The 144,179-nt window shown below is 45.3% G+C and overlaps 3 protein-coding genes across 5 annotated transcripts in view; 1 reads left to right on the top strand and 2 right to left on the bottom strand.

The window, feature by feature from the left end:
• The window catches only part of nod2 (nucleotide-binding oligomerization domain containing 2), a 9,453-nt gene extending 22 nt beyond the window's left edge, over positions 1-9,431 (bottom strand). The window contains exons 1-14 of one of the 3 annotated variants that reach the window (XM_024407727.2): positions 9,218-9,431; positions 8,913-8,968; positions 8,165-8,463; positions 5,234-5,485; positions 4,877-4,997; positions 4,107-4,711; positions 2,750-3,939; positions 2,547-2,630; positions 2,324-2,407; positions 2,130-2,213; positions 1,938-2,021; positions 1,708-1,788; positions 1,466-1,549; positions 1-1,243 (exon numbers count right to left, since the gene is read on the bottom strand). The exon at positions 1-1,243 is cut by the window's left edge and continues 22 nt beyond it. In XM_024407727.2, the coding sequence (XP_024263495.1) occupies positions 1,171-1,243; positions 1,466-1,549; positions 1,708-1,788; positions 1,938-2,021; positions 2,130-2,213; positions 2,324-2,407; positions 2,547-2,630; positions 2,750-3,939; positions 4,107-4,711; positions 4,877-4,997; positions 5,234-5,485; positions 8,165-8,413 (2,991 nt within the window). In that variant the 5' untranslated portion in view covers positions 8,414-8,463; positions 8,913-8,968; positions 9,218-9,431 and the 3' untranslated portion in view covers positions 1-1,170. Of the gene's footprint in view, positions 1,244-1,465; positions 1,550-1,707; positions 1,789-1,937; positions 2,022-2,129; positions 2,214-2,323; positions 2,408-2,546; positions 2,631-2,749; positions 3,940-4,106; positions 4,712-4,876; positions 4,998-5,233; positions 5,486-8,164 lie in introns of all 3 variants that reach the window. The other 2 variants (XM_024407726.2, XM_024407725.2) reach the window with 2 other exon arrangements.
• A 9,075-nt stretch (positions 9,432-18,506) lies between these two features.
• Positions 18,507-21,465, top strand: LOC112239233 (membrane-spanning 4-domains subfamily A member 4A). Its single transcript, XM_024407724.1, has 7 exons — positions 18,507-18,650; positions 19,003-19,109; positions 19,258-19,368; positions 19,493-19,546; positions 19,660-19,821; positions 20,065-20,187; positions 20,626-21,465. The coding sequence occupies exons 1-7, from the start codon at positions 18,644-18,646 to the stop codon at positions 20,662-20,664; spliced, it is 603 nt and encodes a 200-aa protein (XP_024263492.1). The 5' UTR covers positions 18,507-18,643; the 3' UTR covers positions 20,665-21,465.
• A 56,260-nt stretch (positions 21,466-77,725) lies between these two features.
• LOC112249356 (protein naked cuticle homolog 1-like) lies at positions 77,726-119,877 on the bottom strand. Its single transcript, XM_042321199.1, has 10 exons — positions 119,664-119,877; positions 119,504-119,536; positions 119,096-119,235; positions 93,180-93,237; positions 89,350-89,456; positions 89,090-89,185; positions 87,491-87,638; positions 83,196-83,277; positions 82,855-83,015; positions 77,726-82,083 (listed from the first exon to the last, which is right to left on the bottom strand). The coding sequence occupies exons 1-10, from the start codon at positions 119,686-119,688 to the stop codon at positions 81,545-81,547; spliced, it is 1,389 nt and encodes a 462-aa protein (XP_042177133.1). The 5' UTR covers positions 119,689-119,877; the 3' UTR covers positions 77,726-81,544.
• Between the last annotated feature and the right edge of the window lie 24,302 nt (positions 119,878-144,179).

Here is a 144,179-nt window from a genome sequence, read left to right as displayed (position 1 = left end):
ATCGGCGTTGAAAAATCATAATTGGTCAACGTCTACTTCAAAGCCTCTCAATGGCCAATACAAACCATCAGCAGTGCAGGGTTTATATACATAATTAATTGCCTCCCACATTAACAGTGCTGTTGATAGGTCTGGGATCTTCTACACTGTGACTTGTATAGTGTAGACAGATTCATGTAATTCAAACCAGGCATGTGTGTGTGTTGACATGCAAATTACTTGTTATGAGTGCAGAATGATGTGCAAATATTGATAAAAGCAGCATGTGAATTCTTCATATTATATTTTGGAGAAATTATTTTTCATTAATAGTACACTGAATTACTGTTTTACTTCAAATTAAAGCTGCAATTTGTAACTTTTTGGTATTCTCTACACTATACTTGCTTGTTGTCACATAAACTGAAATTAAGCGAACTATTCGATTTTTCCGAACCAGAAAACGGCGGAGAGATTTCTGCATAGTGCATTTTAAAAATGTTATAACCTACATTAACATTTCTCAGTAGGCAAGGTGACATAATGTAACAAGTCGTTCTATCCCCACCATAGAGCACTGACACAATAGGACTAATTTAATCACTGTTAGTGATTCACTGATAAAATAAGAGTCATGTTACCACTGAATCAACCCATGTTATCAAACATACTGGCACTTCCAGTCAGGCAGTGTACAATAGGGTAGGGTACATAAGAATGCTGATGTACCAGTTCAAATACCTGACTGTTATTTGATAATTAGCCAGAAACAATAGTCTCACACCCAACGGTGCTTACATAAAACAAGTGTCAGACCAGTTCCTTATCACAATGACTAATATGACTAATATGAAAAGAATGCTACCAAACAAGCTGCCTGTAGTAGCAGAGCAGGTCAGAGGTTGCTACTTATTGTGAATGGATAAAACAAGCTGCCTGTAGTAGCAGAGCAGGTCAGAGGTTGCTACTTATTGTGAATGGATAAAACAAGCTTGCCCACACTGTTTACATCATAGAGAACATTACATCCAACATGATCCATAATGTACGTAAAAACATATAATAACCTATAAATAACACAACTACCATTTTAAGGGAAATGCTACTGAAGAAGTTACATAAATTACAAACAGACAAACACATGGCTGTAAACAATAATACTCCAGTATAGTTGACCCGCACTTGGCATCATCAGAATGTAAACCTGGGTTCCCGCTGTGTCATCTCCTCCACCTCTTCTGGGCTGAGCTCATTACCTTTCAACCTAGAAAGAAAACAATTATTCACTTAACTCTAATTTACAGTATTTGGATTAGAGACCTTCTTAAGTGATTAAAGATCCAATCTTCACATGTATGGGGAGGTATGGGGAGGCATAGGAGACTACAGCATACTGTACTGTATGTATAGGACATGACACTTTGTAAATTACATTTCTCAGCCAGTATATAGCTGTCTAAATGATCAAAGCATTATGTTAACATACCACACTGCCTTCACACTAGTGTTGCTTTCAAGAGCCAGTATTAGACACTCCACACCTGTTCTTGTGATGCAGTTTTTGGTTAACCTGTGGAGGGCACGAGAGAGCAGAGTGAAAGATGTGTTTAGCACAATCACCAATGTATAGCACAACCACAACTATCAAAATGTCAGTTGAGGCAAAACGGAATGTGAGTAGCTGCAAAGTCTTTTTCAGTATTCAGGATGTGCTATCAATATACTCACCACAGCTCCTCTAGCGTACTGTTCTTGATGAGTGGGGCAAGAGCACATGCTCCTGCATTGCCAACACCATTGTCTACCAGGCTGCCATGAAACATACATCTGACAGTAAGATTTATTCCTATGTGGAAGTATTTTAATGATATCAGGGCTGTCTGGACATATAGTTGCCCATGATAGTATGGATGTGTTAGTAGTGTTCATGTTTCAACCTATCATTAGTCTAACATTACCTGAGCCACACCAAGGTTTGGCTGTCTTTGAGAGCATTGGCAATGGCCTCTGCACCTTTATCACCTATTTTATTTCCCCAAAGCCTAAAAAACAGAGAGAGGATTAAAACGGTCAACCAGATATATTATTACAGCATTGTGATAGGCATAAAAACAACTTTGTAATTCTCAGAGAGATAGTCTGCTTCCTACCCCAAGAACTGTAGTGACCGATTGAACCTCAGTCCCTCCGCCAGTTGCCCTGCCCCTGCTGCTGTGATGTTATTGTTTCCCAGCCTGCAATGCAAAGTCAGAGAAAGTGTTCGATTGAATATGGTATTAGCGATTGCTGTGTGAGGTAACATTGTACAGTATCTTATATGGTGAGAGTTGAAAAATATCCTCACCTTAGAGAGAGAAAATTCTGTTTCATCTTCAGGAGGTGAGCGAAGCACTCTGTGCAGGCATCAGTTAGCTTGTTGTTGAAGAGCCTTTCAGAGACATTAATCCAGATCATTAAAGGCAATAACCTCATCAGTTATCTTTTTTACATCTGCATATTTGACATAGCCATAGCATAGCCTAGCTATAGGTCACCTGACAGTGGAAAATAGATCTGGCCATACTCACGCAATCTTCTGAAAGCGCTCACACTGGATGCCTTTTTCAATCAATTTACGAATTCCCTCATCTGATATGTTATTGTGTCTCAGGCTGAGGGAGTGAAATAAAAAATAGTCTTATTATTAGGCTTTAGTTTAGTGTCCTGCGTGTTGTGTTAATCCCATAGTGAGTGCCATAGTAAATAGCATGGTAAAGCTATCCCCACTTACTATACAGAGTGGCAGACATGCAGGCAAGGCAGCAGCTGCTCCACACCAACATCTCCTACATAGTTGTAGTCTAGCTGAAGCCCCACAGGGTTCCTAAGGTGCTGGAGCACGTAGGCCAGTGCAGTACACTCCCCAGGGCCTATGTTACAATAGGTCAGCTTCAGGTGTTCCACCTCTAGCTTAGCCATAGCGTCTCTGGCGATCCTGCTGTCCTGCATCTCATGGATGCACTTGATGAGCCACACGAAGCCCGGCATGGCGTGCATGCTCTTCTTCTCCCCCTCCACGGGCCGAGGGATGGATTTAAAGTGCTTCTGCATGCCTTTGGACAGGCACGTCACCACCTGCTTGGACTTCCTGTCCAGAGTGGGCCCAGGGCAGGAGAGAAGCAGCAGGCTACGGTGGCGCTGAGCCAAGAGCCCAGACACAAAAGTGGCTGTTATCTGGAGGTTGGGTGTCTCTGCTGCCTTATTGGCCTCCTTCAAGGCCCCTTCTTGTTGGGTCAAGCAGTGCCCCAGACACGCCCTGTGAAAGCCAGGCTGTTGCTGCCTGTTCTGCGGCTGAAAGAGCTTAGGGATGGTGGAGCGGTCCGAGTTATTGTTCAGGACAATGTAGAGAGCAGCAAAGAAGCACTGCATGGTAATGTGCAGGAACTCGTAGTGTTTGCAGTTAGTGGAGGAGGAGAGGTCTTTACTACGGATGAGGAACCCCATGCAGATATCTTCCTCGGTCACCCCACACTTCTGTAGCTCTGTGCCTGTGAAGATGTAACAAGAGGCCCCCAGGCCCTCCATGGCTAGCTGCCCCAGATGCAGGGCAGTATCCTGGTGCTCCTGCACCCATCCTATCCCCATCGTGTTCCTCTGAGAGGCCCGGCGCTGGAAGAAATGCTGCAGGATCATGAGGTAAACATCTGTGATGGTCTTGGGACTGCCCTCTCCCTCTCCACAGCCCAGCAGCTCCTTATAACACTTGGACACAATCCAGCAGAAAACCGGGATGTGACACAGGCCCAGTAGAGCTGTGTTGCTTCGTAGACACTCCAGGACCCTGGTGGCCACCGTCGGGTCGCGATGATACTTCCTCACGAAGCAGTCGATTCCGCCGGGCGAGAAGCCTTTCAAGAGGACTTCCTTGCGAAGGTACCGCTTCAGGGTGGGACCCACTGCCTCTGGCCGGCTGGTCACCACCTTAGGATGAGGATAAACTTTATTGTCCCTGAGGGGAAAATTGTCTCTATACAGGAACTGCTTTATACAAAATAAACACAATACATTACCCAGTTGACACATACACAATACATACATTGCACATAAAAATCCTACACATCTCATTTAGCCGTATACATAAAACATACCTTCCTCACCCCCTTCATGAGGGATCCCTGCAGCAAGTTGAAGAGCAGGGTGGGGACTGGGGCACACTGGGTGGGGCAGCAGTGCCTCTGCTCTGAGTCTGAGAAGCTCTGCATGAGCTCGTCCAGGCCGTCGAAGGTGAAGAGGATGAGGTGCGGATGGTCCAGGATGAACTGAAAGATTCGGTCCTGGTCCCCGTCCGGCCAGCAGCAGTGCAGAAACAGCAGCTCTCTGAGAGACAGCTCCCTCTGTTCCGAGCTCAGCCTGCGGCAGCTGAAGGAGAAGAGGAGGAAGAAATCATGTAGAGCCACCCCCCTGGCCCAGAGGAGGTGCAGCCTCTGGAGAAGGGTGCTCTTCCCACTGCCTGCATCCCCAGAGACTAGCACAGTGTCAGCCTCCTGGTTCAGGGTGCCCACCAGGCCCACCACGTCCTCCAGCCCCAGAGCACCAGTCTGGGGCTGGGCCTCACTGCCACCCTGGGCAAGCTCCAGCTGACCCTCTGTGTAGATGTCTTCTAGAGACAGACTGCTGGTTCCTCCATACGTTCTGAGGAAATGTGACTGGGCCGACACAGTGCTGCGCAGCTTCTTCTGATAGGACAAGCACTCTGCAGCAGCACACAAATAATAAGAATGTTTGAAATACACAGGACATCATAGCAAACAAAATAATATCTAAGATGTATTAGTGTAACACCTATGTGTTAGTGCTGTATGCAAATGACTTGCAAGTAGCTGTGTGACTTTTAGTGCTTTGTGATATAATACAGTACCTTTGGGAGGAGCCTCTTGGTTAGATGGTGAGGGATGGTCCTCTGTTTGCTGAAAGTATTGCAGTAGGACCTTTGCTGCAGACTCCCCCTTTGATCTGACCTGGTCCAGTAGACGCCTTGTCTACATGACAAAGAAGTCAATTAATTCACATTCACCCCTACTATCTGAACCTAAATAACATGTCTACTTACAAAAAAAGTCAAAGAACAGCATGACCTGTTTGGATTCAAAGATGTGCAAACTGGAACTTAATTTCCGGGACAGGGAAGTTGTGTAATATCATAGTACTCTACATCATACCAGAAATGTAGATATAAATAAAGCTGTTATACTGGTCTCAGGGTGTGGTTGGTTACCTGTTGTGAGGGGGTGTACACAGGTAGCTGCACTTCATCGCAATCAGATGGTGTAAAGCTGCCCGTATGCAGCAGGACCTCCAGAGCTCCTTCAATATGGTCCCTTAGCCTCCTCACCAGATCAGGCCTGTCTGTCTGGAGGGTCTGGATAGCTGTACCATGTAGTTCTTTTGTATCATCTCTTATATTTTCTAGATCGGCAGTACAACAGTTTCCAAAAGAGAGGCCAGCTCTTTGGGCCTCAGGGAGGACCTGGTTGAAAGCAATACAATTAAATAAAAATGTAATGATCTGTATCTATGTAATGATTTGTATCTATGTAATGATCTGTATCTTCAATGATCTGTATCTATGTAATGATTTGTATCTATGTAATGATCTGTATCTTTAATGATCTTTATCTATGTAATGATCTGTATCTTTTTTATTTTATTTTTTTTATTTCACCTTTATGTAATGAGAACAAGTTCTCATTTACAACTGACCTATCTATGTGAGCAGACAAACAGATCTGGAATAAACAAATTCAAGTCAATAACACAGTAGAAAACAAAGGGGAGTCTATATACAATGTACAATGTGTGCAAAAGGCATGAGGATCGAATGTAATGACGAATAGTTACAATCTATGTAATGATCTGTATCTTTGTAATGATCTGTATCTATGTAATGACCTGTATCTATGTAATGACCTGTATCTTTGTAATGATCTGTATCTATGTAATGATCTGTATCTATGTAATGATCTGTATCTTTGTAATGATCTGTATCTATGTAATGATCTGTATCTTTGGGACATGGCAACTGATTTGTAATGCTCAACATTGTTGCCTAGTGGCTTTTTACTAAGCCGATACGTTAGGAACACCTGCTTTTTCCATGACAGGTGAATCCATGTGAAAGCTATGATCCCTTATTAAATTCACTTCAATCAGTGTAGATGAAGGGGAGGAGACAGGTTAAATAATTATTTTTAAGCCTTGGAGACAATTGAGACATGGATTGGGTATGTGTGTGCCATTCAGAGGGTGAATGGGCAAGAAAAAAGTTAAGTGCCTTTGAACAGGGTAGTAGGTGCCAGGCGCACCGGTTTGAGTGTGCAAAGAACTGCAATGCTGCTTTTCACGCTCAACAGTTTCCTGTCTGTATCAAGAATGGTCCACCACCCAAAAGACATCTAGCCAACTTCACACAACTGTGGGAAGCATTGGAGTCAACATGGGCCAGCATCCCTGTGGAACGCTTTTGGTACCTTGTAGAGTCCATACCCCGACAAATTGATGCTGTTCTGAGGGGAAAAGGGGGTGCAACTCAATAGGTGTTCCTATTGAGAAGGTGTTCCTAATGTTTTGTACATACAGTGGGGAGAACAAGTATTTGATAACCTGCGAAATGTTGTGTTTCCTACTTACAAAGCATGTAAAGGTCTGTAATTTTTATCATAGGTACACGTCAACTGTGAGAGACGGAATCTAAAACAAAAATCCAGAAAATCACATTGTATGATTTTTAAGTAATTCATTTTTATTATATTGCATGACATAAGTATTTGATACATCAGAAAAGCATTACTTAATATTTGGTACAGAAACCTTTGTTTGCAATTAAAGACATCATACGTTTCCTGTAGTTCTTGACCAGCAGGGATTTTGGCCCACTCCTCCATACAGACCTTCTCCAGATCCTTCAGGTTTCGGGGCTGTCGCTGGGCAATACGGACCAAGACCAGATTAGACCAGAATCTTCAGCTCCCTCCAAAGATTTTCTATTGGGTTCAGATCTGGAGACTGGCTAGGCCACTCCAGAACCTTGAGATGCTTCTTATGGAGCCACTCCTTAGTTGCCCTGGCTGTGTGTTTCGGGTCATTGTCATGGTGGAAGACCCAGCCACGACCCATCTTCAATGCTCTTACTGAGGGAAGGAGGTTGTTGGCCAAGATTTCCACCTCCATGCTTCACCGTTGGGATGGTGTTCTTGAGGTTGTACTCATCCTTCTTCTTCCTCCAAACATGGTGAGTGTTTGGAGGAGTTTAGACCAAAATGCTCCTTCTCACATGACCTTCTCCCATTCCTCCTCTGGATCATCCAGATGGTCATTGGCAAACTTCAGACGGCAAACTTCAGCAGGGGTACCTTGCGTGTGCTGCAGGATTTTAATCCATGACGGCGTAGTGTGTTACTAATGGTTTTCTGAGACTGTGGTCCCAGCTCTCTTCAGGTCATTGACCAGGTCCTGCCGTGTAGTTCTGGGCTGATCCCTCACCTTCCTCATGATCATTGATGCCCCACAAGGTGAGATCTTGCATGGAGCCCCAGACTGAGGGTGATTGACCGTCATCTTGAACTTCTTCCATTTTCTAACAGTTGTTGCCTTCTCACCAAGCTGCTTGCCTATTGTCCTGTAGCCCATCCCAGCCTTGTGCAGGTCTACAATTCTAGCCCTGATGTCCTTACACAGCTCTCTGGTCTTGGCCATTGTGGAGAGGTTGGAGTCTGTTTGATTGAGTGTGTGGACAGGTGTCTTTTATACAGGTAACGAGTTCAAACAGGTGCAGTTAATACAGGTAATGAGTGGAGAACAGGAGGGCTTCTTAAAGAAAAACTAACAGGTCTGTGAGAGCCGGAATTGTTCCTGGTTGGTAGGTGATCAAATACTTATGTCTTGCAATAAAATGCAAATTAATTACTTAAAAATCATACAATGTGATTTCCTGGATTTTTGTTTTAGATTCCGTCTCTCACAGTTGAAGTGTACCTATGATAAAAATTACAGACCTCTACATGCTTTGTAAGTAGGAAAACCTGCAAAATCGGCAGTGTATCAAATACTTGTTCTCCCCACTGTACATCAGTAATGAGTCTGTTCAAAACATGCTCATACATCCTTTAGAACGGCATCACCTGTGAAGAGCTGTGCCTACATATCTTACCTGTTTGAAAGCAGCCAGGAGCAGTCGACAGGTCTCATCTCCCTTGGTGTACACCAGATCTAGTAGCACCCTTGTGTTGGCACACAGACCACGGCATGGTACCAGTACATTCTGGTAGTCCTCCCAGAACAGCATGCCCCAGGACAGGAGTAGGTCCAATACACTCTCCAGACCCTCAGAAGAGCCACCACAGCACAGGGCACGCAGCAGCTCTGCTCTCTGCCTCAGGACCAGCTGCCGGGCACTCATACAGATGTAGGATCTTAATTTGAGCCAGTTTGCTACAGCAGGAAAATAATCTTGCAGCAACAGGAAATGTGAATTATTATGTGGATTATAATTAATGGACATTTCAGTAGGGGTTGTTAAATGTTTTGTTAGGGAAAATCAAGTCTAAAAATGCACACAGGCACAGCTTCAAGTCTGCCACCGCATCATGCCACACTCACATGATTTACTCTCATTTCCTCTGTGATGTCAAGGAATAAAAATAAATGTATCACCAAAAAGGGAAATGTATGAACACAATCCAAAATTGATCACAAATTTCAATACGATTGACTTGGAAAAATACAGATAAAGTCAAACAAGTTTAGAGACGGCAAAGAGATAGCTAATGTCATATATTGAATTGTGCATAGAGAGCATGTGAGTAACAGGTGAATCCAAAACGTGATGATAAGCATCAAAGGCAACTGTGACACCTGCATTTAACTTTATATCTGTAATAGATCAAATTGTAACTTACGTTTCAGCGGGAGACTTGTCTGACTTCTTCGAGATCATCATCTGTCTACTCGAGTCCTGCGAAACAGAATGGTCCACGCAAATGGTACAGAATTGTCAACTCCTGTCTCTCTTCCTCATTCCACAATTCGTCATTCCTCATTTCGCTAAATTGCCCGCTGTAAATGATGGCTTTTTCCTAAACCATTTAATAACGACTCGATAAACATATTAACTTATTATTTCAAGGTGAAGCATTTGCAAGTTCTCTAGAAGTATTGTATTATTGAGCGCTATTGAATTATGAGAAACCACATGTGAATGTACCTTTTATTTACGGGGGAAGTGAAAGTGACATGTCAATTAAACGTTTAGAATTTGTTTAAATACTAGCTCTTCATTCCAATGATTAATGTCCCTTCAAATAGGTCTGTTAGAGCCCCACGTATTTTGCACAAAAAAAATACTAAATATCAGTTTGTAAATGTGACAAATCGTAAATGTTGAGTTTCCATAAACCTCGCGCGCAATGTAGATATCAAAGAACGCGCAGTTTGGGGGTAGAGTAGTGGGTGAAACCATTCACTTCAGGAAAAGGGGTGATATAAATAAAGTTTCCTTTCATTATGCGTTGCTGAATCCATAAGAATATTTGTTGCCATTGTAGTAAGGTTGGCAATACGAGAGGTCTTCGGACCATTTTTGTATAATTTTCTTTGAAAGAACAACTAGTGGGTTTTGAGTGCTTCTCCCCTGTTTGGGAAGATGGTTTGCCCGCTCCTGAGTCTGAGATAGATATTTTGAGAGCAGTGAGGGTGTGGCTGTGACCCTCCTGTCAATGCCTGTCATCAATGTTTGATATATTTTACTGCAGATAAAAACCGAGTCCTGAAGTGTGGGTGTCCGTGTGCCTTTCTTCTGGGGGGGCTACGTGAAGTTGGTGACCCGGATCTACAAGATCAGCCATCGCCAATCACAGCAGTGCTCCAGAGAAGAGGACTACACCTGCCGTCAACTTTGTTATGGGTGTAAAATGGCACATTTATGGCACACATAAATGTTCATTACTGCAACTCTTGTGTTTTACCGGGGTGCTTGAGATACCCGGATGGGTTGTGATGTACTGAACAAGACTGGTTACTCGCATCAATGCCTCTGTCTCCTCATTTAACATTCAAACATGGTGTCAGAGTCGGATAACTAACCATGCTTTCCGCAAATTAGAGTCACCTGCTCTGGCTTACAAACAAATGCTTATTTGTGTAAAATTTCATTCATGAGACAGTCATTTTAAATATGTCCACACCAAAAAATCCTGGTACTCTGGTCAAGCCCAATGGTAATCCACCACTTTTACTGGTGAGTGAGGACTTATAACCTAGGGGAGTTAACTGTGATATTGTAACCCCCAGTATTGGTACGGGGGCTCAGATAGCTAGAATGGTAGAGCATAGCTTTTCGGGCGTGCTGGTGTAACATCAGTAAATGAACAAGAGGATGTTATTGATCAAACAACATGTCAGAGTGATGGATATGATAAATACTCCAATGATGATGAATACCGTACGCAGCAGAGTGTTATGCTTGATTTAGTCAAGCAGATGGGTCAAGAGATTGGTCACGGTATTGTTTCGAGTCTGTCAGCAAGTAATATCACTGCCGACACTGTCCCAGTGTGCATGCCAGATTGGTCTAAGGTTAACTTTGTCATGCAATCTGACGTGTGTGAGCCACCCACTTTCAGAGGTGATGGAACAGATAAATGTACTGTGTATGAGTGGCAGGAAATGATGAAGACTTACTTGGTAAAGAAAGGTCACAAAATGCCAGAGCAAGGTAAAGAAATCATGGAAAGGTTAATGGGGAGGGCAAAGGATTTAGTCAAGATAGGAATCCGCAGCAACCCTCTTGTTCCATCAGCAGAGACCCTGAGGTTATTTTCAGTATTTTGAAACAGCATTTTGGTGAGACCATCTCCTCTACTACGCCACTTCAAGATTTTTATGAAACCAAACCTTATCACGGGGAGAATAACTTAGACTACTGGGTGCGCCTTAACCGAGTAGCAGATCTAGCTAATGAATGTCTACAAAGAACCCTTTCCATCAGACAGATGGATGACGTGGGTCATGCGGTCGCCATGATATTTGTGAAGCACTGCCCCAATCATGAACTGTACACAGCATTCGGATGCAAGCCTAGGGAAAAATGGACAGTGGGTGAAGTTCAGGAATTGATAGACAGCCACCAAAATGACAGATTGGCTACAAGGAGGAAGCAAAACAGCAAAACATATTGACACTACAGGAAGAGCACCCCGTCCTTAGCTCAGCGGTTCAAGGAGTTCAGAGTTGCAATGATCAGGTGACAATAACAAAACTTGTAACACTGCTAGAACAGTTTATTATGAACCAAAACGCTGCTCAACCTGCCACAAGAGGGCCCCGCAGAACTGTACAGCTGTCTCCCTCCTTCCCATGTGTTATATGTCAAGATGTGGCTCAATCCACTCGGTCTCACTGTCTTAATGACCGCCTGTGCATCAAATGTCACAATCCTGGCCATCAAACCATAGACTGCCCACAAAAGCAGGAAGTTAGAAGAGAGGCACCAGTCGGGCAGCGGCCACAAAATCAAGGTGCAGCTTTAAAATAATAGGTCTGCACCTTGAAGGGAAAGGTGCAGCTAAAACTCAGCCCCTATAAATGAAACTGATCCTGAAATAGAACTGTCTTCATACAAAGAGAAAAATCAAGGCAACACAAATGTGATATATCAACGTACTCAGAGAATAACCGGCAATGAAAGTCTGTCCTATGCACCAGTGACCGTGCAAGGTTCAGTAGAAGTGAGAGGACTCATTGATAGTGGTTCAATGGCCTGTATGTTAAGTGAATCTGCTGAGTATACATTGCTTCGAAACATGTCTTAACTGAAAGCTCGAAAATGTCCACTCCTGTAGTACTCGTGGGATGTGAAGGGCAACAGGTCAATCACAAATCTGAATATGAGCTCCATATCGAATTAATGAACTGCAAGATGCTGGTGCCAGTCTTAGTTATGCCAGGGCAAACTGATGACGTGATCATTGTAACAAATGTACTGAAATGTCCTCCATCAACTAAAAAGTTCAGATGGATATTGGAAAGCAATATCACAACCAGTCAATGGCCTTTCTGATGAATCAGATGCACTTCAAAGCAAACTGGAAAATGTTGACCGTTGGCAAGGAAGTAAAATGCCTGAAAAAAAGTTGCCACTGTTGTTCTCAGCCAGTGTGTGACACTATTTATAAAACATGAACCCTTAGTCTGGGGTAGGCTGAAAGGAAAATAGCCCTTTTCCATTGGCAGTACTGTTATTGTAGAGCCCACAACGTCCCGAGCAGCACAGAGGAGTGTGTTAGTGGGTCGTACTGTATGCCTGCTGTAGGGTGACAAATGGATCCCCATGAGGTGTTTAATCTCCAAGATCGCCCGGTTACACTGAAGTGTAATGCAAAACTGGCAGATGTTTTCCCCTGTAATAGCATTGGAAGACCTGGAGTTAAACAGCAGCTGCTGTGGTCAATGTGATGACAAACAATATGTTGCACAGAATGTCATTGGAACCACGACTGAACAGGTAGAAAAACGCTCATATGCTGATGTGTTGAAAGACATGGGTCTGACTGATGTTGACATTGCCTCCTGTGGAGTATCAGATGAATGGAAACACAAGATGGCAGACCTGGTTGTGAAATATGACAGCATATTTTCCAGAGGGATATTGGACTGTGGCAAAGCAAGAGACTTTGTGCATAGAATAAGACTGAAAGTTGAGAGGCCTTTCAGACTTTCTTATCGCAGAAAAAAAGTATCTATATTAATGTTGCTCATAAAAACTTGAGGGGCCAAATAAAACCACAGCCAGTTGAGGAACCCTGTCCTAAATCATCAAATGAGAAATATGCAGTTTAAAGTCATTTGCCAATGGATTGTGAAGAAAGATGCTATGTCCATGGCAATAGATAAACACATGATTTGTATCTGGGTTTTGCACCCCTAAATATATTGTGACATTTACATTGTTTTCACAGCCCTTTAAGTAATGACAATATGTTGAAACATTTTATTATATGTATTAACAATAGTATGAATAGGATGTATACATACATGTAACGAAGTGAATGCAGCATTACTGCAAAAAAGGAGGCAAGTGGAAAGGGGAGAAAGTAGAGAACATGTCAGTCTGCCCTATATTAATCACCAAAATACAAATAGGAAAATTTGTTCTATTTGAAATGTTCATAAAGTTGGGAGATGTCCATTGTCACCAGGGTGTCTGAGGTTATCTGTTACACAAAAGTTTGTATTAGGACTCATTATAACCAGTGTTGTGACGTTGTGTTGATTAATGTGATGACTGCTGCTCGTCGAATGATTAACCGTTTATAATTACGTGATTAAATGAATCAGGGAAGTATTAACTCATTAACCTGGGGCACCATGGGAAAGTTTGGTTTTATTGACTTTCTATTTCCCAAAATAACTCAAACAATATCAGAGTATCGATTTTACAACAGCCGCTAATTAATCAATTTCCTCTACAGTCTCATTCTGAACGTCACATAATCTGAGAATCTGCACAAACCAAAGTCTCATCAAATAAATCCGTACCCCACCAATTTAGTAGATTATTTATTTGCTAACAAGCTAAAATGATAATATAAGATACACATACACAAACACAGAGTCTAAGCTACTGATTAGAACTTAGTACGATAAAACAGGTCCCTAGCGGGCCAACACAATATGACACGTGTTACACAAAATGGGGATTTCAAAAGAGAGAGAGTGAGAGAGAGTGCACGAGAGAAAAATACACTTGGGTGCGTTTGTCAGCTATGTGTCATGCCCTGACCTTAGTTATCTTTGTTTTCTTTATTATTTTGGTTAGGTCAGGGTGTGACATGGGTGGTTGGTTTAGTTTTTGTCCTGTCTAGGGTTTTTGTATATCTATGGGGTTTTAGAATACCTAGGTATATGTAGGTCTATGGTGGCCTGAATTAGTTCCCAATCAGAGACAGCTGTTTATCGTTGTCTCTGATTGGGGATCCTATTTAGGTTGCCATTTTCCATTTTGGTTTGGTGGGTTATTGTCTATGTGTAGTTGCCTGTCAGCACTTGTGTCTTATAGCATCATGGTCATTTTGTTGTTTTGTTAGTTTGTTTAGTGTTCTTCGTGTAAATAAAGAAGGTATTCTTATCACAATGCGCCTTGGTCTCCTCTTTATGACGAACGTGACAGAATAACCCACCAAACCAGGACCAAGCAGCGTGAAAAGGAGGAACAGCGCTTAATGAGGAAATGGACCTGGGGGGAGATATTAGATGGAGAAGGACCCTGGACACAGCCGGGGGAGTATTGCAGTCCTAAGGAGGAGTTAGAGGCAGCAAAAGTGGAACGGCGATACTACAAGGAGAAATACAGCAGAATAGAGGAACAGCGAAGATATGAAGGTACATGGTCAGCACGGAAGCCAAAGAGGCAGCCCCAAAATTTTCTTTGGGGGGGGCACACGAGGAGATTGGCTGAGTCAGGTAGGAGACCTGAGCCAACTCCTCGTGCTTACCATGGGGAGCGTGTAACTGGTCAGGCACCAGTTATGCAGAGATGCTCACGGTGTCTCCAGTGCGCTATTCTAGCCCGGTGCGCTCTATTCCAGCTCCTCGCATTTGCCAGGCTAGAATGGGCATTCAGCCAGGACGTATTGAGCCAGCTCTATGTTCTGGATCTCCAATGCGTCTCCACGGTCCAGTGTATCCTGTGCCCCACCCCACACTCGCCCTGAGGTGCGTGTCCCCAGCCCGGTACCACCAGTTCCGGCACCACGCACCAGGCCCACAGTGCGCCTCCAGGGTCCAGTACGCCCTGTTCCTGCTCCTCGCACTCGCCCTGAGGTGCGTGTCCCCAGACCAGTACCACCAGTGCCGGCACCACGCACCAGGCCTATAGTGCGCCACGGCAGTCCAGTACGCCCTGTTCCTCCTCCCCGCACTCGCCCTGAGGTGCGTGTCCACAGCCCGGTACCACCAGTGCCGGCACCACGCACCAGGCCTCCAGTGCGCCTCCAGGGTCCAACTAGCGGCTGGCCATGCCTCCCTCAACGGCTGGCCATGCCCTCCTCCCGGCTACTCCAACCCCGGCCAACAGCTCCGCCCCCCCCCCAGCTACTCGCCCAAGCCTCCCCAGCTTTTCCTTCACCCATATCCAGACAGCAGATGTTCTGAAAGAGCTGCAAAACCTGGACCAGTACAAATCAGCTGGGCTAGACAATCTGGACCCTCTAGTTCAAAAACTATCCGCCGCCATTGTTGCAACCCCTATTACCAGGCTGTTCAACCTCTCTTTCGTACCGTCCGAGATCCCTAAACATTGGAAAGCTGCCGCAGTCATGCCCCTCTTCAAAGGGGGTGACACCCTGGACCCAAACTGTTACAGACCTATATCCATCCTGCCCTGCCTATCTAAAGTCTTCGAAAGCCAAGTTAATAAACAGATCAATGACCATTTCGAATCCCACCGTACCTTCTCCGCTGTGCAACCCGGCAGCCATGCTCAAGGTACTAAACGATATCATAACCGCCATCGATAAAAGACAGTACTGTGCAGCCGTCTTCATCGACCTAACCAAGGCTTTCGACGCTGTCAATCCGTATTCTTATCAGCAAACTCAATAGCCTTTTGTTTTTCTGACGACTGCCTCACCTGGTTCACCAACTACTTTACAGACAGTTCAGTGTGTCAAATCAAAGGGCATGTTGTCCGGACCTCTGGCAGTCTCTAAGGGGGTAGCACAGGGTTCAATTCTCGGGCCGACTCTTTTCTCTGTATATATCAATGATGTCGCTCTTGCTGCGGGCGATTACCTGATCCACCTCTACACAGACGACACCATTCTGTATACTTCTGGCCCTTCCTTGGACACTGTGCTAACTAAACTCCAAACAAGCTTCAATACCATACAACACTCCTTCCGTGGCCTCCAACTGCTCTTAAACGCTAATAAAACCAAATGCATGCTTTTCAACCGTTCACTGCCCGCACCCGCCCGACTAGCATCACCACCCTGGACGGTTCCGACCTAGAATATGTGGACTACTATAAATACCTAGGTGTCTGGCTAGACTGTAAACTCTCCTTCCAGACTCATATTAAACATCTCCAATCAAAAATCAAATCTAGAATTGGCTTTCTATTATGCAACAAAGCCTCCTTCACTCACGCTGCCAAACTTACCCTAGTAAAACTGACTATCCTACCAATCCTCGACTTCGGCGATGTCATCTACAAAATAGCTTCCAACACTCTACTCAACAAACTGGATGCAGTCTATCACAGTGCCATCCGTTTTGTTACCAAAGTGCCATCCGTTTTGTCACCTTATACCACCCACCACTGCGACCTGTATGCTCTAGTCGGCTGGCCCTAGCTACATATTCGTCGCCAGACCCACTGGCTCCAGGTCATCTATAAGTCTATGCTAGGTAAAGCTCCGCCTTATCTCAGTTCACTGGTCATGATAACAACACCCGTAGCACACGTTCCAGCAGGTATATCTCACTGATCATCCCCAAAGCCAACACCTCATTTGGCCGCCTTTCCTTCCAATTCTATGCTGCCAGTGACTGGAACAAATTGCAAAAATCGCTGAAGTTGGAGACATATTTCCCTCACCAACTTTAAACATCAACTATCTGAGCAGCTAACCGATCACTGCAGCTGTACATAGTCCATCTGTAAATAGCCCACCCAATCTACCTACCTCATCCCCATACTGTTTTTATTTTATTTACTTTTCTGCTCTTTTGCACACCAGTATCTCTACTTGCACATCATCATCTGCTCATTTATCACTCCAGTGTTAATCTGCTAAATTGTAATTATTAGCTCCTATGGCCTATTTATTCCCTACCTCCTCATACCTCCTTATTTTTATTTCTACTTTGCACATTCTTCCATTGCAAAACTACCATTCCAGTGTTTTACTTGCTATATTGTATTTACTTTTCCACCATGGCCTTTTTTGCCTTTACCTCCCTTCTCACCTCATTTGCTCACATTGTATATAGACTTGTTTGTACTGTATTATTGACTGTATGTTTGTTTTACTCCATGTGTAACTCTGTGTCGTTGTATCTGTCGAACTGCTTTGCTTTATCTTGGCCAGGTCGCAATTGTAAATGAGAACCTGTTCTCAACTTGCCTACCTGGTTAAATAAAGGTAAAATAAAATTTAAAAAAAAAAAAAGCCTTTTGCACACACTGTATATATACTTTCTTTTCTCTACTGTGTCATTGACTTGTTTGTGTAATTTGCTTGTTTATTGTTTACTCCATGTCTAACTCTGTGTTGTTGTCTGTGTCACACTGTTTTGCTTTATCTTGGCCAGGTCGCAGTTGCAAATGAGAACTTGTTCTCAACTAGCCTACCTGGTTAAATAAAGGTGAACAAAAAAAACACAAAAAAAGGATCAGCTCTCCTTCTCCCTGGGCACGCCTCCCTAAATGTATGACCTTTGTATATATTGCTGTTTCTAATTTAAAGTGAAAGCTAATAAGTATATATTGGTGATAGGATCATAGTATGAATGTTATCGCTGAAGATTGTGTGATATTATTGCAGATCTGCTGTCGATTTGAAATCTATCTCAGGCAGATACAACAAATTGCATTAGGCTGTATCAATGGATTTGTGCTTCATTGGCCAGTCAATTCAGGTGTGATCGTGCCAGGCTGGATAAAAATGCTTTCTTACTGTTCACTTTAAAACAAATGAGGAAACATGGTATCACTTTGTACTTCCATAATAACTGCTATGTAACTGCTATGTAACTGCTGTGTAATTACAGTCTAGCGGTATTGGTTATTAGATAACAGCATAACTCCAGCCAACATGTTTCAGAACAATGTTGATACTGCATTTATCATTGTGTATTAGTTATTTATGTTTGAAGGCAGCTTGATGTAGTGTGACTAGATACACTCTCATTATTACTTAAAGTAGGCATCCATCTCACAACTGCTAAATGATTATGGATTGATAAGTGATTTGTAGTGAACCATGTAGCTTTAAGCAATAGATTTATGAATACATTTAATTGATGATTCAAACATTGGACCTCATTCCTGTAAATCAATCATTTAATGTGCAAAAACCTTCCTCAATCATGAATAGTTATTGTCAGAAGAATCCATATTCCTCCTACCCCTGGGCGAGATCTTGCAACATCGTAAAGTTCACTTCCACTGCTATGCTGATGATAGTCCAGATGGCCATGTGATTAATTGTTCAGCAGTCTTACTGCCAAATTGTCCGGGTGGCCATTTGATTAATTGTTCAGCATTCTATGACTTGGGTGACTGGAGTCTTTGACAAATTTTTGGGCCTTCCTCTGACACTACTTAGGATGTCATTATGAACATAGACATAGTCTACAACAATATGCCAGTAAAAACCAGTTAGAATTTCCTGTCCTGCACTGAGGAAATCTAACAGTTAAGGGGTGGGAGGGGTCAAATGTGTAGAGTGTGTAGAGAGGGGTCAAATTCCTCTGACAACAAGGGGGCGGGATTTGATAAAAAATAACGGGGCACACAAAGAGTTGAGGGGCGTTGGTGGTTTTACTTTGAATTTCGTCAAGGAAGTCAAAAGTAGACTATTTGAAAGATTATCGAAGATTTCAGAGATCTTAATAACATCCAACAGTTATGGCAGGTAAAACAAATATCATTGCATTGCATGGTTAGTAAAAACAGGACAATCTGGACTGCATGTTTGCATGCATGTTTGCTTTAAAAACAAACGCAGTCTTTTTTGAGCCTTCCTCTGACACGACTTAGTGTAATTTTGAACACAGACATAAACTACAATAATGCAGGAAAAACCATCAGTTAGAATGTCTTGTCCTGCACTGAGGAAATGTAATAGTTAAGAACCTTTGCATGTGAACAGCAATCTGCACAATATGCTCTTCCAATGAACATTTCAATCTATTTGATCAATTGGATTGTATTACAGTAGGTTCAACAGTCTATTGCAAGACTGTTTACTCAAATGTTCTTTTCAGATGAAGAGGCCGTGCCTGGTGCAGAGGGTCCCCTTGTCGCAGTGACTTTTCAGAGAACTCCTCACAAAAAACAGAAGTACCTGGAGTCTGAACCCAAAGCATTGGGGGTAAATCATCCCGAGCAAATAAATGAAGTGTAGTCTGTATAGTCTGGCAATCCATTTAAAGGTCACTATAATGTATTATAATTTATGAAATGTTATTTTATGTTATATGTAGCTCATTTTATTTCACCCCTCTCTCCTCCCCCCTCAGGTGACTCAGATTGCCCTCAGTGTGTTCTATATCAGTTCTGTCATTGTCATGTTCGACAACAGCATGTTCATGGTGGTTGAAGATTTAACACATGTCATTGGATCAGTGTTTGTGAGTGGCCACCATACATGTGCCCCCTGCACTCACTTGATTGATATTAAAAGACAAGCAAATGAAAGAGTTGAGTGTTGAGACTATGAGTTTGATGTGACATTTACTGTTGTACTCTCTTCAGGTGATCATAGCTGGTAGTTTGGCCATAGCTGCACAGAATCTCCATCTTCCCACTGTAAGTTATGCAATGTGTAGGCGTAGATGTTCTTTGACAAAACAAGTGAGATATACTGTATCAGTGGCATTTATTCTGCTCTCAGCTGCTCTCTTCTCCCCACTCTGTCTCAGCTGAAGGCCTGTCTAGGGATGCAGGTAGTGGCCTGTGTAGCATCAGTGATCAACTTGATCTTCTCTGTGTCAGACATGGCTGGACACAGATATGGTTATGGCTGCTGGATATACGTTGAAGTCAACAGCACCGATCAAAATTATTCTTGCTATTCAATCACTGTGAGTATGTACAGACAATATGTCAGTATGTGTTGGAAATACTTCAATGTAAATTGACATTGAAAAAGGGGATGTTCAAACAGGGATGATCATATTGGATGATAAAGTGGGCTGAGATTAAGAATGTCCTATCAAATGTCTCATGCAAATATTACAAATGAAATGTGTAAAGAGGAAAATATGTCATACAATAGGAATAAACACATGAAACAAAGTACACATTGCTCCAATTCTTGTCAACAGGCTTCTACTGGACATTACCTTGCTGAGTTGGTCCTGATAAATACTGCTCTCATCGCTATCTCTGTCACACTCTCTGCCTACTGCTGCAAGGTGGTCAATTGCTGCTCTCCAGGACAACGAATGGTGAGTCAGTGTAGAAATGGAACCTCTAAAATCAGTGTTCCATAGGTCAGTTCTGGCAAATACCAGACGGGTCCATTGGCCAGTGGGACAGTCTAAATTGGGGTTTTATCACAGAATTATCATGATTTAGCTTATGATGGGAACGACAAGGGAAAGAAAATGTTCCAGTGAGTTGTAAATGACTAGGCCAATTTCTGGTCCCATGCAGTCCTTGCCTTCTGACAACAGACATCACCTTGAAATGCAAAGTTTGGTTGGAGGCCTACCAATACTATGTCTATGGTGTGTCTAGAATGGGGTAGTGGCCTGTTCTCATCGTTCAAATATTGCATTTGACCAGATACTGAACAGAACATCTGAATTATAATCAGTCATTGAATGTTGTTATAACATGACGGTTATAATGTCTTAATTGAGTGTGTGAGTTCTATCTTCCAGCCGGTGATCACAGTCCAAGTCCCTCCTGCTCAGCAATGAGGAGAAATACAGTTTGAGGACCAATCAAGACAAGAGATCCAACCCTCTCACTAACCAGCAAAAACATGTGTTATTCTTCCATCAACTAAAATATTGTAGGCCTATATACATACACTGAGTGCACAAAATATTAAGAACACTGTGCTCCCCACAGCTGAGTCAAGTTGGCTTGATGTCCATTGGATGGTGGACCCTTCTTGATATACACAGGAAACCCAGCAGCGCTGCAGTTCTTGACACAAACCGGTACACATGGCACCTACTACCATACCCCGTTCAAAGGCACTTAAATCTTTTGTTTTTCCCATTCACCCTCTTAATGGTACACATACACAATCCACATCTCAATTGTCTCAAGGCTTAAAAATGATTCTTGAACCCGTCTCCTCCCCTTGAACCCGTCTCCTCCCCCTCTACACTGACTGAAGGGGATTTAACAAGTGTCACCAATAAGGGATCATAACTTTCACTTGGACTGACCTGATCAGATCATGTCAAGGAACGAACAGGTGTTCATAATGTTTTGTGGACTCAGTATAAGTCACCTGATGGAACACTTTTTGTAATTAAAAACTTTGATACGATGTACCCTAATGTGAGTTACATTTTATTAGGGGTCCTAGCAGGTGCAGCAACCCTATTGTTTTGTTAGTGTTCTTATTATATTTCCTGGGTCTTCCTTCTTTTGGTCAATACAATAACAACAAATGGCAGATTGGTAGAACCCTTATATATGATCTATGGAGGGTTTGTAAATGGCTTACAATTCACCAATAAAGTATATCCATAGGTTTACAACCGGCATGGCTACTGTGTGGGTTAAAGCGTGGTGCTGTCAACACTAGGGGGTTGCAGTTGATTCACACATGGGCCACATATTGAATGTATGTATCACTGGCAATTATAATATAAGTCATTTTAGATATAGGATTTTACCAATGACCATATCATTTTTGTATGGTATCACAATGTAAAGAACACAACTCAATATCATTCCCATTATTTTAATGTGCATGTACAGTGAAAAAGTAGGAGTGGCTGGAACATGAAAGTTATTCTATTGTTTCTATTCATTGAGCAACTAGCTCTCACAGACTCACATCAGAATTGGACGTTCATCTATATTTCTCAAACATCAAATTTCGTTGTTGTACAACAAAGTTGTTGTAAATGTCAAATTTGTGTTTAAGGTGTTTAGGTTAAGTTTAGGAATGAACTCTCAAATATTTAGGTTAGCCATTAACTCCGAATGGTTAAGGTAAGGTGTAAGGTTTGGGATAGGCTTAAAACTAAGTAAAACGTTTACTCGCTGGATTTGAACATGCAACCTGTTACGGATACAGGTATCCTGTGTCTGTGTGTGTATCCTGCGTACTTTTCTCTCCTTCTCCCCTCACAGGTGAAAATCATCACTCCCCAATCAGTCAACAATCAATCATCAATCAGAAGACACACCTCCTCCTGTTTCCTACCCTATCACAGTTCATTCCCCTTGGTTTAAAAACCCCATCAGTTGTTTGCTCTAGAGCTCAATCTCTCTGTAAATGCCATGTATGTAGATCTCTGTGTCTCACTCTCGCTCTTCACTCTTGTGTCTTAACCTCTCTTTTGTTTGAGCACCTCCATAGCACTTTGTCATCCCCTGTGAGTATTGTTTTGGTTATGGTGTTTGTTTGTTGCTGGTGGGAAAAGGGGGAAACAAGACAAGTCTCCCATGGGCATACACTACCCGTAGGTAGACTTTGTTAAAAACACTAGTTAGAACTGGGCGGACCACCCACTGTATTTTTGGTTAGTTAGCTGTTAAAATAGGCTAGTCTAGTTTTTAGGGGTGTTTTGGATGCTTATTGTTTCTTTCCTTGGGTCCAGCTCAGCCCCTTTTCCTGCTCCCCCCATTACCGTGTGTTTATAAATAAACCTGGAGTTTGACAGTAGATTTATGTTATTGTGGTTATTTCATTCACTCTTGTACTTTGTCAAAATAATAATTTGCATGAGTTATGTTACGGGTCTCATTACCATCCCCCTAGACTGTCGGGCCAAAAGGGATTCGTAACACAACCTATGGAATTAGAGGCAGATTCTTATGCCCATACACCATCCCCATGCAAAACCGAAACCTACTTGAATGTAACAGTGCTCACTGTTGCCGCTAATGGCCAGTTTCCATGTCATCTCCCGATGTCCTCAGACAGGACGTTGACTACTGACTTGTATCATGGGTGACCTGACTACAGTGAGAGCACAACATGAACCATGGGCCCACATTCATGAAGCTACTCAGAGTAGGACCAATGATCTAGGATCAGTTTAACCTTTTAGATCATAATGAATATCAGATTACCTCAAATCAAATTGTATTAATCACATACGCATATTTAGCAGACGTTATTGCGGGTGTAGCGAAATGCTTGTGTTCTTAGCTCCAACATTGCAATAGTATCTAACAATTCACGACAATACACAACTCTAAAAGTAAAATAATAGAATGAATACATAAATATTAGGACGAGCAATGTCAGTGGCATTGACTAAAATACAGTAGAATAGAATACACTATATACATATGAGATGAGTAAAACAGTGTAAACATTATCAAAGTGACAAGTGTTCCATTATTAAATTGTCCTTTGTTGCCATGTCTATGTATACAGGGCAGCAGCCTCTAAGGTAGAGGGTTGAGTAACTGGGAGGTAACCAGGTGGTAGCCGGCTAGTGATGGCTATTTAACAGTCTGATGGCCATGAGATAGCAGCACCTGTACTGACCTCGCCTTCTGGATGATAGCGGGGTGAACAGGCCGTGGCTCGGGTGGTTGATGCCCTTGATGATCTTTATGGCCTTCCTGTGACATCGGTTGCTGTAGGTGTCCTGGAGGGCAGGCAGTGTGCCCCCGGAGGGAAGACCGCAACACCCTCTGGAGAGCCCTACGGTTGCGGGCGGTGCAGTGGACAGGAGGGAACTGATCCTAGATCAGCACTCCCACCTTGAGACGCTTTATGAATACGGTCCCAGAGGTCCAATTTGTATTACAATGCCACTCCTTTGTGGCTGCCGCGGCACTAAAAATGTATTTGTAGATGGTAGATTTGGAGAAATGGTTCATGGATAACGATAGTGTTATGAGGAAGGGATAGAGGTATGAGGTACAGGGGCAAGGGTGGAGCATAAAATCTTATACAAAGCCTAAAGAGCTGAATGAAATACAAGAGCTGAATAAACCGAAAAAATGTTACTGTGATTGCATGATTGAGGGCTCGATTAATTCAGATTCATGCTAGCCGACACCCGTATAGCTGGTGTTTTGACGGTGTCGGAGGAGGAAGCATTTTAGACCTGTCAAATCCACAAGCAGCTCCAGGTGTGGTGACACGGATGGTTTCTCAGAACTGATGGCTTCTACAGTTGTGGCGAGAGTACAGCATTTTAGCTAAGCCTAACCCTTCTCCAAACCTTAACCTAATTCTCCTAACCTGATAATTCAATTCTCCTAAACTGATATTTTAAACCTGCTACGTTAATTCTCCTAACCTGCTACTTTAATTCTCCTAACTGCTACTATAGAGCCAGTGACTTTTGTGCTTCATACCAGAGTAACATAGTCCCAGAGCAATAATCTTCTCTTAAACTTTGCTCTGCTTGTGTGTCTACAGCTGTAGAGTAAATGACAGGACCCTTATTTAATGTCTCCTCTCAGATAAATAATGTGTTTGTGGATAATCATGGGGTTGAGGAAAATTAATTTAGGCCATCAGTTGACTGTAGTTTTTCATTCCTCCGTTCTTCATGATAATAATGTTCTACATTGAAACAACAACCTGACTCTGACTCCTATCAACCTGCCTCATTAGATAGATAATCTAAAGACAGACTGTGTCACAAATGGCACCCTACCCTAAATACAACACAACTTGGCACCCTTTTATCTATATAGTGCACTACTTAAGGTATAATGATGAACATAGACATATTCTACAACAATTTGCCAGTAGAAAACCTCAGTTAGAATTTCCTGTCCTGCACTGAGGAAATCTAACAGTTAAGGGGAGGAGTGTGTGGGCCTAGAGAGGGGTCAAATTCCTCTGACAACAAGGGGGCGGGATTGCATACAAAATAACGGGGCACACAAAGAGTTCAGGGGCGTTGGTGGTTTTTCTCTGAATTTCGTCAAGGAAGTCAAAAGTATACTTCTTTAAAGATTATCGAAGATTTCAGAGATCTTAATAGCATCCAACAGTTATGGCAGGTAAAAAAAAATATTTAATTCCATGGTTAGTAAAAACAAAACAATCTGGACTCTGATCTGCATGTTTGCTTTAAAAACAAAAACAATCTCATACCAGAACATTTGCATGTGAACAGAAATCGTCTCAATATGCTGCTCCCAAAAAACATTTAAATCGGGTTGTATTGCAGTAGGTTCAGCAGTCTATTGCTAGACAGTTTTCTCAAATGCTCTTTTCAGATGAAGAGGCTGTTCCTGGTGTAGAGGGTCCACTTGTCGCAGTGACATTTCAGAGGAATCCTCACCAAAAACAGAAATACCTGGAGTCTCATCCCAAAGCACTGGGGGTAAAACATCCTGAGCAAATAAATGAAGTGTGGTCTGGCAATCCATTGAAATGTCACTATAAGGTTTTATAATCTATGAAATGTTATTCATAACAATCTGTAGTTAATTTTATTTCACCACTCTCTCCTCCCCCTCAGGTGACTCAGATTGCCCTCAGTGTGTTCTATATCAGTTCTGTCATTGTCATTCTCACCAACGGCTTGAGCGAAGTGGTTCTAGACCCACCACAAATCATTGGATCAGTGTTTGTGAGTGCCCACCATACATGTTCCCCCTCTACTCACTTGATTGATGTTAAAAGACAAGCAATTTAAAGAGCTGAGTGTTGAGTCTGAGGTTGACATGTCTCTTACTGTTGTACTTTTTACAGGTGATCATAGCTGGTTGTTTGGCCATAGCTGCACAGAATCTCCATCTTCCCACTGTAAGTTTTGCAATTTGTAAGTGTACAAGTTCTTTAAGGAACGAAGTGAGATATACTGTAGCAGTGGTATTTCTTCTCTTCTCCTCTTCTCCTTCTGTCTCAGCTGAAGGCCTGTCTGGGGATGCAGGTAGTGGCATGTGTAGCATCAGTGTTCAACTTGATCGTCTCTGTGGCAAGAATGGAAGCACCCAGTTATGTCTGTTGGAAATATGGTGAAGGGAACCTCACTGATTACTACAAGACTTGCGTTTTATTTAATGTAAGTATTTACAGTATGTGTTGGCTATTGTTCAATGTACAGTGCATTCAGAAAGTATTCAGAACCCTTGACTTTTTGACCATGTTTTATTACGTTACAGCCTTGTTCTAAAATTGATTCAATTGTTTTCCCCCCCTAATCAATTGGCACACAATACCCCATAATGACAAAGCAAAAACAGTTTTTTATCATTTTCTTGCAAATGTATAAAAAATGTCAAACAGAAATATCACATTTACATCAGTATTCAGACCCTTTACTCAGTACTTTGTTGAACCACCTTTGGCAGTGATTACAGCCTTACATCTTCTTGTAAGCTTGGCACACCTGTATTTGGGGAGTTTCCCACCTTCTTCTCTGCAGATCCTCTCAATCTCTGTCAGGTTGGATAGGGAGAGTCGCTGCACAGCTATTTTCAGGTCTCTTAAGAGATGTTCAATCGGGTTCAAGTCCAGACTCTGGCTGGGCCACTCAAAGACATTCAGAGACTTGTCTCAAATCACTTCTGCGTTATCTTGGCTGTGTGCGTAGGGTCATTGTCCTGTTGGAAGGTGAACCTTTGCCCCAGTTTGAGGTTCTGAGCTCTCTGGAGCAGTTTTTAAAAAATCAAGGATCTCTCTGTACTCTGCTCCATACATCTATCCCTCAAACCTGACTAGTCTCCCAGTCCATGCCACTGAATAACAGTCACTGCCACAACCATGCTTCCCTGTAGGGATGGTGCAAGCATTTCTCTAGATGTGAAGCTTGGCATTCAGGCCAAAAAGGTTCATCTTGATTTCATCAGACCTGAGAATCTTGTTTCTCATGGTCTGTGTCCTTTTGGTACCTTTTGGCAAACTCCAAGTGGGCTGTCATGTGCCTTTTTACTTAGGATTGGCTTCTGTCTGGCCACCATAAAGGCCTGATTGTTGGTGTGATGCAGAGATAGTTGTCCTTCTGGAAGGTTCTACCATCTTCACAGAGGAACTCTGGAGCTCTATCAGAGTGACCATCGCGTTCTTGGTCACCTCCCTGACCAAGGCCCTTCTCCCCCGATTGCTCAGTTTGGCCGGGTGGCCAGCTCAAGGAAAAGCCTTGGTGGTTCCAAACTTATTTAATTTAAGAATGGAGGCCACTGTGTTCTTGGGGACCTTCAATGCTGCAGAAATGTTTTGGTACCCTACCCCAGATCTGTGCCTCGACACAATCCTGTCTCAAAGCTCTACGGACAATTCCTTCGCCCTCATGGCTTGGTTTTTGCTCTGACATGAACTGTAAACTGTGGGACCTTATATATGATTTGGAAAGTGTGTGCCTTTCCAAATCATGTCCAATCAATTGAATTTAACACAGGTGGACTCTAATCAAGTTGTAGAAACATCTCAAGGATGATCAATGGAAACAGGATGCGCCTGAGTTCAATTTCGAGTCTCATACAAAAGGGTCTAAATACTTATGTAAATAGGGTATTTCTATCTTTTTTTAATACATTTGCAAAGATTTCTAAAAACCTGTTTTCGTTTTTCCATTATGGGCCATTATGTGTAGATTAATGTGGGAAAACATTTATTTAATACATTTTAGAATAAGGCTGCAACGTAACAAAATGTGGAATAAGTCAAAGGGCCTGAATACTTTCCGAATGCACTGTAAATGCTAAAGTGATGCTTATATTAGATGTTCAAGTGGGCTGAGATTGAGAATGTCCTATGAAATGCTACATGCAAATATTACTTATTGGATGTGTAGAGGCAAATACACAATACATATAAAAGTATAGTATGTGGACACCCCTTCAAATGAGTGGATTCAGCTATTTCGGCCACACCCGTTACTGACAGCTGTATAAAATCGAGCACACCGCCATGCAATCTCCATAGACAAACATTGACAGTAGAATGTCCTTATTGAAGAGCTCACTGACTTTCAACGTTGCATCGTCATAGGATTCCACTTTCGAAGTCAGTTCGTCTAATTTCTGCCCTGTTTGAGCTGTCCGTCAATGGTAAGTGATGTTAATTTGAAGTGGAAATATCTAGGAGCAACAACGGCTCAGCCGCAAAGTGGTAGGCTACACAAGCTCACAGAATGGGACCGCCAAGTGCTGAAGCACGTAGTGGGTACAAAACTCATCTGTCCACAGTTGCAACTGCAGAGTTCCAAACTGCCTCTAGAATCAACATCAGCACGAGAACTGTTCATCGTGCCGAAGAGCATCCGCACACAAGCCTAAGATCGCGACATACAATGCCAAGCGTCGACTGGAGTGGTTAAAGCTCACTGCCGTTGGACTCTGGAGCAGTGGAAACGCGTTCTCTTGAGTGATGAATCACACTTCACCATCTGGCAGTCCGATGAATGAATTTGGGTTTGGTGGATGCCAGGAGAACGCTACCTGCCCCAATGCATAGTGTAATGTTTAGTGGAGGAGGAATAATGGTCTGGGTCTGTTTTTCATTGTTTGGGCTAGGCCTCTTAGTTCCAGTGAACGGACATTTAACACTATAGCATACAATTACATTCTAGACTAATCTGTTCTTCTAACTTTGTGGCATAAGTTTGGGAAAGCCCTTTTCTGTTTCAGGATGACAATGCCCCCATGCACAAAGCAAGGTCCATACAGAAGTGGTTTGTCGAGATCGGTGTGGAAGTTCTTTATTGGCCTGCAAAGAGCCCTGACCTCAACCCCATCAAACTCCTTTGGGATGAATTGGAATGCCGACTGCAAGTCAGGTCTAATCTCCTAACATCAGTGCCCAACCTCACTAATGCTCTTGTGGTTGAATGGATGCAAGTCCCCGCAGCAATGTTCCAACATCTAGTTGAAAGCCTTCCCAGAAGAGTGGAGGCTGTTATAGCAGCAAAGGGTGACCAACTCCATATTAATGCCTATGATTTTGTAATGAGATGTTCGACGAGCAGGTATCCACATACGTTTGGTCATGTAGTGCATGTCGTACAATGGGGAAAAAAACATAAAAGAAAGTACACAATGCTCCAATTCTTGTCAACAGAATTCTGCTACTCATTACTTTGCTGAGTTGATCCTGATACAAACTGCTATCATCGCTATCTCTGTCACGCTGGCTGCCTACTGCTGTAAGGTGGTCAACTGCTGCTCCCCGGGACCACGAATGGTGAGTCAGTGTAGAAATGGAACCTCTAGAATCAGAATAAAACTGTCCATAGTCAGATCTGGCAAATGCCAGACGAGTCCATTGGCAAATGGTCCAGTCTAAATTGGGATTTTAGTGCAGAATTATCATGATTTGGCTAATGATGAGGATAACAAGGGGAAGAAATTGTCCAATTTCATGCAGTCCATCCCTGCCTACAACAGACATCACCTTGAAATGCAAAGTTTGGTTGGAGGCCTACCAATACTATGCCTGTGGTGTGTCTAGAATGGGCTGAGTGGCCTGTTCTCATCATTGAAATATTGTATTTGACCAGATAATCTGTGTTGTTATAACATGACTGTTATAACGTCTTAATTGAGTGTGTGAGTTCTCTCTTCTAGCCGGTGATCACAGTCCAAGTCCCTACTGCTCAGCAATGAGGAGAGATACCGTGTGAGGATCTATCGAGACAAGCGATCCAACCCCTTAAATCAACCAGCAAAAACATTCTTCCATCAACTGACATATTGTAGGCCTATGTGCCTACACGTATGACAGACCGATGGATTTGTTTTTTTTATTATAAAAAACTGCTTGGCATGATGTAACCTAATGTGAGTTATATTTTATTAGGGGTCCTAGCAGGTTGGTAGAACTGTGATGGAAAACATTTTGTTGGTGCTTTTCTATTTACCAATTTCTGTGTTCTATGTTTGTGCTTTTCTATAAACTAATTTCTATGTTCATGCAAGTGACTGATTAAACGAATCCTCACTGTCAGTATCTGCAATTTGGCAGTACACCCAGATCCTTGTTTAGGGAAAGGGATATCTCAGTTTCAAGGTCTCAGCTTAGAGAGAAGAAGCCTTGTGAGGTATTGGTCTGTCACATGCATGACCCAGTATTGGTTGTCACATGAATGAAGCAAACATTAATTATGAATGATGAATAAGCTAAATCATGCAAATCTAACTTTTCAGTATATAAGGGAACTAACAGGACTGCCCATTAGAGCTCACTTCAGACCGGTACTTTATGCATCTAAGTTTGACTGTGACCTCTCCAGCTTGCTGACAATAAAGAGTGATTCATTGATAATTGACTTTGAGTGTCCCTGTGTAAGAATTTACACAACAGAACCCCTACATTATGATCTATGGAGGATTTCTAAATGGCTTACAAGTTCTAAATAAAGGATATCCTATAGGGGGTTTGAACAGGCTATGTGGGTGAGAGCATGGTGCTGGCAACACTAGGGGGTTGCAGTTGATTCACACATGGGCCACATATTGAATGTATGTATCACTGACAATTGTAATATAAGTAGCTTTAGATACAGTGCCTTCAGAAAGTATTCAGACTCCTTGACTTTTTATGCATTTTGTTATGTCATTGCCTTGTTCTAAAAAATGAATTAGCAGAAATGTCTAATAACCTGTTTTTGCTTTGTCATGAGGATTTTTCTTATTTTATCCATTTTAGAATAAGGATGTAATGTAATGAAATGTGGAAAACATCAAGGGGTCTAAATACTTTCTAAAGACACTGTATGTGTCACTGGCAATTGTAATATAAGTAGCTTTAGATGAAAGCGTCTACCAATGACCATATCATTATCATATGGTATCACAATGTAAAGAACCCAATTCATAATCATTCCCATTATTTCAATGTGCAAATACAGTGGAAAAAGTAGAAGTAGCTGGAACATGAAAGTTATTGTATTGTTTCTATTCCGCGAGTAACTAGCTCTCACAGTCCATGTTTCTCAAACTTCAAATTTCAAAGTTGCTGAAAATGTAAAATGTATAAGTATTTAAGGTTAAATTGAGCCATTAACTCCGATTTTTTAAGGTTAGGTATCAGGTTTCAGGTAAGACCAAAGTGCAGACTGTTTATTGCAGGCAAACGACAAGTCAAGGCAGGCAGGGGTCGATAATCCAGCGGAGCGGCAAAGGTACAGGACGGCAGGAAGCAGGTGGGCTCAGAGTTAGGCCAGGCAAGGTTCAACAGGCCAGGCAAGGTTCAACACCAGGAGGATGAGAAAAGAGAAACTGGGTAAAAACAGGAGCTGAGAAAACGCTGGTTGACTTGAACAAATAAGATGAACTCGCACAGACAGAGAGAACACAGGTTTGAATTCCCCATGGGATAAGTGGGGAAGATGGGTGACACCTGGAAGGGGGTGGAGACAAGCACAAGGACAGGTGAAACAGATCAGGGTGTGACAGTAGCCACCCTCTAGGGACACCACCTGGCGTCCTACCTGGGCGCATTCCTGGTTGAGCGGGGTGCCAGCGCTGGAAGTCAGAGATGACGCCTGGTTCCAGGATGTCCCCAGCGGAGACCCAGCACCTCCCCCCCGGGCCATAACCCTCCCAATCAACCAGGTATTGGAATCCCCTGCCCCGAGGTCAAACCTTCAGGAGGCGTCTCACCATGTACGCCGGTCGGCCATTGATGAGACGGGGGAGAGGGGAAACAGGAGACAAGGGGCAGTCAGACATGGTTTTAACTCTAGACACAGAAAAGGTAGGACAAATATGGAGGTTACTGGGCAACAGAGGACAAACAGCAGAGGGGCTAATGATCTTGGAGCGGGGGGGAAAGGACTCAGCTTCCGGGGTAGTAGCCGCGGCACTATAGTGGTGTGCCAGCGCCTCGGGCTTGACCTTCTTAGATACCAGTCGGTGCTGCGAAAGCGAAGTGGCCCGGGCCTTACTAAACCCCTTCCAGAGGTCCTGGTACTCTGCGGAGCTGACGGAGAGGTCCGGTGCAATTTCCAAGCGCCCAGGAAGATGTCCTGGAGCAGGCAGAGCTGATTCTAAGAAATCAGTGTGGCAGGACAGGCTCCAGCCCACGTTGGCACCAGTAGCCCAGTCAATGGAGGGATTGTGTTGCTCGAGCCAAGAGAATGCCAATACCACGGGAACCTGCGAAGACTCAACCAGCAGAAATGTGATAATCTCGCTGTGGTTCCCCGACACTCGTAGGTTGACGGGTGTGGTCTGGTAGGTGACCTGGACTATAGTGCGCCAGTCCCATGCTCTAACATCCATGGGAATGGAAAGGGATTGAGTAGGGATGCCCAGCTTGGACGCCAGGGTAACGTCCATGAGACTCAGATCGGCCCCCGAGTCGATGAGTACCTGGAGAGACTTGGACTGGTCGCCCCACCACAGGATGGCACGGAGAGAGGGGCGAGCAAGAGGCGACAAAAATATATATTTAAGGCCCACCAGAGTACTCACTCCAACGAATGAGCTAGGTCTCTTGAATCAAATCAAATGTATTTATATAGCCCTACGTACATCAGCTGATATCTCAAAGTGCTGTACAGAAACCCAGCCTAAAACCCCAAACAGCAAGCAATGCAGGTGTAGAAGCACGGTGGCTAGGAAAAACTCCCTAGAAAGGCCAAAACCTAGGAAGAAACCTAGAGAGGAACCAGGCTATGTGGGGTGGCCAATCCTCTTCTGGCTGTGCCGGGTGGAGATTATAACAGAACATGGCCAAGATGTTCAAATGTTCATAAATGACCAGCATGGTCAAATAATAATAATCACAGGCAGAACAGTTAAAACTGGAGCAGCAGCACAGCCAGGTGGACTGGGGACAGCAAGGAGTCATCATGCCAGGTAGTCCTGAGACATGGAAATAAAAGAGAGCCGCACACTCTAGGAGCTCAGATGAAAAATGTAATACCAACGTTTCGAGAGCCAAGCTGTCTTCATCAGGGTATAATCACAAACACTGTGGGATGACTCATTTATATAGTGTCAAAAGACACAGGTGTCTGTAATCATGGCCAAGAGTGGCCTAATATCATTGGTTAATAATCAAATATTAAAATGTCATACAAAGAACAGCATACAAACAACAAATGGATAGCATACGATCATAGATTAATTTGACTACACAAGCTTACAAACAATTACAATGGCAAAGTCACAATAATCACAAGAATGGCTTCAGATCAAAGTCTACGTTGAGACCGAAGGGCGCAAGAGTCTTTAAATTAAAGATCCAGGCAGCCTCTCGTTTTAACAATAAATTATCAAGGTCACCCCCTCTCCTAGGGAGGGTGACATGTTCGATGCCAATATAACGCAGAGACGAAATCGAGTGGCCTGCCTCCAAGAAGTGGGCCGCAACTGGATAAGTAAAGTTCTTACACCTAATGGTGCTACGATGCTCTGAGATACGTACTTTTAATTCGCGCTTTGTTTTACCTACATAATTTTTTTACCACAAGGACAAGTTATAAGATAAATAACTGCCTTAGTGGAGCACGTAATCACACCTTTTATTGGGATCAATTTCCCTGTTTGTGGGTGTTTGAAGGATCTACATTTATAAGTGCCATTGCATTGAGCACAGCCATTACATTTGTAATTTTCATCCAGTAGGGGCGCAAATAGACGTTGTTCAGGAATATCTTGGGGTGGTAAATCAGAGTTCACCAATTGGTTTCTGAGATTTCTGCCCCGCAAGAATACGACCACGGGAAGGTCCGAAAACACATTACCGAGACTATCATCGGATTTTAGGATGTGCCAATGTTTGTGAACAATTCCCTTAATTTGTTCAGAGCACTTTGAATAGCGGGTAGTTAGAACACAAGAATGCGTCTTTTTTTGAATTTTCTCAATGGCAATATTAATCTGATCATTCTTGTAGCCCCTCTCCTTGAACTTTCTTTGCGTCTCAGCCATATTTCTGTCGAAATCTGATTGTTTTTTGCTAATTATTTTGATTCGACAGAATTGGCTGTAGGGCAAACTATTTTTCAAGGGAAGTGGGTGACAACTATCAGCCCTCAACAAACTGTTACGATCAGTAGGCTTCCTGTAAAGATCAGTGTATAGAACATTATCTTCACACAAGATCAGAAGATCAAGAAAACTGATTTGACGTGTATCAGATTGCATAGTAAATCTCAGATGCTCAGAACAGGAGTTAAGAAAAGCATGGAACGCCTGGAGCTGTTTTGCATCACCCCTCCATAGAACAAAAATATCATTAATATACCGTTTCCAAATAATGATGTGAGGCAAGAAAACATTTTTGAGAGGTTTGAAAATAGACTGTTTCTCCATGTAACCCACATACAAATTAGAATAGTTAGGAGCCATGGGGGATCCCATAGCAGTACCTTTCGTCTGAATAAAGAAATCATTCAGAAACATGAAATAGTTATGCGTGAGTACTATTTCAGCCAATGTTACAATGCATGATGCACTGGAAGGTAGTTCATTATGGTCACGTTGCAGAAGAAAATGTTCCATAGCTTCAATACCGCCCTCGTGTGGAATATTAGTGTATAATGACTCAACATCAAAAGTAACTAACAAGGTATTCTCAAGGAGAGGATCAAGAGATTCAATGATAGAGATCATACTGCTGGTGTCCTTTACAAAGGAGGGGAGCTGTTCTGCGAGTGGTCTAATAAAAAAGTCAACAAAAGTAGATAGAGGGGCCGTTACTGCATCAATGCCCGCTACAATAGGGCGCCCTGGAGGTTGTGTAACATTCTTGTGTAATTTCGGCAAAGTATAGAAAGTGGCAATTTTAGGGTGTTGAATAGCCAAAAAAGCATGTTCTTTTTTGGTTATCTGACCAGAACTTAAATACCCATCTAGGACAGTCAAGATAGTATTCTGAAATTGGGAAGTGGGGTCACTTCTGAGTTTCTTGTAAAAGGTGTTGTCAAGCAGCTGTCTATGACACTCATGTACATAAGCTGTCCTAACCATGAGTACAACCGAGCCACCCTTATCAGCAGGACGAATAAGGACTGACCTATCAGATTGTAAATCAAGCAAAGCTTGTTTTTCATTCTTAGGTAAATTATGGAAAGATTTGGATCCCTGTTTATTCTTAAGGAGAAGTCCAACATAATTTTCCACAAGTCTGCAATATGTCTCGATAGAGTGATTGCGATTGGCTGGAGGTATAAAATAACTCTTGCTTCTAAAAGGAGTCGGAGTATGTGCAGGAGAGCAACCTACTGGTTCAATAGAAGTGTCAGAATTAGGGGAGCTAAAGTATTCCCTTAAACAGATGTTTCTAAAAAAACTTAAACATGTCTACCTTAACATCAAAATCGTTGCACTGGGTTGTAGGCACAAAAGATAACCCTTTATTAAGCAGAGAGACATGGACAGGGCTCAATATCTTGCTTGATAAATGAAAGACACTCAGTCCCGTGGGTTCTGGGACCGTGTGAACGGTCTCCTCTACCTCTGATAGTCGTTTCTTCTTACCCCGTCGGGTGCGACTTCTCGTAGATGCGCGTGCCTGCGGCCTCCTCCGCCCTTCCGTCTGTCCAGTCTCTCATTGAATAAAAAACTACCACTGGAAGCCGATGAGGCGCTGGTTGTAGAGCGTTGATCAGACAGGGGTGGATAGAAGTAAGCGGCATCCTTCCTGCGTCTGTCATGGAGAGGAGGAGCAGGACCTCTTGTCAGGGTTTCTCCAGAAATAGACTTTACCATCGGCCTTGTCTTTTTTGTCTTGGTTGAATTTCTTGATTTTAAGTTCCTTTATTTCTGTAGACAACTTGTCCTGGAGCACTTGGTTAGTTTTCATCAGTTCATTGAATATGCCATCATCATTAACAACTGTTTGTAAGAGCTGTGCGTTTGTCTTTAATCGTGTTATTCTCTTTTCTCTGTATACATCAATGATGTCGTCTTGCTGCTGGTGATTATTTGATCTCTATGCAGACGACACCATTCTGTATACTTCTGGCCCTTCTTTGGACACTGTGTTAACTAACCTCCAGATGAGCTTCAATGCCATACAACCCTCCTTCCGTGGCCTCCAACTGCTCTTCAATGCAAGTAAAACGAAATGCATGCTCTTCAACCGCTCGCTGCCCGCACCTGCAGCATCACTACTCTGGACGGTTCTGACTTAGAATATGTGGACAACTACAAATACCTAGGTATCTGGTTAGACTGTAAACTCTCCTTCCAGGCTCACTATAAACATCTCCAATCTTCGACTTCGGCGATGTCAATTACAACATAGCCTCCAACACTCTACTCAACAAATTGGATGCAGTCTACCACAGTGCCTGTATATATATATATATACATATATGTATTTATATATATACATGTATATATATATATATGTATATATATATGTATATATATATATATATATATATATATATAAAGATATATATTTTATGCCTATATGCCTACACATATGTCACAGCAATGGATTCTTTTGTGTAATTAAAAACTGCTAGACATGATGTACCCTAATGTGAGTTACATTTTATTAGGGGTCCTAGCAGGTGCAGCAACCCTATTGTTTTGTTAGTGTTCTTATTATATTTCCTGGGTCTTCCTACTTTTGGTCAATACAATAACACCAAATGGCAGATTGGTAGAACCGCTACATTATGACATATGGAGGGTTTGTAAATGGCTTACAATTCACCAATAAAGTATATCCATAGGTTTACAACCGGCTAGGCTACTGTGTGGGTTTGAGCATGGTGCTGGCAACACTAGGGGGTTGCAGTTGATTCACACATTTATTTTAACTTTTTTTTACTAGTCAAGTCAGTTAAGAACAACTGTTTATTTTCAATGACAGCCTAGGAACAGTGGGTTAACTGCCTTGTTCAGGGGCAGAACAACATATTTTTATCTTGTCAGTTCGGGGATTCAATCTTGCAACCTTCCAGTTACTAGTCCAACGCTCTAATCACTAGGCTACCATGTGGGGTGGCTACCTGCCGCCCCACATGGGAAACATACTGAATGTAAGTATCACTGGCAATTGTAATATAAGTCACTTTAGATAAAAGTTTCTACCAATGACCATGTCATTATCATATAATATCACAATGTAAAGAACCCCATTCAATATCCTTCCCATTTTTTCAATATGCATTTATGGTCACAAAGTTGTGGCTGGAACATTAAAGTTATTCTATTGTTTCTCTTTGACCTGACTGCAGTGAGAGCACAACATGAGCCATCTGCCCACATTCATGAAGCGACTCAGAGTAGGACTAATGATCTAGGATCAGTTTAGCCTTTTAGGTCATAATGAATATTAGATTCCATGGACATGGGGACCTGAACCTAGATCAGCAATCGAACACTGAGACACTTTATGATTAAGGGCCCAAGGTTCAATTTGCATTACAGTGCCTCCGCTTTGTGGCTAACACAGCACTAAAATGCTGCTAGATATGAAATGTCAATTTCTTATAATCCATTTGTAGATGGTAGATTTGGAGTAATGGTAAATGGATAACTGTATGTTATGAGCAGGGGTTAGAGGTAAGCCTAAAGAGCTGTCATTAAGTCCACAAGCGGCTCCCATTGTTGTGACACTGATGGTTTCTCGATATGGATGTTTTCTACAGTTGTGGCTAAATGAAGTACAGCATTTTAGCTTGGCCTAACCCTAACCCTTTTCCTAACCTTAACCTAATTCTCCTAACCTGCCACTATAATCGAGCCACAACCGTAGACGTCATCAGTTCCGAGAAACCATCAGTGTCAACACACCTCCAAAACATCAGCAATGAGGGTGTCGGCTTGCGAGGGTTTACACTTGATCTGATGGAATCTAGGCCTGAACTGCTGCACATTTGATTTGACAGGTGAGCATTGTTCATTCAAGAGACTGGCCTACAGTTTCAAGTTTGATTTAAAGCTTGCTTGTTTCAGTCTTTGCTGACATTGATTCAATACATTTTTGTGAGTTCCCCTCATACTGAATGCCCCATATTGTAAGAGGACATCATTGCTGGTATTCTGAACCATGCATATAGGAAAGGCATTAGCTCAGACTAGAGGCCACATCCTCTTTGAAGGTCGTTTTGGGAATGTGTTCCTCAAAAAGAAGCTGTTATGAAGAGGAAATGTCTAACAATAAAAACAGAGTTAGTACCCAAATTATCATTGAGTAGCTAAAGTAGTTTTTAAATGCATAATGTGAAGGACCTCACATAATTCTGCTAGGTCCTAGGAAATGTGTAGCACAGATAAGGGCGGCAGTCAAATTGTCATACACAAAAATATATGCTGTAGTGGTCTAATGCAACCACTTGAGGGAACTGTTGTGTAAATTAGAGCATGCTATCTGTTGACGAGACTGGACTGTGGGGCCCCATCTCTTACCGTTTTCCTATGACACATTTGTTTTAGATTCCCCTGACACTAACCTTTCATACATCACTTTCATCTCAGTTTTCCAAGACGGCGCAGCAGTAAGACGTGTTTTTTTTTGTCCCATGTAAATATTCAGTCTTTTTCCGTTTTTTTGGTATACATTTAATTATATTTCAATCTCTTTGTTCCGTTTTCAAATTAAATATACCTTCCTGCAACCCGTCTCATCCACTGTGGTACGGATCTGTTATTTTTTAGACCTTATAACTGGAACCTCCATCAGAATCTAGCCAGCTAATTAGCTACTAGCTATTTAGTCATTGTTAGCGGTCTTTACCTTTAGCTCAGACACCAGCCGATTTAGCCCGGATAGCCCAGATAATACCTGCCTGTCTGCACAGAGCGATATGAGCCCTTAGCATATGGGACTGCTTTTTTCCCACTACATCACCGGATTCCTAGACCCAAACTTTTACAGACCTATATCCATCCTTCCCTGCCTATCTAAAGTCTTCGAAAGCCAAGTTAATAAACAGATCACTGACCATTTCGAATCCCACTGTGCAATCCGGCTTCCGAGCCGGTCACGGGTGCACCTCAGCCATGCTCAAGGTACTAAACGATATCATTACCGCCATCGATAAAAGACAGTACTGTGCAGCCGTGGCCTGGCCAAGGCTTTCGACTCTGTCAATCACCGTATTCTTATCGGCAGACTCAATAGCCTTGGTTTTTCTAATGACTGCCTCGCCTGGTTCACCAACTACTTTGCAGACAGAGTTCAGAGTGTCAAATCGGAGGGCATGTTGTCCGATTCCCTGATCCACCTCTACGCAGACAATACCATTCTGTATACTTCTGGCCCTTCCTTGGAAACTGTGCTAACTAACCTCCAAACGAGCTTCAATGCCATACAACACTCCTTCCGTAGCCTCCAACTGCTCTTAAACGCTAGTAAAACCAAATGCATGCTTTTCAACCGTTCGCTGCCCGCACCAGCCCGCCCGACTAGCATCACCACCCTGGAAGTTCCGACCTAGAATATGTGGACAACTTTAAATACCTAGGTGTCTGGTTAGACTGTAATCTCTCCTTCCAGACTCATATTAAACATCTCCAATGAAAAATCAAATCTAGAATCGGCTTCCTATTTCGCAACAAAGCCTCCTTCACTTATGCTGCCAAATATACCCTCGTAAAACTGACTATCCTACCGATCCTCGACCTTGGCGATGTCACTTACAAAATAGCCTCCAACACTCCACTCAGCAGATTGGATGCAGTCTATCACAGTGCCATCCGTTTTGTCACCTAAGCCCCATATACTACCCACCACTGCAACCTGTATGCTCTAGTCGGCTACCCCTCGCTACATATTCGTCGCCAGACCCACTGGCTCCAGGTCATCTATAATTCTTTGCTAGGTAAAGCTCCGCCTTATCTCAGCTCACTGGTCACCATAGCAACACCCACCCGTAGCACGCGCTACAGCAGGTATATTTCACTGGTCATCCCCAAAGCCAAAATTTCTTTGGCCGCCTTTCCTTCCAGATCTCTATATGGAGACTATATCTCCCTCACTAACTTTAAGCGTCAGCAGTCAGAGCAGCTTACCAATCGTTGCAGCTCTACACAGCCCATCTGTAAGTAGCCCATCCAATCAACTACCTACCTCATCCCCATTCCTAGGCCGTCATTGAAAATAAGAATTTGTTCTTAACTGACTTGCCTGGTTAAATAAAGGTCACTCTAGTGTAAATGGCTAAATTGTAATTACTTTGCCACAATTACCTCCTTACTTAATTTTGCACACACTGTATACAGATTAGATTTTTTTATTGTGTTATTGACTGTACGTTTGTTTATTCCATGTGTAACTCTGTGTTGTTGTTTTTGCCGCACTGCTTTGCTTTATCTTGGCCAGGTCGCAGTTGTAAACAAGAACTGGCCTACCTGGTTAAATAAAGGTGAAATATATATATTTTTATCTATAAGCTTTAAACATTCTACAGAACTCAATCACAGAAATGACTGATGCACAAACTACCAGAAATAGGGATGTTTTTTTCACCCACATCATAACTGTCTGCAACGTGCGCTGTTATCATTTACCAAGGCATTTAGCCAGTTAATTGTCATTCATCTAAATTGGGAAATCATTTGACTTGAGACAATGATTAATTGACTTTGTTTTGACAACTCATTCTAAATAAAACAGCTCAGGTAGAAATTGTAATGCTGTTTCCTCCAATATCAATAAAATACTACAATTCTTATGAATACTAACAGTATGCAGTGGAGGTGTGGGAGAAATAAATAGTTTAGCCATTGGGAGCATGTATCTATGCATAATGCTCACATGCTGTGTTTCTGATGTAATCTCATAAAAACACAACCATGGAAACAGCAGCATTCTGATTGCCATCTACTCCTCATGCATTCTTTTATCTTAGAAATAAAATATCAGCAGAACATTTTGGGGGGGGGAATGTCTGTTGTTGTATTATTATTATATTATTATTATTGTTTCCTCCTGTGTGCCATGATTAGTTCATTCTGTTTTTCATTATGTTCTGAGGGCGAAATCTTCAAAAGTCATACAAAGGAAGTATGTAATGAAAGGCAGACTGGGTGATTTTAAAGTCAGTTTCTTCCTAAATATGACAAGGAGGCAATCCTACCACAGGGAGTAGCAGAGTGTCACACATGCATTGTCACACAATTGTCTTTATCCAACCAGCACAGCATAGTTATTGCTCTATCTAATGTTCTGTGATATGAACTAGGGGTTGTGGCCTGGTTTGAGTCAATTTCAATTCAATTTTACACTGTGCTTTTGTAGCCATTCATATAACCCCGTCTGACCATGGGCATGAATATCTGTGACCATTTAATGAGAAGTTGTTTATTGCGAATTCCTGGATGTGGTACGTACAGATGTTATCGTGTTGTTCATACAGGATCTTTGCATTTTCTAAATGATGCACTGTGACTGTAGACACAGCTTTATGATTTGTGTCAAATTTAGAATTTAGAAAGCAGACAAAATACATATTGTAGAGTAATATACAGCATTTGGCAGACATCACTGATTTATTTCTTCTTCTCTCATAGCTGAAACCATAACCATTCCAGGAGCAATGATGCGAGCCAAGTCTCTACAGAGTACAGACCATTCCTACTAATTTCCTCCCTCAGTGATGAGGTGATTCTTGGGTCTATATGGGTCTCCAACAGTGCGGGACAACTTCTTGAATCTTGCTCAGATGTATAATAATGTATTTCACAGATATGTTACAGAAGGTCTGGCTGCATTGTGTGTCTGATGCTTATGGGGTGGGGGAAAAATCCCCAAATTGTTTGCAATGGAGGGTAATATATCTTGTTAACTCCTGGAGTCTATACAGTCCTGCTGATATCATCTAGGAGCTAATTGTATCTCTCATGCCAATTACAAATCTCTGAACAAACAAACAGGGAGTCAGATGACAGAAGAGCTAGGATCAAGTGGTCACTGTTATGCTTGTTCTTTAGTGTAAAAAGATAGTAGGGACTAGTGTCTGGGTGCAAATGTTTTGACACACCAGCCTCCACCAAGCTCCTATGCTCTGGGTCATTGGTTGAAATGAAAGGTTGATTGGTTGATCTGACAATGTGGTGCAGGCCTGTGAGCTCTGCAACCACACTGTCTATGTATCCAGCTACGTACAGATCCCTGGATCTGAGCAATGGACCAGTAAAGGGGAATCAAGACAGCAATGGGACTCCAAGTTTCTATGGTCCTTCAGATCACCCTGTGAAAGAGAAGGAGAGAGAGGAAGAGGGGGATTTTAGAGGGAGATAATGTTCATTTTTCCACAATACCCACAGAGAGCCACGCCAAACCCGACATGGCGGAAATGTTCATCAGCATGTGGTTTATTGGACATTAAAGTAAGGTCCTGCTCCATATGGACTCAATTCAGCTCCCTGAGCTGCACTAAAGCAGCTGCAAAGCACTAAATAACTTAACTCCACACAGCCATTTGAACCTGATGGCTATGAATAATATAGCCCAGCCCAGCCATTGCAGGCCTATGGCAGTGAATAACGTAGTTCAGCACAGTCGTTTCATCATCATGCATTTTTCTGCTCTTAAGATATCAAAAACATGTGGTGAGCTTGACGTTTAGGCCAGGTGCATCGAGTGTGCATGTAATGTGGAAGAGAAAATGTAGGCTAGGAGTTGTTTTCAATACTAAGATACTGTAATACAAGATGTGTGATTGTGGATGTGCCTTCAAAATAAATCTGGACCGCTCTTGCTTTGTGCTTGGTGTTAGATCAGTCAGACAAGGATAGGGCTGGAAGGGTAGAGTAGGTCAATCCAGAACCTGATAGGATCAGTTACAGAGACATTCTCTATTTCCTTATCAGTGTTTGGACAGGAATGTACTGTAGGCTATCTCTGACTGGTACCTATTACTACCGGTCTGTAAATTGGTTCCATGATTCCTTAGCCATCATCAGTAGCTGTAAATGTCAAGCGGCCATCTTTCTTTTATTTTCTTTCTCCCCAGACATACAATAAAACCGAGTGCACTGTGAGGTCAGAGTATGCATCATCATATTAAACTTTATGGACTGCTGAAATTCATTGGTTCTTTAAATCACTGCACTGAAAACTTGTGGTGCGTTGATAAAAATTAAATCATTAAATGCAGTGTAGAGGTTCCTCACTCAAAAAAGAGAGTTCATGGACATCTGGAAGATTAAATTCAAAGTGTGTGTGTTAATCAAAATGATAACAGCTTCCCTAGACAGACTAATAACTAAGCCACTCTAATGAGAGTGAGAGGGGGGATGGAAGATACAGGGGGGTACATTACTCTCCCACTTAAATTATGGAGAGGTTAATTGGCAACAGGCTTTACTCTCATAATGGTAAGAATGGGAGACTGGTTTTCTGTCTCTTATTGACTCATATGTCCAATTAGTCAGTTTTCTCCAGGGCCGGTGAGTGAGGAACTTAAAAGAAGAACCGGATAAAACGTATTTTAAAGGGAACAGAGCAAGGATGTGTGTGTGGCCGCAAGTGTGGGTGTCAATTGGGATTTAATTGACAGGAAGATTAAAGCTCACATCTGAGAGACGAAGGAGCTTTTTTCGGGCGCCAGCAAAGTTCGAAAACAGAAGGAGAGTCTGGTCTCCTCTCCAGTGCCTGCCTGGCCGAGGTTTGGGGTGCGGAGGGCACGGCCGCTCAAGGTTAGCGCTGGGGACCCCGCTGAGCTTGTGCTGTCTGAGATGGGTCCTACTTGTTGGACATTCATTATCAAACTCTGTTTGCTCCTTTCATCTGCAGCACTCAACGTAAACTACAGAGGCACCTTGCAGCTTGACATCTCTCCATTCATGCTGTACCTTTAACAGCATGCTGCCACTTCAAAGAGGAAGAACTGCCTTTGATGTTGCAAAAAGAAAGAACCTCAATGATCTACTAAAACCAATGCAGCAACTTTTTGGAGGGAGCAGGCTGGCTGCTATTCATCTCCAACTAGCTCACTGTCTTTGAGTTGTTCTTCTTAATGTCCAACCTCTGTTCTGTTCTTCCTGTCCATGGCAAGTCCTTTCTTTGCAGATCCAGCAAACACAGAAAACCCACGTTAGCATTCTTTAGAGACAAGACACCAGAGCAGGTGGTTAATTCAATGCAAAGGGCTTTATTGGCATGGGAAACATATGTTTACATTGCCAAAGAAAGTGAAATGGATGATGAAATATAAAAAATAAACAGTAAACATTACACTCACAAAAGTTCCAAAGGAATAGAGACATTTCAAATGTCATAGTGTCTATGTACAGTGTCTCTGTCTGTTCCTCCCATAATCGAAGGACGTTCCTCGTCACGCTGCTGTAATGAGATTAGTGTCTCCCCTACAACTTAACCTACACAATTTGATCGTTTAATTTGATTTACACTGAAATAAACAGTCACAAAGCAGACTATTTCAATCATCATACTCAGTCATAAAATAGTTACATGCAATGCCAGCTTGCGGTACATAATATGTGGCTCCAGAATCCAGTAATGATGCCATGTAACAGGAAATACACATGGCGTGCACAGACACACACGCACACACTCGTCCATCTGGGACCAATCTAAACCAGTTGTTTCCTTTGACTCCAATGTTGCAGTAATTTGCAGTATTTTCAAAGGATCTGTAAGCTTGTGGAAATGACAAATGTGTTTTTGTTTTTCCTGTTTGTGACAGAGGAGGAGCCTTTAAATCTGGTGCAGAAATCACAGATATAAAAGGAGAAAGTAGGCGTTCTTCTTGACTGGCTTGCGGCCATCTTTAATCTAAAACATTGCTGGGAAATTGGCAAAAGGCCAGTTTGTTGACCATGTGTGTAGACTGCAGACCCTCACTCCTGGGAAGATGGAGCAGGGAGGCAGGGCAGGCTGGATTACTAGAGGCTGGGGTTGTGAAGGCTAGGCCACCCCCTCCACCCCTCCCACCAGCCAACCACACCTCAACACACAGACAACAAGTGCATCTACATTGATTTTCCGCTTTGATCTGTGTGCTGAGATCTGTTGATTTTTTTCCTTTTCAAATCAAGAGTAATTTCCAATCTAAAAGCGGCAATTACAGTCTGTTGGATATAAAAGGCCTGAAGCTACTGGCACCCTTCATCCTCCATCCACCCAGACACTGAATAATTCACCACAGCAGAGTTCATTAGCAATCAGGCTTCCTCCATTACAAACATATCCTTAGTGGCTGGAAAATCCAACGGCAAGCAAACCTGTGGAAATGTTATTATTACTGCACTGACTCACTGACTGAGTCTCCTGGCATGAGAACACCTGGACCATTTAGTTAGTACTGTGACGATTGGGCGCTTACTTTTCATATTGATTAAACATCCATCATCCTCTTGCATTAACATTTTATGAATTTAGAGAAAAGTGTATTCTGATTGTTTAAAGGTGTAAAACTCATTGTGATTTGTAAACGTTCACATACTGCACCTTTGGTCCAAAGACATTAAGAAATGACTTCACCTCCCTTTCTGAGTGACAGCTAAGCGTGTGCTCGGAGCTGGAGAACCGGTCCCGGCTAACCTTGTCTCAGGCTAATTGCTAACGAGCCGGCTGGTGGATGAGGCTAGGTCAGGGCTAACCGTGATGACCAACGATCAACACTGTAGGATCAGAGATGAGGGGGCGATGCCGCTTCTTCACCACACACATACACACCACACACCCACCGAGTGATTACAGGGACGGCTGTTTAATCCATCCAATTGTCATCTCATCAAATTTTTAACAAGCGAGTCCCGTTACAAATGTCAACAGACAGCGAAAAGTGATATTCTGTGCCAGTGACTGATTACAGGGGCAGACGGATTTAACTTTAGCACTTTGTCAGCTCCTTAATTCTATGAACTTGACAATTATTGAAGTGGCTTTATTTTTACCCTGTCTTTTCTACACATGAAAGGCTGCCACACTAATTAGCTTTCATTCTTTTTCTTCTCTCTTTTTTCATGCTCTTGAATCGGCAGACATCGGCGTATTCCAATAATTTGCATTATCCTGTGAATCTGGGCTTTGAAGTTCTGATATGCTGTAAGAAATAGGGGCCCACTTATCCCGCATGAAAAACATTTCAAAGCCCATAAATACGCTGGAACAGATGTACATTATCATTGGATTTGCTTTTTTCTCTTTGCTCCTGTATTGGTAATAGACTACCTCGTGTCCTTCTCATCCTTAGCGTTTAGCATCTCGTCTCTACAGAAGCTAGCACCCCACTGGGCCAATCCGCACTTCAAAGCTCTCACTGCCTATCTGCTGGAGACAAAGAGAACACATATGGCAGCCTCTCATTTTCCACAATATCATTGCTCTCCTGATTTTGGCAACAACAAGACAGGGTTCATCTCCACCCTCTCCCCAACACCCCCACCTCCTCTCACCCGACTCCCACTCCTATCGCTCAACAACACACAATCTAAGGGTGTTCTCACATAGTGTCATCTTTAAAATAACTGATCTCAGTACTTTTTCAATTGAACTCTGGGGTCAAAAAAAGCAAAAGAGGTTTTCTTTGTATTCACACTGCTCTTGGATTTGAATGAGGACTCTTTTGCAGGTTCACTTCACCTATTTTGTGGTCCGAGTCCCCTTTGCATATCATTCACATTGCTATGTTTAGAAAGGAACTAAGATATTTTTCCAACATTCACTCAATGCATTCTGGGTTTTTACAAAGTGCAGGACAAGCCATTCCATCAGAATGTGTTAATCAGACAGCTAGATATACGTACATACCTACTTATATTTTGGAAGCTAACAGATTGCATTTACTTGAAAGATGACAATTATCATCAGAAAATAATAACAGAATAAATTGCAGAGGAATACTTGCAGTTTAAAAACAAGTTAAATGTAACTAAATGTAATCTATGTAATCCTCCAAAGTAATTATTTATCATGAGAGCATACTAATGCAGCATATCTAAGAAAGGTTTAAATCTGACTTCTCTGGTAGCAAATAGGTGTCAATTGCTGAGGTGGAATCACTTGAGGACACAAGCTCAAGTACACAGTACAAATATGATACAAATATGAAATATGTTATATGATGTATTTCCTATTCAACAAAACTGTATGAATAAAGCTTGACATAACTTACATGCTTTCTAAATATAGTATAATCAAATTATACACTGACTAACTATAAGAGTTCACCTTCCTTATTACTGTAAAATACATCAAATGTGCATATTTTCTAAAGGTCTCTCGATCAAAACATCTGCCCCCATCCCTGTGAACGTCTCACAGAGCTTTAGCTTGGCTTCCTGACAAAGTGTTTTTTGTTTAAAATCTATTCATTATTTTAGATTACTGGCTATAAATCAATCTCTGAATGTGATACAGTGACGGAACCACTCTCACCTGCTGCGCTACAATGTAAGGATTCCAGGCATATGCGTTGTTAGTGGCTGTGATGTACGGTTCAGCCAGGAACCCTACATCACAGACTGTCGGACGATCGTAAGACCGAATTAAATGGTAGGAGGGACATCACAGCTTCAAGTGGTGTCAGATTTTACATCCTGCTTTACACAGGCAAGAGAGACATACTTCTGTGTCTGTGACAATCAGGGCTACCGCTTAACGCAAGCCATTTCCATCAACAGTATGGTGTCAACAGATCGATTTATAAGCGAAAATGTTGGTCGGAACCGATACCAGAAGGACACAGGTCCCCAAAATAGGGCACTTTCCATTTAAGAGGTATAATGCTATAAATTAAAATTGTACACCCAATGTAGGCTGATGCCCCATTGAGATAGGATACAAAATAAAATCCAATGTTGTGATTCTCTTCACGTTGTCTTCTCACACTATTTAAACCCCACAATCGAATAAACAGTTTATGAAGCTCTCAGACTATTTCAAACAAATAATCTGAACTAAAAACTGGACATATTTTGGAATTTCTATGACCAATTGATAATCAATATCTGAAAACAGCACACGTTTTTTCTGCAAACCTGCACATCATCATCTTCTCTCATTTGTGGCAACACTGTAGTCTAGTATGAGGGATTTAGGAGGGGAAACAGTGTTGCAGTAGTCTAGTGTGAGGGATTTAGGAGGGGAAACAGTGTTGCAGTAGTCTAGTGTGAGGGGTTATGGCAGGGGAAACGGTGTTGCAGTGGTCTAGTATGAGGGGTTATGGCAGGGGAAACGGTGTTGCAGTAGTCTAGTGTGAGGGGTTAAGGCAGGGGAAAAGGATTTGCAGTAGTCTAGTGTGAGGGATTATGGCAGGGGAAACGGTGTTGCAGTATTCTAGTGTGAGGGATTATGGCAGGGGAAACGGTGTAGCAGTAGTCTAGTGTGAGGGTTTATGGCAGGGGAAAAGGATTTGCAGTAGTCTAGTGTGAGGGATTATGGCAGGGGAAACGGTGTTGCAGTATTCTAGTGTGAGGGGTTATGGCACGGGAAAAGGTTTTGCAGTAGTCTAGTATGAGGGGTTATGGCAGGGGAAACGGTTTTGCAGTAGTCTAGTGTGAGGGATTATGGCAGGGGAAACGGTGTGGCAGTAGTCTAGTGTGAAGGATTATGGCAGGGGAAACAGTGTTGCAGTAGTCTAGTATGAGGGGTTATGGCAGGGGAAACGGTGTTGCAGTGGTCTAGTGAGAGGAGTTATGGCAGGGGAAACGGTGTTGCAGTGGTCTAGTGAGAGGAGTTATGGCAGGGGAAACGGTGTTGCAGTAGTCTAGTGTGAGGGATTATGGCAGGGGAAACAGTGTTGCAGTAGTCTAGTGTGAGGGATTATGGCAGGGGAAACGGTGTTGCAGTAGTCTAGTGTGAGGGATTATGGCAGGGGAAACAGTGTTGCAGTAGTCTAGTGTGAGGGATTATGGCAGGGGAAACAGTGTTGCAGTAGTCTAGTGTGAGGGGTTATGGCAGGGGAAACGGTGTTGCAGTGGTCTAGTATGAGGGGTTATGGCAGGGGAAACGGTGTTGCAGTAGTCTAGTATGAGGGGTTATGGCAGGGGAAACAATGTTGCAGTAGTCTAGTGTGAGGGGTTATGGCAGGGGAAACAATGTTGCAGTAGTCTAGTGTGAGGGGTTATGGCAGGGGAAACGGTGTTGCAGTAGTCTAGTGTGAGGGGTTATGGCAGGGGAAACGGTGTAGCAGTAGTCTAGTGTGAGGGTTTATGGCAGGGGAAAAGGATTTGCAGTAGTCTGGTATGAGGGGTTATGGCAGGGGAAACGGTTTTGCAGTAGTCTAGTGTGAGGGATTATGGCAGGGGAAACGGTGTTGCAGTAGTCTAGTGTGAGGGATTATGGCAGGGGAAACGGTGTTGCAGTAGTCTAGTGTGCGGGGTTATGGCAGGGGAAACGGTTTTGCAGTAGTCTAGTGTGAGGGATTATGGCAGGGGAAACGGTGTGGCAGTAGTCTAGTGTGAGGGATTATGGCAGGGGAAACAGTGTTGCAGTAGTCTAGTATGAGGGGTTATGGCAGGGGAAACGGTGTTGCAGTGGTCTAGTGAGAGGAGTTATGGCAGGGGAAACGGTGTTGCAGTGGTCTAGTGAGAGGAGTTATGGCAGGGAAAACGGTGTTGCAGTGGTCTAGTGAGAGGAGTTATGGCAGGGGAAACGGTGTTGCAGTAGACTAGTGTGAGGGATTATGGCAGGGGAAACAGTGTTGCAGTAGTCTAGTGTGAGGGGTTATGGCAGGGGAAACGGTGTTGCAGTAGTCTAGTATGAGGGGTTATGGCAGGGGAAACAATGTTGCTGTAGTCTAGTGTGAGGGGTTATGGCAGGGGAAACGGTGTTGCAGTAGTCTAGTATGAGGGGTTATGGCAGGGGAAACAGTGTTGCAGTAGTCTAGTGTGAGGGTTATGGCAGGGGAAACAGTGTTGCAGTAGTCTAGTATGAGGATTATGGCAGGGGAAACGGTGTTGCAGTAGTCTAGTGTGAGGGGTTATGGCAGGGGAAACGGTTTTGCAGTAGTCTAGTGTGAGGGGTTATGGCAGGGGAAACGGTTTTGCAGTAGTCTAGTGTGAGGGATTATGGCAGGGGAAACAGTGTTGCAGTAGTCTAGTGTGAGGGATTATGGCAGGGGAAACGGTGTTGCAGTAGTCTAGTGTGAGGGATTATGGCAGGGGAAACAGTGTTGCAGTAGTCTAGTGTGAGGGGTTATGGCAGGGGAAAAGGTTTTGCAGTAGTCTAGTGTGAGGATTATGGCAGGGGAAACAGTGTTGCAGTAGTCTAGTGTGAGGGATTATGGCAGGGGAAACGGTGTTGCAGTAGTCTAGTGTGAGGGTTATGGCAGGGGAAACGGTGTTGCAGTAGTCTAGTGTGCGGGGTTATGGCAGGGGAAAAGGTTTTGCAGTAGTCTAGTGTGAGGGATTATGGCAGGGGAAACAGTATTGCAGTAGTCTAGTATGAGGGATTTTGGCAGGGGAAACGCTGTTGCAGTGGTCGAGTATGAGGGGTTACGGCAGGGGAAACGGTGTTGCAGTGGTCTAGTGTGAGGGATTATGGCAGGGGGAAAGGTTTTGCAGTAGTCTTGTATGAGGGGTTATGGCAGGGGAAACAGTGTTGCAGTAGTCTAGTGTGAGGGATTATGGCAGGGGAAACGGTGTTGCAGTGGTCTAGTGAGAGGAGTTATGGCAGGGAAAACGGTGTTGCAGTGGTCTAGTGAGAGGAGTTATGGCAGGGGAAACAGTGTTGCAGTAGTCTAGTGTGAGGATTATGGCAGGGGAAACAGTGTTGCAGTAGTCTAGTGTGAGGGGTTATGGCAGGGGAAACAGTGTTGCAGTAGTCTAGTATGAGGGGTTATGGCAGGGGAAACAATGTTGCAGTAGTCTAGTGTGAGGGGTTATGGCAGGGGAAACGGTGTTGCAGTAGTCTAGTATGAGGGGTTATGGCAGGGGAAACAGTGTTGCAGTAGTCTAGTGTGAGGGGTTATGGCAGGGGAAACAGTGTTGCAGTAGTCTAGTATGAGGGATTATGGCAGGGGAAACAGTGTTGCAGTAGTCTAGTGTGAGGGGTTATGGCAGGGGAAACAGTTTTGCAGTAGTCTAGTGTGAGGGATTATGGCAGAAACAGTGTTGCAGTAGTCTAGTGTGAGGATTATGGCAGGGGAAACAGTGTTGCAGTAGTCTAGTGTGAGGATTATGGCAGGGGAAACGGTGTTGCAGTAGTCTAGTGTGAGGGGGTTATGGCAGGGGAAAAGGTTTTGCAGTAGTCTAGTGTGAGGGATTATGGCAGGGGAAATGGTGTTGCAGTAGTCTAGTGTGAGGATTATGGCAGGGGAAACAGTGTTGCAGTAGTCTAGTGTGAGGGGTTATGGCAGGGGAAACAGTGTTGCAGTAGTCTAGTGTGCGGGGTTATGGCAGGGGAAAAGGTTTTGCAGTAGTCTAGTGTGAGGATTATGGCAGGGGAAACAGTATTGCAGTAGTCTAGTATGAGGATTATGGCAGGGGAAACGGTGTTGCAGTAGTCTAGTATGAGGGGTTATGGCAGGGGAAACAGTGTTGCAGTGGTCTAGTGTGAGGATTATGGCAGGGGGAAACAGGTTTTGCAGTAGTCTAGTATGAGGGTTATGGCAGGGGAAACAGTGTTGCAGTAGTCTAGTGTGAGGATTATGGCAGGGGAAACGGTGTTGCAGTAGTCTAGTGTGAGGGGTTATGGCAGGGGAAATGGTGTTGCAGTGGTCTAGTGTGAGGGGTTATGGCAGGGGAAACAGTGTTGCAGTGGTCTAGTATGAGGGGTTACGGCAGGGGAAACGGTGTTGCAGTGGTCTAGTGTGATGGATTATGGCAGTGGAAAAGGTTTTGCAGTAGTCTTGTATGAGGGGTTATGGCAGGGGAAACAGTGTTGCAGTAGTCTAGTGTAAGGGGTTATGGCAGGGGAAACGGTTTTGCAGTAGTCTAGTGTGAGGGATTATGGCAGGGGAAACAGTGTTGCAGTAGTCTAGTGTGAGGGGTTATGGCAGGGGAAACGGTGTTGCAGTGGTCTAGTGTGAGGGGTTATGGCAGGGGAAACAGTGTTGCAGTGGTCTAGTATGAGGGGTTACGACAGGGGAAACGGTGTTGCAGTGGTCTACTGTGAGGGATTATGGCAGGGGAAAAGGTTTTGCAGTAGTCTTGTATGAGGGGTTATGGCAGGGGAAACAGTGTTGCAGTGGTCTAGTGTAAGGGGTTATGGCAGGGGAAACGGTTTTGCAGTAGTCTAGTGTGAGGGATTATAGCAGGGGAAACGGTGTTGCAGTAGTCTAGTGTGAGGGATTATGGCAGGGGAAACGGTGTTGCAGTAGTCTAGTGTGAGGGATTATGGCAGGGGAAACGGTGTTGCAGTAGTCTAGTGTGCGGGGTTATGGCAGGGGAAAAGGTTTTGCAGTAGTCTAGTGTGAGGGATTATGGCAGGGGAAACGGTGTTGCAGTAGTCTAGTGTGAGGGATTATGGCAGGGGAAACAGTGTTGCAGTAGTCTAGTGTGAGGGGTTATGGCAGGGGAAACAGTGTTGCAGTAGTCTAGTGTGCGGGGTTATGGCAGGGGAAAAAGGTTTTGCAGTAGTCTAGTGTGAGGGATTATGGCAGGGAAACGGTGTTGCAGTAGTCTAGTATGAGGGATTATGGCAGGGGAAACAGTGTTGCAGTAGTCTAGTGTGCGGGGTTATGGCAGGGGAAAGTGTTGCAGTAGTCTAGTATGAGGATTATGGCAGGGGAAACGGTGTTGCAGTAGTCTAGTGTGAGGGGTTATGGCAAAATAAATGGTGTTGCAGTAGTCTAGTGTGAGGGGTTATGGCAGGGGAAACAATGTTGCAGGAGTCTATTGTGAGGATTATGGCAGGGGAAACGGTGTTGCAGTGGTCTAGTGTGAGGGGTTATGGCAGGGGAAACGGTGTTGCAGTAGTCTAGTATGAGGGGTTATGGCAAAAGAAACGGTGTTGCAGTAGTCTAGTGTGAGGTGTTATGGCAGGGGAAACAGTGTTGCAGTAGTCTAGTGTGAGGGGTTATGGCAGGGGAAACGGTGTTGCAGTAGTCTAGTGTGAGGGGTTATGGCAGGGGAAACAGTGTTGCAGTGGTCTAGTGAGAGGAGTTATGGCAGGGGAAACGGTGTTGCAGTGGTCTAGTGTGAGGGGTTATGGCAGGGGAAACAGTGTTGCAGTGGTCTAGTATGAGGGGTTATGGCAGGGGAAACAGTGTTGCAGTGGTCTAGTGTGAGGGATTATGGCAGGGGAAAGGTTTTGCAGTAGTCTTGTATGAGGGTTATGGCAGGGGAAACAGTGTTGCAGTAGTCTAGTGTAAGGGGTTATGGCAGGGGAAACGGTGTTGCAGTGGTCTAGTGTGAGGGGTTATGGCAGGGGAAACAGTGTTGCAGTGGTCTAGTATGAGGGGTTACGGCAGGGGAAACGGTCTTGCAGTGGTCTAGTGTGAGGGATTATGGCAGGGGAAAAGGTTTTGCAGTAGTCTAGTATGAGGGGTTATGGCAGGGGAAACGGTGTTGCAGTAGTCTAGTATGAGGGGATATGGCAAAAGAAACGGTGTTGCAGTAGTCTAGTGTGAGGGGTTATGGCAGGGGAAACGGTGTTGCAGTAGTCTAGTGTGAGGGGTTATGGCAGGGGAAACAATGTTGCAGGAGTCTATTGTGAGGGAATATGGCAGGGGAAACGGTGTTGCAGTAGTCTAGTGTGAGGGGTTATGGCAGGGGAAACAGTGTTGCAGTGGTCTAGTGAGAGGAGTTATGGCAGGGGAAAAGGTGTTGCAGTGGTCTAGTGTGAGGGGTTATGGCAGGGGAAACAGTGTTGCAGTGGTCTAGTATGAGGGGTTATGGCAGGGGAAACGGTGTTGCAGTGGTCTAGTGTGAGGGGATTATGGCAGGGGAAAAGGTTTTGCAGTAGTCTTGTATGAGGGATTATGGCAGAAACGGTGTTGCAGTAGTCTAGTGTGAGGGGTTATGGCAGGGGAAACGGTGTTGCAGTGGTCTAGTATGAGGGGTTATGGCAGGGGAAACAGTGTTGCAGTAGTCTAGTATGAGGGGTTATGGCAGGGGAAACAGTGTTGCAGTAGTCTAGTGTGAGGGGTTATGGCAGGGGAAACAATGTTGCAGTAGTCTAGTGTGAGGGGTTATGGCAGGGGAAACGGTGTTGCAGTAGTCTAGTGTGAGGGGTTATGGCAGGGGAAACAGTGTTAGCAGTAGTCTAGTGTGAGGTTTATGGCAGGGGAAAAGTGATTTGCAGTAGTCTGGTATGAGGGGTTATGGCAGGGGAAACGGTTTTGCAGTAGTCTAGTGTGAGGGATTATGGCAGGGGAAACGGTGTTGCAGTAGTCTAGTGTGAGGGATTATGGCAGGGGAAACGGTGTTGCAGTAGTCTAGTGTGCGGGGTTATGGCAGGGGAAACGGTTTTGCAGTAGTCTAGTGTGAGGGATTATGGCAGGGGAAACGGTGTGGCAGTAGTCTAGTGTGAGGGATTATGGCAGGGGAAACAGTGTTGCAGTAGTCTTGTATGAGGGGTTATGGCAGGGGAAACAGTGTTGCAGTAGTCTAGTGTGAGGGATTATGGCAGGGGAAACGGTGTTGCAGTGGTCTAGTGAGAGGAGTTATGGCAGGGAAAACGGTGTTGCAGTGGTCTAGTGAGAGGAGTTATGGCAGGGGAAACGGTGTTGCAGTAGTCTAGTGTGAGGGATTATGGCAGGGGAAACAGTGTTGCAGTAGTCTAGTGTGAGGGGTTATGGCAGGGGAAACGGTGTTGCAGTAGTCTAGTATGAGGGGTTATGGCAGGGGAAACAATGTTGCTGTAGTCTAGTGTGAGGGGTTATGGCAGGGGAAACGGTGTTGCAGTAGTCTAGTATGAGGGGTTAAGGCAGGGGAAACGGTGTTGCAGTAGTCTAGTGTGAGGGGTTATGGCAGGGGAAACAGTGTTGCAGTAGTCTAGTATGAGGGATTATGGCAGGGGAAACGGTGTTGCAGTAGTCTAGTGTAAGGGGTTATGGCAGGGGAAACGGTTTTGCAGTAGTCTAGTGTGAGGGATTATGGCAGGGGAAACGGTGTTGCAGTAGTCTAGTGTGAGGGATTATGGCAGGGGAAACGGTGTTGCAGTGGTCTAGTGTGAGGGATTATGGCAGGGGGAAAGGTTTTGCAGTAGTCTTGTATGAGGGTTATGGCAGGGGAAACAGTGTTGCAGTAGTCTAGTGTGAGGATTATGGCAGGGGAAACGGTGTTGCAGTAGTCTAGTGTGAGAGGGTTATGGCAGGGAAAACGGTGTTGCAGTGGTCTAGTGTGAGGGAGTTATGGCAGGGGAAACAGTGTTGCAGTAGTCTAGTGTGAGGGATTATGGCAGGGGAAACAGTGTTGCAGTAGTCTAGTGTGAGGGGTTATGGCAGGGGAAACGGTGTTGCAGTAGTCTAGTATGAGGGGTTATGGCAGGGGAAACAATGTTGCAGTAGTCTAGTGTGAGGGGTTATGGCAGGGGAAACGGTGTTGCAGTAGTCTAGTATGAGGGGTTATGGCAGGGGAAACGGTGTTGCAGTAGTCTAGTGTGAGGGTTATGGCAGGGGAAACAGTGTTGCAGTAGTCTAGTATGAGGGGATTATGGCAGGGAAACAGTGTTGCAGTAGTCTAGTGTGAGGGGTTATGGCAGGGGAAACGGTTTTGCAGTAGTCTAGTGTGAGGGATTATGGCAGGGGAAACGGTGTTGCAGTAGTCTAGTGTGAGGGATTATGGCAGGGGAAACGGTGTTGCAGTAGTCTAGTGTGAGGGATTATGGCAGGGGAAACGGTGTTGCAGTAGTCTAGTGTGCGGGGTTATGGCAGGGGAAAAGGTTTTGCAGTAGTCTAGTGTGAGGGATTATGGCAGGGGAAACGGTGTTGCAGTAGTCTAGTGTGAGGGATTATGGCAGGGGAAACGGTGTTGCAGTAGTCTAGTGTGCGGGGTTATGGCAGGGGAAACGGTGTTGCAGTAGTCTAGTGTGCGGGGTTATGGCAGGGGAAAAGGTTTTGCAGTAGTCTAGTGTGAGGGATTATGGCAGGGGAAACAGTATTGCAGTAGTCTAGTATGAGGGATTATGGCAGGGGAAACGGTGTTGCAGTGGTCGAGTATGAGGGGTTACGGCAGGGGAAACGGTGTTGCAGTGGTCTAGTGTGAGGGATTATGGCAGGGGGAAAGGTTTTGCAGTAGTCTTGTATGAGGGGTTATGGCAGGGGAAACAGTGTTGCAGTAGTCTAGTGTGAGGGATTATGGCAGGGGAAACGGTGTTGCAGTAATCTAGTGTAAGGGGTTATGGCAGGGGAAATGGTGTTGCAGTGGTCTAGTGTGAGGGGTTATGGCAGGGGAAACAGTGTTGCAGTGGTCTAGTATGAGGGGTTACGGCAGGGGAAACGGTGTTGCAGTGGTCTAGTGTGATGGATTATGGCAGGGGAAAAGGTTTTGCAGTAGTCTTGTATGAGGGGTTATGGCAGGGGAAACAGTGTTGCAGTAGTCTAGTGTGAGGGTTATGGCAGGGGAAACGGTGTTGCAGTGGTCAGTGAGGGGTTATGGCAGGGGAAACAGTGTTGCAGTGGTCTAGTATGAGGGGTTGGCAGGGGAAACGGTGTTGCAGTAGTCTAGTGTGAGGGATTATGGCAGGGGAAAAGGTTTTGCAGTAGTCTGTATGAGGGGTTATGGCAGGGGAAACAGTGTTGCAGTGGTCTAGTGTGAGGGGTTATGGCAGGGGAAACGGTTTGCAGTAGTCTAGTGTGAGGATTATGGCAGGGGAAACAGTGTTGCAGTAGTCTAGTGTGAGGGATTATGGCAGGGGAAACAGTGTTGCAGTAGTCTAGTGTGAGGGATTATGGCAGGGGAAACGGTGTTGCAGTAGTCTAGTGTGCAGGGTTATGGCAGGGGAAAAGGTTTTGCAGTAGTCTAGTGTGAGGGATTATGGCAGGGGAAACAGTGTTGCAGTAGTCTAGTGTGAGGATTATGGCAGGGGAAACGGTGTTGCAGTAGTCTAGTGTGAGGGGTTATGGCAGGGGAAACGGTGTTGCAGTAGTCTAGTGTGCGGGGGTTATGGCAGGGGAAACGGTTTTGCAGTAGTCTAGTGTGAGGATTATGGCAGGGGAAACGGTGTTGCAGTAGTCTAGTATGAGGGATTATGGCAGGGGAAACGGTGTTGCAGTAGTCTAGTGTGCGGGGTTATGGCAGGGGAAACAGTGTTGCAGTAGTCTAGTATGAGGGATTATGGCAGGGGAAACGGTGTTGCAGTAGTCTAGTGTGAGGGGTTATGGCAAAATAAATGGTGTTGCAGTAGTCTAGTGTGAGGGGTTATGGCAGGGGAAACAATGTTGCAGGAGTCTATTGTGAGGGATTATGGCAGGGGAAACGGTGTTGCAGTAGTCTAGTGTGAGGGGTTATGGCAGGGGAAACAGTGTTGCAGTGGTCTAGTGAGAGGAGTTATGGCAGGGGAAACGGTGTTGCAGTGGTCTAGTGTGAGGGGTTATGGCAGGGGAAACAGTGTTGCAGTGGTCTAGTATGAGGGTTATGGCAGGGGAAACAGTGTTGCAGTGGTCTAGTGTGAGGGATTATGGCAGGGGAAAGGTTTTGCAGTAGTCTTGTATGAGGGTTATGGCAGGGGAAACAGTGTTGCAGTAGTCTAGTATGAGGGATATGGCAAAAGAAACGGTGTTGCAGTAGTCTAGTGTGAGGGGTTATGGCAGGGGAAAATGGTGTTGCAGTAGTCTAGTGTGAGGGTTATGGCAGGGGAAACAATGTTGCAGGAGTCTAGTGTGAGGGAATATGGCAGGGGAAACGGTGTTGCAGTAGTCTAGTGTGAGGGGTTATGGCAGGGAAACAGTGTTGCAGTGGTCTAGTGTGAGGAGTTATGGCAGGGGAAACGGTGTTGCAGTGGTCTAGTGTGAGGGGTTATGGCAGGGGAAACAGTGTTGCAGTGGTCTAGTATGAGGGGTTATGGCAGGGGAAACGGTGTTGCAGTGGTCTAGTGTGAGGATTATGGCAGGGGGAAAAGGTTTGCAGTAGTCTTGTATGAGGGTTATGGCAGGGGAAACAGTGTTGCAGTGGTCTAGTGAGAGGAGTTATGGCAGGGGAAACAGTGTTGCAGTGGTCTAGTGTGAGGGGTTATGGCAGGGGAAACAGTGTTGCAGTGGTCTAGTATGAGGGGTTATGGCAGGGGAAACGGTGTTGCAGTGGTCTAGTGTGAGGGATTATGGCAGGGGAAAGGTTTTGCAGTAGTCTAGTATGAGGATTATGGCAGAAACAGTGTTGCAGTAGTCTAGTGTGAGGGGTTATGGCAGGGGAAACGGTTTTGCAGTAGTCTAGTGTGAGGGGATTATGGCAGGGGAAACGGTGTTGCAGTAGTCTAGTGTGAGGGGTTATGGCAGGGGAAACGGTGTTGCAGTGGTCTAGTGTGAGGGGTTATGGCAGGGGAAACAGTGTTGCAGTAGTCTAGTATGAGGGGTTATGGCAGGGGAAACGGTGTTGCAGTGGTCTAGTGTGAGGGATTATGGCAGGGGAAAAGGTTTTGCAGTAGTCTAGTATGAGGGGTTATGGCAGGGGAAACAGTGTTGCAGTGGTCTAGTGAGAGGAGTTATGGCAGGGGAAACGGTGTTGCAGTGGTCTAGTGTGAGGGTTATGGCAGGGGAAACAGTGTTGCAGTGGTCTAGTATGAGGGGTTATGGCAGGGGAAACGGTGTTGCAGTGGTCTAGTGTGAGGATTATGGCAGGGGAAAAGGTTTTGCAGTAGTCTAGTATGAGGGTTATGGCAGGGGAAACGGTTTTGCAGTAGTCTAGTGTGAGGGATTATGGCAGGGGAAACAGTGTTGCAGTAGTCTAGTGTGAGGGGTTATGGCAGGGGAAACAGTGTTGCAGTGGTCTAGTGTGAGGGGTTATGGCAGGGGAAACGGTGTTGCAGTGGTCTAGTGTGAGGGATTATGGCAGGGGAAAAAGGTTTTGCAGTAGTCTTGTATGAGGGGTTATGGCAGGGGAAACAGTGTTGCAGTAGTCTAGTGTGAGGGGTTATGGCAGGGGAAACGGTGTTGCAGTAGTCTAGTGTGAGGGATTATGGCAGGGGAAACGGTGTTGCAGTAGTCTAGTGTGAGGGATTATGGCAGGGGAAACGGTGTTGCAGTAGTCTAGTGTGAGGGATTATGGCAGGGGAAACAGTGTTGCAGTAGTCTAGTGTGAGGGGTTATGGCAGGGGAAAGGTTTTGCAGTAGTCTAGTGTGAGGGATTATGGCAGGGGAAACGGTGTTGCAGTAGTCTAGTGTGAGGGGTTATGGCAGGGGAAACGGTTTGCAGTAGTCTAGTGTGAGGGATTATGGCAGGGGAAACGGTGTTGCAGTAGTCTAGTGTGAGGATTATGGCAGGGGAAACGGTGTTGCAGTAGTCTAGTGTGAGGGATTATGGCAGGGGAAACGGTGTTGCAGTAGTCTAGTGTGAGGGGTTATGGCAGGGGAAACGGTTTTGCAGTAGTCTAGTGTGAGGGGATTATGGCAGGGGAAACGGTGTTGCAGTAGTCTAGTGTGAGGGATTATGGCAGGGGAAACAGTGTTGCAGTAGTCTAGTGTGAGGGGTTACGGCAGGGGAAACGGTGTTGCAGTAGTCTAGTGTGCGGGGTTATGGCAGGGGAAAAGGTTTTGCAGTAGTCTAGTGTGAGGGATTACGGCAGGGGAAACGGTATTGCAGTAGTCTAGTATGAGGGATTATGGCAGGGGAAACGGTGTTGCAGTGGTCGAGTATGAGGGGTTACGGCAGGGGAAACGGTGTTGCAGTGGTCTAGTGTGAGGGATTATGGCAGGGGAAAAGGTTTTGCAGTAGTCTTGTATGAGGGTTATGGCAGGGGAAACAGTGTTGCAGTAGTCTAGTGTGAGGGATTATGGCAGAAACGGTGTTGCAGTAGTCTAGTGTGAGGGGTTATGGCAGGGGAAAGTCTAGTGTGAGGGTGTTGGCAGTGGTCAGTAGTCTAGTGAGGGGTTATGGCAGGGGAAACAGTGTTGCAGTGGTCTAGTATGAGGGGTTACGGCAGGGGAAACGGTGTTGCAGTGGTCTAGTGTGAGGGGATTATGGCAGGGGAAAAGGTTTTGCAGTAGTCTAGTATGAGGGGTTATGGCAGAAACAGTGTTGCAGTAGTCTAGTGTGAGGGGTTATGGCAGGGGAAACGGTGTTGCAGTGGTCTAGTGTGAGGGGTTATGGCAGGGGAAACAGTGTTGCAGTGGTCTAGTATGAGGGGTTACGGCAGGGAAACAGTGTTGCAGTGGTCTAGTGTGAGGATTATGGCAGGGGAAAAGGTTTTGCAGTAGTCTTGTATGAGGGTTATGGCAGGGGAAACAGTGTTGCAGTGGTCTAGTGTAAGGGGTTATGGCAGGGGAAACAGTTTTGCAGTAGTCTAGTGTGAGGATTATAGCAGGGGAAACGGTGTTGCAGTAGTCTAGTGTGAGGATTATGGCAGGGGAAACGGTGTTGCAGTAGTCTAGTGTGAGGGATTATGGCAGGGGAAACGGTGTTGCAGTAGTCTAGTGTGAGGGTTATGGCAGGGAAAAGGTTTTGCAGTAGTCTAGTGTGAGGATTATGGCAGGGGAAACGGTGTTGCAGTAGTCTAGTGTGAGGTATTATGGCAGGGGAAACGGTGTTGCAGTAGTCTAGTGTGCGGGGTTATGGCAGGGGAAACGGTGTTGCAGTAGTCTAGTGTGCGGGGTTATGGCAGGGGAAAAAGGTTTTGCAGTAGTCTAGTGTGAGGGATTATGGCAGGGGAAACGGTGTTGCAGTAGTCTAGTATGAGGATTATGGCAGGGGAAACGGTGTTGCAGTAGTCTAGTGTGAGGGGTTATGGCAGGGGAAACGGTGTTGCAGTAGTCTAGTATGAGGGATTATGGCAGGGGAAACGGTGTTGCAGTAGTCTAGTGTGAGGGGGTTATGGCAAAATAAATGGTGTTGCAGTAGTCTAGTGTGAGGGTTATGGCAGGGGAAACAATGTTGCAGGAGTCTATTGTGAGGGATTATGGCAGGGGAAACGGTGTTGCAGTGGTCTAGTGTGAGGGGTTATGGCAGGGGAAACGGTGTTGCAGTAGTCTAGTATGAGGGGTTATGGCAAAAGAAACGGTGTTGCAGTAGTCTAGTGTGAGGTGTTATGGCAGGGGAAACGGTGTTGCAGTAGTCTATTGTGAGGGAATATGGCAGGGGAAACGGTGTTGCAGTAGTCTAGTGTGAGGGGTTATGGCAGGGGAAACAGTGTTGCAGTGGTCTAGTGAGAGGAGTTATGGCAGGGGAAACGGTGTTGCAGTGGTCTGGTGTGAGGGGTTATGGCAGGGGAAACAGTGTTGCAGTGGTCTAGTATGAGGGGTTACGGCAGGGGAAACGGTGTTGCAGTGGTCTAGTGTGAGGGATTATGGCAGGGGGAAAGGTTTTGCAGTAGTCTTGTATGAGGGGTTATGGCAGGGGAAACAGTGTTGCAGTAGTCAGTAGTCTAGTGTAGAGGGGTTATGGCAGGGGAAACAGTGTTGCAGTGGTCTAGTGTGAGGGGTTATGGCAGGGGAAACAGTGTTGCAGTGGTCTAGTATGAGGGGTTGGCAGGGGAAACAGTGTTGCAGTGGTCTAGTGTGAGGATTATGGCAGGGGAAAAAGGTTTTGCAGTAGTCTAGTATGAGGGGTTATGGCAGGGGAAACGGTGTTGCAGTAGTCTAGTATGAGGGGATATGGCAAAAGAAACGGTGTTGCAGTAGTCTAGTGTGAGGGGTTATGGCAGGGGAAACGGTGTTGCAGTAGTCTAGTGTGAGGGTTATGGCAGGGGAAACGGTGTTGCAGTAGTCTAGTGTGAGGGTTATGGCAGGGGAAACGGTGTTGCAGTAGTCTAGTGTGAGGGGTTATGGCAGGGGAAACAGTGTTGCAGTGGTCTAGTGTGAGGAGTTATGGCAGGGGAAACGGTGTTGCAGTGGTCTAGTGTGAGGGGTTATGGCAGGGGAAACAGTGTTGCAGTAGTCTAGTATGAGGGGTTATGGCAGGGGAAACGGTGTTGCAGTAGTCTAGTGTGAGGGATTATGGCAGGGGAAAGGTTTTGCAGTAGTCTAGTATGAGGGTTATGGCAGGGGAAACAGTGTTGCAGTGGTCTAGTGTGAGGAGTTATGGCAGGGGAAACGGTGTTGCAGTGGTCTGGTGTGAGGGGTTATGGCAGGGGAAACAGTGTTGCAGTGGTCGAGTATGAGGGGTTACGGCAGGGGAAACGGTGTTGCAGTGGTCTAGTGTGAGGGATTATGGCAGGGGAAAAGGTTTTGCAGTAGTCTTGTATGAGGGATTATGGCAGGGGAAACGGTGTTGCAGTAGTCTAGTGTAAGGGGTTATGGCAGGGGAAACGGTTTTGCAGTAGTCTAGTGTGAGGGATTATGGCAGGGGAAACGGTGTTGCAGTAGTCTAGTGTGAGGGGTTATGGCAGGGGAAACGGTGTTGCAGTGGTCTAGTGTGAGGGGTTATGGCAGGGGAAACAGTGTTGCAGTGGTCTAGTATGAGGGGTTACGGCAGGGGAAACGGTGTTGCAGTGGTCTAGTGTGAGGGATTATGGCAGGGGAAAAGGTTTTGCAGTAGTCTTGTATGAGGGGTTATGGCAGGGGAAACAGTGTTGCAGTAGTCTAGTGTGAGGGGTTATGGCAGGGGAAACGGTGTTGCAGTGGTCTAGTGTGAGGGGTTATGGCAGGGGAAACAGTGTTGCAGTGGTCTAGTATGAGGGGTTACGGCAGGGGAAACGGTGTTGCAGTGGTCTAGTGTGAGGGATTATGGCAGGGGAAAAGGTTTTGCAGTAGTCTTGTATGAGGGGTTATGGCAGGGGAAACGGTTTTGCAGTAGTCTAGTGTGAGGGATTATGGCAGGGGAAACGGTGTTGCAGTAGTCTAGTGTGAGGGTTATGGCAGGGGAAACGGTGTTGCAGTAGGTCTAGTGTGAGGGGTTATGGCAGGGGAAACGGTGTTGCAGTGGTCTAGTGTGAGGGATTATGGCAGGGGAAAAGGTTTTGCAGTAGTCTTGTATGAGGGTTATGGCAGGGGAAACATTGTTGCAGTAGTCTAGTGTGAGGGGTTATGGCAGGGGAAACGGTTTTGCAGTAGTCTAGTGTGAGGGATTATGGCAGGGGAAACGGTGTTGCAGTAGTCTAGTGTGAGGGATTATGGCAGGGGAAACGGTGTTGCAGTAGTCTAGTGTGAGGGATTATGGCAGGGGAAACGGTGTTGCAGTAGTCTAGTGTGGGGTTATGGCAGGGGAAAGGTTTTGCAGTAGTCTAGTGTGAGGGATTATGGCAGGGGAAACGGTGTTGCAGTAGTCTAGTGTGCGGGGTTATGGCAGGGGAAAAGGTTTTGCAGTAGTCTAGTGTGAGGGATTATGGCAGGGGAAACGGTGTTGCAGTAGTCTAGTATGAGGGATTATGGCAGGGGAAACGGTGTTGCAGTAGTCTAGTGTGCGGGGTTATGGCAGGGAAACGGTGTTGCAGTAGTCTAGTATGAGGGATTATGGCAGGGGAAACGGTGTTGCAGTAGTCTAGTGTGAGGGGTTATGGCAAAATAAATGGTGTTGCAGTAGTCTAGTGTGAGGGGTTATGGCAGGGGAAACAATGTTGCAGGAGTCTATTGTGAGGGATTATGGCAGGGGAAACGGTGTTGCAGTGGTCTAGTGTGAGGGGTTATGGCAGGGGAAACGGTGTTGCAGTAGTCTAGTATGAGGGGTTATGGCAAAAGAAACGGTGTTGCAGTAGTCTAGTGTGAGGTGTTATGGCAGGGGAAACGGTGTTGCAGTAGTCTAGTGTGAGGGGTTATGGCAGGGGAAACGGTGTTGCAGTAGTCTAGTGTGAGGGGTTATGGCAGGGGAAACAGTGTTGCAGTAGTCTAGTGTGAGGGGTTATGGCAGGGGAAACGGTGTTGCAGTGGTCTAGTGTGAGGGGTTATGGCAGGGGAAACAGTGTTGCAGTGGTCTGAGTGTGAGGATTATGGCAGGGGAAAGGTTTGCAGTAGTCTAGTATGAGGGGTTATGGCAGGGGAAACAGTGTTGCAGTGGTCTAGTGAGAGGAGTTATGGCAGGGGAAACGGTGTTGCAGTGGTCTAGTGTGAGGGGTTATGGCAGGGGAAACAGTGTTGCAGTGGTCTAGTATGAGGGGTTATGGCAGGGGAAACGGTGTTGCAGTGGTCTAGTGTGAGGATTATGGCAGGGGAAAGGTTTTGCAGTAGTCTAGTATGAGGGATTATGGCAGGGAAACGGTGTTGCAGTAGTCTAGTGTGAGGGGTTATGGCAGGGGAAACGGTGTTGCAGTGGTCTAGTGTGAGGGGTTATGGCAGGGGAAACAGTGTTGCAGTGGTCTAGTATGAGGGGTTACGGCAGGGGAAACGGTGTTGCAGTGCTAGTGTGAGGGATTATGGCAGGGGAAAAGGTTTTGCAGTAGTCTTGTATGAGGGTTATGGCAGGGGAAACAGTGTTGCAGTAGTCTAGTGTAGGGGTTATGGCAGGGGAAACGGTTTTGCAGTAGTCTAGTGTGAGGGATTATGGCAGGGGAAACGGTGTTGCAGTAGTCTAGTGTGAGGGGTTATGGCAGGGGAAACGGTGTTGCAGTGGTCTAGTGTGAGGGGTTATGGCAGGGGAAACAGTGTTGCAGTAGTCTAGTATGAGGGGTTATGGCAGGGGAAACGGTGTTGCAGTAGTCTAGTGTGAGGGATTATGGCAGGGGAAACGGTTTGCAGTAGTCTAGTATGAGGGTTATGGCAGGGGAAACAGTGTTGCAGTGGTCTAGTGAGAGGAGTTAGGGCAGGGGAAACGGTGTTGCAGTGGTCTGGTGTGAGGGGTTATGGCAGGGGAAACAGTGTTGCAGTGGTCTAGTATGAGGGGTTACGGCAGGGGAAACGGTGTTGCAGTGGTCTAGTGTGAGGGATTATGGCAGGGGAAAAGGTTTTGCAGTAGTCTTGTATGAGGGGTTATGGCAGGGGAAACGGTGTTGCAGTAGTCTAGTGTGAGGGATTATGGCAGGGGAAACGGTGTTGCAGTAGTCTAGTGTGAGGGGTTATGGCAGGGGAAACGGTGTTGCAGTGGTCTAGTGTGAGGGGTTATGGCAGGGGAAACGGTGTTGCAGTGGTCTAGTGTGAGGGATTATGGCAGGGGAAAAGGTTTTGCAGTAGTCTTGTATGAGGGGTTATGGCAGGGGAAACATTGTTGCAGTAGTCTAGTGTAAGGGGTTATGGCAGGGGAAACGGTTTTGCAGTAGTCTAGTGTGAGGGATTATGGCAGGGGAAACGGTGTTGCAGTAGTCTAGTGTGAGGGATTATGGCAGGGGAAACGGTGTTGCAGTAGTCTAGTGTGAGGGATTATGGCAGGGGAAACGGTGTTGCAGTAGTCTAGTGTGCGGGGTTATGGCAGGGGGAAAGGTTTTGCAGTAGTCTAGTGTGAGGGATTATGGCAGGGGAAACGGTGTTGCAGTAGTCTAGTGTGTGGGGTTATGGCAGGGGAAAAGGTTTTGCAGTAGTCTAGTGTGAGGGATTATGGCAGGGGAAACGGTGTTGCAGTAGTCTAGTATGAGGGATTATGGCAGGGGAAACGGTGTTGCAGTAGTCTAGTGTGCGGGGTTATGGCAGTGGAAACGGTGTTGCAGTAGTCTAGTATGAGGGATTATGGCAGGGGAAACGGTGTTGCAGTAGTCTAGTGTGAGGGGGTTATGGCAAAATAAATGGTGTTGCAGTAGTCTAGTGTGAGGGGTTATGGCAGGGGAAACAATGTTGCAGGAGTCTATTGTGAGGGATTATGGCAGGGGAAACGGTGTTGCAGTGGTCTAGTGTGAGGGGTTATGGCAGGGGAAACGGTGTTGCAGTAGTCTAGTATGAGGGTTATGGCAAAAGAAACGGTGTTGCAGTAGTCTAGTGTGAGGTGTTATGGCAGGGGAAACGGTGTTGCAGTAGTCTAGTGTGAGGGGTTATGGCAGGGGAAACGGTGTTGCAGTAGTCTAGTGTGAGGGGTTATGGCAGGGGAAACAGTGTTGCAGTAGTCTAGTGTAAGGGGTTATGGCAGGGAAACGGTGTTGCAGTGGTCTAGTGTGAGGGGTTATGGCAGGGGAAACAGTGTTGCAGTGGTCTAGTATGAGGGGTTATGGCAGGGGAAACAGTGTTGCAGTAGTCTAGTGTGAGGGATTATGGCAGGGGAAACGGTGTTGCAGTGGTCTAGTGTGAGGGATTATGGCAGGGGAAACGGTGTTGCAGTGGTCTAGTGTGAGGGATTATGGCAGGGGAAACGGTGTTGCAGTAGTCTAGTATGAGGGATATGGCAAAAGAAACGGTGTTGCAGTAGTCTAGTGTGAGGGGTTATGGCAGGGGAAACGGTGTTGCAGTAGTCTAGTGTGAGGGTTATGGCAGGGGAAACAATGTTGCAGGAGTCTATTGTGAGGGGTTATGGCAGGGGAAACGGTGTTGCAGTAATCTAGTATGAGGGTTATGGCAGGGGAAACAATGTTGCAGGAGTCTATTGTGAGGGATTATGGCAGGGGAAACGGTGTTGCAGTAGACTAGTATGAGGGGTTATGGCAGGGGAAACGGTTTTGCAGTAGTCTAGTGTGAGGGATTATGGCAGGGGAAACGGTGTTGCAGTAGTCTAGTATGAGGGGATATGGCAAAAGAAACGGTGTTGCAGTAGTCTAGTGTGAGGGGTTATGGCAGGGGAAACGGTGTTGCAGTAGTCTAGTGTGAGGGGTTATGGCAGGGGAAACAATGTTGCAGGAGTCTATTGTGAGGGGTTATGGCAGGGGAAACGGTGTTGCAGTAATCTAGTATGAGGGGTTATGGCAGGGGAAACAATGTTGCAGGAGTCTATTGTGAGGGATTATGGCAGGGGAAACGGTGTTGCAGTAGACTAGTATGAGGGGTTATGGCAGGGGAAACGGTTTTGCAGTAGTCTAGTGTGAGGGATTATGGCAGAGGAAACGGTGTTGCAGTAGTCTAGTGTTTATTTTATTTCATTTTAATTTTATTTTACCTTTATTTAACCAGGTAGGCAAATTGAGAACAAGTTCTCATTTACAATTCCGACCTGGCCAAGATAAAGCAAAGCAGTTCGACAGATACAACGACACAGAGTTACACATGGAGTAAAACAAACATACAGTCAATAATACAGTATAAACAAGTCTATATACAATGTGGGGAGGTAAAGGTGAAAAAGGCCATGGTGGCAAAGTAAATACAATATAGCAAGTAAAACACTGGAATGGTAGTTTTGCAATGGAAGAATGTGCAAAGTAGAAATAAAAATAATGGGGTGCAAAGGAGCAAAATAAATAAATTAATTAAAATTAAATACAGTTGGGAAAGAGGTAGTTGTTTGGGCTAAATTATAGGTGGGCTATGTACAGGTGCAGTAATCTGTGAGCTGCTCTGACAGTTGGTGCTTAAAGCTAGTGAGGGAGATAAGTGTTTCCAGTTTCAGAGATTTTTGTAGTTCGTTCCAGTCATTGGCAGCAGAGAACTGGAAGGAGAGGCGGCCAAAGAAAGAATTGGTTTTGGGGGTGACTAGAGAGATATACCTGCTGGAGCGTGTGCTACAGGTGGGAGATGCTATGGTGACCAGCGAGCTGAGATTAGGGGGGACTTTACCTAGCAGGGTCTTGTAGATGACATGGAGCCAGTGGGTTTGGCGATGAGTATGAAGCGAGGGCCAGCCAACGAGAGCGTACAGGTCGCAATGCTGGGTAGTATATGGGGCTTTGGTGACAAAACGCTGTGATAGCACTGTGATAGACTGCATCCAATTTGTTGAGTAGGGTATTGGAGGCTATTTTGTAAATGACATCGCCAAAGTCGAGGATTGGTAGGATGGTCAGTTTTACAAGGGTATGTTTGGCAGCATGAGTGAAGGATGCTTTGTTGCGAAATAGGAAGCCAATTCTAGATTTAACTTTGGATTGGAGATGTTTGATATGGGTCTGGAAGGAGAGTTTACAGTCTAACCAGACACCTAAGTATTTGTAGTTGTCCACGTATTCTAAGTCAGAGCCGTCCAGAGTAGTGATGTTGGACAGGGGGTAGGTGCAGGTAGCGATCGGTTGAAGAGCATGCATTTAGTTTTACTTGTATTTAAGAGCAATTGGAGGCCACGGAAGGAGAGTTGTATGGCATTGAAGCTTGCCTGGAGGGTTGTTAACACAGTGTCCAAAGAAGGGCCGGAAGTATACCGAATGGTGTCGTCTGCGTAGAGGTGGATCAGAGACTCACCAGCAGCAAGAGCGACCTCATTGATGTATACAGAGAAGAGAGTCGGTCCAAGAATTGAACCCTGTGGCACCCCCATAGAGACTGCCAGAGGTCCGGACAGCAGACCCTCGATTTGACACACTGAACTCTATCAGAGAAGTAGTTGGTGAACCAGGCGAGGCAATCATTTGAGAAACCAAGGCTGTCGAGTCTGCCGATGAGGATGTGGTGATTGACAGAGTCGAAAGCTTTGGCCAGATCAATGAATACGGCTGCACAGTAATGTTTCTTATCGATGGCGGTTAAGATATCGTTTAGGACCTTGAGCGTGGCTGAGGTGCACCCATGACCAGCTCTGAAACCAGATTGCATAGCAGAGAAGGTATGGTGAGATTCGAAATGGTCGGTAATCTGTTTGTTGACTTGGCTTTCGAAGACCTTAGAAAGGCACGGTAGGATAGATATAGGTCTGTAGCAGTTTGGGTCAAGAGTGTCCCCCTTTGAAGAGGGGGATGACCGCAGCTGCTTTCCAATCTTTGGGAATCTCAGACGACACAAAAGAGAGGTTGAACAGGCTAGTAATAGGAGTGGCAACAATTTCGGCAGATAATTTTAGAAAGAAAGGGTCCAGATTGTCTAGCCCGGCTGATTTGTAGGTCCAGATTTTGCAGCTCTTTCAGAACATCAGCTGAATGGATTTGGGAGAAGGAGAAATGGGGAAGGCTTGGGCGAGTTGCTGTTGGGGGTGCAGTGCTGTTGACCGGGGTAGGAGTAGCCAGGTGGAAAGCATGGCCAGCCGTAGAAAAATGCTTATTGAAATTCTCAATTATGGTGGGTTTATCAGTGGTGACAGTGTTTCCTATCTTCAGTGCAGTGGGCAGCTGGGAGGAGGTGTTCTTATTCTCCATGGACTTTACAGTGTCCCAGAACTTTTTGAGTTAGTGTTGCAGGAAGCAAATTTCTGCTTGAAAAAGCTAGCCTTGGCTTTTCTAACTGCCTGTGTATAATGGTTTCTAGCTTCCCTGAACAGCTGCATATCACGGGGCTGTTCGATGCTAATGCAGAACGCCATAGGATGTTTTTGTGTTGGTTCAGGGCAGTCAGGTCTGGGGAGAACCAAGGGCTATATCTGTTCCTGGTTCTAAATTTCTTGAATGGGGCATGTTTATTTAAGATGGTTAGGAAGGCATTTAAAAAAAATATCCAGGCATCCTCTACTGACGGGATGAGATCAATATCCTTCCAGGATACCCCGGCCAGGTCGATTAGAAAGGCCTGCTCGCAGAAGTGTTTCAGGGAGCGCTTTACAGTGATGAGTGGAGGTCGTTTGACCACTGACCCATTACAGATGCAGGCAATGAGGCAGTGATCGCTGAGATCTTGGTTGAAGACAGCAGAGGTGTGTTTAGAGGGGAAGTTGGTTAGGATGATATCTATGAGGGTGCTCGTGTTTAAGGCTTTGGGGAGGTACCTGGTAGGTTCATTGATAATTTGTGTGAGATTGAGGGCATCAAGTTTAGATTGTAGGATTGCTGGGGTGTTAAGCATGTTCCAGTTTAGGTCGCCTAGCAGCACAAACTCTGAAGATAGATGGGGGGCAATCAGTTCACATATGGTGTCCAGAGCACAGCTGGGGGCAGAGGGTGGTCTATAGCAGGCGGCAACGGTGAGAGACTTGTTTTTAGAGAGGTGGATTTTTAAAAGTAGAAGTTCAAATTGTTTGGGTACAGACCTGGATAGTAGGACAGAACTCTGCAGGCTATCTTTGCAGTAGATTGCAACACCGCCCGCTTTGGCAGTTCTATCTTGTCTGAAAATGTTGTAGTTTGGAATAAAAATTTCTGAATTTTTGGTGGTCTTCCTAAGCCAGGATTCAGACACAGCTAGAACATCCGGGTTGGCAGAGTGTGCTAAAGCAGTGAATAGAACAAACTTAGGGAGGAGGCTTCTAATGTTAACATGCATGAAACCAAGGCTATTACGGTTACAGAAGTCGTCAAAAGAGAGCGCCTGGGAGTGGATATAGGAGTGGAGCTAGGCACTGCAGGGCCTGGATTCACCTCTACATCACCAGAGGAACATAGGAGGAGTAGAATAAGGGTACGGCTAAAAGCTATGAGAATTGGTCGTCTAGAACGTCCGGAACATAGAGTAAAAGGAGGTTTCTGGGGGCGGTAAAATAGCATCAAGGTATAATGTACAGACAAAGGTATGGTAGTATGTGAATACAGTGGAGGTAAACCTAGGTATTGAGTGATGAAGAGAGAGATATTGTCTCTAGAAACATCATTGAAACCAGGAGATGTCATTGCATGTGTGGGTGGTGGAACTAATAGGTTGGATAAGGTATAGTGAGCAGGACTAGAGGCTCTACAGTGAAATAAGCCAATAAACACTAACCAGAACAGCAATGGACAAGACATATTGACATTAAGGAGAGGCATGCTTAGTCGAGTGATCAAAAGGGTCCAGTGAGTGGAGAGGTTGGTTGGGGTCACGGCGATTTAGACAGCTAGCCAGGCCATCGGTAGCAAGCTAGCATAGGATGGAGGTCTGTTGTTAGCCACCTCTTGCGTTCCGTCAGTAGATTAGTGGGGTTCCGTGTGGTAGAGGGGATTAATCCAAATCACACAACAACAACAAAAATAAAAACAATAGATATAGTTATAGAGGCCCAAGAAGAAAACATAATAATAATAAAAATAAATAAATTGTCCGATTGTCTATTCAGATAGCAGCCGGTAAGACAGCTAACGGTTAGCAGGCCGCAGATGGGCGTTCAGGTAACGTCGCGACGGAGGAGCCAGCCGGATCTCCTTCGGGTAGATAACGTCGGCAGTCCAGTTGTGAAGGCCCGGTGGGGCCCGGCGTAGGCAGTAAAACAGGTCCGGATAGGTGACTGCATCCCAGGAGTGATTGATGGAACTCAGGAGTGATTGACGGAGCTGGCTAGCTCCGGAATAATTGATGTTTGCTCCGGAATAATTGATGTTTGCTCCGGAATCGACGAAGGCCGATAGTCACACGGATAGCAGCTAGCTAGCTGTGAGATCCGGGTATGAATGTCCAGAGAGCAGTCGAAATCCAGGGACATGGAGAGAAAAATTGGTCCGGTATGTTCCGTTCCGAGCCGCGCTGCGCCGTACAGAACTGGCGATAGATTTTCGAGCTAAAGGATAGCTGATGACCACAAACCGTGGTTAGCTGAATACTAACGATTTGCCAGTAAAGAAGCTAACTAGCTTCTGAACTAGCTTCTGATTAACTTCTGGATTAGCTTCTGGCTAGCTTCTTGGAGTTTCTGGCTAGCTTCTTGGAGGATTACAGATTTGAGGTAAATAATACTTTTTTATAAATATAAATTGGTGAGGCGGGTTGCAGGAGAGTGTTTTGAAGATGAGTTGATGGAAAATAAAAATAAAATGTATGTGAAAAAAGTTGTAAATATATATATATATACAGGACACGACAAGACGAGGACAAAAGACGTCTGAACTGCTATGCCACCTTGGAGTAAATGTGTGCGGGGTTATGGCAGGGGAAAAGGTTTTGCAGTAGTCTAGTGTGAGGGATTATGGCAGGGGAAATGGTGTTGCAGTAGTCTAGTGTGAAGGGTTATGGCAAAAGAAATGGTGTTGCAGTAGTCTAGTGTGAGGGGTTATGGCAGGTGAAAAGGTTTTGCAGTAGTCTAGTGTGAGGGATTATGGCAGGGGAAACGGTGTTGCAGTAGTCTAGTGTGAAGGGTAATGGCAAAAGAAATGGTGTTGCAGTAGTCTAGTGTGAGGGGTTATGGCAGGGGAAACAATGTTGCAGGAGTCTATTGTGAGGGATTATGGCAGGGGAAACGGTGTTGCAGTAGTCTAGTATGAGGGATTATGGCAGGGGAAACGGTTTTGCAGTAGTCTAGTGTGAGGGGTTATGGCAGGGGAAACGGTGTTGCAGTAGTCTGGTATGAGGGATTATGGCAGGGGAAACGGTTTTGCAGTAGTCTAGTGTGAGGGATTATGGCAGGGGAAACGGTGTTGCAGTAGTCTAGTGTGAGGGGTTATGGCAGGGGAAACGGTGTTGCAGTAGTCTAGTGTGAGGGGTTATGGCAGGGGAAACGGTGTTGCAGTCGAAATCCAGGGACATGGAGAGAAAAATTGGTCCGGTATGTTCCGTTCCGAGCCGCGCTGCGCCGTACAGAACTGGCGATAGATTTTCGAGCTAAAGGATAGCTGATGACCACAAACCGTGGTTAGCTGAATACTAACGATTTGCCAGTAAAGAAGCTAACTAGCTTCTGAACTAGTTTCTGATTAGCTTCTGGATTAGCTTCTGGATTAGCTTCTGGCTAGCTTCTTGGAGTTTCTGGCTAGCTTCTTGGAGGATTACAGATTTGAGGTAAATAATACTTTTTATAAATATAAATTGGTGAGGCGGGTTGCAGGAGAGTGTTTTGAAGATGAGTTGATGGAAAATAAAAATAAAATGTATGTGAAAAAAGTTGTAAATATATATATATACAGGACACGACAAGACGAGGACAAAAGACGTCTGAACTGCTATGCCACCTTGGAGTAAATGTGTGCGGGGTTATGGCAGGGGAAAAGGTTTTGCAGTAGTGTACTGTGAGGGGTTATGGCAGGGGAAACGGTGTTGCAGTAGTCTAGTGTGCGGGGTTATGGCAGGGGAAAAAGGTTTTGCAGTAGTGTACTGTGAGGGGTTATGGCAGGGGAAACGGTGTTGCAGTAGTCTAGTGTGAGGGGTTATGGCAGGGGAAACGGTGTTGCAGTAGTCTAGTGTGAGGGATTATGGCAGGGGAAACGGTGTTGCAGTAGTCTAGTATGAGGGGTTATGGCAGGGGAAAAGGTTTTGCAGTAGTCTAGTGTGAGGGCTTATGGCAGGGGAAACAGTGTTGCAGTAGTCTAGTGTGAGGGGTTATGGCAGGGGAAACGGTGTTGCAGTAGTCTAGTGTGAGGGGTTATGGCAGGGGAAACGGTTTTGCAGTAGTCTAGTGTAAGGGGTTATGGCAGGGGAAACGGTGTTGCAGTAGTCTAGTGTGAGGGGTTATGGCAGGGGAAACAGTGTTGCAGTAGTCTAGTGTGAGGGGTTATGGCAGGGGAAACGGTGTTGCAGTAGTCTAGTGTGAGGGGTTATGGCAGGGGAAACAGTGTTGCAGTAGTCTAGTGTGAGGGTTATGGCAGGGGAAACGGTTTTGCAGTAGTCTAGTGTGAGGGATTATGGCAGGGGAAACGGTGTTGCAGTAGTCTAGTGTGAGGGGTTATGGCAGGGGAAACAGTGTTGCAGTAGTCTAGTGTGAGGGGTTATGGCAGGGGAAACGGTGTTGCAGTAGTCTAGTGTGAGGGTTTATGGCAGGGGAAACAGTGTTGCAGTAGTCTAGTGTGAGGGGTTATGGCAGGGGAAACAGTGTTGCAGTAGTCTAGTGTGAGGGGTTATGGCAGGGGAAACAGTGTTGCAGTAGTCTAGTGTGAGGGGTTATGGCAGCGGAAACGGTGTTGCAGTAGTCTAGTGTGAGGGGATTATGGCAGGGGAAACAGTGTTGCAGTAGTCTAGTGTGAGGGGTTATGGCAGGGGAAACGGTGCTGCAGTAGTCTAGTGTGAGGGGTTATGGCAGGGGAAAAGGTTTTGCAGTAGTCTAGTGTGAGGGGTTATGGCAGCGGAAACGGTGTTGCAGTAGTCTAGTGTGAGGGGTTATGGCAGGGGAAACGGTGTTGCAGTAGTCTAGTTTGAGGGGTTATGGCAGGGAAACGGTGTTGCAGTAGTCTAGTTTGAGGGGTTATGGCAGGGGAAACGGTGTTGCAGTAGTCTAGTGTGAGGGATTATGGCAGGGGAAACGGTGTTGCAGTAGTCTAGTATGAGGGGTTATGGCAGGGGAAAAGGTTTTGCAGTAGTCTAGTGTGAGGGCTTATGGCAGGGGAAACAGTGTTGCAGTAGTCTAGTGTGAGGGGTTATGGCAGGGGAAACGGTGTTGCAGTAGTCTAGTGTGAGGGGTTATGGCAGGGGAAACGGTTTTGCAGTAGTCTAGTGTAAGGGGTTATGGCAGGGGAAACGGTGTTGCAGTAGTCTAGTGTGAGGGGTTATGGCAGGGGAAACAGTGTTGCAGTAGTCTAGTGTGAGGGGTTATGGCAGGGGAAACAGTGTTGCAGTAGTCTAGTGTGAGGGGTTATGGCAGGGGAAACAGTGTTGCAGTAGTCTAGTGTGAGGGTTATGGCAGGGAAACGGTTTTGCAGTAGTCTAGTGTGAGGGGTTATGGCAGGGGAAACGGTGTTGCAGTAGTCTAGTGTGAGGGGTTATGGCAGGGGAAACAGTGTTGCAGTAGTCTAGTGTGAGGGGTTATGGCAGGGGAAACGGTGTTGCAGTAGTCTAGTGTGAGGGTTTATGGCAGGGGAAACAGTGTTGCAGTAGTCTAGTGTGAGGGGTTATGGCAGGGGAAACAGTGTTGCAGTAGTCTAGTGTGAGGGGTTATGGCAGGGGAAACAGTGTTGCAGTAGTCTAGTGTGAGGGTTATGGCAGCGGAAATGGTGTTGCAGTAGTCTAGTGTGAGGGATTATGGCAGGGGAAACGGTGTTGCAGTAGTCTAGTGTGAGGGGTTATGGCAGGGGAAACGGTGCTGCAGTGGTCTAGTGTGAGGGGTTATGGCAGGGGAAAAGGTTTTGCAGTAGTCTAGTGTGAGGGGTTATGGCAGCGGAAAAGGTGTTGCAGTAGTCTAGTGTGAGGGGTTATGGCAGGGGAAACGGTGTTGCAGTAGTCTAGTTTGAGGGGTTATGGCAGGGGAAAAGTGTTGCAGTAGTCTAGTTGAGGGATTATGGCAGGGGAAACGGTGTTGCAGTAGTCTAGTGTGAGGGGTTATGGCAGGGGAAACGGTGTTGCAGTAGTCTAGTGTGAGGGGTTAAGGCAGGGGAAACGGTGTTGCAGTAGTCTAGTGTGAGGGGTTATGGCAGGGGAAACGGTGTTGCAGTAGTCTAGTGTGAGGGGTTATGGCAAAAGTAACGGTGTTGCAGTTGTCTAGTGTGAGGGGTTATGGCAGGGGAAACGGTGTTGCAGTAGTCTAGTGTGAGGGGTTATGGCAAAAGAAACGGTGTTGCAGTTGTCTCGTGTGAGGGGTTATGGCAAAAGAAACGGTGTTGCAGTAATCTAGTGTGAGGGGTTATGGCAGGGGAAACGGTGTTGCAGTAGTCTAGTGTGAGGGGTTAATGGGAGGGGAAACGGTGTTTCAGCAGGTTGGTGGTTGAAGATTTTCCTCTTGTGGTGTGAGGGCTGTGCTTTGGTAAAGTGGGTGGGGTTATATCTTGCCTGTTTGGCTCAGTCTGGGGGTATTGTTGGACTGAGCCACAGTGTCTCCCGACCCCTCCTGTCTCAGCATCCAGTATTTCTGCTGCAATAGTTTATGGGTGGGAGGCTAGGTTCAGTCTGTTATATCTGAAGTATTTCTCCTGCCTTATCTGGTGTCCTGTGTATATTTAAGTATGCTCTCTCTAATTTTCTCTCTATCTCTTGGAGGACCTGAGCCCTAGGACCATGCTTCAGGAATACCTGGCCTGATGACTCCTTGCTCCCCCCAGTCCACCTGGTCGTGCTGCTGCTCCAGTTTAAACTGTTCTGCCTGTGGCTATGGAACCCTGACCTGTTCACTGGATGTGCTATCTTGTCCCAGACCTGCTGTTTTCAACTCTAGAGAGAGCTGGTGCGGTAGAGATATTCTGAATGATCGGCTATGAAAAGCTAACTGACATTTACTCCTGAGGTGCTGACTTGTTGCACCCTCGACAACCACTGTGATTATTATTATTATTATCTGACCCTGCTGGTCATCTATGAACATTTGAACATCTTGGCCATGTTCTGTTATAACCTCCACCCGGCACAGCCAGAAGAGGACTGGGCATCCCTCATAACCTGGTTCCTCTCTAGGTTTCTTCCTAGGTTCCGGCCTTTCTAGGGAGTTTTCCTAGCCACCGTGCTTCTACACCTGCATTGCTTGTTGTTTGGGGTTTTAGGCTGGGTTTCTGTGCAGCACTTTGTGACATCAGCTGATGTAAGAACAGCTTTATAAATACATTTGATTGTCTAGTGTGAGGGATTATGGCAGGGGAAACGGTGTTGCAGTAGTCTAGTGTGTGGTGTGGGAATAATGACAAGCGAACCTGGTGAGCTTTTTGTTCATATTGCCCTAAAAAGGGAACCGAACTACGGTATTTAAGCGAACCGAAGTCAGACAACCTCTCAAGATGGTCTCAGTTCGGTTCGCTTCTGAGCTCTTTTGAGGGGTTTGAGTTGCTTTGGAGTGTTCACACTGCACAAGAAATTAACCAAACTGCACTGAGTTCACAAAAATATATTAGAAAATATTTTTTTCCACTAATTAGTATTTTGACAATTTGCATCAGATCTTTTCTCCTCAGATCTTTTTCAGAGCTAATCTGATTGGTCAAAATACCAATTAGTTTAAAAAAAACATTTGAATTTGGCTTCCTGTATAAACGCAGCCTTAGAGTAACCAGAGGTGTATATATGAATGAGTAATGATTTGATATTGTAGCTTTAAATATCCACTGTGTGATGGGAATGGAGCTCTTCCTCAGCTGAGTGAACAGAGCACCATCCTAACTGCCTTCTTTCCAACTTGTTCTCCCCATGTCTCTCAGGGGCCATCACAGAGTAATGGCCATATTACAGTGGAGTTTGGGCTCATCTATAAATGACCAGGGCTCTATAATAACCCTCTGACCTGGGTTCATCTGAATGCTCACACACAGAGACAGACAGAGACAGAGAAAGAGCCAAAGCAAGCAACTGAGCCAGATATTGAGCTGAGGTCAGTCTAATTATTCCTGTGTTGATATCTCTCTTGTGCTCATCATGCTAAACCAACCTGCCTGCCCCACTCTGCTTTGCTCTGAGAGGATTAACAGGAGGTGACGCATACATTAGACGGCAAAAAGGAGAACAGAAATTCAGCAGAGCAGATACTTAGACAGTACAGGGCAAATCAAACACCTTAGAAATTATAGCAGTGCAATTTCCAATTTCTGCATTAGTTAATGAACATAATACCAGTGAGTTCAAAAAGACATGTCAAAATCAAACGATTCCAGAAATCAAAGAATGACTTTAAAAGACTGATCTTAGGTATTGCTGTGGTTTCTATACCCACTCATGGCTAACATATATCTACGTAGACCCTGCAGTGGGCTGAGAATACAATTGATGTACTAAAAGATTAAATGAAGGAATGGAGCTTTGGAAATGGTTTGATGTGTCAGTGGGATAGATACTGTTTATCATGATGCCGACTTCTCCGGACACACAAACGTGGCTGATTTAAATGGGATGTAATTGGGAGAGAATGGCAGGTCAGGTTGCCGAGAGACACGTTGCCGTGGACACTCTGTGCTCGTCCCAATGAGAGATAAGAGCTTAAGCTGCATATCAAAGGGTGTGCATGTAGAGAGGGTGGCACGGAGGACAGCTGTTGGCAGCCAGATCTGGGAGCCCACCGAGGCTCCATGGGGTGGGATGGAAAGGATCCTCCCTCCTCCCCTGCCCTCTGACTCTCTCATCCCCACATGTTCCCACATACAGCCACATCAAACAAACACATACACGGCACATCAAAACACACACACACACACACACACACAAAGCGGATAAAACAACCCGCAATAAACCCAAATGCACAAACACTACAATGAGGAAATGTATGCATAAAAAACACCACAGGAACAGAGGTCCAGCAGAAACAGATTCCAAGACACACAGATAGACCTGTGGTGGTTTAGATCTCTCTCTCACACACACGTTCCCTCCCTCATCCAACATATATACGCACAGCACAAAGCCACACAAAGGAGTCAGGGAACAGGTTCATACTTTAATGAAAGGGTTTCTCCCTTGGCACAGTTCTGCTATCAAATAAATAAAGCAATTCATCAAAAACCGTCTATATAAACTAAACAAAGTCATGAAAAAGGCATTAGGGAAAAGAGAGAAAGGGTCTGGTCTGCTATTGAGGAACAGCAAGTGTTAGACATGTTTCATTTACAACAATCACCAAGAAGAAGTGAAGAAAGTGAGAGAAAAAGAGACAACTATCCTTCCCTGATAGCACTGATTGGCACAGCAGACTCTGTAGAGAAGTGACAAAATAGCAGGCAAGTGTGATAGCTTGGCAGAAATACTGTATATTCGCTCAGTCATTCAATTATTATAAATACGTTTATTCCTTCTACACGATACTGGTATAACCTTTCTGCAGTCCATATACTATTTACATTAGTTTAACATGTCGATACATTAATTTGACAAAACATAACTTAGTGGTGGAATACAATGAGAACATTTCATTCAGTCTTGTCTGTAAATACCAAAACGGAATACATTTACAGATGAAGATACAGTAGAGCATTCTGGAGCAGAACTTTAGATGCCGGTGAAGCTGGAGTGTCCCTTTAAAGAGGCACAGTGCACTACTTTTGACCAGACCCTGCGCCCTGGTCAAAAGTTGTACATTATATAGGGAATAGGGCTCCATTTCAGACACACCATAGAGATATCTGTTCCAGCGGCTGCCCCACTAATACCACAGTACTCTAGGGGCACATGGCACCATTCGTCTAGTGTCTGTGGTGTTGGGGGGAAGGAGTTTAACTGAGGATGAGAACTTTAGCTGTGGTGTGGGGTGAAGACTACAACATGAGTTATAGTGTTGAGATGGGCCCTGTCAGATGGGGTGCTGCCATGCTAGGCCAGGCAGATGCCAGCGCCAAGCAGATCGCAGAGCGGGGCTGAGGAATGGGGTGCAGCTGCGTTCCCCTTGGGGGTGGCTGAGGTGGGTGACTGTGTCCCGTGGTGAGGCCAGCTTGACTGGTGCCTCTGCTAATGGACAGCCTGCAGCTATGTGAGAGAAGGAAGCACTGGAGCTCAGGACAAGCCTGGAATGCACCAGATTCCCTCAACTGACCCAAAACACACACTAACAGAAACGTAGTAAAAGCTCTAAACCTAGACATGACCCAGAGTGGAAAGTTGGCTTTGATGTCTACACACCTGGTGTGAGGTTCAACACACCTGTAGGGGAATTCATGAACTCTTCACACCTGCTCACAACGCATAGCCAGTAGCGAGGTCTATTAGCTCATACTGACTACCAATGTTCCCTCTAAGATGTGCGAGAGAGCGGGCGTACAGCTCCCCCAGGACTGCCATGCAGAAGAAATATCTGCCCACACAGAGAAGCAAACTTTCTAGAGTTTTCCCCATTAGTTAACGTTTCTGTTTACTGTGAGAATTGTGATCGAATCAAGGCAATATTAGCTACATGTAGCAACGCGTATACGTGTTCATATCCTTCGCTAGTTAGTCAGTTATTAGCCCAGTTATAGATCATTTGTAGTCAGTAATGGGGGAGTGATTGCTTCCTACAAGGGCACAAAACGTGTGCATTTCTAGACATATTTGAAAAGTCAGGTAAATTGCTTATTTGTCTTAAAGGAGCAGTGTAGCCAATAGGCAGAGGGTAGCATATTTTGCCTGATTCCCTGTAATAATGGTATGTGAATAACGATGCCTCAGTGTTCACATTAAACACGCTTAGAATTTTCACAACGTTCAAGTTTGTGCTCAGCAGACCTGAAATTTGCTCAGTAACAAAAAAAAATAGAGGGAACATTGCTGATTACAGTATTTTCCTCTTTACCCTGACCAGATGATACTCAGTCAGGAGCTCCTGGACTAGATGCAGGCATACCGTAGTGACCTGTCCTAAACAGTGGTGTAGGGCTCTGATGGTTCACCTAGGGTGGGAGAGGATCTGAGAGGTCCTGTATGGTTTGAGCTGCCGGTCCCAACAGCAGGCCTTCAGCAGGGTGAGTTATGGTCCTGGTGGAGCCTGCATGCAGGGCCTGGTGTCACCTAGCACCAGAGGAATGAGACAGACAGCTGAGAGCCTCCACCCTGGCCCAGCCCAGCCCACCCAGCCAGCATCATAAACAGAGCCTTGTTGCCTGAGTGCTGGGGACACATGGCGTGAGGGCGGCCTGGTGAAACAGGTGCTGATAGCTGGGGACAGGGGGATGCCTCATGAGGGGACAGCGGTTAGGGTCATGTGTTATGATCAGACCTGGAGGATCATGGGACTGCTGTGGATTGTCAACCACCACATACTTATGATTCAGCTAATGAGAAAGAGCCTTACTGTGAACTGCTAACCACAACGATTAGACAGACACTGTTCAGAAGGCAGAGATGTACTTGAGAAGGTGTACACTGACCATTTGTATGAAAGAACTGTGTGTGGTGATATTAGGTGGTGATATTAGGGGGAGTCAGAGTTGTATCTTTGATGGTCTAAATTGTATATATAGTGGTCATTCAACAGGGTACGTCGGGAAAATGGGGTTGAGTGAGAAATAAATGTAGATTGTTGATACAAACGTCACATTATAAATAAATCGTATAATGTTGATAATATATGTCCATACAATATGTAGGTAAAACATGTAGGAGCGTTTCAACACTACATTACTGCAGATTGTATCATCTTTAAAAAATACAACAAAATGTCACTGAAAAATAGCATCTGATTAATAACACCATTAATAACACTAGAGGTAGCAGCTGATTACAGTCTTCTATTCTCACTGAACATTTCAACATCGTTCTCTCAGGGAGGGTCCTGTATTGCATGTGAGATTCAGGAGCTGGATGATCTTGTCTTCATCATATCCAGCCGATGCCTGTCAGCCCTCTGTTCTGACAGCCCAAAGTGTCTCCAATGCAACTGCACCCACAAGTGCTTTTCAAGTGGTTTTCAGTGGCGACAGGGGTGTCACAGCAGACAGGTAATACATGCACACAGACACTATACACACAAATATTCATATGAACCAATGCACACATGCTCACACACACACACTGAATATTCATACACACAAATGTGTGTACATTTTTTTCTTTCGCACACACACACACACTGTATATTCATACACACAAATGTGTGTACATTTTTTTCTTTCGCACACACACACACACACGCAGTCTCTCTCTCGAACACAAACTCACTGGACACTGAGCATCATATATTTTATCTTTTTACATCAGTCTTTCCATCCAAACCAGCCCTTCACCTCCGAAACCCTTCCCCAAAACGTAGAGGTCTGTGAGGATGGCAGTGCCAGTATGGCTTCGTAAAGTCACCTAGTCCATCAGAGTAGAGGGTTTCAGAGAACCAGACAGACAGGGAGGGATGAGAGGAGTCCTCTGGAGGACTACAGCCAAGTCTCTTTTCTCCTTTTGTTCCTCTCAGGTTCCCCTGTTACATCCCTCTGCCGTGTCCTGCTCCTGGTTCCTGGCACACCTGAAGACCAAGACACTGTCCCGCTGACTCACAGGGACTCTTCATGCCTGGACAACCCCATAATAACCCTCTTCACCCTGCACCTCTCCCTGTCTGTCCAACTCCTCTTGATGTCCTGTCCTCTTAGCCCACAGGGCCATTTAAGACCCAACTCCCCCTGACAGTGACACACTTCTAGCTGTGCTGCTGCTGTGCTGTGTGGGAGGGGCCTGTCTATCTGTAGAGTCTACTGGGCTGGCAGTGAAGCCAGGTTGAGGTGGGACTGTGAGAAGGTGCTCAGGGGCCAGGGGCAGCAGGGCAGGGAGCTGGCTGGCTGGCTCAGGACTGGTAGAAGTGGTGGTAGTGGTGGTGGTGTTCATGGTGGTGATGATGCTCGTGCCTCTGAACCATCTGGGCCAGCCCTCCTTCATAGAGAAGCACACTGGGTAGGACCCTCACCTGCTCCTTCTCCACCACAGGCCCCACTGGAGCCCCCAGGGCCCGGGACTGCTGCTGGCCCTCCTTGGCCCTCTGCTTGTGCCTGCGGTAGGGGGCTGAGGACTGGTGAGGGGGGGCCTGGCTGGGTAGGGCCGGGGGAGGTGGGGCCCCTCTGCTCCTCATCACCCTGCCCGTGGTGGTCTGTGTGGGGTGTGTCCGGCTGTGGGTCTTGGGGGAGCGCAGGGCATGTTTACCTGAGTCTTTACTCGGTCGTGGGGGACAAAGGGTGTCAGGGCCTGGGGCGGCACTGCTCTCCATGGCCACCTGTGAGCGACGGTGGTGGGAGTAGGTGTGGCCATTCTCTGGTTCATGAGAGCGAGACCTGGTCTGGTTCGATGGTCGGGTCTGTGGCTCTGCTTTCACAGGCTCTGTGGTGGGGGCTGGAGAGGGGAGAAATATAAGTCAGGATAAATAACCCATAATCGGTCAATTGATACATCAATAACTTCACTGAAAGACAGAGGTTCGTAACTCATAAACGTTAAAATTACCAGTTCCAATACTTTTGTAATACCTCTTCATTTTTTTCTGCTTTCTTTTTTTCACAGGACAAAGTGTATTTTTCTAGGGGGGGGGGTCACACTAAAAAAGAATCCCGTCAACACAGACATTTAAACAAAAGCAGCTCCATATACAACATAATTGAATTCACTTCATGATGAGGCTTGGCCCCTGAAGACATCGCATTGTGCCCTGGTGGGTCCAGATGTTTTACTGGCCAAGCAGGTGCTGGGGTAACGAAGGCCTCTATGTTTTACTGGCCAGACCTACCTGCCTGCCTCCAAGCAGGTGCTGGGGTAACGAAGGCCTCTATGTTTTACTGGCCAGACCTACCTGCCTGCCTCCAAGCAGGTGCTGGGGTAACGAAGGCCTCTATGTTTTACTGGCCAGACCTACCTGCCTGCCTCCAAGCAGGTGCTGGGGTAACGAAGGCCTCTATGTTTTACTGGCCAGACCCACCTGCCTGCCTCCAAGCAGGTGCTGGGGTAATGAAGGCCTCTATCTGAACACAGCTTCAAAGTACCGCGGTGCTGTGATCAGTCAGTGCCTCTAGTCTCTAATCTCTCCATCATTGCCCCCGGCCCTAGCCCCCCCCCATCCATCCTTCTGGCTTTGTACCCCCCCGGACCAGCCCACCTGGGCCAGCTCACCTGCTCCAAAGCGGGATGTGTAATTCTCGATGCCGGCCAGGTCTAGGTAGTGGTTCCTGCGCTCCAGGTTCTCATCCACACAGTGGCGCTGGCAGCCCTGACTCTGACCCTGCTGGATCAGAACCTGGTGCTGGATAGTGTGGTGGTCACTGTGATGGCGCCTGGAGGGGAGAGAGATGCGACTTTACAACAGCTTGAAGCAGTTTTTTAGCTCTCTTAGATGCATTGCAAAACATACATTCTGTCGGTGTCAAAATAAAGATTGTTATTAGTGTCAAAGTTGTACAGATGTACATTATTGTCTTGTAAAACCTTGATGCAGGCTGTAGAACATATGTTACCTGAGGAGGGCTCGAGACTTCTTCTCTGCACTTTTAAGGTCTTCAATGCACTTGTCAGTCTTCGTTCTGGGGTGGGGCATGTCTGTGAGAGAGCAGGACATTATCAAAAAGAGCAGCCACACATACACACAATTTCTCTCAGAAGAAAGAAGCCTTTGTTCACTGCCTTTTACTTTGAAGAACTATAAAATACAAAAAACAACAATGCTTCATTTATTTACTCCAGGTCTCATAAGACACAAAGAAAAAATATATACAGTACCAGTCAAAAGTTTGGACACATCTACTCATTCAAGGTTTTTTCTTAATTTGTACTATTTTCTACACTGTAGAATAATAGTGAAGACATTTTAAAACTATGAAATAACACATATGGAATCATATAGTAACCAAAAAAAAAGTGTTAAACAAATCTAAATATATTTGAGATTCTTCAAAGTGGCAACCGTTTGCTTTGACGACAGCTTTGCACATCCCTGGCACTCTCAACCAGCTTCACCTGGAATGCTTTTCCAACAGTCTTGACGGAGTTCCCACATATGCTGAGCACTTGTTGGCTGCTTTTCCTTCACTCTGCAGTCCAACTCATCCCAAACCATCTCAATTAGGTCAGGTGATTGTGGAGGCCAGGTGATCTGATGCAGCACTCCATCACTCTCCTTCTTGGACAAATAGCCCTTACACAGCCTGGAGGTGTGTTGGGTCATTGTCCTGTTGAAAAACAAAAATGATAGTCCCACTAAGCGCAAACCAGATGGGATGGTGTAATGCTGCAGAATACTGTGGTAGCCATGCTGGTTAAGTGTGCCTTGAATTCAAAATAAATCACAGACAGTGTCACCAACATAGCACCCCCACACATCTTCCTCCATGCTTCACGGTGGGAACCACACATGCAGAGATAATCTGTTCTCTGCATCACACAAAGACATGGCGGTTGGAACCAAAAATCTCAAATTTGGACTCATCAGACCAAAGGACAGGTTTCCACCAGTCTAATGTCAATTGCTCATTTTTCTTTGCCCAAGCAAGTCTCTTGTTCTTATTGGTGTCCTTTATTAGTGGTTTCTTTGCAACAATTCAACCATGATGACCTGATTCACGCAGTCTCCTCTGAACAGTTGATGTTGAGATGTGTCTGTTACTTGAACTCTTTCTGAGGCTGGTAACTCTAATGAACTTATCCTCTGCAGCTGAGGTAACTCTGCGTCTTCCATTCCTGTGGCGGTCCTTATGAGAGCCAGTTTCATCATAGCGCTTGATGTTTTTTGCGACTGCACTTAAAGAAACTTTCTTGACATTTTCCCGGGTTGACTGACCTTCATGTCCTAAAGTAATGATGGACTGTCGTTTCTCTTTCCTTATTTGAGCTGTTCTTGCCATAATTTGGACTTGGTCTTTTACCAAATAGGGCTATCTTCTGCTTACCACCCCACCCCTACCTTGTCACAACACAACTGATTGGCTCAAACGCATTAAGGAAAGAAATTCCACAAATTAACTTTTAACAAGGCACACCTGTTAATTGAAAAGCATTCCAGGTGACTACCTCTTGAAGCTGGTTGAGAGAATGTGCAAAGCTGTCAAGGCAAAGGGTGGCTATTTGAAGAATCTCAAATAAACTATTTAGATTTGTTTAACACTTTTTTGGTGACAACATGATTCCATATGTTATTTCATAGTTTTGATGTCTTCGCTATTATTCTACAATGTAAAAATAAAAAGAAAGAAAGAAAAAGCCTGGAATGAGTAGTTGTGTCCAAACTTTTGACTGGTACTGTATACAGTGCCTTGCGAAAGTATTCGGCCCCCTTGAACTTTGCGACCTTTTGCCACATTTCAGGCTTCAAACATAAAGATATAAAACTGTATTTTTTTGTGAAGAATCAACAAGTGGGACACAATCATGAAGTGGAACGACATTTATTGGATATTTCAAACTTTTTTAACAAATCAAAAACTGAAAAATTGGGCGTGCAAAATTATTCAGCCCCCTTAAGTTAATACTTTGTAGCGCCACCTTTTGCTGCGATTACAGCTGTAAGTCGCTTGGGGTATGTCTCTATCAGTTTCACACATCGAGAGACTGAAATTTTTTCCCATTCCTCCTTGCAAAACAGCTCGAGCTCAGTGAGGTTGGATGGAGAGCATTTGTGAACAGCAGTTTTCAGTTCTTTCCACAGATTCTCGATTGGATTCAGGTCTGGACTTTGACTTGGCCATTCTAACACCTGGATATGTTTATTTTTGAACCATTCCATTGTAGATTTTGCTTTATGTTTTGGATCATTGTCTTGTTGGAAGACAAATCTCCGTTCCAGTCTCAGGTCTTTTGCAGACTCCATCAGGTTTTCTTCCAGAATGGTCCTGTATTTGGCTCCATCCATCTTCCCATCAATTTTAACCATCTTCCCTGTCCCTGCTGAAGAAAAGCAGGCCCAAACCATGATGCTGCCACCACCATGTTTGACAGTGGGGATGGTGTTTTCAGGGTGATGGGCTGTGTTGCTTTTACGCCAAACATAACATTTTGCATTGTTGCCAAAAAGTTCAATTTTGGTTTCATCTGACCAGAGCACCTTCTTCCACATGTTTGGTGTGTCTCCCAGGTGGCTTGTGGCAAACTTTAAACAACACTTTTTATGGATATCTTTAAGAAATGGCTTTCTTCTTGCCACTCTTCCATAAAGGCCAGATTTGTGCAATATACGTCTGACTGTCCTATGGACAGAGTCTCCCACCTCAGCTGTAGATCTCTGCAGTTCATCCAGAGTGATCATGGGCCTCTTGGCTGCATCTCTGATCAGTCTTCTCCTTGTATGAGCTGAAAGTTTAGAGGGACGGTCAGGTCTTGGTAGATTTGCAGTGGTCTGATACTCCTTCCATTTCAATATTATCGCTTGCACAGTGCTCCTTGGGATGTTTAAAGCTTGTGAAATCTTTTTGTATACAAATCCGGCTTTAAAACTTCTTCACAACAGTATCTCGGACCTGCCTGGTGTGTTCCTTGTTCTTCATGATGCTCTCTGCGCTTTTAACGGACCTCTGAGACTATCACAGTGCAGGTGCATTTATACGGAGACTTGATTACACACAGGTGGATTGTATTTATCATCATTAGTCATTTAGGTCAACATTGGATCATTCAGAGATCCTCACTGAACTTCTGGAGAGAGTTTGCTGCACTGAAAGTAAAGGGGCTGAATAATTTTGCACGCCCAATTTTTCAGTTTTTGATTTGTTAAAAAAGTTTGAAATATCCAATAAATGTCGTTCCACTTCATGATTGTGTCCCACTTGTTGTTGATTCTTCACGAAAAAATACAGTTTTATATCTTTATGTTTGAAGCCTGAAATGTGGCAAAAGGTCGCCAAGTTCAAGGGGGCCGAATACTTTCGCAAGGCACTGTATATAACACAGAGTTTATTAATGAAGTAAGATATGTTGTGGTTTGAAATTAGCATGAAGACGGCCAGCTAATGGTTCGTTTTCAAAGCCTGCTTCTTTTGAATCACTTGACGTTATAAATAGCCCCAACAACAGGAAGTAAACAAACAGGGCATCATATTTTGTAGCAATTTTTTATTTATTCTCAATACTTGTTTACCAAGTCGTCAGTTAGAAAAGTTACATTGAATGTAGCTATATTTTACCGACAGCTCTGAGAAGTGGGGGGTGAGGGAGAAGAAGAAACACTTTGGAGAAAAATAAAATGGTTGTGGTTATCAAAAGGAGTTGGTGCATCTCTTAAGGTTTCTTTCAGAGTATTTGAAGGCACTGGGGGGTTCTCAGCTCTGTCACTACTCCCATCATTAAAAATGAACCCCATTGTGCCGGAGAGATGGAGAGACCGGCAGAGAGTGAGAGAGAGACCGGCAGAGAGTGAGAGAGAGACAGGCAGAGAGTGAGAGAGAGACAGAGAGAGAGACAGGCAGAGAGTGAGAGAGAGACAGACAGAGAGAGAGACAGACGGAGAGAGAGAGACAGAGAGAGAGAGACAGACAGAGAGAGAGAGACAGAGAGAGAGAGACAGAGAGAGAGAGACAGAGAGAGAGAGACAGAGAGACAGAGAGAGAGAGAGAGAGAGAGAGGGGAGTCTGACATGCCTGAAGCAGTTGCCTTTCCGCATGACAATAAACAAGAGTCTGGATGTGCTGACAGCAGAACAGTCAAGTAGGGGAGCTCAAAGAACACAGCTCTCTCTCCTCCCCCTCCATCTCCCCCTTCTGGTCCCCAGTCTGCCCCATCCTCCCTCCCTCCCAGCCCTGTGATCCTCCCCCAGCCTGGTGGTTACCTGCGGTGCCCTGTGTGCAGCTCTGCCAGCGCTGGCTGGAGTCGGGGGCCACGGAGAGCTTGACCCGCAGTGTCTTGCTGCTGCTGGGGGAATGGTTGACCGACGTGTCCACCACCTCATAGATGGTGTGGAGCAGGCTGGTGATGTCCTGAGGGGGAGGGGGGGGTCTGAGTTAGTGCACAGCCGACAACTCAGTTACTGTAGTCTGTCTAACATGGTACGGGAAAACAGGAGAGATGAAGAGAAGAACATACAGAGTTGTCAGTTGTTTTATTTCAGTGTCCCACCTGTAAAGTGATCAGGCAGGGAGAACAAAGCGGGAGTACAAAGATGGGATAAATGCATGACAAGATATGTCTGGGAGGTGGGAGGAGAAGTGCTAAAAGATGAACTGATGCACAACCCACTCTATAGCAGCTCTGCTCTTAATAGATAGAGTCTTCATTACCCTTTCTCTCTGTAGGCTTTTTATGGTGGTTAGTGTAACTTTGGCAGTGGTTCAATTAAGAGCTTTTAAAAGTATTATCTCTCTCTTTCTCGTTCTTTGAAAGAGTTAAGTAGCTGAAGGCCATAGCACAGACCTTTGCCCCAGGGCTAAGAGTCAGACATAGACAGAATAAGAAAGAGAAAGAGAGAAAATAAGAGGGAAAATCCTGTAGGAGAGACAGAAAGGCCGAATAACATCCACACACAAAGTCAGTGAGCACAGAGCAGACATCTGAAATCTGCACTCGCGTAAGTCTTTAAAAGCCTGTTTGGGAAGAGAGCAACATGAACATCCACAGATGGATCAAAAGCATAGTATGTTTAATTATACATATTTCAAGTCTTGTTCGCATTTTCCCTCTGAGGTTAATTACTGCATTTCTACTAATGTTCCCTGGACTGTCACTGCCGAGAAAAGGGGCTTACAAAACCACTCAGAAATTAGGACCTTTTTGGGCCTGTTAGCCTAGCTTCTGCTCTCGCTCCTCTAAAACATCCAAATGCCTGCATTCCTATTGCCTTGCCTCTTTCTCAATGCAACATAAAGACTTATTATGAGCTCTTTGGGGACTGGCTCCAGATACCGTTTCAAACGCTAAGACGTAAAAAAAAAGCCTCCTATGTCATTTTTAGTTTCCATTTTTTCATTTGTCTGAAGAAATAAAGAAAGGGAGCTGGAGAAGAAAGCTATTTCCTTCTTCTTTTTGTGTGAGCTGCCGCCTGCCGTCTCATGTGCCGCGGGGCCATGGGCGATGCCAGAGAAACTGGAGATCCAACCATCCCACCACACAGAGGACGGCTTCAGTCTCTTCACACCGTTTCAACTCAGCTCTCCAAAAATACAGGCCTCTCTGACTGCACTGCTCAGATCTTTACAAGGCAGAAGCCAGCCACTAGGTATCTATCGCTGGGAAGGAAAAGGTACTCTTGGGTTCCTAGTGGCTGTATTATTGAAATGGATGAATGTAACTTCATCTGGTTGTGTCTCCCTTAGTCTATGTATGTGTAAGTGTGTGTTAGTTTGAAAGAGGAAAAGATCATGGGCGGGGAAAAGGAAAGTGCCCTTTTATGTGTTAGAGTATGTTTGAATATAAAACGTGTTTGAACCCTCACCTCTCTGGTGACCTTGCCATTGTTGTCAAAATCATACAGCGTGAATGTCCACTCCTGTCTGTTGTCTTCCTCTACAGAGACGGCACACTCAAGCTCCTGAAATGAATCGCATTGCAATATAAGTATCAATACATTCACGACTGTGTGCAAGTGTGCCTCCTTCCATCCTTGAAAGAGTATTAATATTGTCGCTCTAGTTTTCCCCAGAAGCACTAATAAATGGTCCATGTTGGTGGTTCACAGTTCAACTTCACACTCACTTCAAACTGGAGCTGTTTCTGTGTGCCTGTGGGCGCCTGGCTCGCTCTCCCCTGCATCTTCTCCTCCACACAGCAACTGTCCACCGTCTTCTCCGGGGGCAGAGCCACTGTAAGAACAGACACGCAACCAAATGATCAAATATAAGTTTACTGGTCGCGTACACAGTTTAGCAGATGTTGTAGCAGGTGCAGTGAAATGCTAATGTTACTAGCTCCTAACGATGCAGTAAAATGTCAAATAAAATGTAAGGAAAGAAAATACAAAAAAGACTAATCATTAACGGCAGGACGAATCTGATTAACAACCCAAATAGCACTGTAGCAGTAATCAAATGCAAACTATATGTATGTACACCGGGAGAATGTACACAAGATCAACTAAGAATGATATGTACAGCAGTAGATATGTACAACAGTAGATATGTACAACAGTAGACATGTACAGCAGTAGATATATTACAGTAAGCTACATCAAGAATCCAGTGTATAAATAAGCATAAGGCACAGCCACAAAATACTCCGGGGCTTGGATGCACATCATTGCCATGGGAAAGTGCTAGCATAGCCCCAGGAATGGGAGAGGAGGTGGATGAATAGAACATGGAACTGAACAGACATAACATGCCCTACATGCCAAGAAGAGGACATGATGCGACTGTATAATGTGGCTTAAGATATTACATTCTAAAGTGGGAACATCATCTGATCTGAACATCAAAGAACCCCGTGGGAGCCCTGCCTCGGTCTCTGTGCCCACTGTAGCTGAGCTCATAATGCTGGATGTTTCACTGAGTATTATAGCTTCCAGACATATAGCCCAGACAGACAGCGTCCATGGTGAGGCCTCACCTCGTCTGTCACACACACATCCTATTCCACCGCTACGCACATCCTCATCAACAGTAGGCCCCAACTACAGTATCAAACCTGTATAGTGTATGTCAGCCCACCAACATCTCCTACTGTAACATGTCACAGTCCTTTCATATCCTCTCATCACATCCGAATCAAACTAAAACCTCTGAGATGTTTCAGACCTGGATACTACAAATGAAAAAGAGACTGATAGGCCAAGGGCAGAGGCCATGAAAACACAGAGTCACTCCATGGGTCCAAGTAGTGCACTATTTACGGAATAGGGTGGCATTTCATTGGGACGCAGTTGGTGGCCATTTGGTTTTGCTCCTGCCCAACCAATCAGGAGATGGCTGGGTTACTGAGCACGCGTGCGCACACACACACACACACACACACACACACACACACACACACACACACAGCACAGCTCAGCACACAGCACAGCTCAGCTCAGCTCAGCTCAGCTCAGCTCCCCCAAACCCCTCCCCCTGTTGCACTTTGAAGTTCCATTCTCAAACCTTTTGGCCGAGGATCAGACCAGCCGGCTGTAAAAACAGAATCACTAATTAATTAAGCCAAGTCAAATCTGAAACAGCGTTTGTTGTGGTCGCCAAAGGAGCAGACAGACAGACACAACAGCCTCATTCTCTTTCCTCCGTATCCAAGCAGATCAAAGAGAGAGGAACATGTCTGTCCAGTCTCCCGTCCCCTCGGCTGCAGGCACAATGAAAGGCAGCGTCCTGGGGAGCAAAAACTTTTTGGAGGAGGAAAAAATAACCCTGTCTTTTGATCATCACAGATGCTCAAAGGTACCATTGTGCCGTGTGGGGGGGGATCTGTTGTGTAACAAGCCCAATGTGGAGACGGTGATGCTTATCGCCAGGCTAATTAAAAGACCCAGAGGAATAGGCTATGTCCCAGAGGGCACCCTATTCCCTATGTCGACATAATCTGCTATCTCCCTCTCAGACTGACCCCCTCATCACTGAAATACAGTCAGCCTGCTCTTTAGAGGGGAACTAAATGCTGGTGATCTGAAGGGAGGGGGAGGAGGGACCCGCACTATGCCATCATGCCTGATCCAACAGCCCTGACATCACACACACACACGCTGTCACACACGACCGCTGTCACACACTCTCAGCTTTCAACTCTGTGTGGTTGGTCTGAGAGTCAAGCAAGTGTGACCTGAAACAAAGATACAGGTTTATACAGCTGATTGGGACTTTAAGCCTCACTTAATGGCCTTGTGAAAACTACATTTGAAAAGGCACGGAGGATGTATCTGCAAGATCCAACGAGTCAAAACACACTACCATCTTGGATCCCTTTTGCTTCATCCCGCTTTGCAATTTTGCCAGCAAGCTATTTTTTAATCCTCACAAACTTTATTTGAAAATGCTTACTGAAGCCCTGAGGAAAGACAAGCTTTTGGTCTAACGATCATCTGTAACCTCTCTCTGGCTCTCTATGTCTGTCCCTTTCCCCTTCAACAAACCACTTTCTTTCCAGGGTTATAAAGAATCAAAAAAGCCGGAATGCTCCATAAGGGCTTTCATTGAAGTTTAAATGTGATTTAAGAAATCTGTTAGTGAACCCCCAGGTCTGAAGAAGAATTGCACCAAACGATAATCAAGACCTACTTTGATAATAAGTCGTCTCTCATAAGTTCTGACTGAAATGTACCACAAATAGTACTTACAGAGTCTAAGAAAACCATGGTGTCTACTCTTCTGAGAATGAGGGGAGGAGAAAGGAAGCAAGATGGCTCCTAAGCAGACACAGGGAGGGATTTTGACATAAACACGGTGTGGTGTGAATGGTCATCTAACGTTACCATAATTACATGTTCTATAATAGGTTTATTTATATCGCTTTTCACCAGGTCTTAAGGTACTTGTATATGGTGATTTTTATTTTACCTTTATTTAACTAGTCAAGTCAGTTAAGAACAAATTCTTATTTCCAGTGACAGCCTAGGAACAGTGAGTTAACTGCCTTGTTCAGGGGCAGAACAACAGATTTTTACCTTGTCAGCTCGGGGACTCGATATTGCAACGTTATGAGGACCAAAGCATACCTGGCCCACCCCTTAAAATAAACCCGCTCAACTGAACGACAAAACTAGCCAGCCGAGACACCCTGACCCACATATCTGGCCTGGTCCCATCCCAGTCTCCCCTGCTGCCAGTAAGGTAGCACAACAGAGCTCTGGCCTGGTCCCATCCCAGTCTCCCCTGCTGCCAGTTAGGTAGCACAACAGAGCTCTGGCCTGGTCCCATCCCACTCTCCCCTGCTGCCAGTAAGGTAGCACAACAGAGCTCTGGGCTGGTCCCATCCCAGTCTCCCCTGCTGCCAGTTAGGTAGCACAACAGAGCTCTGGGCTGGTCCCATCCCAGTCTCCCCTGCTGCCAGTTAGGAAGCACAACGGAGCTCTGGGCTGGTCCCATCCCAGTCTCCCCTGCTGCCAGTTAGGTAGCACAACAGAGCTCTGGGCTGGTCCCATCCCAGTCTCCCCTGCTGCCAGTTAGGTAGCACAACAGAGCTCTGGGCTGGTCCCATCCCAGTCTCCCCTGCTGCCAGTTAGGAAGCACAACAGAGCTCTGGGCTGGTCCCATCCCAGTCTCTCCTGCTGCCAGTTAGGTAGCACAACAGAGCTCTGGGCTGGTCCCATCCCAGTCTCCCCTGCTGCCAGTTAGGTAGCACAACAGAGCTCTGGTGCTCTTTTCCAGCTCAGTTCAGATGAAGGGGGATGCCTTTCCTCCCCGATTCCTTAATCAAGGATCACACCACACAGGGGAAAACATAATAGATGGAGGTGGATTGCAAAGCACAGAGGGGGAGGGGAGGGCCAGGTGGAGGGGGAGAAAAGGAGAAGGAAGGTAAAGGGGGAGAGGGGGACTGGGGGAGGGGTTCCATACATCCCCCTCATCAGCACATTTGAGGAACTTAGTGGGCGGGAGGGGTCATACCTTCTAAACGGTAATGTTCATCACTGATCCCCTCTGCACACGCCTTGTCCAACACATCCTGGAGAAAGAGAAACACATTTATTTTTGTGTATTTGTCACAGACCAAGCACAACAAATATATATTCCACCAGGTTTAGCTACAGAGTTTATTTCCATGTTTGTTGTCATACATACAGTAAAGAGGAAGAGTATTCACCATATAAACAAACTATTCTAGATGGACACTGGAGATATACATTAGACATAGATTTACATGGCTAAATCCAAATGACACTATTCAGCTCTATATATTTAGAGCTCGCTTGACAACTGAGTTGAAGCTGAGCAGAACCAGAAAGTTAGAGAAGACAGTACTGTAATTGAAGAATCTAAACAGAGTGAGCGTATGACTGACTGTCACTGACACACAGTACTGGACGGCCTCAAATCACTGGTCACAATCACACTCTTCCTGTGGGGAATTGTGGGTTGTCTGTGAGGTTATTTCCGTGACGGGGTCTATCGTCATTGGGGGTAGCGATACGCTGGTGGGATTGTTTTTTCAGTCCACCCGAGCCCCTCTCCTGGCAGCCGTGTCTGTGAGTGCATACCAATGGGACTGCGTGATATGTGAGCACAGGGCTTCACCATGGAAAATGCCAACTCAGGTGTCTCTGTGGCATTACAGTTATCTGGCCCAATAACCATTACACACACACACCCCTGATCTGAGAGTTCTCTTTCACACACACATCAGAAAAAGCTCTCTCTCTGGCATTGACACATATACTACTGAAAACACTCTCATACCATAAGACTACACAGATATAAACCTAGACATACACTAACTACATGATAAACACAGCAATCAAATCAAAAACCACTAAAACAACACCTAAGCTGCTTGATCTAGTCCATGTGGAGCTACTAGCTCTCTCTGTGGCTCCCCCTCTCTCTCTGTAGATCTCTCCCCCTCTCTGTATCGCTCTCTGTGTCTCCCCCTCTCTCTCTGTAGATCTCTCCCCCCTCTCTGTATCGCTCTGTCTCTCCGTGTAGATCTCTCCCCCTCTCTATATCGCTCTCTCAGTGTCTCCCCCTCTCTGTGTAGATCTCTCCCCCTCTCTATATCGCTCTGTGTCTCCCCCTCTCTATCGCTCTGTGTCTCCCCCTCTCTCTCTCTGTAGATCTCTCTCCCCTCTGTATCGCTCTCTGTGTCTACCCCTCTTTGTGTAGATCTCTCCCCCTCTCTGTATCGTTCTCTGTGTCTCCCCCACTCTGTGTAGATCTCTCCCCCTCTCTGTATCGCTCTCTGTGTCTCCCCCTCTCTCTGTAGATCTCTCCCCCCTCTCTCTGTGTAGATCTCTCCCCTCCTTGTATCGCTCTCTGTAGATCTCGCCTCCCTCTGTGTCTCCCCCTCTCTCTCTGTAGATCTCTCCCCCTCTCTGTATCGCTCTGTGTCTCCCCTTCTCTCTCTGTAGATCTCTCCCCCCTCTCTGTATCGCGCTGTGTCTCCCCCTCTCACTCTGTAGATCTCTCTCCCCCTCTCTGTATCGCTCTCAGTGTCTCCCCCTCTCTCTCTGTAGATCTCTCCCCCTCTCTGTATCGCTCTCTGTGACGCTCCCCGCTCTCTGTATCGCTCTCAGTGTCTCCCCCTCTCTCTGTGTAGATCTCTCCCCCTCTCTGTATCACTCTGTGACTCTGCCCTCCCTCTGTGCAGATCTCCCCCCTCTCTGTATCGCTCTGTGTAGATCTCTCCCCCTCTCTGTATCGCTCTCTGTGTAGATCTCTCCCCCTCTCTGTATCGCTCTGTGTCTCTGCCCTCTCTCTGTACCGCTCTGTGACTCCCCCTCTCCCTCTGTAGATCTCTCCCCCTCTCTGTATCGCTCTGTGTCTCCCCCCTCTCTCTGTAGCTCTCTCCCCCTCTCTGTATCGCTCTGTGTCTCCCCCTCTCTCTGTAGATCTCTCCCCCTCTCTGTATCGCTCTGTGTCTCCCCCTCTCTCTGTAGATCTCTCCCCCTCTCTGTATCGCTCTCTGTGTCTCTCCCCTCTCTCTGTAGATCTCTCCCCCCTCTCTGTATCGCTCTCTGTGTCTCTCCCCTCTCTCTGTATCGCTCTGTGTCTCCCCCTCTCTCTGTGTAGATCTCCCCCTCTCTGTATCACTGTGACTCTGCCCTCCCTCTGTGCAGATCTCTCCCCATCTCTGTATCGCTCTGTGTCTCCCTCCTTCTCTCTCTGTAGATCTCTCCCCCTCTATATCGCTCTCTGTGTCTCCCCCCTCTCTCTCTCTCTCTCTCTGTAGATCTCTCCCCCTCTGTATCGCTCTCTCTGTGTCTCCCCCTCTCTCTCTGTGTCTCCTCCTCTCTCTGTGTAGATCTCTCCCCACCCAGTATCGCTCTGTGTCTCCCCCTCTCTCTCTGTAGATCTCTCCCCCCTCTCTGTATCGCTCTCTGTCTCCCCCTCTCTCTTTGTGATCTCTCCCCCTCTCTGAATCGCTCTCTGTTTCTCCCCTCTCTCTCTGTAGATCTCTCCCCCTCTCTGTATCGCTCTGTGTCTCCCCGCTCTCTCTGTGTAGATCTCCCCCCTCTCTGTATCGCTCTCTGTGTCTCTCCCCTCTCTCTGTATCGCTCTGTGTCTCCCCCACTCTGTAGATCTCTCCCCCTTCTCTGTATCGCTCTGTGTCTCTGCCCTCTCTCTCTGTAGATCTCTCCCCCTCTCTGTATTGCTGTGTCTCCCCCTCTCGCTCTGTAGATCTCTCCCCCTCTCTGTATCGCTCTGTGTCTCCCCCACTCTGTAGATCTCTCCCCCTCCTCTGTATCGCTCTGTGTCTCTGCCCTCTCTCTCTGTAGATCTCTCCCACCTCTCTGTATTGCTGTGTCTCCCCTCTCGCTCTGTAGATCTCTCCCCCTCTCTGTATCGCTCTGTGTCTCCCCCACTCTGTAGATCTCTCCCCCTCTCTGTATCGCTCTCTGTGTCTCCCCCTCTCTCTCTGTGTAGATCTCTCCCCCTCTATCACTCGGTGTCTCTGCCCTCTCTCTGTGCAGATCTCTCCCCTCTCTGTAACGCTCTCTGTGTAGATCTCTCCTCCTCTCTGTATCGCTCTCTGTGTCTCCCCCTCTCTCTCCCCCTCTCTGTATTGCTGTGTCTCCCCCTCTCTCTCTGTAGATCTCTCCCCCTCTCTGTATCGCTCTTTGCGTCTCTCCCCTCTCTGTATCGCTCTGTGTCTCCCCGCTCTCTCTGTGTAGATCTCTCCCCCCTCTCTGTATCGCTCTGTGTCCCTCTCCTCTCTGTAGATCTCTCCCCCTTCTCTGTATCGTTCTGTGTCTCTGCCCTCTCTCTCTGTAGATCTCTCCCCCTCTCTGTATTGCTGTGTCTCCCCCTCTCGCTCTGTAGATCTCTCCCCCTCTCTGTATCGCTCTGTGTCTCCCCCACTCTGTAGATCTCCCCCTCTCTGTATCGCTCTGTGTCTCCCCCACTCTGTAGATCTCTCCCCCTCTCTGTATCGCTCTCTGTGTCTCCCCCTCTCTGTGTAGATCTCTCCCCCTCTGTATCACTCGGTGTCTCTGCCCTCTCTCTGTGCAGATCTCTCCCCTCTCTGTAACGCTCTCTGTGTAGATCTCTCCTCCTCTCTGTATCGCTCTCTCAGTGTCTCCCCCTCTCTTTGTAGATCTCTCCCCCCTCTGTATCGCGCTCTGTCTCCTCCTCTCTGTGTAGATCTCTCCCCCTCTCTGTATCGCTCTGTGTCTCTCCCCTCTCTCTGTGTAGATCTCTCCCCCCTCTCTGTATTGCTCTGTGTCTCCCCCTCTCTGTATCGCTCTGTGTCTCCCCCGCTCTCTCTGTGTAGATCTCTCCCCCTCTCTGTATCGCTCTGTGTCTCTCCCCTCTCTGTATCGCTCTGTGTCTCTCCCTCTCTCTGTAGATCTCTCCCCCTTCTCTGTATCGCTCTGTGTCTCTGCCCTCTCTCTCTGTAGAGCTCTCTCCCCCCCTCTCTGTATTGCTGTGTCTCCCCCTCTCGCTCTGTAGATCTCTCCCCCTCTCTGTATCGCTCTGTGTCTCCCCCACTCTGTAGATCTCTCCCCCTCTCTGTATCGCTCTCTGTGTCTCCCCCACTCTGTAGATCTCTCCCCTTCTCTGTATCGCTCTCTGTGTCTCCCCCCTCTCTCTGTGTAGATCTCTCCCCCTCTGTATCACTCGGTGTCTCTGCCTCTCTCTGTGCAGATCTCTCCCCTCTCTGTAACGCTCTCTGTGTAGATCTCTCCTCCTCTCTGTATCGCTCTCTCAGTGTCTCCCCCTCTCTCTGTAGATCTCTCCCCCTCTGTATCGCGCTCTGTCTCCTCCTCTCTGTGTAGATCTCTCCCCCTCTCTGTACCGCTCTCTGTGTCTCTCCCCTCTCTCTGTAGATCTCTCCCCCTCTGTATCGCGCTCTGTCTCCTCCTCTCTGTGTAGATCTCTCCCCCTCTCTGTATCGCTCTCTGTGTCTCTCCCCTCTCTCTGTATCGCTCTGTGTCTCTCCCCTCTCTCTGTGTAGATCTCTCCCCCTCTCTGTATCGCTCTGTCTCCCCCTCTCTCTCCCCCTCTCTGTATTGCTCTGGGTCTCCCCCCTCTCTCTCTGTAGATCTCTCCCCCTCTCTGTATCGCTCTTTGCGTCTCTCCCCTCTCTGTATCGCTCTGTGTCTCCCCTCTCTCTCTCTGTAGATCTCTCCCCCTCTCTGTAGATCTCTCCCCCTCTCTGTATCGCTCTTTGCGTCTCTCCCCTCTCTGTATCGCTCTGTGTCTCTCCCCCTCTCTCTCTGTAGATCTCTCCCTCCTCTCTGTATCGCTCTGTGTCTCCCCCTCTCTCTCTCTCTGTAGATCTCTCACCCCTCTCTGTATCGCTCTGTGTCTCCCCCTCTCTCTCTGTAGCTCTCTCCCCCTCTCTGTATCGCTCTGTGTCTCCCTCTCTCTCTCTGTAGATCTCTCCCCTCTCTGTAGATCTCTCCCCCCTCTCTGTATCGCTCTTTGCGTCTCTCCCCCTCTCTGTATCGCTCTGTGTCTCCCCCTCTCTCTCTGTAGATCTCTCCCTCCTCTCTGTATCGCTCTGTGTCTCCCCCTCTCTCTCTCTCTGTAGATCTCTCACCCCTCTCTGTATCGCTCTGTGTCTCCCCCTCTCTCTCTGTAGCTCTCTCCCCCCTCTCTGTATCGCTCTGTGTCTCTGCCCTCTCTCTGTGCAGATCTCTCCCCCTCTCTGTATCGCTCTCTGTGTCTCTCCCCTCTCTGTGTTAAAGAGGGGGATTTGAGTGTGAGAACGTGTAGGAGAGATTTGGGTTTAATCCAGTAGAGAGGTAGAGTTCAGCTGCTGTGATTCTAGCCCAGTCAGCCTAGTAGAGCAGCTCTGCAGTGTACCCAGTGGGGTCGCACCTCAGGAGTATACACCACATCCCTGACTGACTGACTGACTAACCATAGTGCACTAAATATGGAGTAGGGTGCCATTTGGGACACAGCTTGACTGAGGCTGTCTGAATCATTAAAACCTCCTCAGGATGTAGCCAGGTTCCTCTCTCTCCCACGGAGCCGAAACCTTACCAGCCTGCTATTTAAACTAGGCCCAGACTAATATAGTCAGGCCCAAAAGAAGCCAGCCCAGGAGATAAAAATCAGACACTGACTGTGTGGAAGAATTGAGAGTAGAGATGGAGATAGGAGGGAGTGGGCGGTGGGGCGGTGGGGAGAGAGTTATATGAAGTAGTGTTGTGTTGCTGCTTAGGCACTCAGCCCCTGCTTTGCCTTTGCTAGGCAGCCAGCAGAGCAGTCTGCAGCAGACAGGGTAAGTAACAGGAGAGGCTCTCCATGTGTGCGCTGCTTTAAAAGATATCCCTGGCCAACACAAGAACACACTCAGAGACCTCAATATCTTAACGCTGCTGAAATCCTGCTGCCAGCACACATCTGTAGCACATTTCTGAATGCCTCGTACTTACAGGTCCTCAGCAGGGGGCTCTGAATGTTGTACAGATTAAGCTGTACTGTGTAGCGCGTGTGTGTGCGAGTGTGAGAGAGAGACGGAGACAAAGAGAGAGAGAGCTGCAGTCGGATGGCTGTCCCTAAGTGGCGTCAGGACTGTCTCTGCAGGTCAGGCAGAGTTCTTCAGGTCAGAGGAGGGCTCTGGAGCGCCAGCTGACAACTTAATTGTCAGTAGTACTGTAGCCAGCATTGGCACCACAGCCACAGAGCTCCAGGTCTACAGTACTCTTCACAATTAAGGTCCAGGCCTGTACAGTAACCCCAGCCCAGGACCCAGCCCAGGCCACAGCCCAGGCCACAGCCTCCTATAAACCCCAGAAAAATCACCCCTCAATCAACATTCCTCCAGCCTCTCTCTCACCAGGGTTTGTGCTCTGAAATTAAACAATGAAGGCGGCTGGGTTTTAGATACAATGAGCAACATCCCTCCAACCAAACTCTCAAAGTACACTCTATCACACGCACAGTACTGAGTCCAGAACATGTTCTGTTTTTGATGAATGACACAAAATGGAGGGATTAGCCAAGAACATGAGAACAGTGGAAAGAGGAATGTGCTAATTGGTTGTTGTCTGTGATGATGGATGGCAGCAGTATTATTAGTATGCTGGGGTTACTCCGGGATCTGCTCTTGGCATCTCTGCTTAATGTTTTTATACATTCAGTAAAAAAAAAAAAGATTATTTTTTTCAGCGCTCTCACTCCCACTCCATTGTTTCTCTCTCTCCATCCTTCGTTTCTCTCTCCATCCTTCGTTTCTCTCTCTCCATCCTTCGTTTCTCTCTCTCCATCCTTCGTTTCTCTCTCTCCATCCTTCGTTTCTCTCTCTCCATCCTTCGTTTCTCTCTCCATCCTTCGTTTCTCTCTCCATCCTTCGTTTCTCTCTCCCACGTTTTTCTCTCCCCCACGTTTCTCTCCCACTCCCAGTCCCTCGTTTCTCTCTCCCACTCCCACGTTTCTCTCTGCCACTCCCACGTTTCTCTGCCACTCCCACATTTCTCTCTGCCACTCCCACTCCTTCATTTCTCTCTCCCACTCCCTCGTTTCTCTCTCCCACTCCCTCGTTTCTCTCTCCCACTCCCACGTTTCTCTCTCACTCACTCACTCACTCCCTTGTTTCTCTCACTCCCTTGTTTCTCTCTCTCTCTCTCTCTCTCCCTTGTTTCTCTCTCTCTCTCCCTTGTTTCTCTCTCTCACTCCCTTGTTTCTCTCTCTCACTCCCTTGTTTCTCTCTCTCTCCCTTGTTTCTCTCTCTCCCTTGTTTCTCTCTCTCTCTCCTGTTTCTCTCCTGTTTCTCTCTCTCTCCTGTTTCTCTCTCTCTCTCCTGTTTCTCTCTCTCCCTCCTGTTTCTCTCTCTCCCTTGTTTCTCTCTCTCACTCCCTTGTTTCTCTCTCACTCTCTCTCTCCCTTGTTTCTCTCTCACTCTCTCACTCCCTTGTTTCTCTCACTCTCTCACTCCCTTGTTTCTCTCTCTCTCTCACTCCCTTGTTTCTCTCACTCTCTCACTCCCTTGTTTCTCTCACTCTCTCACTCCCTTGTTTCTCTCTCTCTCTCACTCCCTTGTTTCTCTCTCTCTCTCACTCCCTTGTTTCTCTCTCTCACTCTCACTCGTTTCTCTCTCTCACTCTCACTCCCTTGTTTCTCTCTCTCACTCTCTCACTCCCTTGTTTCTCTCTCTCACTCTCTCACTCCCTTGTTTCTCTCTCTCACTCCCTTGTTTCTCTCTCTCTCTCACTCCCTTGTTTCTCAATTCAATTCACTTTATTGGCATGACGTAACAATGTACATATTGCCAAAGCTTATTTTGTATATTTACCATATAAAATAAAAATGAGAATCAAAATGGTCAAAGGGAAAACAGTAACAACAATAACCAAGTGTCCAAATAACCAGACATTCAACAATAACAATAAGTATACAGTAGAGTACATGTGCAGGTTGATTGGTCTGTCAGACACTGTCCCTCAACTTCTGGCAGGCAGCAATGTAGTGCGCTGCCAACCCACAGCTCTCTGCGTCCTCCCCCAACAGGACAGGTAGCCTATTCTCATCAGAGAGGTCTTTGAAACCTTGAATAGGGGTTTTAAATATGGGAAAATGACACTCTCTAATTGTTGTATATTTTTGACATTTTGTCAGGAAATGCAGCTCTGTCTCAGGTTCTGCTGTTGTGCAGTGGTTGCACAGCCTTTCCTCTATGGGGAGCCAGGTTTTCCTGTGTCTACCCTTCTCAATGGCAAGGCTGTGCTCACTGAGCCTGTACTTTGTACTGTAGTTTTGTTTGTGTTGTAATTTGGTTTATCCTGATTGATTGGATGTTCTGGTCCCGAGGCTTCAGTGTGTTAGTAGAACAGGTTTGTGAACTCAGCCCCAGGACCAGCTGGATGAGGGGACTCTTTTCTTTGCTCAGCTCTTGGCATTGCTATGAGAGGGGGTCACTGTATTTTAGATGTTTCCAACATTTTTTTTTTAGTTTTTATTATTGGCCTAATTTTGCCCTGTATGCATTCTTTGTAGTTTTCCTCTGGACAGGTAGGATAATCTTACAGAACTCTGCATGCAGGGTTTCTATAATTTGGTGAAATCCTCTCTCTCTCTCTCTCGTCTCTCTCCCACCCGCCCTCCCGCCCATGTCTTCTTCCTCCCCCTCCCCCCCCACCCATGTCTCCCTCCCACCCCCCACTCACTCACTCCCTCCGTCTCCCACCCATGTCTTCCTCCCTCCCACCCACTCCCTCCGTCCGTCCGTCTCCCACCCACCCTCTGTCTCCCACCCACCGTCTCCCACCCACTCCCTCCCCTCCCTCCCTCGTCTCCCTCCCACCCCCTTGTCTCCCACCCTCACCTCTCCCTCCCTCGTCTCCCTCCGTCTCACCTCCCAGTCTCCCTCCCACAATCTCCCTCCCTCCCTCGTCTCCCACCCACCATCTCCCTCCCACTCACCATCTCCCACCCACCCTCCATCTCCCTCCCACTCACCATCTCCCTCCCACCCTCCATCTCCCTCCCACCCTCCATCTCCCTCCATCTCCCTCCCACTCACCATCTCCCTCCCACCCTCCATCTCCCTCCCACCCTCCATCTCCCTCCCACTCACCATCTCCCTCCCACCCTCCATCTCCCTCCCACTCACCATCTCCCTCCCTCCATCTCCCTCCCACTCACCATCTCCCTCCCACTCACCATCCACCCTCCATCTCCCTCCCACTCACCATCTCCCTCCCACTCACCATCTCCCTCCCACTCACCATCTCCCTCCCACTCACCATCTCCCTCCCACCCTCCATCTCCCTCACCCTCCATCTCACCATCACCATCTCCCACCCACCCTCCATCTCCCTCCATCTCCCTCCCACTCACCATCTCCCTCCCACTCCCTCCCACCCTCCATCTCCCTCCCACTCACCATCTCCTCCCACCCTCCATCTCCCTCCCACCACTCACCATCTCCCTCCCTCCATCTCCCTCCCACTCACCATCTCCCACCCACCCTCCATCTCCATCTCCCACTCACCATCTCCCTCCCACTCACCATCTCCCTCCCACTCACCATCTCCCTCCCACTCTCCATCTCCCTCCCACTCTCCATCTCCCCTCCATCTCCCTCCATCTCCCCTCCCACTCTCCATCTCCCTCCCACTCTCCATCTCCCTCCCACTCTCCATCTCCCTCCCACTCACCATCTCCCTCCCTCCCACCCTCCATCTCCCTCCCACTCACCATCTCCCTCCCACTCACCATCTCCCTCCATCTCCCTCCCACCCTCCATCTCCCTCCCACCCTCCATCTCCCTCCCACCCTCCATCTCCCTCCCACTCACCATCTCCCTCCCACCCTCCATCTCCCTCACCATCTCCCTCCCACCCTCCATCTCCCTCCCACTCACCATCTCCCTCCCACCCTCCATCTCCCACTCACCCTCCATCTCCCACTCACCCTCCATCTCCCTCCATCTCCCACTCTCCCTCCATCTCCCTCCATCTCCATCTCCCGTCTGCCTCCCACTCCCTCCCCCCATCAAAAGACCTGACCGCTAAATGGCAGGAGGAATATGATAAGAGAAACAACAGAACTAGGCAGAAATAATAATTTGAAGTTTATTTTCTCTCCTACTTTTTATAATATGCCGTTTGGAGAACTGGGCAATTCGACAAAACACTCAAATGTTTAAACTCAGACCAGAACTGCCCAAAATTCCCCATCTTAAGATTCCTCTGGTCTTTGCAGTGAAGTGACAATGTCTCTCGTTCTTTCTTTCATGGCCTTGTCCCAAAGGAACACTAAGGCCACTCTTTGTCCAGCAGCTCCAGGGCCTGTTGTGGCCCAGTCAGCAAGCTTTAATGGAGCTACAATAACACTTTCAGTGAGGCTCAGGTCCTCACCAGGCAGGCAGAGGGCTGGACCAGCTTTATTCAGCGCTATGAGAATTAAGTTTAATCCCCTGAACCTCACTTCTGACTCTGGTGGTGACACACTGAGCACTCCATTGTCTTCAGCCCCTCCCTGCCACCTCAGCATCTCCATTTAGATCAATGGAGGACCTGGCCAAGGCCCGCACCCCTCGGGCCCGCACCCCTCTCTACTGTGGGACTGACTGCTCTTTTCTTCCTGGGGATCTCACAGGGACCCCACAGCTCCCAGGTTTGAGGATTAGCGAATACTGACTAGTGACCTCTGTCCTCTTTAAGGGGGGGTTCTAAAAAAGGTTTAGGACTTGTTCATTGGGGGATTCTTGGCTGGCTCGATAGATTTCACACAGGATGCTTACTGATTTTTTAAAATTCACACTTCAAAGTTGTTTCATCCTCTCAGCTTCAGGGCCAATGTGGGCTTCAATACAAAGAAGACGATACCAAAGAAGAATTTATACTATTGTTAAAATGTTTTTCAGTGATTGCATCTTTTGTTCATCCAACCTTTGGCCTTTATCTTCAATGACCGTGTTTTCCACTGGCTATAAGCATGGTAATCAGCTGACCTTAAAAGAGCCATCCATCTTGACCTGTCGTGTCAGGCCAATGAGCCAATCACAGGCCTGCCTGGTGACCTTTGTCCTATGTGGGGTCAAGGGTCACAATAGGAGTGCAGCTTAAGGCAAACAGAGTCAGGGACAAGGCCAAGAGCTGCACCACTTTGATCATCTCAAGTAGACCTCAATGAACACTGCCTCTTCCTGTATCGTTCATACTTTCAGTAACCGTCTTCCATACTATATATGCTAATCAAATGTGCTTCCCTGGTCTAACTCTATACAAAACAAAAAAAAGTGAAGGCCCAGCTGCTCATTTGAGAAATAGTCGAGGAGAATGAATTGCTCAGATGAACATTGCGTGATACTGTACGTGTAAAAGGTCATTTGGCTTTTTTTTTGTGTTCACGACTGGTGTTATGGAGTGTTTATGAAGGTTTTACAAAGACTACAGTGAAGTGTCACTTTCCCAGCTCTGCAGAACGTATTTGGGCGCTACTCCAGAGCATAATGAAACGCTGTAAGCTAAATGAACAAGCCTCTTTCCTCCAACACTTGGGACCACCAAAAACAATTTTCCAGACATGATGTTTAATGTTCTGTGGAATCCAAAGTTAAAGCATTTTGCTTTCAACAGGAGCCAGACCCTTCAGAGCGTTCTCTCTTCTGGGCTTGGAGGATGGAGGATTGTATGGCCCCAGTGTGTTTTAAAGTTGTTAAAGCCCCTTCACAGAAAGTGATTTATTCCTAGAGCAGCATAAGACAGGAACACAGTGTGACTATGCTGCATTACAGCATCCCAGCTAGCTACATCAGTACTGGACAGGCTGCCCGCTCCGTCTACTAGGGTTGTTTGATTTGGCCTTTGAATCAAAATGGCGGACCCACGTCAATGAGACACATAAATATGGATTTGAATAAGGGAAAATAAAGGAAAACACTGATTTGCATATTTACAAATAATAATATTTAAGAAACAACATTGGTTATATTGAGAGTTTAAGTGAGCCAAGAGAGCCAAGGAACCACTGACTGCTGGGGTGAAGAGCAAATCATAGACTGACTGAAGTTTGGCAAGTTATGGCATGAGGTTGCCATGGGGGCCCGCCAGCCTTACCCAGGCACTGTGTTCACAGACAGACTGTGTGTGTGTGTGCATAAGTGCGTGTGTAATTGCATGTGCGTGTGTGTTTGTGTGTGTGACCGTGTGGTTGTGAGTGCATTCAGTGTATGAGTGCGTGTGTAACTACCATGTGTGTGTTTACGTGTGTAACTGTGGGGTTGTGGAAAGTCCTACAAGGCCCTGGTCTCAACGCTGTCTACCTGACAATTTAAGCGGGCGGCCGACGACAGCTCCCCCTGATCGTGCGCCAGCCAGCCAGGGCGCAGGGCTCGGTGAAGGCAAGCCAGAGGCCTCGGGAGCAGTGTTACTAGTTACTGGCACTCCTTCAAAACCCAGGAAAAATCTCATTATGAGAGTGAAGCGTTGGGTTGGGAGCCTCCCGCTGCCCTCTTCTCTGCTCTCCCAGGCAGTGCTGGAACTGGAGAACACCTTCAGGTCTGACATTTAGACTGGAGCAAGACAGGCCCACGATGCCGAGCAAGGAGGGGAAACAACACATGGAAGGCCATTTAGGGAACGTGAGGAAGACAGAGTGAGGAAGACGAGAGAGGGGAGAACGAGAGAATGGTTGGTAGCCATATCGTTCTGGTTGTCTGTCAGTTCGGCCTGCTTGGTCCTTTTGACAGAGAGACAGAGGATCACAGCCCATAGGCCTCACCCAAAACCAAGAGGAAAATATAACCTTTATTTAATTAGGAAAGTCAGTTAAGAACAAATTCTTATTTACAATGATGGCCTACACCAGCCAAACCAAGATGACGCTGGGCAAATTGTGAGCCGCCCTATGGGACTCTAAATCACGGCCGGTTGTGATACAGCCTGGATATGAACCAGGGTGTCTGTAGTGACACCTCTAGCACTGGGATGCAGTGCCTTAGACTGCTGCACCATTTGGGAGCCCAGGTTTTAAAAAAGGAAGGGGGTTTTAAGTGTAAAATTTGTCCGGGTGATATCGGTCTACAGAAACTAAGCTCCTCTCAGCCATGGCCACATGTCAGAGTCAAGAAAGGGTTATGAATAACCTAAAGAAACACACACCATTGCTAACATCTGATATATATATATAGATATATATATATATATATATATATAAAACTAAAAATGCTTGTTTTTAAAGCCAAAACATTGAGAAACTAAAACAACAAAACATATATTGGTTTTAGGGCTGCACATGAGCTTAAGGTGTAGTGTTACAGAAGCAGGACCTGGAGAGGAAATGCCCCTCCCCTCACCGCCCCCAACAGAGTAAGCTGATACACTCTGGAGGCTGGTTCAAAGGTTGGGTCTGGTGCTGTGATTATATCCTTGAGAAGGGGGATCTGGATTAGAGAGTTAGAAGTGCTGTGACTATATCCTTGAGAAGGGGGATCTGGATTAGAGTTAAAAAGTGCAGTGACCCTTTTAATTGTGTGGTACTGTTTGGAAAAACAGAAGGCATCAGACACCCGACAGCAGCTTCGAACTAGGTTGAAAACTGAGTCAAATGGGGTTGAACTACATGGACTTGTCCTATAATAAATGCAAATGTGTGTTTTCTGCTGCCATAATGAACACGACCCAATGTGAACCGCTCCTCCTCCTCACTTGTCTCTACCCGACATTTAACAGTCAGTCAGACTGGGCGGCACGTACCGACAAAACAGAACGTTTTGAAATGGTTCCAAGATAGAAAGTGTTGTTGTGAGGTAGTGAACGGAGCACTGCCTCTAAGCATGGCTTCGAAAAGGATCGGTTTGCACACATGAAATTAAGATCTCAGATAATCATATACCGTAAACCTGGCAGGAGACAAAGACATCTACCAGGGAGGAGAAAGCAGACAGACAATTATTGTGCAACACATCTGTTAGATCAACAGCCATCTCTGTGTGCATGTGTGTGTGTTGAGTGAACATAATGTAGGTGTCTACATGTAGGACTATGAGCCAGAACCAGAGACCTGTTCTGTTGTTCAACTGTGAAGAGCCTATCCTCTCGGGCCAAAACATCTGATGCTACTTTGAGGTATTTCTTGGGTTCCCTCCAAAATCATAGATACTTGGACGGACTCCAACATCATAGATCTTTATTATGCATAACTGCATAAAATCAGAGGAGAGGCCGTTTGACATGCCAAGAAAAGAGACATATCTGTTTTCTTTTACAATGCTATTTGATACACAACTGAATGTTTTTGCTGAGATCAAAGCATGTCAAGGCAATCCGAGGTTTGATCTTGAGGTCCTTTTCAACTTGTGAGCCAAGTCCTGTCTGATCAGATAAAACCCTCAAGGAAACAAAGAATGTTTCCTTGAACTCTAACTGGACCATTACAACTCACTGACTGAACTCCAGGTCGCCCGTTTGAAACACCATGCCAGGCGGTCGGAGGATGACGGTGGCTAATTGGACACTTCTGAAGGAGCAGAGTGGACCAGACACCTTCATTGCAGTCGGAGAGGTTACGGTGCAGACTCTGCGGCCCCATGCCTGACACTGCTCACTCGCAGCACACCCACTTGTCTTCCCTTCCTGCCTGTGACCCAGGAAGGAAATTATTGCCACAGGCTGGGGATTCGTCAGCAGTCAGTCAGCTTGGAGGAAGCTGCCTTATGATGTGTATGGTATGCAGTGAGCAGCACCAGGGCTCGGTGATGGCTACGCTGGGCTGGATAGGAGAGGTGGAGGGGCCTGGAAGGATGCATGCCAGCGGGCTTACCATCTTATCTCTAGTTAACTGGACAGGTCACACAGACAGCTCGCTCCTCTCGCAAACACTGGGAAGGGGGAAAAAGGTCTGTGATTGGACACCACAGCTCCTACAACCTCATGGATTCATGCTGGTATGTTTAGTGACATTTGGTGTGTCTGTGCAGACCAACTGCATAACATAGCCGAATGTGATGCCTTTGGATCCCAGATTTAACTCATGGGCCTGGAGAGAGAAAATTGTGTGCGTGTGTGCATGAGCGTTGGCGTGCCTGCTTGCATGTGTGCCTGTCTGCATGAATCCAGCTCTGTTGACAGCCCCCCAGAAGACTCCTCCCCTAATGACTGGCTCTGGCTGTTATAGTCTGATTGTACACAACCTGCCCATCATTCATTTTCACGAAGTCAGATTAACATTGCTGGTCACATTACCTCATCCACATCAAAGGCTTCCCCCTAAAAGGCTCAGTAGAATATTAGTGGAGATTTACAGCCCTCATTTCTGTACTTCAGAAACATGCTGATTTGAGCTAATCTCCCTCCTTCCCTCTTTGTGGTTCATGTGTGAAGTTAGCCAACGCTTTAATAACCCATTTACAAAACCTTTACACCTGCAAAGATAATCTTTTACAGCTCTGCCAGCTTGCTAACCCCTTCAGCAACACACACCACTGTAACCTGCCTGTTTCTCAAGGCATAAAGCAAGGTATTTATTAGGGCTTTGAAAAATATGTAACCACACCAATTAGCTTTTATCAGGCTGTTTATCAAACGAGTGTCTCACAGAGAGGAGAAAATGGCTGCATGATCAAGGGTCTTTAAAGCTCATGTTATTCTGCAGTTGGTTCCCCCCAGCCCAGCAGCATAGAAGGTGTTCATGGAGATACAGTAGATAGACCATATGAACTCCAGGTGGACTGCTCTCTCCCTCTCAATTCAATGGGATTTATTAGCATGGGAAACATATGTTTATGAAATAGATGAACAGTAAACATTACACAAACGTTTCAAAGAATCAGAGACAATTCAAATGTCATATTAGCACTATGTACAGTGTTGTAACGATGTGCAAATAGTACAAAAGGGAAAATAAATAAACATAAATATGGGTTGTATTTACAATGGTGTTTGTTCTTCACTCTCTCTCTCTAACACATTCTCCGCCAGCCAGCCCAGCCATGATGAACCCTCTCTGGGAGAAAGCCTCCATTCCCAGGGGGAGCCGGGATTGGAAAGGAATGGAGACTGCTTGTCACTTGGCCTTGATTTACAGGTGGCCCAGTCTGCCAAGAGTAGCAAATCACTATGTTATAGCCCTTGTCTTTGAATGCAGAGTGAAGTGGAGCACATTTCTTAAGAATGGAAGAGATGAGGGGAGAGGAGCCGTATAGGCAGCAGAGACAGTGTTACACCTCATCTCTGTTTGAAGGTCGTTTGGGGGATAAAACTGCAATCACATAACTCTCATCTCCACACAGGAAATGATGGAGCTCTTTGGAACCATCTAGCTATCCTGCCAAGCAGCAGCAGAGAGCGAGAGCTGTATGCGTTCCAGAGGGCTTGACACAGTGTGTCTAGGAGGTCTGGGTAATTAGTTGAAGTATCATGAGTTGGTTTAGGAGACGGTGCTGTAGGGGTATGTATGGGTTCAGACGCCGGGAGGGAGGGAGGGGGTCTACAGCCCTCAGGGGAAGTAGAAAGTGACAGGCACTTCAGCCTCTCACCACAGACAGAGCACAGGGGAGATATCCAGCTAAACACACCTCTGTTCTCTACCTTGTCAGGAAATGACATCTGGGCCTACACCTGCACGGACTGCCCTTCAGACTGCCCTTCAGACTGCCCTTCAGACTGCCCTTCAGACTGCCCTTCAGACTGCCCTTCAGACTGCCCTTCAGACTGCCCTTCAGACTGCCCTTCAGACTGCCCTTCAGACTGCCCTCAGACTCAGACTGCCCTTCAGACTGCCCTTCAGACTGCCCTTCAGACTGCCCTTCAGACTGCCCTTCAGACTGCCCTTCTTTCAATGTCCCAAGCCATTTTCTAAAGGGACCATTCACCGCCACTTCCAGATAGCTGTGTCTAGTTTTTAAACCTAGGACAAAGGTGGAATAAGGTTTAGGTGAACACTTTAAGGTTTACATGAGAAGGAACCCAGAGACCTGGAAGACAGAGTCACCACACCTTAGAGCACACAGACTTTATTAGAGCCTATGAGGACCTTTTCAGCCCAGTCAGACACCCTCCCTAGTCCACGTCATATGTAACTCTCTCATTTTGAGCTTTAAACTTTACACAAACATTATTTCTAATTACAGACAACTTCTCAACTTAGCAAATAAACACAGGGGCAGAAATAAGCCCTTCCAACTCCAGAGAGCACTCTGGTGCCAGTGGCAGGTTTAAGGGTTTCTATTCATAGTTCTAACCAGAACTAGCGGTCAGGGTTAGCTGTCAGTCATGATAATGAACTTTGGTGGAGCATGTTGTTCACGCTCGTGCCTGACTGAATCCCCTGCAAGCACACAGTGACAAACCAATCAGGAACAAAACAAAATCTCTGAACACCCCACTCACAGAATCCAGAACTGTCATTGAACCGCTCACTTTTGTTGGTTTCAAAGATCTTGGGAAATGTGTAGCATTAGCAGTGGCTTCATAATCTCAAGTGAAAGTATCACACCGACGGCATACAGGCGGATTGGCTTTGAAGCATCAAATATGAATCGGCACAGTCAGTTTGTTCCACTTCCACCCCCTTCAGGCAACCCCTGTATTTCACTCACAGATTTCAAAATCTGTGAGGTTCCACTGATAGTGCAGCAGAAAGTTAAAGCAGAACCGTTTCACATAGATAGGTCACTCAGGAGGTGGTGAACGACACACTGCATTTGAAACAGTATTTCCATCTGCCCCAGGTGTACCTCAGAGAGGGATACAACTTAAGCTAGGCCCATCACAGTCCAATGGCTGGGTACACTTAAGCTAGGCCCATCACAGTCCAATGGCTGGGTACACTTAAGCTAGGCCCATCACAGTCCAATGTCTGGGCAGACTTCAGCTAGAAGAACACTGAAGCTTCTGGAGTGGAAATGACCCATAGATGTTACAGTGTTCAGTAATTACAGTTGTGCTATTAGAGTTGAAATGGGGTATCTGAGTCAAGACAGTGAGGCATGTGTTAACATCTGCCTGTTGGGGAGGCCTACAGCTCAGGCCCCTGGATGTTCCTACACACTCATCCCTGTCCCTTGAGCACTGTCATTAGCCCTCAGGAGATTCCCCCAGCTGCCCTCATCATCCACACAGATATACCACATGCATACACAAACCAACAAAAACAAATCTGGAAAATATAATCAGAGACCATGGATGAAGAACCAACCAGCCACGCACCCCCACAAACCAGTAGCCACAGTTAAACACTTGACAGCCTGTGGCCACTTTACATTGTTCCATTCAGAGTTCACACAGACCAACTCCATCTCTGGTTAAGCACTCTTCCGGTTGAGGTTCCTCTGCCTGTGTTGAGCATGAGTAATGGGTTTAAGGTTAACAGCCAGGTTAAATGGGCCTTCAGGGACTCCTCCCTGACAGGCTGTGATGTGGGGTAAAGTCCACCTCTCTGGGCCTCACTCAGGCACCTGTGGAGCATAAACACACCGGAGAGCAGCAGGGCCTTCCTTTACAGCTGGGCCCCCCTGCTCCTGTCCTGTTTTTGAGTTTCTCTCAACCGAAAACATCCCCTTAACAGACAATCCAGGCCACCTCTAACCCATGCCAGCTCCCTCCAGCCCAGACCGAAAACATCCCCTAACAGACAATCCAGGCCCAAATACACACCCTGGGCCCCAGGCGCCATGGGAAGGGCCCAGGCGCCATGGAAAGGGCCTACGTCCCACGCTGGCTGTCAGGAGGAGGCCACAATGGTCCCAGAGCTGTTTAATGTTTATCTATGCCCCACTTCCTCTGTTCCATCTCAGTGTCACTCAAGTGACCACAGGATTCTAGTAGTCATCCTGTGTCTGAAGCAGAGAGTAACGACTCCAAGAGTTGTAGACGGGAGACCATCATTGGTGTCATCCTACTAATGAAAACATGCAAATGTAAAAGTAGACTAAATTGGTATTTGGCTGTTACTAATCCTAAATCAACAAGTAAACAAATATTTTGAGAGAGTGTGTGCCTGACTGCGTGTCTGTGTGTGCATGCGCCTGACTGTGTGTGTGTGTATGCGCCTGTCTATGTGTGTGCCTGACTGTGTGTGTGTGTGTTTGCTGTTTTATTCAGATGATGATCTTGTCCTATTTATAACAGCTGTATACATGCAGCAACTTTGACTGCTCAGTCAAATTATTCAGTGCTTACTACATGGGCCGGAGCGCAACCCACTGGGGGACCACAAACAAACGAGAGAATTATTCAGGGTTTAAACGCTTAAAAACGGCCCACTTCGGCAGAGCCTTTTAAGTGTGTGATTAAAACGGGCACTGAGCTTCACATGGAATGCTCAGCGGAACTCAACGCCACTACAGGAGTTTCTTTCCCGCTCAATCTCCCCCTCTCCTTCTCTCCCACTCAGCCTATACATGGTCCTGCCTCACACGCGCCATCTTTACCAAGTCTTCCTGTCCCATATAACATCCATTACTACCAACACTCTCTGTGACCATCCCTTTTCAATCAGCCAGTGGAAAACAAAAATGGGGATATAGCTTACAGATAGATGTAGGATCTGAATTTGATCACTCGTTTGCAAAGCAGGAAATGCAAACTTGTAGTGTATTTGAGTTTTTAAAATGCTTCTAAAAAAATTGTCATTTCCATTTTGAAATTTCAGACTTGATTATCCCTAATGAAAAATGTATCAACTCCTAAAAAAAAAATCCATGAATTATATTCCACATTTCATTTTGCTGCAGGATTCTTTTCCTGCTGTAGGAAACTGGCTCAAATTAAGATCCTACATCTACTTTCTAGATCTGTTGTTCTGTGTCTGATGCATCCACGCATCAAAAGGATAAAGAAAAGCAAGCATCTCAGCGTGATGATGTCAGCGTGATTAGCTCTATATTTAGATGGTTAATCTGCTAATTAGACCTTTCACTGATACTTAATATGCACACACTCATCAATTTGAAAAGCCATCTCAAAACCGGAAACTATAAACTCTGTCACAAACCAAAAGGCAAAGAGAAAAAAGCACTAATATCTATCAGTGGTCCATAGTGTTAAAATTACACCAAAAAAAGTATCTCTATTGGCATACTGAACATACAAACAACTCCTACTGAAAGCCAAGCATCATAAGAGAACAGAGAGGAGAAGATAAACACTTACAATTGATCCTGGGATATTTGTAGCTCCACAGTGAGCAGATATTTGGAGAAACTAAGCCCAAATCTCAGCTGCTAATCCCTGGGGATTCAGAGCACATTCCAGGGACTGCTTTGATCTCCTGAGTGCATCCGGACAGCCCATCCCAGACACACGCGCATCCTCATACACTTCTCATGCCGTCCCCCCTGCACACCCCCATAACTCACATGCTCAAATCACTATTTTTACACATATAAAGAATCAGATCAAAACATCACACAGACATGGAACCCAACAATAAACTGAGACAAATGAACAATATTGTGAAGATACTCAACCTAAAATGAATGGCGAACCATGTGAGATGTATCATAACACACAACAGAAAGTTGTAAACAGTGCCAACAGTTCTAATGTTTGTGTATTATTATTATTTCTAACTCATTTAGCATATCATTATCATCTCCTTTCACCAAAACCATTTCTGGCAGTCCCCTTCACAACACCCAATGAGGGTTATCCGCTTCACATTGTCACATAGGGTGAAATTCCTCCAGCTATATAATCTGTGACACACGATTGGGGCAGTGACATTAATGACACCTGCATCTCCTCTCCCTCCCAGTCCCCCAGATACGTAAACGACAACCCAAGACTTCCTCTTCCCTCTTCTATTCTATTCTCATTGGAATAACACAGAGCCATGTGCATGTACCCCTACTCCCTAGCCCTCTCCCCAAAGGCAAACACTTTCTTTTCATGGACCACAACTCCAAACTTCTCCCAGCCTTTCCAAAGGCCAACACCAGGGGGGTGTGGAGAGGTACGGTCTGGTGGGAGAGGGGCATATGACACACTGTCACCTCACAGCACGCAGGGAGACAGCTGGTGGGAACAGCACGGGCATGGGGAGAGGACAGAAAGCGAGAGAGAGAGAGGACATAAAGCGAGAAAGGAAGAGAGGAGTCTGCATTTGAAAGGTGCATTCACCGCTGAGACAAGGACCCTGTGCTTTTGTGAAGACAATAAAAAACCACTACAGGAGAAGAAAGAAAAGAAGCCCAGAACTGCCATGTCTTTTATCAGACTCAGAGGCTGAGGGTAGCACATTTAAAAGCTTTACTTCAAAAATCAGAGCACTGGCACCCAGTGAGAAACACAGGGATTTGGGCAGAAGTTCTACTCTGAGATTCATTTCAGAGTGCTGTTAGTTGTCAGATGTACCTTAAGATATTTTGTCCCAGTTTTGTATGGGTTTAGAACCTAAGCCTTAGATGGAAGGTTTTGAAAATGTGCTTTGGAATTGTCAGCTCAGAGCAGGGGTTTGGCGACTCCAGCAGTAGCATCACTGGGGGCTTCCTTTTACTACACAGAGGGTTAGGTCTCACAGAGGGGGCCTCTATATATCCACCTCCCTGGCCCACTTCAAATGCAGTCTAATTTCATCAGCAACAACCAGGCAAGGCCACAGGGTAAACACAAGAAACAGATGGAGCCTGAGAGGGAAAATAGGAAAGGAGAGAGCTGAGATGGGGGAGGGGGCTTTAGGGAGGAGGAAAGTTACTTGGCAATTGTGTGGGGGAAAAAGCCTTAACAAATCATCAAATGAATTCTTTGCAATTTACTTTCAGCACATTGCAAATTCCCTAGACAGACCGCTGGCTTAGGGTACAACTCATAACACTGCCTGAAGAGGACAGGAGAAGACTGGGGAGGGCAGGAGACCTTCAACACCCGGGCTAAGAGACTTGTTAAGACCCAACAAACCAGACCAGACAGGCATTGGAACTGCCAAATCATAAACTGTTGACTTCTCTACTTCTTAATCATCTAAATTACAAAACGTTATGGGAGATATAAAAACAGCATAGTAAAAAACAAACTGTGCTTAGAGTCAGAATTAAAGCTGGAATCCTTAGTGGTGAAACTGACATCTGTTTGGGATAACACAACAAAGAAGTTACTGCAAAGAACAAACAGTTTTTTCCCCCTCAGACATTATTGCATGTGCGATAGAACTGCAGATTAAGTACTGCAATTTTTCCCCCCCAAACTGCTCATTTCATTTGGATGCTGCTCACCTCCGTTTGTCAACAAAACAAAAACAATAACAAAGGCCCTGGGGCAAACAGTGGCGCTGTTTCCCCTAATGTGGATTCTATCTTTAAAGGGCCATAGTCTGGAGAGAACATGTACCCAGCTCACCTGTTGTGGACCTCACATGGCAATACCAGCTGTCCTTACTGGTCAGTTCCACATAAAATAACTTAACTTACATTGTGATTTCAAATAATACATACGAACGAGTTAAAATCATCTATATGCACTAAATCTATATGTAAGAAAAGTTGACTCTGGGGTCTCTCCTCTTCCGATCTCTCCCCCTACCACAACTCAATGCATATATACCTCAACCAATGATAACAGCCGTGCTAATATAATCAGCTCTACAAAACAAACATGTTCCATATATGGGCATTTCATTTTAATGGAGGTAGGCTATGGCAGTAATCCCCTCTCTCCTTTCAAGAATATGATAGTTTAGTTTGGGAGGTTTCAGATCAAATGAATTCCAGTCTCAGACTCCCCGCTGCTGCCACCATCTGACCCACATTCTCCAGGACCCCAGTTCAGCCGGGAGGCAAAAAGAACACGGCCTATAAAGTATATGTATCCTATACAACATGGGCTGCTTTTAAAAGGCTAAGAGGGTTGTTTGCATTGCATTCTCACCTAGCTAAGGTTTTAGCCCCTTTTCATTTGACAATGCTATGGGGTTAGGGTATTTACTACGACTTATGGAAAGCAGTAACTTCCACAAACTTTCTCTCAAGTTTTGTAATGCTAATGCTTCATGATAAGGTTAAGTTATAGATCATTTACAAAGATATACGCTAGTAAATATCTCACTATTTAAAAAAATATAATGTAATTTCAAGCATTGTCATACTTAGCCATTTTAAAATGTTTAAAAAAAAATCTACAATGCCAAATGGTCCCTAAATAAACACATGAACTGCCATGTCAAAGCAAGCAAACAAAATATTCAAAACTTTACAATGAAATATTCAGGTTCGAAAGACTACTTTGTTGAAGGGAAGAAAAAATAATAATAATATATATATATATATATATATAGATGTCAGGAACACATTTCGTCTTATTCTATTAATTTTCCCGCAGCGCTGTGAAAGCCATTAGGCACATAGAAGTGAATAATTTATAAAACAGAAAACTCTGCGAGCCCAAATTGTTCAAAACCATCCAACTTTTTCAGCGGGGTTCCTTTTCCATCCTGGCCAAATATCACTTCACACCATCTGGGGAATGAAAAAGAGCTCCACAAAACAATCCCACCCTTTCACATGTATCCCACAATGCCCTCTGGTGAGTCTGCTAAACTGAAGAGGTCCCATGGATACCCTAACTGTGCCCAGAGGGCTGCTACACTACACGGAACAGAACACCGAACCACTTCCTACCCCGATGATGATGTCATAAGGAGGGTCCAATTACAATATGAAGATGTTTATTAGAGGCCTGACAGCATGTCAGGCTTAGTGGCTTTGACACCATGTGCATGCAACAAGCAGACCTGAGGCTGACCCCATCACGGCACTCAGTGCTACACTTGATCACTCGCACGTCAATACAAACTGGGCATAAGTCATAAATCTCAGCCCGCTGCTTTTCTCGTATCCCTCCCTGGGCTAACAGAGCCTCACACCTTCACAACAACTTTGTACTTTAGACACAGGTTGGACTTTGATCAAGATATTTTGCCAGCGTGATGATTGTCACTCCCTGAAGGAGTCCTTGACTTGGCTCCTCACCAGCATATCTCTGTGTCTTCCTCATACCAGACACATTTAAATGAAATGAACCAGACTGGTCTGGTATGCGCTGCTATCGGTCACTTCCTTATGATAATGACAAGATAATGATCAATCATAAGAAGCAACACAAAACGAGGCATATGCAATCACATGAAAGATTCCGTTTAGATACATTGCTTTGTGTGCATTGCCAAAGCTTCAAAGTGCTGAGGTAATACATGCTTGGGATAATCCAACCAGAGAAACAACAAACGGTTAGAACACCTCTCATTCAGTTAACACAAGGCTTTTCATGCACACAAGCATGAGCAGGTCACTAGAAATGCAAGGTCCATGAAATAGTGTGACATGATTCTCATTGAACGCAACTGCAGCATGAAATGTAGCATGTAAACATCCTAATGGTGGTATGTCTGTGGTCACAACATGATGGCCACTTTGCTGGACAGAGTGCATTAGCTTCCCTCTGTTCCAGTGGGCTGAGTGAGCTCAGTAGCTGAGAAGTGGAAAAGTCCTGGTGGATTTTTTGATGAGCTCTCAATCCTCAAAAATGCTGCCTTTGAGAAGTGAGCATCCCTAACCAGAGGCTTACACCCGGCTCCTCTGAAGCTTTTCCAAAAAAGAATTTCTCCTCTCGACAACAACACAGGTTACGTGCCGAATGGCACCCTATTCCCTATATTGTGCACTACTTTTGACCAGAGGGCTCTGGTTAAAAGTAGTGCACTATATAGGATATCGGGTGCTATTTGGGATACAACCACTGTGTGTTTACCGGGATGACAAAGCTGAAACAGACATGACCTCCACCACCTCTATCCTAGCCTTACAATGCAGCCCTGTCACCAGTCTGTCAGACTGCAATGCTTTCAACTCAGCCGTGATCTATTACCTAGAGTATAAACTTTAGCAGCATCTGTTCTTGGTGGTGTGACATTTGTTCCCATGCACCAAAAGTGTCTGATAAGACAGTTACCAACGCAAGCCGTGTGTAGCAAGTCAGGGCTCCTTTTGTAAAAAGTTGTACCAGAATATGCTGTTTTGTAGTGTATGTTGAAACAAACATGGCTGAAAGACTGAAAAGTGCTCTGGGAAAGATATTTGTTAATAGAGAGAGTTTTAAACACAATTCTACAATGTTTTCCCTGTTAAATATTTGGTCTATCATGTATATGGGGCCAAGTGTGTACTGTCAACAGCCATGTCATTGTGTTAACATGTCGCACTTTTATTCTCCAGAATCACAACATCCTTACAAACTGTTTGCAATGGAATGAAATGAACACACTGATAAGAATTTCACAGATCAAGAAGAGGAATAATTTTAAATAGCAGCTTTTATCTTGCCACACCTGCATGAGACTTCTAATGTGCCACTGCATTCAATCATTTCCATGTTTCTGGATGAGAGAGTCATGAGAGTCAATGTCTATCTATGTTGTCTAGCCAACAAAGCAAATAACGATTATCTAAACAAACAAAACAATACATATGCAAACTATCCGTGATGTCAGCTTTTTATTATCAATAATTTACCATTTTTTCATTGAGATTAGTCTAGCCTATAACTTTCCCTCAACTAGCCTATACCTAAACACACAGCTACTTTCTTTTTACAACATTTCTGGTTCTCTTTTCAACTTCTGCATGATGCACAGAAAAAATAGAAATAAGAAACATTTCTTGAGAAAGTCATTGAATAGGTCTATGTCAAAAGCAGAATTGAGAAAAATTAAGCAGGCAACATCTGAAGATTTGGTCGGCTATTTATCAGGTATTATCGTTCGTTGTATTTTTTTTAATGAACTTAATTCGAAACAACCGATAAACTCAGTTAAACTTTAGACCAGTAAAAATAAATGCAGCCTTGGCTAAACCTCGAAAGGGAAGCTAAGAAAGTTAGGACCGTCCAGGCTTCATTGTATCAACATCAAACTGAGATGAACAATCTTGTTTTTGAAATCATAATAATTTATTTAAACTTTTTTTTATTTTTACTTACCCTAGTAGACAAGCCGCACTTATTCGTGTGGTGACAGTCCTGTTGCTCAAGCCGCGAACCCGTGCAATAGTATTTCTGTTTCACGAGCCAATCGTCAATTCCTTTCCTTGCCAAACAGGCATTAACTACAAAACTGTCGCCTGAAATCAACATAAAAGGTGCGTTATTGCAATGTAAACAACATGTTACGATTAGGTTACGATGTAACATATTTATTCAGCATTGTGCTTTTTTCATAATTTTCTTGACTTCGTCTGATGTTGTCAAGGAGTCGGTCATTATTGGTGCATGGATAAATGGAATGATAGACTGGACATATTTTTAACAATGTATATTTTCAACAAATATAATAAAATATAGACAACAAATGTATAGCCTGTCCTAAGTGTAGGCCTATGGGCTACTCACCCTCCGGACTTTCCCTCGGTTTACAAATCGCAGCTTTTCGGGACAATTGTCGAGAGAAACAGAGAACATAAAGATAGGCATTACTCAAAAGTATTACCGCAAGTGAGCATTCAAATCAACGATTTGGGGTGGCATTTTTCGGTAAAACATCATATCTTACCATGTTTCGAGTGAAGTTTACCCATTTCTCTGCATTGAGTTGGGATTGAAAACCATCAAATGTATTTATAATCCAGAAATCAGCGATATCCAGACGATACAAGAAGCGTCCGTAAAGAAAGCAGCAGGCTGCACTCTGCACATCCTACGGCAACAGCGCCACACCAGCCTTTGATCTGAAGAAAGCTCCCCCTTCGTCTCCCTTCCAAGCGTAAAAGGAGGCGGTTACCAAAACCCGCACTTCAACCACTGAATGAACATGATTGACACCTCGCCCAAGATTAGACGATTTGCAGGCAGGCCCTCTTCTGTTTTATTGGACGAAGGCGGCACATGAAAGCCAGCTGAGATTCTTTCGGAGTTTCCAAATATAAAAAGAGCAGCAATGCAGCAGCCCCCGTCACCACTACCACCATTCCCAGCCATCCAAGTAGGCGCAGTGGTCGAAGAGCAGCGCAATAGCGCTTTAAAGGATATTTCGCAGGACGATACAAAATAATGAATAAAAACAGTTATTTGATTGATAGACACGCAAACATAATATTTTATGAATCATACAAACGGTTGGATTAATTGCTACCTATAATAACTTGTTACACATTTTTTTCATAGTTCACACTGTGGGAGAGAGTCCTGAATAAACACAAACTAATGTTTATAGAATACAACTTATAATATTTATGGCACTTAATAGAACACTTTGTGATCCCAGTTTTAAAACTAAAATAAACACAAGACAAACTCATTTGGGGCATACATTTGATAAACCATAAATGCCCTTCGGACATTTTACAACATACTATATGAGCCTCAAAAAGAAAGGAGGACCAAGGCACTCTTCATATAATTAATTAAAATGCCTTTATTAGTATGGCATGTTCAATAGAAACAACGTTTTTTTTTTAAACGACGCGTTTCGGCTGCATGGCCTTCGTCAGGGAGTACAAAAAAAAACACACAAAAATACTATATGAGCCTGTTGACAGCACAGTTTTGAGACACATCACATTTTTTTATGTATATAATACTAGCTACATTTAAAATCTCATGAAGTCCCATACAACTTTGAAATTTGTTCAAGGTCTTACAAAAAAAAGACAATTACTGCTTTAACAAAAAAAGTGCACAATTTCACAGGATGGGTCCCACGTGGCCCAAGTGTAATGGCCCTTAATTATCCCGGGCCTCTATAACAGTCAAGGCTATGTTTAAGTTTACAGGCCTGGTCAGCCTCCTGCAGCAGTTTAGATCTATCAAGCCATGCAGCCACCTGCACCACCAACCCACATGCCTGGACAGTGTGCGAATTATGGGAGGCAGGGGGGGCTCAGACCTCCGAATGAGACATGAGCTCCCCTTAATGCAACAAAAGTCAAACTTTGGGGGGTCTCTAATTTAACCACTCTCCTACTTGTTTAAAATGCAATGTTGTATTGATGCAGTGGTAAATATGAAATTAAAAGCTTATTCCAAATGAAATCAACACCCCACACCTATGTTATGGTTTAAACAAGTGGCAGTTGGTTCAGGTTCTTTCAATCAAATCTTTCTACTCCCCCTATCTGTCTGTCTTGAGCTTTCACAAGCAAACTTGCAACAGTATCAACTGGGTCCAGCGAAACTTGCAACAGTATCAACTGGGTCCAGCGAAACTTGCAACAGTATCAACTGGGTCCAGCAAACTTGCAACATTGTTTCAACTGGGCCCTCACAGTTTCCCACACAGATGGGCTCTGGATAGACACAGCTGTATTTGAGTCCCGTATTTCAGCAGATGAGCTCGGGACAGACACAGCTGTATTTGAGTCCCGTATTTCAGCAGATGAGCTCAGGACAGACACAGCTGTATTTGAGTCCCGTATTTCAGCAGATGAGCTCGGGACAGACACAGCTGTATTTGAGTCCCGTATTTCAGCAGATGAGCTCGGGACAGACACAGCTGTATTTGAGTCCCGTATTTCAGCAGATGAGCTCGGGACAGATACAGCTGTATTTGAGTCCCGTATTTCAGCAGATGAGCTCGGGACAGATACAGCTGTATTTGAGTCCCGTATTTCAGCAGATGAGCTCGGGACAGACACAGCTGTATTTGAGTCCCGTATTTCAGCAGATAGGCTCGGGACAGATACAGCTGTATTTGAGTCCCGTATTTCAGCCCCTTTTCAGGATTCCCAACTTATCTTTTCACAAAAAATATACATTTGTAAGTAAGACACATCAATTAATTCAGGCTACAAGAGTGTAGATCTGATGACAATCACTGAAGGTCATCAAGCTACACTTTATGGTGTTTTTGAACATGTCACTTTCTGAAAGCACTAGACAGCCAGTTCTTATAGCCTTTAGCCGTACACTTATCTTACTCTTCCTCTGGTGATGTAGAGGTTAACCCAGGCCCTGCAGCCCCTAGCTCCACTCCCATTCCCCAGCCCTCTCATTTGTTGACTTATGTTTTTTTTTAAATGTATTTCACCTTTATTTAACCAGGTAGGCTAGTTGAGAACAAGTTCTCATTTACAACTGCAACCTGGCCAAGAAAAAGCAAAGCAGTTCGAAACATACAACAACACAGAGTTACACATGGAGTAAACAAACATACAATCAATAATACAGTAGAAAAAGTCTATATACAGTGTGTGCAAATGAGGTAAGATAAGGAAGGTAAGGCAATATATAGGCCATGGTGGCGAAGTAATTACAGTATAGCAATTAAACACTGGAGTAATAGATGTGCAGAAGATGAATGTGCAAGTAGAGATACTGATGTGCAAAGGAGCAAGATAAATTAATAAATACAGTATGGGGATGAGGTAGTTGGATGGGCTATTTACAGATGGGCTATGGACAGGTGCAGTGATCTGTGAGCTGCTCTGACAGCTGGTGCTTAAAGTTAGTGAGGGAGATATGAGTCTCCAGTTTCAGTGATTTTTGCTGTTCATTCCAGTCATTGGCAACAGAGAACTGTAAGGAAAGGCAGCCAAAGGAGGAATTGACTTTGGGGGTGACCAGTGAAATATAGCTGCTGGAGCACGTGCTATGGGTGGGTGCTGCTATGGTGACCAGTGAGCTGAGATAGGGCGGAGCTTTACCAAGCAAAGACTTGTAGATGACCTGGAGCCAGTGGGTTTGGCGACAAGTATGAAGCGAGGGCCAGCCAACGAGAGCTTACAGGTTGGAGTGGGTTGTAGTATATGGGGCTTTGGTGACAAAACGGATGACACTATCATATACTGTATCCAATTTGTTGAGTGTTGGAGGCTATTTTGTAAATCACATCGCCGAAATCGAGGATCGGTAGGATATTCAGTTTTACAAGGGTATGTTTGGCAGCATGAGTGAAGGATGCTTTGTTGCGAAATAGAAAGCCGATTCTAGATTTAATTTTGGATTGGAGATGTTTGATATGGGTCTGGAAGGAGAGTTTACAGTCTAACCAGACACCTAAGTATTTGTAGTTGTCCACATATTCTAAGCAGTCCAGAGCAGTCCAGAGTAGTGATGCTGGACGGGCGGGTAGGTGAAGGGCAGCGATCGGTTGAAGAGCATGCATTTAGTTTTACTTGCATTTAAGAGCAGTTGGAGGCCACAGAAGGAGAGTTATATGCCATTGAAGCTCATCTGGAGGTTTGTTAACACAGTGTCCACAGTGTCGTCTGCGTAGAGGTGGATCAGAGAATCACCAGCAGCAAGAGCGACATCATAGATGTATACAGAGAAGAGAGTCTGCCCGAGAATTGAACCCTGCGGCACCCCCATAGAGACTGCCAGAGGTCCGGACAAAAAGGCCCTCCGATTTGACACACTGAACTCTATCTGAGAAGTAGTTGGTGAACCAGGCGAGGCAGTCATTAGAGAAACCAAGGCTGATGAGTCTGCCGATAAGAATTTGGTGATTGACAGAGTCGGAAGCCAGAGTCGAAATGGTCGGTAATCTGTTTGTTAACTTGGCTTTCGAAGACCTTAGAAAGGCAGGAGAATAAGAGCACCTCCCATCTGCCCACTGCACTGAGGATTGGAAACATTGTCACCACCGATAAATCTACAATAATTGATCATTTCAATAAGCATTTTTCTACGGCTGGCCATGCTTTCCAACTGGCTTCCCTACCCTGGCCAACATCTCAGTACCCCCTGCAGCAACTTGCCCAACTCAGCTCACTGGTCACCATAGCAACACCCACCCATAGCACGCACTCCAGCAGGTATATTTCACTGGTCATCCCCAAAGCCAACACTTCCTTTGGCCGCCTTTCCTTACAGTTCTCTGCTGCCAAGGACTGGAACAAGTCGCAAAAATCACTGAAGCTGGAGTCTTATATCTCCCACTCTAACTTTAAGCATCAGCTGTCAGAGCAGCTTACCGATCACTGTACCTGTACATAGCCAGTCTGTAAATAGCACACCCAACTACCTCATCCCCATATTGTTTTATATCCTCTTGCTCTTTTGCACCCCAGTATCTCTACTTGCACATCTTCATCTACACATCTATCACTCCAGTGTTAATGCTAAATTGCAATTATTTCTCCTCTATGGCCTATTTATTGCCTTACCTCCCTATTCTTCTACATTGCACATGCTGTACATAGAATTTTGTATTGTGTAATTGACTGTACATTTGTTTATGTGTAACTCCTTGTTATTGTTTTTGTTGCACTGCTTTCCTTTATCTTGGCCAGGTCGCAGTTGTAAATGAAAACTTGTTCTCAACTAGCCTACCTGGTTAAATAAAGGTGAAATATAAAAATTAAAAATACATTAACCCAATGGCTGGTGCACAGTACACTGTTTGGAAGCTGGAATATTTTGGAGTGGACGAATATGCACAGGTAGTCTACTTTTTGAAGTAATTTTTTTAACAATCAGATGAAAACCTCATGACTGGTTTTTGTTCATGCCACATTAAAAGATAATACATGTTTACTGTTAAAATACATGTATTTTCTATTAGGCCCTTTACATTTTTAGTGCACGGCACAATAGGAAGTCCCTTGAAAAAAAAAGAGACCGCCAAATGTCACAGTATAATTCTCACTCTGTGCCTGGGTGTGCAGCTCCACGGCCTGCTCTCTGCTAGTCCTTCCCTGGGGCTCAAGACTCCAGGCCTGGCTTGCACTCTGCTGGTCCTACCCTGAATTCTTTACATTTATTTAACTAGGCAAGTCAGTTAAGAACAAATTCTTATTTACAATGATAGCCTATCGGGGAACAGTGGGTTAATTGCCTTGTTCAGAGGCAGAATTACAGATTTTTGGTTACTGGCATCCATTTGGTTACTGGCCCAACGATCTAACCACTAGCCTACCTCCCACCCCAAAGGCTCCAGGCCATGCTCCATTAGCAGTGTCTGCCTCTGACAGGCCCTGGGCCCTAAAGCGGATAAAATCACTGGCACCGGGGCCTCCACCAAAATCTTAACTGCTGGCAGTAGCCGCAAAACCACTCCAGTCCAAAACCACTCCAGTCGACTACCTGCCTGCCTGCCTCTCAGACATGGTTCAGCAAGACCGAAGAGTGTAGTTTCTAAGTCAGCCAGACCGGAGTCTGTAGATCTGGCTGGATAAGAGTTGGTAGAGTGAGTTATGACACTGTGGCGTACATGTTAGAGGAAGGGGGCCTTCTGTCTCTCCTTCACTGGAAACCTGTGGTCTCTCTCTCTCTTTATCTCTCTCTCTCTCTCTCTCTCTCTCTCGCTCTGTGGTCTCTATCTCTCTCTCTCCCCCTCTCTCTCTCTCTCTCTCTCTCCTTCACTGGAAACCTGTGGTCTCTCTCTCTCTCTCTCTCTCTCTCTCTCTCTCTCTCTCTCTCTCTCTCTCTCTCTCTCTCTCTCTTTCACTGGAAACCTGTGGTCTCTCTCGCTCTGTGGTCTCTATCTCTCTTTCTCTCCCTGTCTGTCTCTCTTTTTGTCTCTCCCCCTCCCCCTCTAACTGTATTCAGCTGCAGTCGAGCCTGAAGACACTCGTGGGAGCAGGTCCATGTGGGAGGTCTGGTCTCAGAGTGTGTGGTGTGGTGGCGGTATGGCACTCTGAGCACTATACCAGCTACCTGCACAGGAAGTCTGCTAAAGTAGTGCACTAAGAGAAACTTTACTGTGGTTTCATTTAAATTAAAGCAAGTGGGATGTTTTTTGAAGGGGAGGTCATGCTCAATAATCTAATCTCCTCCCACTTTTCTGGGGGATTTTCGCTTCTTGGAGGATTCAAATGTACATACAGTGGAAGCAGCAAACTTGTCCCTGACACCAGCCACCACAGACCCCATCCAAGTGCATTTCCACTAAACAGAGGTTTTCTGCATCCTGAGTCTATCATCACATTGTACCAGAGGAATCAGGCCTCTCTCTTTGAACTCCTCTGCCAAAGACACGCAGATGAGCTTGTTATTATAGCCGCTAGGCTCGCTTGTGTTCGCTGGGAACCAAGGCCTGTCCCTATGACACACTTCCTGTTCTTTGAAGAGGCCAACGGAGAGATGGCTTTGCGTCCCTATTTCCGAGTCTGGCGCTTTGATGCCTTGGAGAGGAGGTGGAGGGGGTTTCAAGCCAGAATTCCATCGCACGGATGGATCTGAATCAAACTCCAACCACTCACACCCATTGATTCTGTTATTGTGCACTGGGCTACTTTCAGCTCCATTACCCATCATCCCGCTATGGAATGGACCAAAAATATATTTCAAAAGGGGTCATCTTTTTATTCATGTGTCTCTAATAACATCCTTGATACATCATGTACAGAGCAGTGCAGTATTATCTGTCTGGCTTGGACTTCAGAGAGTAAACAAGATAACAACAGTCACATAGAGGTGAAAGGAAGGTGCTCTTTGAGGTATAAGTACACAGCGGAAGAGGAGTGTAGACTGAGGTCTTAAGATGGACACCTGCCTGGCTGTCAACCTATTTACCAACCACCTTGGTGGCTAAGCCCAGTTGTTTTCACCTTGTTGTCTCCCTGGCAACAGGAATCATAGGGGACATAATAGGGGATTCGGGGGGGATCTAATGCTTTGTCTGTGTTTATGTCCTTGTAACAATGTTAGGGAGGCTGCCTGGGCTGCACACTGGATGCCGCTACAGTGAGGAGGGGGTGTGGAGGGAGCATATAGAGAAAGGGCCTAGCGTCTAGCTGAGCAGCTGCTTGGTGCTTAGAGGACAAACATGTGACTGTTGCCATTTTGTAGTGGGACAAAAGGAGGGGGATTTTGTAAAGGGCAGAAGACAATCGTGATTGAAGTACAGTGTTGGTTCCTGATTGTGGTGAGCTCAGCGTGTGATGTGTCAGGCGAGGGGTCTTCGGGAAGGGAGCTCTGGCCTGTCGTGTGTATGCCATTCCATATGGAGAATAGAGAACGCCGCCTATAGTCATCCAGTGCTGAATTAATCTACAAAAAATGCATGGACTCAGTGTACTGTAACCATGCCCCCAGTGTCCGGTCTGGAGCGTGAAGTCACGAGCTCTGCTGGTAGCAACCCAGTGGTGCCAAAAGCCCTGGTCTGCCCTAGAAATGTAAATTACGATTGCCAGAACAGCAAAACATTTTTTTAGATGGCAGTTTTGGGTTATAAAATGTGTTTATTATGATCAAGTTCGGTCCCCACTGTGAATTCTTTTTAAGTTTGCTACAAATCAAGATATTTCATTAAGTAGTTATCCATTCTGACAGAGACCGATCACAGACCGGCAGGCTACGAGGAGGCTCACACCCTCTTGCACAGTCTTTGCAGACCTGGTGTGGTGTGCTACAGTATCCAGATGAGATCGTGGAGTTAACGAGCCTGTCAAGTGGAAATGGAGGGGCAGATCAATGGCTATGGGGCTGACAGAGGATGGACATGGAGGATTGGCTCACACTATGTTTGAAATATCAATTTAATATGCAATTATAATTGTGTTAGATTAAAGTGACTGAGGATCATATAATGCATCGTCAAGTATTATATACAAAGTCCCACTATGGCTGACCAAACATAGTAATACGCATACCTAATTACATGTGTATTCCATATGTTTAAGTTGATCTAAACTGATAAACCTATCATCTTTTCAAGTAATTTGTGTTTTTAGACATGTACTGTTGTCACGCCCTGACCGTAGATTGCTTTGTATGTTTCTATTTTTTGGGCCAGGGTGTGATTTGGGTGGGCATTCTATGTTTGAATGTCTAGGTTTTTGTATTTCTATGTTTCGGGCCGGGTCTGGTTCTCAATCAGGGACAGCTGTCTATCGTTGTCTCTGATTGGGAATCATACTTAGGTAGCCGGTTTTCCACTTTTAGGTGTGGGTAGTTGTATTTCTGTTTAGTGTTGGTGGCACCTTGCAGGACTGTTTTGGGTTTTCATGTTGTTGTTGTTGTTGTTGTTGTTGTTGTTGTTGTTGTTGTTGTTGTTGTTGTTGTTGTTGTTGTTGTTGTTGTTGTTGTTGTTGTTGTTGTTGTTGTTGTTGTTGTTGTTGTTGTTGTTGTTGTTGTTGTTGTTGTTGTTGTTGTTGTTGTTGTATTCAGTGTTCAGTTCCTTAAAATAAAGATGAACACGTATCCCGCTGCATTTTGGTCTGACGATTCCTCTTCTTCCAATGAAAGCCGTTACAACTGTATATGTTTGATTGAACTCTTCAAGGAGAGTTTTTAGGGTGTGTGAAGTGACCAGCTGCAGACCATATATCCAACTCGGACACTTTTATGCTTAAATGCAGTTTTGGGGATATCAATAAAGACTTAAGGAAAGTAGAAGGCAAAATTAAAACTGAGGGTGCTGCTGAACTGGAATATATGCATACCTTACAAATAAAGAATAATCCAGGCTTATTTCTTTTAAGAGACTTATCTTAATTAGCTGCTGATCTAGTACTTTATGTTATTGGCTTGTAGTGTAAAAGAGGGGGAACTCTGGTGTCCCACTTAAAAATGCATTTTTATCTAATAAAGGCGGCATGTAAAAACACTCTTAATAGGGCCTTAAGCCCACTAAGCTTGTTCTGCTAAATGTGTCTACAGTAATGGAGTAAATTATTTGTAGTGTGTAATAACGAAGTTAACGTACACAGCCTGCCACAGACTTTCAGTCACAGTTCCAGATGGTTGTATTAATTTTTCCTCTCTGACACAAAACCTTGTCCCAAATTTAGCTCTACTATAATCAATACCTCTTCTTTTTCACAATTTGCTCCACCCGGCACTGACTCTGGTTCCTTTTTGAAGCGGTGGGGATGTAGCCCCATCCAGAACGAGGACACAATTAGTGTATTCAGCCGAAAACAGTGGGGATCCTCCTTTGATGTGGGGATCAAATGAAGGAGCTGTGTGTTTTTGTCCAAAATGACAGGCTTGCCAGGTTTACTAATGGGTAGCTAATAGAAAGAGAGGTTTATGATGCTCATTAATTACACGGCCTGTCATGTGCTGGAAAGGGAGAAAAGTGGATAGGAAAAGAAAGGGAGTGGGACGCAATGGAGGAAGGGGAAGAGGATGAAGACACAGAGAGAGTGGGGAGGTGAGGAAAGAGGCTGGGTGTACTAATTTGTGAAAGAGAAAATTGGGAATGGGAGATGAGTGTAGAAAGAGTGAGCGGAAAATTGGGGACAGAGGGAGACAAACAGACAGAACAGGCGGGATGGTCTGTAATGGTCTTGGAGTGAAAGAGTGCTGGGGCAAAACCTGAGGGAGAGAGAGAATCAGAAAGTAAGAGAGAGAGGAACAGAGAGAGAGTAGAAGAAGAAAGCTGAAAGGAGAAATAAAGGGAGAGAAGTAAAAAAGAGGAGATAAAATAATCCTTTCCTGAGATAAGAGAAGCCACCAAGACAGGAGCTTCAAAGAGCGGAGAGTCACTCTCGTGGGACCGCGCCGTAAACCTTTCCACATCTTCAGAGGGAAATTCAGTCCCTGATCCAAACACGCCCTGGCTCTCAGCACCCACGACTCTGCAGGCGTCCGAGGCTCGGCACCTCCTGGGGTGGCTCGTACACTTCCAAAGAAACGCTTCCCTTTGAACTGCTTGGCCCCACGTTGAGCAGCGATGGTGATCTGCACATAAGGTGCAAATGTGAATGGTTAATGAGAAGCAGCAAAAAACATCAGAGCAGCGCTCTGCCACACCTACTAGTCAGGGGGAGAAAAATACAGAAATCTCTCTCATATCACCTCGAACCAGCACCAGCTCATCTCACACAAACCCTGTCTCTATAGATGTTGATTTGTCATCTCAAACTGTGGCATTAACAATACCCCTTGTCCTACTAACGGAAACCTATTCTATCCTACATGACTGTGAGGTGTAAGTTGTGATGTAGTCACTAGTGAGTCTCACAGTTGCTTCCGCCATGGGTAAATGAGCACAGTGTTGCCAGATTCTATTGACACTTTCCTGCACAATCAGAGCCAATTGAGTCCACAAAAAAGTAGCCCAATTTTACAGTGCATTATGCAGCCTGATCAATAGAAATAGACTTCGATTTCAGACGTTCGAACGAACTCAGCATTGGGAACGAACTTGTGATGCTTGGAGATGAAGCGCACTGCTATGACCACAGCGCCACCTTGGAGATGAAGTGCACTGCTATGACCACCGCGCCACCTTGGAGATGAAGCGCACTGCTATGACCACAGCGCCACCTTGGAGATGAAGTGCACTGCTATGACCACCGCGCCACCTTGGAGATGAAGCGCACTGCTATGACCACAGCGCCACCTTGGAGATGAAGCGCACTGCTATGACCACAGCGCCACCTTGGAGATGAAGAGCACTGCTATGACCACTGTGCCACCTTGGAGATGAAGTGCACTGCTATGACCACAGCGCCACCTTGGAGATGAAGTGCACTGCTATGACCACCGCGCCACCTTGGAGATGAAGCGCACTGCTATGACCACTGTGCCACCTTGGAGATGAAGTGCACTGCTATGACCACTGTGCCACCTTGGAGATGAAGTGCACTGCTATGACCACTGTGCCACCTTGGAGATGAAGTGCACTGCTATGACCACTGTGCCACCTTGGAGATGAAGCGCACTGCTATGACCACAGCGCCACCTTGGAGATGAAGTGCACTGCTATGACCACTGTGCCACCTTGGAGATGAAGCGCACTGCTATGACCACAGCGCCACCTTGGAGATGAAGTGCACTGCTATGACCACCGCGCCACCTTGGAGATGAAGCGCACTGCTATGACCACTGTGCCACCTTGGAGATGAAGTGCACTGCTATGACCACAGCGCCACCTTGGAGATGAAGTGCACTGCTATGACCACAGCACCACCTTGGAGATGAAGTGCACTGCTATGACCACTGTGCCACCTTGGAGATGAAGTGCACTGCTATGACCACTGTGCCACCTTGGAGATGAAGTGCACTGCTATGACCACAGCGCCACCTTGGAGATGAAGTGCACTGCTATGACCACAGCGCCACCTTGGAGATGAAGTGCACTGCTATGACCACTGTGCCACCTTGGAGATGAAGTGCACTGCTATGACCACTGTGCCACCTTGGAGATGAAGTGCACTGCTATGACCACAGCGCCACCTTGGAGATGAAGTGCACTGCTATGACCACCGCGCCACCTTGGAGATGAAGCGCACTGCTATGACCACTGTGCCACCACAGTTCAGAATGCTCTAGCAAGCCGTGAAAATACTTGATGATACTTCATGGTAATAGCATGTAATTTATTATTATTTTATTTTAAGCCTTCCCTAAACCATAGCCCTAACCTTAACCACTCTGAATTAATACCTAAACTGTTAACCTTTTGAGTTGTTTTTGTTTTAACCCTGTAACCATGTGGAATTAACCCTGTAACAAAGCAAAATGAATGCGTAAAATATAGAAATTCGTCCGTAATAAGGATTCATATTTTCCCGGAAATCTACCAAGTTTCAATACAGTGAGTAACTCCACCATCCACCAGACTGGTTGGTTAATTTAGCTAAACTCTGAGTCTCCAACACATAGAGGCCCGGATGGCCATGGAATTCATTATCCCAGGCCCTGGAAACGAGCCGCCTGTGTTTTGAATAGTTTCATCACGCTTTGAAAGTGCACTCTCTCTTTTTCTCTCTGTCTCTTTCTCTATCTCTCTTTCTCTGCTCAGGTTCAATCGCTAGAGGACCACGATCGGATTGTGGCGCAGTGTTATATCATCTTCAAGGTATTCGCCGTGAACTGCTATGCAGCCATGGCTGTAGCCCACACAGAAAAACAATGGGCGGCTAATACCTAAATATTTACTGCCGCTTATCCACAGCAAAGAGGGCTGTTTGGAATAACATGGCCCAGGATTTGACAGGGTTTGGTGGGGTGGGCCCGCAGGCTCCGGTTGCAGAGAGACTTCCTCTCCACGGGCCCCTGAGCTCACAACCTTTCACACACAGACACACGGGAAGCCAGGAGAATGTTTTTTTTCTTACACGACGATGGTATGGAGAACAAGGAAAAAGGGACCATTGGAGGGAGATGTAAGGCTGATAGAACTATGTAGAGGGGGAGAAGGGTGGAAGAGAGAGAGAGAGAGAGAGAGAGAGAGAGGCAAAACTGTCTCTCAAGAGAAGACAGGCTATTTGCACACTGCCCACAAAATGAGATGGAAACTGAGCTGCACTTCCCAACCTCCTGCCAAATGTATGACCATATTAGAGACACATATTCCACTGAGATTACACAGACCCACAAAGAATTAGAAAACAAATCCAATATTGATAAACTCACATGTCTATTGGGTGAAATAACACAGTGTTCAATCACAGCAGCAACATTTGTGACCTGTTGCCACAAGAAAAGGGCAACCAGTGAAGAACAGCACTAAATCTCCCAGACACCTCTAGGGCCTGAGTCTGCAGCAGAGGTGAAGGGAGGAGCCTGTCTTGACTGGGCTGGGTCGGGGGGAGAAGAGCCAAGGAAGATGGGTGGTGGTGCTGGATTCAATGTTGACTCCAGAGTGGTATACTACAAATCTAGATAGAGGAGTTAGCGAGCTAACTTTGGTCAACTCTAAGTTCAACTCGGGGTAATGGTGACACAAAAGTACATTTCTATTGCAACAAATCCTTCAGAACTCACCTGCTTTGGGGCAGGCTAACTCAGGGCTAACTCCACTTTTCCTGAATGAAGTGTTTGAGCCATGAGTTGAGGAGAAATCAAATTAGATGCCCTCTCTCTCGCAAAGAGTGCGTCATCATCCCTTCATTCTCCGGACCATATTTGAGGAAGATAACTGATTAAATAGTTGATTAATCATATGTTCTTGTGTGTTAAAAATAGTCATATTTAAAAACATACCACAAGACGGCACATTTAATATCCCATTTCACACCAGAGCCTGGTGAATTTTCAGGTTGTAATTATAATAATAATTTGGTGGGTGCTTATATTTGTCCTATTTCTCACAAGTACAAGTGTGTATTCCGATGTATGTGTGAATTGGAAATGTTTCTTTGCACTCACAACTCCCCATGAGACACCCTCGGAGAGTGGGGTCATGGCCAAGGTCTGCCACCATTAAACGCTGACCCTGGAGCAGTGGTTCCCAAACTTTTTATAGTCCCGTACCCCTTCAAACATTCAACCTCCAGCTGCGTACCCCCTCTAGAAACCAGGGTCAGTGCACTCTCAATTTTCTTTTGCCATCATTGTAAGCCTGCCACAAACACACTATATGATACATTTATTAAACATAAGAATGAGTGTCTTTGTCACAACCAGGCTCGTGGGAAGTGACAAAGAACTCTTGTAGGACCAGGGCACAAATAATAATATAATAATAATCAATAATTTTGCTCTTTATCTCACCATATTACAGAGCTCCCGAGTTGTGCAGTGGTCTAAGCCAATACATCTCAATGCAAGAGGCATCACTGCAGTACCTGGTTTGAATCCAGGCTGCATCACATCCGGCTGTGATTGGGTGTCCCATAGGGTGGAGCACAATTGGCCCAGTGTAGGCCGTCATTGTAAATAGGATTTTGTTCCTAACTGACTTGCCCAGTTAAATAAAGGTTACACACATATAAAACCTTATTTGTTCATTGAAAAGTGTGAATAACTCACCACAGGTTAATGAGAAGGGTGTGCTTGAAAGGATGCACATAACTGGGTTGTATTGGAGATAGTCTCAGACTTAAATCCTTTTCTACACACTGTCTGTGGCTGTATTTAGATTTCATGCTAGTGAGGGCCGAGAATCCACTCTCAGATAGGTACGTGATTGCAAAGGGCGTATTAACAGCGCGATTTGCTAAGGCAGGATACTCTGAACGCAGCCCAATCCAGAAATCTGGCAGTGGCTTCTGATTAAATTAAATTTTCACAGAACCGCTTGTTGTGATTTTGATGAGGCTCTCTTGTTCAGATATCGGCAAGTGGACTGGAGGCAGGGCATGAAAGGGATAAGGAATCCAGTTGTTTGTGTCATCCGGTTCGGGACAGTACCTGCGTAGTTGCATACCCAACTCACTCAGGTGCTTCACAATATCACATTTGAGATTGTCTGTAAGCTTGAGTTTATTTGCACACAAAAAAATCATACAATGATGGAAAGACCTGTGTGTTGTCCTTGTTAATGCAGAGAGAGAAGAGCCTCAATTTTGTCTCAGACATTGAATATAGTTGTGGAGAGTCCCTGTAATCCTAGATTCAGATCATTCAGCCCAGAAAAAACATCACCAGTTGTGTGAGAAACTCATCATCACGCAAGCGGTCAGACAAGTGAAAATTAATCTTGTCTCTCAATTTAAAAAAAACTTGTCAATACTTTGTCTCTTGAAAACCAGCGCGCTTCTGTATGTTGTAGAGGCATTACATGGTCGCTGCACATACCATTGCATAGTGCAGAAAATACACGAGAGTTCAGGGGCCTCGCTTTAACAAAGTTAACAATTTTCACTGTAGTGTCCAAGACGTCTTTCAAACGTCTTTGGCAGCAAGAGCCTATTGGTGGATGCTGCAGTGTACCCAAGTGGCTTCGGGAGCAACTGCTTGCATGCGAGTTACCACACCACTATGTCTCCCTGTCATGGCTTTTGCGACAACAGTACAGATACCAACATGAGCAGCAGCTACGTTTGGCTACATAAAGACTGTTAGTGGAATTCCGTAAGGTGAGTAATGGTTAATGTGATTGTATGTTAATTATTTTACTAGGCTATCTGTATTTTACATTGTCTTGTTATTTCACTGAACACTAGATGGTTTAATTTTAATTTTGGCAGTGAAACGAGGCTACTCAGGCAAGAAAAAAAACTCACCCAAATATATAGCTGCGTTGGAAAATATAAATGGACTGTTTGAAAATGTGAAGAATTTTATATTTTACATTTCTTTTAAAAATGTGAATCAGGGTCTCCCGGGTGGTGCAGTGGTCAAGGGTGCTGTACTGCAGTGCCAGCTGTGCCACCAGAGACTCTGGGTTCACGCCCAAGCTCTGTCGTGACCAGGAGGTCCATGCGCACTGTGTTAAGAAGCAGTGCGGCTTGGTTGGGTTGTGTATTGGAGGACGCATAACCTTCATCCTGTGTCTCTCCTGAGCCTGTACAGGAGTTGTAGCGATGAGACAAGATAGTAGCTACTAAACAATTTGATACTGTGAAAAAGGGGTAAAATAAGAAATGTGAATCATATATTTATTTGATGTACCCCCAATGGCAATGACATATCTGCCCTGGAGGAATTAGGCTTAAGTGCCTTCCTCAAGGGCACATCGACTGTATTTTTCACCGTTTCTGCTCAGCATTCGAACAAGCAACTTTTCGGTTACTAGAATAACTTTTCTTTCATTTTATTTCAGCAAAAAAAATGATGTGGCACTAACTCTCCCATGAATTGATGTTTCAAAATGATCTCAATGAAGAGTTTGGGGTTTGACGAACCACGTGCTACATACATGGGCAGTTACAAGGCAGTTACAAGCCTAGCTCGAGCAGTAAGCAGTGTGTGCACAGTTAATATCTACATTCGTAACATGGATAAAGCCTGAGCTGGAATGTGAAGCTAACTGAAGCAGCTATTGAAATAAAAAAAGCCTGAGTACATCTAGCTAGATTCGTTTAATACCCCTCGGGACAATGTTCTAATACCCCTGGAACGTTGCAGCAGATAGAAATGCCATGAATAGAACTAACAGAATTCCTTATTCTACATGTCAGAGAGGCATGTTTGTTCTACATATTTCTGTCTGAATGTTCCACAACGTTCTGCCTTCCTGAACATACCCACTACTTCATTTAAGCCTGCCCTGAATTCATTATATCACAGTCGGCCCAGCACGATGCTTGCCTTGGCCTGAGGAAACCTATACATTTGTCTGGATTGGTGGACATCTGCCATGTTTGAGTCACAGGCCAAGGAGCTGTTATAGTAGATGATAAAACCACAGAAACCATCATTTACAACTATACAATACAGATATCTAAATGTGGCATCGTAAATGCTAGATTTCAATATTTGCCACAACCAAATAATAAGACAAGTAGAGTAGAGCTTGGATACAGAATAACAGAATTGTGAATGTACTTGAAAGGAGCATTTCATTTGGCTCAACTAGTGTCACCAATTGAAAAAAACACCCTTCCAGCATACTCGCTCTGGATACGAGTGTCTGCTAAATTACTCAAATGTAAGTAACTAGGTACGTTTTTTTTGTATCTACAGTACCTTTGGAAAGTATTCAGACCCCTTGATTTTTCCACATTTTGTTACGTTAAAGCCATCTTCTAAAATGTTTTCTATTGTTTTTTCCCCTCATCAATCTACACACAATACCCAATAATGACAAAGGAAAAACTGTTTTCTAGACATTTTTGCAAAAATGTATTAAAATAAAAAACGGAAATATCACTTTTACATACTGTAAGTATTCAGACCCTTTACTCAATACTTTGTTGAAGCACCTTTGGCAGAGATTACAGCCTTAGTCTTCTTGATTATAGATTACATTCTTCTTGAGTATGACACTAAAAGCTTATTTGGGAAGTTTCTCTCATTTGTCTCTGCAGATCCTCTCAAGCTCTGTCAGGTTGGATGGGGAGTGTCACTGCACAGCTATTTTCAGGTCTCTCCAGAGATGTTCGATCGGGTTCAAATCCGGGCTCTGGCTGGGCCACTCAAAGACATTCAGAGACTTGTCCCGAAGCCACTCCTGCGTTGTCTTGGCTGAGTACTTAAGGTTTTGTTGTTAGGTGAACCTTCGTCCCAGTCTGAGGTCCTAAGTGCTCTGGAGCAGGTTTTCATCAAGGATCTCTCTGTACTTTGCTCTGTTCATCTTTGCCTCGATCCTGACTAGTCTCCCAGTCCATGCCACTGAAAAACATCCCCACAGCATGATGCTGCCACCACCATGCTTCACAATAGGGATGGTGCCAGGTTTCCTTCAGATGTGATGCTTGGAATTCAGGCCAAAGAGCCCGAATGCCAACACACCGCACTATCATAGTAGACCTATACTTTTTTAAATGGGTCTGGCTAAAGGCCTACTGCAGAAATATTATATGCAGCAGAGCGGTTTGACATTGTTCTATTTTAGTTGTTTACTTAAACAGTTCTTTAAAAACGTATAGTTTCGCCATACAAAAGCTGCTGCTCACGCAGTACTGTCAGCAGAAATAGGCATGCCCCAAGCAGCATTGTAAAACAAGTACTTAAAATAATTTTCCCACAACAATAAAACATTTCTGAGTTGGCTCGTAGCCATCCCACCAGAATTCTGCCTGTGGTTACTGAGCTAGAGAAGAAGGAACAAGGACATTGTAGAAGAAAAACAAAAAATACATATTTATAGGCTGATTTCTACCCCCATAAAATGTTTAAATGACAGCATGTTACAATGAACAAATATTAAAACAGATTTAATTCCTTTTATAGCACTCTTTCTGACTCAAAGTGTACAGTATATGAGACAGTTGAAATGCTTGAATGACTCTCAACAGTAATGAAGTAATGAAGACAAAGGCAGATGACTGTGGTCAAGACTCAATCCATCCATTATAAATCTTTATCTCCAAGCAATCTCCGTTCACTACACAATGTAACCTACAAACTGCGTATAAAGTATGTTCAATAATATGAATGGAACATACAGTTGAAGTTGAAAGTTTACGTACACCTCAGCCAAATACATTTAAACTCAGTTTTTCACAATTCCTGACATTTAATCCTAGTAAAAATTCCCTGTCTTAGGTCAGTTAGGATCACCACTATATTTTAAGAATGTGAAATGTCAGAATAATAGTAGAGAGAATGATTTATTTCAGCTTTTATTTCTTTCATCACATTCCCAGTGGGTCAGACGTTTACATACACTCAATTAGAATTTGGTAGCATTGCCTTTAAATTGTTTAATTTGGGTCAAACGTTTTCCACAAGCTTCCCACAATAAGTTGGCCTTCCACAAGCTTCCCACAATAAATTGGGTGAATTTTGGCCCATTCCTCCTGACAGAGCTGGTGTAACTGAGTCAGGTTTGTAGGCCTCCTTGCTCACACATGCTTTTTCAGTTCTGCCCACACCTTTTCTATAGGATTGAGGTCAGGACTTTGTGATGGACACTCCAATACCTTGACTTTGTTGTCCTTAATCCATTTTGCCACAACTTTGGAAGTGTGCTTGGGGTCATTGTCCATTTGGAAGACCCATTTGTGACCAAGCTTTAACACTGATGTCTTGAGATGTTGCTTCAATATATCCACATAATTTTAAATCCTCATGATGCCATCTATTTTGTGAAGTGCATCAGTCCCTCCTGCAGCAAAGCACCCCATACAACATGATGCTGCCACCCCCGTGCTTCACGGTTGGGATGGTGTTCTTCGGCTTGCAAGCATCCCCCTTTTTCCTCCAAACATAACCATGGTCATTATGGCCAAACAGTTCTATTTTTGTTTCATCAGACCAGAGGACATTTCTCCAAAAAGTACGATATTTGTCCCCATGTGCAATTGCAAACCGTAGTCTGACTTTTTTTATGGCGGTTGTGGAGCAGTGGCTTCTTCCTTGCTGATTGGCCTTTCAGATTATGTCAATATAGGACTAGTTTTACTGTGGATATAGATACCTTTGTACCCGTTTCCTCCAGCATCTTCACAAGGTCCTTTGCTGTTGTTCTGGGATTGATTTGCACTTTTCGCACCAAAGTACGTTCATCTCTAGGAGACAGAACGTGTCTCCTTCCTGAGCGGTATGATGGCTGTGTGGTCCAATGGTGTTTATACTTGCGTACTATTGTTTGTACAGATGAACGTGGTACCTTCAGGCATTTGGAAATTGCTCCCAAGGATGAACCAGAATTTTGTGGAGGTCTACAATTATTTTTCTGAAGTATTGGCTGATTTCTTTTGATTTTCCCATGATGTCAAGCAAAGATGCACTGAGTTTGAAGGTAGGCCTTGAAATATATCCACAAGTACACCTCCAATTGACTCAAATTATGTAATTTGGTCTATAAGAAGCTTCTAAAGCCATGACATAACTTTCTGGAATTTCCCAAGCTGTTTAAAGGGACAGTCAACTTAGTGTATGTAAACTTCTGACCCACTGGAATTGTGATACAGGGAATTAGAAGTGAAATAATCTGTCTGTAAACAATTGTTGGAAAAATGACTTGTGTCATGCACAAAGTAGATCCTAACTGACTTGCCAAAACTATGGTTTGTTAACAAGAAATTTGTGGAGTGGTTGAAAAACAAGTTTTAATGACTCCAACCTAAGTGTATGTAAACTTCCGATTTCAACTGTAAATTGGCTGAATTGATGCCTGTCCTCTGAAGGGAAAAAGTCAATTGAGCATCTATTTCTCTAATAGCACTTGTGTTAATTAAACACAAGATACACAAACAGAACTTAACCCATGAGATGAGCCTTGTCACGTTCTGACCTTTATTTCCTTTGTTTTGTATTTAGTTAGTATGGTCAGGGCGTGAGTTGGGTGGGCAGTCTATGTTTGTTTTTCTATGATTTGGGTATTTCTATGTTTCGGCGTAGTATGGTTCTCAATCAGAGGCAGGTGTCATTAGTTGTCTCTGATTGAGAATCATACTTAGGTAGCCTGGGTTTCACTGTGTGTTTGTGGGTGATTGTTCCTGTCTCTGTGTTTTGCACCAGATAGGACTGTTTAGGTTTTCACACGTTTCTTGTTTTTTGTAATCAGTCGTTCATGTGTACGTTTACGTATTAAAAGAACCATGGACACTTACCACGCCGCATATTGGTCCTCTGATCCTTTTCGCCTCTCCTCTTCGGAAGAAGAGGAGGAAATCCCTGACAAGCCTATAGCCTCAGATGCCCTTGACGAGGAAAACTAACTGACATGTCACGGTTTAATACTGAACACCTAAAATGTGTCAATCTTTCATTCCCCCCCTGCGTTTGTTATTGTGATATGTGTGAGCACTGACCAGGGGCAGGTGTAAGGGTCTATGCTGCGTCTAGAACAGGGCAGGACTGGGACTTTGTCCTGTGCAACCAGGAGGAAATCTCTGCTTCCTCCAGGAGCCGATCAAACGCTCTCCCCCAGTTCCTCCCTGTCCATTTCCCTCTCAGTTCTCCTCTGTCTCTGTTCCTGTCTGTCCCAGCCCTGTGGCCCTGCACTCCTGAAACGTTCCACAGATGTCTGCCACTCCACCTCCCTGAGTTGGCGTGCCCACTGCCTACTCTTCTTTCCACAATGCAGCAGTGCTGTGTTTACAACTACATACAAGGACATGTTGCTGGCTGGACCTGAACAATGAGCAGACAACATCCTGGAACACATATGCATGCGCACGCACGCACACACACACACACACACAAGTAAACACACACACAGACACACACACAATGGCACACAAGGTCAGTTAGCCTCTGGACCCCAAAATACCCTCGCTACCCATCATCAAAGACCTTAAGGTCTCCCCTGTCGGCCAGACCCCTTAGGAGACAGCCGGAACTTTATCTCCTGCAGGATATTGTTCACAAAGACAAGTCAAACTTTCAGACAGAAAGCAAACCGCTCAGAGCACACTGCTGCTGTATAGGGAAGGAAAAACACAGATCTAAGTCATTAAACAAACATTTAGACTATGTATGTCTTTCATTCTTCACCTTTGTTCATATTGTTTAGTGTGTCCTCCAGGGAATCAAAATACCACCAGCTTAGCACTTCAGGCCCTCAACTGTTCAAGTCAAGCATCGAAGCTAGTAGTGTAGTTGTGAGCAGGACTGGCTACAATACTTGAGGGTTCAAATGTTAACCTATTCCCTACCTCCATCCCAGTTGATTAGATGGTAAAATGGCACCACTAACTCTGAACTGTTTACACGGTTACTTTTGGTAACCAAATTATATTAGTCATATGTACAGATACGCATGGTATACAAGTATAATTCAGGAAGGCACAATTAAAGTCCAATATTTACATGTATTGGAGAAGGGGCAGTGTATAAACTGAGCAGTATAATAAGAGTCTGGTAGCAGCAGTTGTGATGTGTGTAGCATGAATGTTCCTGTACCAAGACAAGTTTCACTGCACTTTCCATTATTTGGAAGTGAATGTGATTTGACAATTATCATTATTGTAAAAAACAACTATTTAGCTACACTTACCAAATATCAACCATTATGATGGAACTCAGGCTCCTCAGGATATTGTAGAGAGAGGATCCCTCTGAGTCCTAATGAAAGAAGCGGGTGATCCAGTGATCCGTTACTTGAGATGTTTTTTAAACACTGTGTGAACTGACCCTTGAAGCAGGGTCACTGCATGATGCCCTGATGTCCAGCGAGCATGGCTCCACACTGTTCTACCCTCTTTTCTCCTGTGAGACGGGCAGTTGGATCCACACAATAAGACAATTCATCTCCCTAATGAAGTTATGGGAAAAGCTGTGGGGGGGCAGCCCTGGCCCCTGTCTTAGCTGTGCTGGGTCTCCTTTGTCCAGGCCTTAAATGAAGAAGGGGCTGAGGTTGGGGGTTTGGGTATGGACAATGAATGGGGGATGGGGGTCCAGTCTGTGAGGCCAATGATGTCATCTTACTCACCGCCAGCTAGGCTTTTTGTTGTGCTCTGGGAAAATGTTGCACACTGCGGAGAGCAGAGCACAGTGGTGGACATCAGTTGATTGGAATGGAACAATCCCATATGAAATGCTGCTGCCGAAGGGGAGGTGGCGTCTGCTCCAAGACAGTGAAGGGAGAGAGATGGGAAGTGAGAGTAGAAGTGGAGGAAAGAGAGAGGGAGAGAGAGACCAAAACAAAATGACTTGACACGTTGGAAAGAATTAACAAAATATCAGAGCAAACTAGAATGCTATTTGGCCCAAAACAGAGAGTACACAGTGGCAGAATACCTGAGCACTGTGACTGACCCAAAATGAAGGAAAGCTTTAACTATGTACAGACTCAGTGAGCATAGCCTTGCTATTGAGAAAGGTGTCCGTAGGCAGACCTGGCTCTCAAGAGAAGACAGGCTATGTGCACACTGCCAAATGTATGACCATATTAGAGACACATATTTCCCTGAGATTGCACAGACCCACAAAGAATTAGAAAACAAATCCAATTTTGATAAACTCCAATATCTATAGGGTAGGAAAATGAAAGTGGCAGATATTGTTCTCGCTGGACTCTGCACAATCCTCAGTTAGCTTTTACCTGACATGGTAATATGACATTAATGGATTCACAATGTCAAGGACATTTCTAAAACCTCATGCTTATTGGACTCATTCCAGACATGGAGATCGTCCATCTCAAAAGACTAGAAATCTACAAGGATATTCTAAAGTAGATCTTAATGGAGTCCGCCTGGTTCTCTCTGAAGCAGTGATGCTGTCCAGCTCCTCCCAGCTGAGAAGAGGTGGACCGGGTCAGGGCCGTACCAGGGGGCTCTAACCCTGCCAGTATCCCCCGCATGTTGAGAGACATCTGGACAGCGTACGGGTCTCAACACCACCCTCCATGCTTTAACTCAACAGCCTTTACAATCACCTGTGAAAACACTGTGTGTGCCAGCTACTTACTTCACACTACAGTTACTTCACCCACTTAGTCTTATCAGAGTGAAGGCATCGCCATGCCTGTGGACCAGGATTATACAGGCACGCCGTTGGATGGTTTCAATTAACCTCTTTACCAAAGCCCTGTTTCTAAGTAACTTGCTGTTACATTGACGTATTGTCGTGCTGCGTACTGTTGTGGAAAACTCAATCCAAAGGTTAGTCAGAGACTCATTTATAATTAGAATAGTGAATCTTTAATACATACAATCTGCTGCAAGGTAGATCCCTCTCTGATCGCAGTCAGGGAAGGAGCACGAAGAATAAACGGTTACATGTCCCTTATATAGTGGGAGGTAACAATACAATCATATTGTTACACAACAGTTATTTTATACAAGCATCAGTTCCAGAACACAATGGCCTTGTGTTAGAGTGCAGACACACCAGGAGTCTATCACATGCATAACGTCACAGTTCAACACAGAACAGAGCATACAGCTCACCCCAATTCTGCCACAACAATACTAAAGAAATGTAGCTTTACACCACCTACAGTGATTTACGGGAAGCTCTGGTCTAACTAGATTCAACAATGGTTTTCAATCTCAACTCTGCTATTCCTTTCTCTTTGTACTGTAAACCAATTTGCTCTGTCTGTGCAAAAAGTGTTCATCTTAATGACAATGTCAAAATGTGTTTATATCCACCACATCATCACTAGCTGTTGGAAACTGTTGGTTTGATATCTGATATTCTTGACAGCCAGGTATTTACAGGCGTTTCATTTCATCTGTAGTATGTTTTATCTACCCTATCAACATTTATGCTTGATGTCCTGTATAAACTGAAAGAACCATGGCCTCCCAATGTTAGTGGAGCTTAATCCATGATTAAGAATGTTCTCTGCCCTCAGTACAAATTTCTCCCTATCTGAAACCTGAGGAATGCTTTTTAAAACATTGCAGAGCTCCAAAAATAAAATGAGACGAAAGAATTCAGCCAAGACGAAGAATGTAATGTATACAGTATAACGGACTCGAAAAACAACATGGTGGGAGACAAAAATGCAAGAATGCCAGGGTCTTTTTTAATGGTTCTGTTTTGACCATTGTATTTTGATGGCTTCTCAGGGTGTATTTCATTACACAGGACAACCAGAACTTCCCAGGTTTCAAGTACAGAACAAACGGACAGACAGGCCTGCCCTATGATTCTTACGCATCCTATTCCCAGTATAATGCACTACTTTTGATCCGAGCCCTATGTGCCCTGGTCTAAAGTAGTGCATGACATATGGAATAGTGTGTCATTTGGAACACAGTCACAGAGACTGAGATCAGAGATAACACATGTGAAGGGCATTAATCCCATGGTCTTACTGTACTGCTGCTCAATCCTGACCTGTCCTATTTCAGCTCATCCTACTTTCCCCATATCTAACCATAACTCCCTAACACCACTGCACGCTACAGACAATAATCTGTAATGCCTGGCTCGGTATATTGTAGATGCCGTATATTTGAGAGGCGTTGAGTGTTGATAGAGGACCTCATGAATTTCTCTC

This window comes from Oncorhynchus tshawytscha, linkage group LG04 (assembly GCF_018296145.1).
Source record: "Oncorhynchus tshawytscha isolate Ot180627B linkage group LG04, Otsh_v2.0, whole genome shotgun sequence".
Classification (NCBI taxonomy): domain Eukaryota; kingdom Metazoa; phylum Chordata; class Actinopteri; order Salmoniformes; family Salmonidae; genus Oncorhynchus; species Oncorhynchus tshawytscha.
Note: the sequence above shows the minus strand (reverse complement) of the source record. Positions and strands in the feature narration are given on the sequence as shown.

Bases quoted from the DNA above. Each gene is read 5' to 3' on its own strand.
- LOC112239233 (XM_024407724.1), top strand. The intron at 19,110-19,257 runs GTAAATCATCCC...CTCCCCCCTCAG, and splicing joins CTGAACCCAAAGCATTGGGG to GTGACTCAGATTGCCCTCAG. The intron at 19,369-19,492 runs GTGAGTGGCCAC...TACTCTCTTCAG, and splicing joins ATGTCATTGGATCAGTGTTT to GTGATCATAGCTGGTAGTTT.
- LOC112249356 (XM_042321199.1), bottom strand. From the start codon at position 119,688: ATGGGTAAACTTCACTCGAAACATG. The intron at 119,236-119,503 runs GTGAGTAGCCCA...TGTTGATTTCAG, and splicing joins ACCGAGGGAAAGTCCGGAGG to GCGACAGTTTTGTAGTTAAT. The intron at 87,639-89,089 runs GTGAGGGTTCAA...CCTCCCCCTCAG, and splicing joins ATGGCAAGGTCACCAGAGAG to GACATCACCAGCCTGCTCCA.